This window comes from Gopherus flavomarginatus, chromosome 1 (assembly GCF_025201925.1).
Source record: "Gopherus flavomarginatus isolate rGopFla2 chromosome 1, rGopFla2.mat.asm, whole genome shotgun sequence".
Lineage (NCBI taxonomy): Eukaryota > Metazoa > Chordata > Testudines > Testudinidae > Gopherus > Gopherus flavomarginatus.
This window is the reverse complement of record NC_066617.1, coordinates 345,329,754-345,473,932: the sequence shown is the minus strand read 5'-3', so window position 1 is coordinate 345,473,932 and position 144,179 is coordinate 345,329,754. Positions and strand designations below refer to the sequence as shown.

General features: G+C 44.0%; 4 protein-coding genes across 11 annotated transcripts in view; 2 read left to right on the top strand and 2 right to left on the bottom strand.

Annotated features, from left to right (window-relative positions):
- Positions 1–53,726: 53,726 nt before the first annotated feature.
- On the bottom strand, positions 53,727–61,484 carry GPR83 (G protein-coupled receptor 83). 3 transcript variants are annotated; one of them, XM_050941883.1, is made up of 4 exons: positions 60,718–61,484; positions 59,293–59,418; positions 57,514–57,647; positions 53,727–56,708 (listed from the first exon to the last, which is right to left on the bottom strand). In XM_050941883.1, exons 1-4 carry the CDS (start codon positions 61,102–61,104, stop codon positions 56,069–56,071), a joined length of 1,287 nt encoding a protein of 428 aa, XP_050797840.1. In that variant the 5' UTR covers positions 61,105–61,484; the 3' UTR covers positions 53,727–56,068. The 3 variants fall into 3 exon arrangements, with proteins under 3 accessions (XP_050797840.1, XP_050797847.1, XP_050797852.1); XM_050941890.1 differs by having other exon boundaries at positions 53,727–56,693; XM_050941895.1 differs by lacking the exon at positions 59,293–59,418 and having other exon boundaries at positions 53,727–56,693.
- Positions 61,485–68,543: 7,059 nt separating this feature from the next.
- Positions 68,544–123,275, bottom strand: MRE11 (MRE11 homolog, double strand break repair nuclease). 4 transcript variants are annotated; one of them, XM_050941139.1, is made up of 20 exons: positions 123,213–123,275; positions 121,729–121,868; positions 121,156–121,288; positions 119,983–120,143; positions 118,664–118,751; positions 117,656–117,797; positions 112,341–112,455; positions 110,553–110,738; positions 109,317–109,488; positions 108,486–108,566; positions 107,838–107,964; positions 101,911–102,014; positions 94,049–94,222; positions 91,639–91,701; positions 88,554–88,779; positions 86,988–87,071; positions 82,319–82,377; positions 73,973–74,040; positions 73,043–73,121; positions 68,544–68,808 (listed from the first exon to the last, which is right to left on the bottom strand). In XM_050941139.1, the coding sequence occupies exons 2-20, from the start codon at positions 121,746–121,748 to the stop codon at positions 68,755–68,757; spliced, it is 2,136 nt and encodes a 711-aa protein (XP_050797096.1). In that variant the 5' UTR covers positions 121,749–121,868; positions 123,213–123,275; the 3' UTR covers positions 68,544–68,754. The 4 variants fall into 4 exon arrangements, with proteins under 4 accessions (XP_050797096.1, XP_050797089.1, XP_050797080.1 ...); XM_050941132.1 differs by having other exon boundaries at positions 123,200–123,272; XM_050941123.1 differs by lacking the exon at positions 123,213–123,275 and adding an exon at positions 123,097–123,187.
- A 147-nt stretch (positions 123,276–123,422) lies between these two features.
- On the top strand, positions 123,423–127,665 carry ANKRD49 (ankyrin repeat domain 49). 3 transcript variants are annotated; one of them, XM_050942480.1, is made up of 3 exons: positions 123,423–123,531; positions 124,876–125,161; positions 126,292–127,665. In XM_050942480.1, exons 2-3 carry the CDS (start codon positions 124,889–124,891, stop codon positions 126,751–126,753), a joined length of 735 nt encoding a protein of 244 aa, XP_050798437.1. In that variant the 5' UTR covers positions 123,423–123,531; positions 124,876–124,888; the 3' UTR covers positions 126,754–127,665. The 3 variants fall into 3 exon arrangements, with proteins under 3 accessions (XP_050798437.1, XP_050798447.1, XP_050798427.1); XM_050942490.1 differs by having other exon boundaries at positions 123,423–123,597; XM_050942470.1 differs by having other exon boundaries at positions 123,423–123,659.
- A 13,215-nt stretch (positions 127,666–140,880) lies between these two features.
- The window catches only part of C1H11orf97 (chromosome 1 C11orf97 homolog), a 12,938-nt gene continuing 9,639 nt past the window's right edge, over positions 140,881–144,179 (top strand). Inside the window, exons 1-2 of the mRNA XM_050942817.1 lie at positions 140,881–140,994; positions 144,044–144,148. Of these exons, the coding sequence (XP_050798774.1) occupies positions 140,892–140,994; positions 144,044–144,148 (208 nt within the window). The 5' untranslated portion in view covers positions 140,881–140,891. The remainder of the gene's footprint in view (positions 140,995–144,043; positions 144,149–144,179) is intronic.

Sequence of the window (144,179 nt, the reverse complement as noted above, 5' to 3'; positions counted from 1 at the left end):
CTCACTGAACACATGCAAGGTGGTCCCCTTCAGAGCACCCCTGCCAACTAGAACTGTTTTCACAAACACATTCTTACAGGGATGGGGTGCCTATATAGATGAATTAAATGACACAGGACCTGTAGGCCGCAAGAGAGAAAAGAATGTACATCAATCTCTTAGAACTCAGAGCTGAACAGAGAGCCTGAGAGTCCTTTCTCCATCTAATAGTACAGTTAGTACAAATCATGATTAACAATCTGACCACCATGTTTTAAATCAATAAACCACGTGGGGTCAGGTTATCCCTACTCTGCCAAGATTAACCATCAGACTCTGGAACTGGTGCATCAACCACCAAATTCTATCAGCATTGTACTTATCTGGACTACAGACCATGCTAGCAGACATTTTCAAACCATGCTATCTCAGAATTGAGAGAAAATCCTACACCTGAATCTACCATCCCTGCACTGCACAGCATGGGGACTGGATGGATATCATCGATTTGAGTAGGCTTTCACTTTTCCAGATCTATAAAAAGTAGGAAAGAATCAACATGACAAACTAACCTGGCTGAATGGTTCTCCTACTGGTGCCATCTACACTCTGAGTCCACACTACTCCTTGGTCACACACATTCTAGACTACTTACTCAAATTAAAAAGGAAGAACATGTTGCCAAGTTCTATCTAGGTGCACTTGGTGGCAATCTTAGCTAACCACCTGCACGTGGAGGACCATGCAACATATTCTCATCTGACAGTGATCAGGTTCCTGAAAGGCCTAATTAAAGTGTTTCCACTTGTGAGAAAACTGGTTCCCCTTTGAGTCCTGAACCTGGTACTTACAGCTCTCGTAAGACCACTCTTCAAACTCCTGGCTTGTCCTCTCTGCTACATCAGTCAATGAAAATAGCATTTTTGATCACCGTAATTTCTGCTAAAAGAGTGGGAGAAATTCAGGCACAAATGTCTGACCGGCTGTATACGCTCAAAAGTGGTCTATGAGGACATGTCCTACATTTTCCCAAGGTGGTGACAGAATTCCATCTGAAGCAACAGATTCACCTCTTGGTAGTCTTTTCAAAGTCTTACAGATCCTGATCTGAGGCAATACTGAATACGCTGGATGTGAGAAAAGCCCTGGCTTACTACTTACAAAGGCTGAAAACCCTTTAGAACATCACCAAGACACTGTGTAAAAGGCTCTACAATTTCATCTCAGAGACTATCAGACTGGATGGTTCATTATATTAGAACATGCTATGAAGTGCCCAAGGTAGATCCACCTTCAATAGTTAGAATTCATGACAATAGGGCACAAACCACAAAAGCAGCATCACTGCTGAACTTACCAATATCAAATATTTGTAAGGCAGCTACTTTGGCATCAATCCACATGACATTATGCCCTAACTGAAGCTGCTTCTTCAAGGAGTGTTCCTGTGGGTGCTCCACTTTAGATATCTTGGCAGCCTGTGCTTCTAGTCAGATACTTGTGGTAGAAGTGCCCCAGGTGGCCGCACACGCCTCACACCACTCCGAGTGGCTACCCCACGCGTGCAGCCAACTGCCACCCAGTTCCTTCCCTACAGCCTTTGGTTTTGGTCCTTATCAGCTCTCATATTTCTTTAACCTCTGCCCTTTTCTCAGTTAATTTTCCTCTTTGTTTATCTCTGTTTATTTCCTTTCATTTTCACATTTAAAAAAAAAAGTTTTTTTCTTTTTTCTCCGCACCTCAGGCGGGCCGTCACTGAAGAGGCATTAGCCAGGACTATTCCAGTTCTTTATTCACCTAGCCCCTTGGACATGCCTGGCTCTCTGGGTTTCAAGTGCTGTCTGACCTGCAGACTCTCAATATCAGTGATAGATGGCCACTCGCAGTGTGTCCGTTGTCTGCGGGAGACGCACATTACTGAAAAGTGTCCCCACTACAAGAAACACACAGCACAGACAAGAAAGGCAAGGGGGACCTCCAATTAAAACTTTTAATGATGGAGAGATCCCTCCAACCCTGACTCCAGGACAGCTCCTCGCCAGTCCTAACCTGCAGCTGCTTCAGATACAGTAACTCCTCGCTTAATGTTGAAGTTATGTTCCTGAAAAATGCTACTTTAAGCAAATCCAATTTCCCCATAATACTTAATGTAAATAGCGGGGGTTAGGTTCCAGGAAAAAAATTTTCGCTGGACAAAAGCAGTGAGAGGTTAAAAAGGCATCCTTTAAAATGTAGAGGACAAATTCTAATGAGGAAAATAGAAAAGAGCATAAACCCTGGCAAATGAAGTGTAAAAATATAGAAAGACCAAAAAAGAATTTGAAGAACAGCTAGCCAAAGACTCCAAAAGTAATAGCAAAAATTTTTTGAAATACATCAGAAGCCAAAAGCCTGCTAAACAACCTGTGGGGCCACCGGACAATTGAGATGCTAAAGGAGCACTCAAAGACAATAAGGCCATTGCGGAGAAACTAAATAAATTCTTTGCATCGGTCTTCACGGTTGAGAATGTGAGGGAGATTCCCAAACCTGAGTCATTCTTTTTGGGTGACAGATCTGAGGAACTGTCCCAAATTGAAGTGACATTAGAGGAGATTTTGAAACAAATTGATAAACTAAACAGTCTCCAAGACCTGATGGTATTTTCCCAAGAGTTCTGAAGGAACTCAAGTGTGAAATTGCAGGGCCACTAACTGTCATCTGTAACGTATCATTTAATCAGCTTCTGTACTAAATGACTGGAGGATAGCTAATGTGACACCAATTTTTAAAAAGGGCTCCAGAGGTGACCCTGGCAACAACAGGCCAGTAAGCCTCAAATTGGTTGAAACTATTGTAAAGAGCAAAATTATCAGACACATAGATGAACATAATTTTGTTGGGAAATAGTCAATATGGTTTTTGTAAAGGGAACTCATGCCTCACCAATCTACTAGAATTCTTTGAGGGAGTCAACAAGCATTGCAGACAAAGGAGATCCAGTGGATATAGTGTATTTAGATTTTCAGAAAGCCTTTGACAAGGTCCCTCACCAAAGGCTCTTAAGCAAAGTAAGCTGTCATTGGGATAACAGGGAAGGTTCTCTCGTGGATTGGTAACTGTTTAAAAGACAGGAAACAAATGGTTGGAATAAATGGTCAGTTTTCAGAATGGAGAGAAGTAAATAGTGGTGTCTCCCAGGGATCTGTGCTGAGCCCAGTCCTATTTAACATATTCATAAACAATCTGGAAAAGGGGGTAAACAGTGAGGTGGCAAAATTTGCAGATGATACAAAACTACTCAAGATAGTTAAGTCCCAAGCAGACTGTGAAGAGCTACAGAAGGATCTCACAAAACTGGGTGACTGGGCAACAAAATGGCAGATGAAATGTTGATAAATGCAAAGTAATGCACATTGGAAAACATAATCCTAATTATACATATACAATGATGGGGTGTAAATTAGCTGTTACCACTCAGGAAAGAGATCTTGGAATCATGGATAGTTCTCTGAAATCATCCACTCAATGTGCAGCAGCAGTCAAAATAGCAAACAGAATGTTGGGAATCATCAAGAAAGGGATAGATAATAAGACAGAAAATATCATATTGCCTCTATATAAATCTGTGGTATGCCCACACCTTGCATACTGTGTGCAGACGTGGTTGCCCCATCTCAAAAAAAGATATATTGGAATTGGAAAAGGTTCAGAAAAGGGCAACAAAAATTATTAGGGGTATAGAACAGCTTCCATATGAGGAGAGATTAATATGACTGGGACTTTTCAGCTTGGAAAAGAGGCGACTAAGGGGGGATATGATAGAGGTCTATAAAATTATGAGTGCTATAAGAAAGTAAATAAGGAAGTGTTATTTACTCTCTCATAATACAAGAACAAGGGGCCACCAAATGAAATCAATAGGTAGCAAGTTTAAAACAAACGCAAGAAAGTATTTTTTCACCCAACGCACTGTCAACCTCTGGAACTCCTTTCCAGAGGGTGTTGTGAAGGCCAGTACTATAATGGGATTCAAAAGGGAGCTAGATAGATTCATGGAAGATAGGTCCGTCAATGGCTATTAGCCAGGATGGGCAGGAATGGTGCCCCTAGCCTCTGTTTGCCAGAAACTGAGATTGGGTGATCACTTGATGATAACCTGTCTGTTCATTCCCTTTGGGGCACCTGCCATTGTCAGAGGACAGGATACTGGGCTTGATGGACCTTTGGTCTGACCCAGTATGGCCATTCTTATGTAACCTTCACTTCCAGGTCTGATACTGCACTTGGTAAAGCTGTTCTCCATTCATTGTCCATATATCTACTCCAAACTCCCACCTCTTTAACACATTCATTGCTTGGGAGTCGCCACAGGGAAATGTGCATATGGACCAGCCCTGAAGGAGAATGGAAAGTTTACCATGTACAGTAACTAGAGTTCTTCGAGGTGTGTTGTTCGTATGGACATTCCACAACCTGACCTACTATCCTCTCTACCTCAGGATCTTTATCTTAGAGATTCTGAGGTGAGAAGGAGCTGAATGGCAGATGGCACCCTTGTAAGCCCTCACAGTGGAGCACGAGAACTGGAAAGCACGTGGGTACTCTACGGACACTCCTGGCCCAAAAGCTTTGATCTCAAACCCATGATGTGTATGCACACCTTCAGTAGAATGCGCATATGGACAACACGTCTCAAAGAAATCCACTTACTGTACAATTAAATAACTTCTCATTGCACTCACCATGTTATATGCCCTTTTCAAAGCCCCAGGGTTTAATAAACTAACTAGCTTCTGTGCTTGTTGCTAAAATAAATATGCAGATGCTCTTAAACACACACATGTATACACACTACAACAACTTAGCTCAGACTGAATCAAGTCCGAATCCTTCCTTAACTACAATGAGAAAGATATTCACCACTCACTGGTGACTTTTATATAATACAAACATTTTGTTGTTTTCTTGTTATTACTAGATGGGAATGGTGGAATTGTCAATAATAATGCAGAAAAGGCAGAAGTGTTCAGTACATATATCTATCCTGTATTTGAGTAAAAAACAGATGATGTGGTGATCACACTGCCGTGTGGTGATAACGCTCTTTTCATTGCACTGGTATGTCTGGAGGCCGTTAAACAGAAGCTATTAAAGTTAGACATTTTTAAATCAGCAGGTCCAGACAATTTGCGTCCAAAAGTTTTTAAAGAGATGGCTGAGAAGCTTGCAGAACAATTAATGTTGATTTTCAACAAGCCTTGGGGCCCTGAGGAAAGCCTAGAAGAAAGCTAATGTTGTGCCATCTTTTAAAAAGGGTCAACAGTGTCACCTGGGTAAGGCCTGTCAGCCTGACATCAATTCCAGGCAAGATAATGGAGCGGCTGATATAGGACTCAGTTAATAAAGAACTAATGCAAATCAACATGGGTTTATGAAAAACAGATCCTGTCAAACTAACATCTTTTTTTAATGAGATTACAAGTTTGGTTGATAAAGGTAATAGTGTTGACCTAATATACTTAGATTTCTGTAAGATGCTTGACTTGATACCATACAAAATTTTGATTAAAAAAAACTAGAACGATATAAAATTAACATGGCACACATTAGGTGGATTAAAAACTTGTGAGCGGATGTCTCAAAATATAACTAAGTGGAGAATCATCGTCCAGTGGGTCCGTTTCCAGTGGGGTCCCACATGGATTGGTTCTTGGCACTATGCTATTTAACATTTTTATCAAGAACCTGTAAAGAAACAGAAAATCATCACTGATACAGTTTGTAGATGACACAAAAATTACGAAGTGGTAAATAATGAAGAGGACAGGTCCATGATTCAGAGTGTTCAGGTAAACTTGGTAAACTGGACACAAGCAAACAATGTGCACTCAGTACAGCTAAATGTAAATATCGATCTAGGAACAGAACGCATGCAATACTTACAGGATCCTTACTGCTTCCTAGTATAAGCAGTGACTCTAAAAAATGATTGGGGGGCTCATGATGGATAATCAGCTGAGCTCCCGGTGTGACACTGTGTCCATAAGAGCTAATGCGATACTGGGACATATAAACGCAAATCTCAAGTAGGAGTAGAGAGGTTATTTCACCTCTTTATTTGGCACTGATGCAACCACTGCTAGAATACTGTGTCCAGTTCTGGTGCCCACAATTCAAGAAGGATGTTGATAAATTGGAGAGAGTTCAGAGAAAAGCCACAAGAATGATTAAAGAATTAGAAAATATGCCTGGTAGTGATTGAGCTCCTTGAGTCATTCTATTTAGCTTAACAAAGAGAAGGTCAAGGGGTAACTTGATTACAGTCTATAAGTACCTACATGGGGAACAAATATTTAATAACGGGCTCTTCAATCTAGCAAAGAAGGGTAGAACATGACCCAATGGGTGGAAGCTGAAGCTAGACAAATTCACACAAGAAATAGGATGTAAATGTTTAGCAGAGAGTAATTAGCCATTGCAACAATTTACCAAAGTTCATGGTGGACAACCCATCATTGACCATTTTTAAATCAAGATTGGATGTTTTTTTCTAAAAGCTCTGCTGTAGTAATTATTTGTGTTATACAAGAAGTCAGACTAGATGATCATAGTCTTGGCCTTAGAATCTATGAATAGTGTATTTAAATGAAGCCTGTCAAATGTTGTTAAAATTGTGTGTTTCATATTTACTTCCAAAGTAATGAGATGTAATATCTTGTAATGTATTAGCAGTGGATGAAATAGTTAGTAGGTTTTTATTCCTTGAAACTCACGAAAGTCAGGTATTTTTGTGGTGTATTATATTGTGTCCATTTCTTTAGCAGCATGAGTATTAGTGCACTGTAGTAAAAGTCTTTGTTTGTGAAAGCATGATTGGAGAGATGCTTGTGGATGTTTGTTTTTATACTGAACAATATAATGCATTGGTTGTTTAAAGGAACACTTCCAGGTTGATTTAAACACAATTTTGCAGACTGGAATAGTTTCAGGAGCTATTTGGGTGAAGGTTCAGGGGACAGTCACTCTGCATCCTTATACCAGCATGCTTCATTATAACAGACAATTTAATAATGGATGCACAGTTCAAAATATTGGATATTGTAGTTCACTTTTCCCTGACAATTTCGGTTGCAAATTTCTTATACCTCTTAAAGCATTATATTTTATGGAAAATGTCATTGATAAGTTGATTTTTAAAAAAAATCACTCAACACATTTTAAAATGTCCACGTTTGGCATTTAATTGTACAATATTTTTTTTCCGCTGTTTTAAAGTTAGTTGTGCTGGCTGCCTAACTAAAAAATTAGATTAGTGGTAAATTAGATTAGTACACTCTGCCCTTTAGAGATCTGGATTAAACATTCTGATTTAGTCAGAAATGAAAGCAAGTTTGATAGTTCATCCTACCAGACTCCCCATTAAAACTACTAGAAGATATGGTACAATTGCTAGTCTTTGTCCCAGATAGGTCTAGCAGTGGGATGCCAGGTGTAGTGAGTCAGAACTGATATACACCTGCAGGACTGAAGAAAAACATGCAGTCTCTGGGCCTGATTCTCTTTTCACTTACCTTGGTATGACACTAGTGTAGTTCCATCAACTTCAGTAGCGATACCACTGATAGGTTTAAGGAGAACCCTCCTACACACAAGCGTAAACAATAAGAGTCCCCAAACATGTAACAATACTTGAAAATGTCCTTCTAAAAACAACAAATGCCCCATATTTTGATGTTATTGATGTAGTTTCTCAATTGATTTCTAAATTAGGAACCCAGACCTGTTTATCCATTTACTTGTAAACATGTAAACATTGACTTCAGGACTGGGCCCTAAACCAATTGGCTAGTCTGTGTATTGCAATCGTATTGGCTGCCATTAAAACATCACTAGCACATGGAGGCTGGAAATTAACAGTTGCTATATGTACAAATGGCAAGAAAAAGTAGTGATGTTTATTGCACTCTTTCAATGTCAGTCCAAATTAAAATTTGCTGTCTGGAAAAAGGAAAGTCTTTGGCCTGTGTCATTGTAATTACATGAATATCACCGTTTTTATGTGATTTATTTTCCTGGCAGGATGGGCAGGGTAAGTGCATTATATACTGTAATTCACAGAGAGATTAACTGAAGCTGACTCAATTACAATGCTGTCAGTCTTAATTGACTGCAATCTTCAAAGACACGTTCCCCACGATACCTCAGACATACTAGCTGCTTTTTTTAGCTGAGCTCTACTGGATCAGCCAGACTTGTTTCAGTCACAGGCAGTGATCTTTTCAGTTCTTCAGATGAATATGGTGTAAAGCCTTTTGGGAAACCAAAAACACCACAAAAAATATGGCAACAATTTATAACCAATATGTCCTTTTTAGAGCACTCAGTCATTACATACCTGGAAAGGTCGAATTTTCCTTTCTCTCTTAAATTTCAGTCTCAGCAGCATCACCAGTTGGTGAGTTCACTACATAAGCGCTCAACACATGACAGTTGGAAATCTGGAAGCACCTGTTGGCATGTGAGCAGAGTTTGGCTGACTTATAAGCCTATAGGTTCTTCAGTTAAAGATGGAGGAGGAGGACTCAGGGTAAGGTTCAGAGCCACTACAAGGAACTGGGAAATTTTATTTACATGATCTTTCCTACTTGGCCAACCTGTGTAAGTGCCTCAGCATGAAACTTACTGCCATATTGCCCTTGAGCAGTGGGCTGATCCTTTCCTGGAAAGGATAATCAGTTACTGAGCCACAACACCAAGGATATCTCTGGGTGGACGGAGCCATTAGCAAGGCCTGATCCAAATTTCATTGAAACAGAATTGAAGTATTTCCACTAATAAGTTGGATCAAACTATAGGAGATAAATACCAGAGAAACTGTTCCAAATAGAATCATAGAAGATTAGGGTTGGAAGGGACCTCAGAAGGTCATCTAGTCCAAACCCCTGCTCAAAGCAGGGCCAATCCCCAGACAGATTTTTACCCCAGTTCCCTAAATGGCCCCCTCAAGGATTGAACTCACAACCCCGGGTTTAGCAGGCCAATGCTCAAACCACTGAGCTATCCCTCCCAAATAAAAATAACCTTGTGCGCTGTGCATAAACAATAAGTGCCCCTATTACACTGCTGCTGCCAGGGGAACATAGTCAATTCTAAAGGTATATTAGAGACGGTCTAGTGGCAGCTTGAGCTTGTACGTAAAGTGAGTCGGCCATCAACAATTCAATTTCCTTTGTGCAGCTGGAAAGAGATCCTGTGACACAAGCCTAGTCTTGACAGGAACAACTGTTTCCCCAGTTAAGATTGCAGTCTCATTTTTGACCTGTGGGCCAAAACATACCAGGGGTATGACATGTATGAGACCATATGTAAACAGTTAGAACTAATCTACCCTATGGAAGAATTCTTCTGTCAACCTAGCATGGTCTGCACAGGGACTTAGATCATCTTAAACGTATCAGGCAGGTGTGTGTGGATTTTTCACACTCTTGAACGATATAGTTAAGATGACCTAATTTGCTAGTGTAGACTAGGCCTAAGAACAGCTATAATTTTGTTCTAAGTACATTTAGTTTTTTTCTCGTGATACTATTGCTGCCCAGCATAAATTTTCTATCATGCCCTTAAACTGGTTTTACAGAAAACTCCCTTAATCCAAACAATAGCAAGAGCAGAGCTGTGAATTCAGCATCCTTCCAATACCCCAATGAGATTGCCCATTAATGCTTAAAAGGCTATTTAGAGCTGTAGTCTGTCACCCTACTCAAGTTGATTAGTATCTTATGCTGCATAGTGCTCCTCCTGAAATGGCTGGGGCTGCTCACAGAGGAAGGATTTATACATGAATAAGTGTGGCACAATCCAGCTGTCAGTGGCCATGTAACCAAATCAAAATCCGACCATTTTTAGTCAAGAACGTAACTATGGATTTAGGAGCCTAGCTTTACACCAGAACTTGGAGAGTGTTGGCCTCTTTCTGTCAAACAAAGAAAATTTAAGAAAGAAAGAAAATTCAAAATGCCTAGAACTATGTTAGTGTGAAAATAAGGTTACAACTGTAAACACAAAAATTGGGGAATGACAAACTTCATGGGCTCAGAACAAAAATAACTATAGCGTATTTGCACTCTGCACCATCTGTCAATTACTGTCAGTCTTTTTAAAAACAAAACATAATTTTCACTCAAAACACACTCTAATAACTGAACTCCAGATGTCGCCTTAATCACAGCATTCAGTACTGCAAAAACTATGGTTTACAGGTAGGAAGCCCAGCCTTCCCAATTTTATAGGGACAGTCCTGATATTTGGGGATTTTTTTACATGGGTGCCTATTACCCACCCTTCCCATCCCCATTTTTCACACTTTCTATCTGATCACCCTATTTGCAGGAGATCAGAGTAGGGACTTGGCTTTACGTATAGTGCAACAGCGGTGCAGCTACATACGGTTGTAGAACTTCAGTGTAGACGCTACTATGCTGGCAGATGAGCTTCTCCCTTCAGCATAGTTAATCCAACTCTCCAAGAGGTGGTAGAAGCTCTCCCAGCAACACAGTGCTGTATATGTAGGGGAGTTAGCTCGGTATAACTACGGCGCTGAAGGGTGTGGATTTTTCACGTCCCTGAGTGATGTAGATATTCTGGTAGAGCTCTGTAGTGTAGACCTAGCATAGATGATTATAATAGTCCTTTTTTGGCTTTAAGATCTATGAATGTATAGAAACTGGTGGGGAAAAAAAGATTTTTTTTTTTATGAGGAATCCATCTACAATCTAAGGCTATGTCTACGCTACAGAGTCTGGGCTGGCATAACCCCATAGTATAGATGCAGTGTGTGCCAACAGCAGGAGTTCGGATGGGGTAAGGAATTTCACCTCCCCGAATGACATAAGTTACATTGATAGAGGCACTCTTTTGTCAGCATAGCTGCCTCTACAGTGGGGTTTTGTCAGCATAGCTGTGTCACTGGGGTGGGAGTGTTTCCCATACCCTGACCAACGTGCCTATGCCGGTATAAGTTCTAACCACAGGTGAAGCCAGAGGCAAGGTCTACACTATAAACTTACATCGGTAACTACGTCACTCAGGGGTATGAAAAATCCACACCCCTGAGCAACACAGTTATACCAACCTATCCCCCAGACTGGACAGCATTCTGTCAGCAGGAGGGCTTCTCCTGTCAATGTAGCAAAACCCTCTTGTGGAGATGGAGTAACTACCCCGGTAGGAGAAGCTCTCCCAGCTGGGTAGTAGCGTCTTCTTTAAAGTGCTACAACAGCACAACTGCAGCTTTTTAAATGCAGACCTGCCTTAAATGTGTCACTATATGCAATATCGCCAGGATTACAGGTGTTTTTTCTTAGGCACAGAACAAAGATTTAACTCAGGGGAGGGTATCAGACCACGTAATTCTCAGGATGCCTTTGACAACATCAGTAATTCACTCTTCCCTTCTCTCCAATGTAGAATAGCCTTTAGCCAACTTAATTCTCTTTTTCTCCTCTTTTTATTACAATAAACTCAGGCTGAAATTGAAGAAAAGCCTTTCTATGTAATTGGCAACCTCCTGTATATCACCTACTAACAAATGTGCGCATGGAGTATTACTTAGGGCTGAGAGTATGGAAATGAGAAATCACCAAAATGAGAGTGAAATTAGAGTCCTGGGAACATTAGCTGTTTGAACAAACCATTCCACATGAGAAATTCAAACTAAAAGCAATCATATGGAAGCAGAAAAAGAGCAATTTGCAACCGGCAGACACACGAGAAAATGGAGAAGGCCATTAAAAAAAGAAAAAAGATATAATAAAACCAGGATCCCACAAGCATCATAGCTTATTATGCGCAGGCAGCAAAACCAACCTTCACACCTTCCCCCAAAGACTGATCAGGGAGGAACTCTACAAAAGATTCTCACAAAAGACTTCCACCCCAGAGCTTCCTCTAATGGATTTTAGCACAAGGGGGTCAGGGGGGCAACCTGGACCATGGTCAGAAAACCAAATCAAGTGGCACTAGCATAAGGATATGGATGGTTATAACTTTTCATGATTGATCTCTTGGTTTTTTCTGTTCAGATCCTCATGAAGTCACATTTGGACATATCTTTACCATGGCTAAACTCTCATTAGCGTCAGTGGGAATTTTACCTGAGTAAGGACGTCCAGATTTGGTCCTTTACTATTAATATTTATTAAGTGCCATCAGTATACTTGGCCCTGAGCAAGCCAGGATGCCAAGCATAGAAACTCAGTGATATGCCACTATCACATCCTGTGCTGGGTTCGAATCATAGCTGCTCATAGCCATTACATTGCCTGGCATCACTGGCTTTTCAGCCTCGTTTCTAGATGTTTTGTACCTTCATGCTAAGGCCACATGCCAGACCTGCTGCTGTATAGTGTTACTCTGGCATTTTATCACATGAATCAGGGGGCATAGGCAGGGAGAGCTCCAGCATAGGTAGGAATCTCCCCACCTTCCCCTTGTGTCGACTCTCTTCACCCATGTTGCGTCTCTTCTTTTTCATGCATGCTGGTGCGTTTACTGCCCGATCCTGCTATCGCACTGTGTGTGCTTTCTCTCCACTCCAGCCTTTGTGCTGTTTCTCTACACTGTTCTGTTGCCTGAGAGAAGAGGAAACACTCACCAGCAGAAGCAGAAATACCACTGGAATCGTCTCACTGTATTTCCCTCTGACTCATTCTACTGTCAATGGGACAGGCTTTGCCCCCCCACAGAAAGGGTAACAGGTCCACTGCTCACCACACAGCTCCTGGAGCATGTGCACAAAACGCTCGTCTCATTGGGGTTTGTACCTTTCTACCAACCACAGGGGCCCCTGAAACTCAACCCAGCTCCCCAACAGCACAGCTCCATTTCAATCACAATTCCCTGCTGTCACTGCCTCAGGAGTCCTTTTAAAAAAGGGTTTCCCCAGTGTAGCTTTGACTATGGAAGAGTGATGGCTATTAATGCAGTACAATGCTCCCAAGCCCACGCGGAGGGGATTAGTTCACTACTTACCCAGCAGAAATACAAGGTACTGTATTCCAAACCAACAACCTGCTTCCTACAGTCTGTAACTTTGCCTTGGAGGTCTCCAATGCAAGTATTTCATCCAGACAAATTCTGTTCTTCCAAGATCTGGTAAAGTCACAGCCTAAGGTAATTGGGTCATAGGAGAGGAAGAATAGTATCTTTGTTATTAACATACTTTATCGGTACTCAAGAAACCTGGATTCAAATCTCAGCTCTGCCATAGAAACTGGTTGACCTTGGGCAAGTCCCTTAATCTCTGTGGCCCTAAGCCACAAAGTTATTCAAAAAGAAGGAGGAGTACTTGTGGCACCTTAGAGACTAACAAATTTATTTGGGCATAACCTTTCGTGGGCTAAAGCCCACTTCATCGGAGGCATGGTTTTTAGTCCATGAAAGCTTATGCCCAAATAAATTTGTCAGTCTCTAAGGTGCCACAAGTACTCCTGTTCTTTTTGCTGACACAGACTAACACGGCTACCACTCTGAAAGTTATTCAAGTGTCTAAAGCTCAGGATTAGGCACCTACATCCCACTTTTAGGCTCCACTATGATCTACAAAACTCCCACTGACCCTGTAGACACCTAACATCACTTAGCACCTAAGTTTCCAGAGTAAAAGTTCCCTGGGCATCTAAGCCCCCAAATGATCCATGAAGTGGACTGTCATAAACAGATAGTTAAGGGTTAATGTCTCTTTTACCTGTAAAGGGTTAAGAAGTTCAGTAAACCTGGCTGACATCTGACCAGAGCACCAATGGGGGGGGACAAGATACTTTCAAATCTTGGTGGAGGGAAGTTTTTGTTTGTGCTTTTTCTTTTGGGGGTTGTTCGCTCTCGGGACTGAGAGGGACGGGACATCATTCCAGGCTCTCCAAATCTTTCTGAATCAGTCTTTCAGGTTTCAAAATTGTAAGTAGTAGCCAGGCAAGGCGGATTAGTCTTATTTTTGTTTTCTCAACTTGTAAATATTTCTTTTGCTGGAAGGATTTTTACCTCTGTTTGCTGTAACTTTGAATCTAAGGCTAGGGGGGCAGGGTCTCTCTGGTCTATATGAATCTGATGTAAAGCATCTTCCATCCTGATTTTACAGAGATAATTTTTACCTTTTCTTTCTTTAATTAAAAGCTTTCTTTTTAAGAACCTGATTGATTTTTCCTTGTTTTAAGATCCAAGGGATTGGGTCTGAACTCACCAGGGATTGGTGGAGGAAAAGGATGGGGGATGGTTAATTCCTCCTTGTTTTAAGATCCAAGGAGTTTGGATCTGTGTGAAGCCTCTCAAGGCAACCCAGAGAGGGAGGGGAAAGTCTGGCGGGGGATAGAAGGGGGATGGTTAATTTGTCCTTGTTTTAATATCCAAGGGGTTTGGATCTGAGTTCCCCAGGGAAGGTTTTGGGGGAACAGAAAGTGTGCCAGACACTAAATTCTGGCTGGTGGCAGCATACTAGTTCTAAGCTAGTAATTAAAGCTTAGAAGTGTCTTAGAAGCTTTTTGTACTCTAACGTTCAAAGTGGGGAAAAAAACCTTGACATGGTGAGCAGCGGTTTGGGATTATTTTTAGGAACAAAAAAACAGTGAGATTTTTTTTTCTCTCCTTTCTAGCTGCTTGGAAAGCAGCCTGAGGGCAGAGGTGTTAAGTTTTTAACAAGGATCTTTGTTAGGGAGGCTTCAAGCTGTAAGTAAGCAGAGAGCAAAAAGGAATTTACAAGTTGAATTGTTTTCTTTCTTTCTACCTCTCAGGTATAGCTAGTTAGAAAATCTCTGTTAACCAAGCAGCCCTGAGCAGAGTGCATCCCAGGTTTCAGTGAGCTGCAGAGAGGGTGTGGCCAGCACATGAAAGCAGAAAAATGAGTACCAGTGGAGCAACTAACAAACTAAAAATGGCTAGGCTGAAAGCAACAAAGAAAGACAACGAACATAAGAGACGGATGGAACTAATTAATGCAGAAATAGCCAGGGAAGAAGCGGCCCACAAGAGAGCTATAGAGATGAAAGAAAGAGAGAGAGAGAGAAAGAGAAGAAAGAGCCAAAGAGGCTGACCGCAGGAGAATGATGGAGATGAAACAAAAAGAGAGAGAGATCCAAGGGCGGCCCACCAGCAGGCCATGGAATTAGCAAAGTTAAGCTGGATGTACCAGCCAACCCCAACAACCCTTCTCCAGGTACTGTTTCCCAACCCAGAAAATTCCCCACCTACAAGGCAGGTGATGATACTGAGGCCTTCTTAGAAAATTTTGAAAGGACTGCCATGGGTACAACATCTCTACAGTACATCATAGAGCTGAGACCACAGCTCAGTGGACCCCTAGCAGAGGTGGCAGCTGAAATGCCTAAGGAACACATGAATGATTATGAACTTTTTCAAACCAAGGCCAGAATCAGAATGGGGCTAACACCTGAGCATGCCTGTCGGTGGTTCAGAGTCCTAAGGTGGAAACCAGATGTGTCATTTACCTGACATGCCTACCACATTGGAAAGAATTGGGATGCCTGGATATCAGGAGCAAATGCTAACTCTCTGGAAGAGCTGTCCCTCCTAATGCAAATGGAGTAGTTCTTAGGGGGTGTTCCTGAGGAAATAGAAAGGTACATCCTAGGTGGGAAGCCCAAAACTGTAACCGAGGTGGGGGAGATTGGAGCCAGATGGGTGGAAGTGGCAGAAAAGAAAAAAGCTACTAGCAAGGGGAGCAAATATCAGAGGGGGCAAACCGAAAATAAACCCTATCGCCGGGGGCAACCCAAGACCCCACCTACAACCCAAGGAAAGCCCCAGACACCCTATTGTCCCACCTCACCAGTCTCCAGCAACCCACCTTGGCCCAGTGACCAGTCAGCTGGGCGCTATTTTAAATGTAATGAATTGGGACATATAAAGGCCAACTGCCCCAAGAACCCCAACCGAGTACAGGTCATTACACCACCATCACTCCAAAGATCCCCAGGCCCAGATGCCTCTTAAATACCCTCGGAGCGAAGGGAAACCTTGAGGGTGGGCGGAAAGAAGGTTATCGCATGGAGAGACACAGGGGCACAAGTTTCAGCTATTCACCAATCCTTAGTGGACCCCAAATTCATCAACCCAGAGGCCCAAGTGACAATTTACCCATTCATGTCAAAATCTGTAAACTTGCCTACAGCTGAACTGCCTGTCCAATACAAGGGCTGGTCAGGACTGTGGACGTTTGCAGTCTATGACAATTATCCCATTCCCATGCTAATGGGGGAAGACTTAGTCAACCAGGTGAAGCTGGCCAAGAGGGTGGGTGGGAATGGTCACACGCAGCCAGGCCAGGCAAGCTTCCAGGCCCATCCCTGTTCCTGAGCCATCCACAAGGGCTCCGTCTGTGTTACCAGAGACCCAGACAGAGGGGGTGGACCTGGATCCCCTGCCAATGACTGCAACAGCCACAGTGCATCCAGTCCCAGAACTGGAATTGGAAAAGCAACCAGCACCAGAACCGTTGCCAGTACTGACTCCAGCACTTGCAAACCCATCTCCAACCCCAATGCCAGAGGGCATCAGTGCTGAACTGGCAGAAGCAGCAGACAACCCTACCCAAGAGGCTCAGCCAGAGCCTGAAATATCGCATAGTGCACCAGCGGAAAGCGGTTCACCAACAGCGAAAACAACCCCATCACCTACATCGCTTCCAGAGGGACCAAGCCCAAGTCCATAGTCTAAGGAGGAACTGGTGTCTCCAGACTCAAGGGAACAGTTCCAGACTGAGCAGAAAGCAGATGAAAAGCCTTCAGAAAGCTTGGGTGGCGGCACGGAGCACCCCACCACCTCTCAGCTCTTCTAACCGATCCCGGTTTGTTGTAGAACAAGGACTTCTATACAAGGATACTCTTTCTGGTGGACACCAGGAAGACTGGCATCCTCAAAAACAGTTGGTAGTTCCAACTAAGTACCGGGGAAAGCTCTTAAGCTTAGCCCATGATCATCCCAGTGGCCATTCTGGGGTGAACAGAACCAAAGACAGGTTGGGGAAGTCCTTCCACTGGGAGGGGATGGGCAAGGATGTTGCTAATTATGTCCGGTCTTGTGAGGTGTGCCAAAGAGTGGGAAAGCCCCAAGACCAGGTCAAAGCCCCTCTCCAGCCACTCCCCATAACTGAGGTCCTATTTCAGTGAGTAGCTGTGGATATTCTGGGTCCTTTCCCAAAAAAGACCCCAGAGGAAAGCAGTACATACTGACTTTTGTGGACTTTGCTACCCGATGGCCAGAAGCAGTAGCTCTAAGCAACACCAGGGCTAAGACTGTGTGCCAGGCCTTAGCAGACATTTTTGCCAGGGTAGGTTGGCCCTCCGACATCCTTACAGATTCAGGAACTAATTTCCTGGCAGGGACCATGAAAAATCGGTGGGAAGCTCATGGGGTGAATCACTTGGTTGCCACCTCTTACCACCATCAAACCAATGGCCTAGTGGAGAGGTTTAATGGAACTTTGGGGGCCATGATACGTAAATTCATAAATGAACACTCCAATGATTGAGATCTAGTGTTGGAGCAGTTGCTTTTTGCCTACAGGGCTGTACCACATCCCAGTTTAGGATTTTCACCATTCGAACTTGTGTATGGCCACGAGGTTAAGGGGCCTTTACAGTTGGTGAAGCAGCAATGGGAGGGATTTACGCCTTCTCCAGGAACTAACATTCTAGACTTTGTAAGCAATCTACAAAGCACCCTCTGACACTCTTTAGCCCTTGCTAAAGAAAACCTAAAGAATGCTCAGGAAGAGCAAAAGGCCTGGTATGATAAACATACCAGAGAGCGTTCCTTCAAAGTAGGAGACCAGGTTATGGTCTTGAAGGCGCAACAGGCCCATAAGATGGAAGCGTCATGGGAAGGGCCATTCATGATCCAAGAGCACCTGGGAGCTGTTAACTATCTCATAGCCTTTCCCACCTCAACCTTAAAGCCTAAAGTGTACCATGTTAATTCTCTCAAGCCCTTTTATTTCAGAGACTTCAAGGTTTGTCAGTTTACAGCCCAGGGAGGAGATGACGCTGAGTAGCCTGAAGGTGTCTACTACGAAGGAAAAAGTGACGGTGGCATGGAAGAGGTAAACCTCTCCACAGCCCTGGAACGTCTGCAGCGGCAACAGATCAAGGAGCTGTGCACTAGCTTCGTCCCAATGTTCTCAGCCACCCCAGGACGGACCTGAACGGGCATACCACTCCATTGACACAGGTAATGCTCACCCAATTAGAACACCACCCTACCGAATGTCTCCTCATGCCCAAGCTGCTATAGAATGGGAGATCCAAAACATGCTACAGATGGGTATAATCCGCCCCTCTAACAATGCATGGGCATCTCCAGTGGTTCTAGTTCCCAAACCAGATGGGGAAATACGTTTTTGCGTTGACTACCATAAGCTACATGCTGTAACTCGTCCCGACAACTATCCAGTGCCATGCACCGATGAGCTATTGGAGAAATTGGGACGTGCCCAGTTCATCTCTACAATAGACTTAACCAAGGGGTACTAGCAAGTACTGCTAGATGAACCCACCAAAGAAAGGTCAGCATTCATCACCCATGCGGGGGTGTATGAATTTAATGTACTTCCCTTCGGGCTGCGAAATGCACCTGCCACCTTCCAAAGACTTGTAGATGGTCTCCTAGCAGGATTGGGAGAATCTGCAGTTGCCTACCTCGATGATGTGGCCATTTTTTCTGATTCCCGGGCAGAACACCTGGAACACTTGGAAAAGGTCTTTGAGCGCATCAGGCAGGCAGAACTAACTGTTAAGGCTAAAAAGTGTCAAATAGGCCAAAACAGAGTGACTTACCTGGGACACCAGGTGGGCCAAGGAACGATAACTCCCCTACAGGCCAAGGTGGATGCTATCCAAAAGTGGCCTGTCCCAAAGTCAAAGAAACAGGTACAATCCTTCTTAGGCTTGGCCCGATTTTACAGGCGATTTGTACCACACTACAGCCAAATCGCTGCCCCACTAACAGACCTGACCAAAAAAACCCAGCCAAATGCAGTTAAGTGGACTGATGAGTGTCAGAAGGCCTTTAACCAGCTTAAGGCAACACTCATGTATGACCCTGTGCTAAGGGCCCCAGACTTTGACAAACCATTCCTAGTAACCACAGATGCATCTGAGCGTGGTGTAGGAGCAGTTTTAATGCAGGAAGGACCAGATCAAAACCTCCATCCTGTCGTGTTTCTCAGCAAGAAACTGTCTGAGAGGGAAAGCCACTGGTCAATCAGTGAAAAAGAATGCTTCGCCATTGTGTATGCCCTGGAAAAGCTACGCCCATACGTTTGGGGATGGCGCTTCCAGCTACAAACCAACCATGGTGTGCTAAAGTGGCTTCATACTGCCAAGGGAAACAACAAAAAACTTCTCTGATGGAGTTTAGCTCTCCAAGATTTTGATTTTGAAATTCAACACGTTTCAGGCGCTTCTAACAAAGTAGCTGATGCACTCTCCCATGAAAGTTTCCCAGAATCAACTGGTTAAAAATTGTCCTTGAAATGTGGAAAATCTTGTAGTTTTACATAATTAGTAGTATATGTAAAGGTGCATGTGTTTTAATTATCTATTTATTCTAAAGTTCTAGAAAGAAATCACCACCAGTGTGGTTCCACACTGTCTGAGATTTGGGGGGCGTGTCATAAACAGATAGTTAAGGGTTAATGTCTCTTTTACCTGTAAAGGGTTAAGAAGCTCAGTAAACTGGCTGACACCTGACCAGAGGACCAATGGGGGGGGACAAGATACTTTCAAATCTTGGTGGAGGGAAGTCTTTGTTTGTGCTTTTTCTTTTGGGGGTTGTTCGCTCTCGGGACTGAGAGGGACGGGACATCATTCCAGGCTCTCCAAATCTTTCTGAATCAGTCTTTCAGGTTTCAAAATTGTTAGTAGTCAGGCAAGGCGGATTAGTCTTATTTTTGTTTTCTCAACTTGTAAATGTTTCTTTTTGCTGGAAGGATTTTTACCTCTGTTTGCTGTAAATTTGAATCTAAGGCTGGGGGGGGAGGGCCCTCTGGTCTATATGAATCTGAGTATCCTGTAAAGCATTTTCCATCCTGATTTTACAGAGATAATTTTTACCTTTTCTTTCTTTAATTAAAAGCTTTCTTTTTAAGAACCTGATTGATTTTTCCTTGTTTTAAGATCCAAGGGATTGGGTCTGAACTCACCAGGGATTGGTGGGGGAAAAGGATGGGGGATGGTTAATTCCTCCTTGTTTTAAGATCCAAGGAGTTTGGATCTGTGTGAAGCCTCTCAAGGCAACCCAGGGAGGGGAAAGTCTGGGAGGGGAAAAGGAGAGGGATGGTTAATTTGTCCTTGTTTTAAGATCCAAGGGGTTTGGATCTGGGTTCCCCAGAGAAGGTTTTGGGGGAACAGAAAGGGTGCCAGACACTAAATTCTGGCTGGTGGCAGCATACTAGTTCTAAGCTAGCAATTAAGCTTAGAAGTGTTCATGCAGGTCCCCACTTTTTGTACTCTAAAGTTCAAAGTGGGAAAAAAACCTTGACATGGGCGAAGAGAGGCATTTGCTTGCCTATCTCACATGCAGGGCCCTAATCTGGTAGGCGTGCTCATAGGCCACCCACCGGTTCAGATCCCATTCAAACTCCAGCCAGAGGAGGTGGTGGTGGTGCCCACTTCATGACTTTTAGCCCCATGGTAAGTGCGCTTACCTGGAATGTGGGACACTCTGGCTTAAATCCTCCCTCTCTGCCAGAGGGGAAGAAAGGATTTGAGCAGGGATCTCCCACCTCTCTGGAGCATGCTTTATCCACTCATCTATGGGATATTCCCTCCCTCTCTCCTGGTGAAACTGTTTCCCCATGGACAAATAATGAAAGATGGACCAGGCAGACTGGATCCTGGCTCTCCTACCTCCTAGATGGGTGCCTTAACTACTGACCTATAGAGACCTTCTGTTCAAATTGTGTCCTTCTCAAGCAGAGGAGGGAATTGAATTTAGGTCTCCCACATCCCAGGTGAGTGCTCCAGTCTTTGGGTTACATGTATAAAGTGGCTACTCTCCAGCTGTTGTGTGTGGAGTCAGACAGATGCCCAACTCATTCCTGCAAGAACCTACTTAGGCACCTCCAGGGTTCAGCAGGAGTTTTGGGGATGGCAGGAAGCTGGTTCCTGGTTATGGATTACAAGCAGAAATAGGCAGCTCCCTGCAGCCCATAATTAGGTGCTGTAAAAGAGTGGAGCTTGGGATAAACCCCTGCCATTGGTTTCTCCCATAGGCTAACTTAGGTGGCTCCTCATCTAGTGTACTTGCTCTGTGGATCACATTCTAAGGTCCCTGTCTCTCTCCCCATCCTTTGTATAAGACGCCTAGTGCAGGCTTTGTGGATCTTGGTGTTGTTCCTGTGATTTTCTAGGAATCTGATATTTGCAACACCTAAGTCCCTTGGTGGAGCAGGGACTGTGCCATGCCTTGATTTCCTCATATATAAAAGGGAGGGAAATAATACTTCCTTTCCTCTAGCCTGTCTTTGCCTCGTTCATTTGAGAACACCACTTACTCTGTGCTGTACAACCACAATAGGGCTCCATTCCCAGGTGGAGCATCAAGGTGCTACTGACATGCAAATAATAATGATATTCCACTTAAAAAGCAAATGGTATTTTTCCTGCTATCGGCAAGAATTACCCAAAAAGATGATAATGAGAATCTCTGTGAATAGCTGCCATTCTGAATGTCTGAGACCAATTAAAATCTAGATAGAAAATGTCAGACTGCACCATCCAAGAGCTGCATTTGAAATAGTGGTACCTTAATTATCATGAGCATTTTCAAAGTAGAAAAAACAACTTGCTCTCATTAAGGATTAATCACTGCCAGTTCTATTTTCACCATTAAAAGCTGAGTTTGAATTACAGAAGCCCATTAAAATATCAGCACACTTCAAAATGTATTTTAACAGCACTTAGCAGCATTCAGATAGCATTTTCCAGCTTCAAAATACTTTACAGGCTAAGTAATGGATTCAGTGGTGGGTTTTGTACAGAACCTATATACCTGCTGATAATGCCATCTACATGGATAAAGAGCTTCAAAGGACTGAGTCTCTCTAAAGTCGGTAGGTGGGCAGTATTATTATCCCCAGGCACCCACAAATTAAGGCGCCCAAAACCAGTGGCCACTTCTGAAAATGTTGGCCTATATCACTTGCCCAAGGCTTCATGGAGAGACTGTGTAAAAGCCAGAATTAGAACTCACCTTCCACTCCTTTGCTTAGACCACTAGATCACACCTCTCAGTTCCTATACTTTATAGATGGCTGGATCACTTGTTTCCCATTTTGGTGGCAATATTCCATTCCTGGGCTAGGCTATGATTGTCAAAAGGTCAGTCCAGGGAGGATTTGTATCCAAAGTGATTGATAACTGAAAATAAAACTGTGGAAAAGAAATGTCATGTCAACCTCATCTATAGCAACAGGAAAATCCCGGCCAATGGGAGCTGCAGAGCAGGCCCTTGGGGTGGGGGCAGCGCACAGAGCCCCTGTGGCCACCACTGTGCCTAGGAGCCAGACATGCCAGCCACTTCCAGGAGCTCTGCAGAGCCAGGGCAGGCTGGGAGCTTTTAGCGGACTTTTAGTGGCCCAGTCAGCAGTGCTTACCAGAGCCGCCTGGGTCCCTCTTCGACTGGGTGTTCCAGTTGAAAACCAGATGCCTGACAACCCTACACCTGAGGCTGCTACCAAGTTTCTCTACCTTGGAAGCAAACTGCTGAAAATGAGGCAAGGAGTAGGTGGGCTGCACCAGCCTAGCCCAGCAGATGAGGTTGGGGAAGGGGAGTGTGTTTATGCTGTGGAGGGATGGAGCACCCACTACTAGGGAGCAGCAGTAGAAAGCCTCCCAGTGCTCTCCTTCAGATGTCTCCGACAATGGGCTGTAACCAGCCCAACTTATCCTCTGTAATATGGCTCAGACGCTGCTCTGCCATGTCAAACAAACAGAGTTTCCCTAGATCAGCAGATCGGTTTTGTCAATAAGTACAGCAGGATACTTTGACTCCTAGACACTTCTTCCTCAGTAAGGGTCTGATTCTGTCACTGTTACTCATGCTGAGTAACTCCTTACTCTGTCAGCAGTCCCCATTGAAATCTATGGAGTAAGCCCCTCAGGATGAGAAAGGAGGACTGAATCAGGCCCCGAGGGAATGTTTACATTGTAATTAAACACCCATGGCTGGCCCACGTCAGCTTCAGTGTAGACATACCCTGACTGTCTTATCTGGACTCTTGTCAGAGAAGATATTTATAGTGCCTGTGGTGGGGGCTGATTAGCTGATGGTTGCTAGGCAATCGATCTTTCAGAAACAGTCTCGTTCTTTAGTACTGGCAATAGACATAAGAAGGAGGTTACACTCATGGGCCAGATCCTGCTCCTACAGAAGTCAGAAAATGATAAAATTCCCATTGACTCCCATGGGAAGAAGGGACAGGCTTCTAACGATCAAACCTCCATGTTTACTATTTATACATATATTATCATCACAGCAAAATGGCTGACCAACTATTTTACAGTTACTTAACAACATAGTAAAGGCATCCTGATTGGTTAGTAATTAAATCACACAGTGTTTTAGTATCATAAGAACATAAGAATGGCAATACTGAATCAGACCAAAGGTCCATCTAGCCCAGTATCCTGTCTTCCAACAGTGACCAATGCCAGGTGCCCCAGAGGGAATGAACAGAACAGGTAATCAAGTGATCCATCCCCTGTCGCCCATTCCCAGCTTCTGGCAAACACAGGCTAGGGACACCATCCCTGCCCATCCTGGCTAATAGCCATTGATGGACCTGTCCTCCATGAACTTATCTAGTTCTTTTTTGAACCCTGTTATAGTCTTGGCCGTCACAACATCCTCTGGCAAGGAGTTCCACAGGTTGACCATGCGTTGTGTGTGTCAGGATAGTTTGCCATTGTGCCTTTAATACTGTCTCCTTGAGAAACCTTCAGCTCTCCTGAACTCCTGCATCTCTTAGATTTCCTCCCAACCCATTTTCTTCCCTACAGATTCTGAGTGTGTTAAAGTCTGGTTTTTTTTAGGTGCATGGTCCTTATTCTGCTGGTCCCCTTCTTTCCTTCCTTTAGAATCATGAAACCTACCATCTCATGATCACTTTCACCAAAATTACCTTCACATTCGCTACTAATTCCTCCCTCTTGGAAAGAATTAAGTCTAAAATCGCTCCTCCTCCTTCCCAGACTCCCTGCGGTTACGTTCCACTTTCTGAAACAAGAAGTTGTCCCCAGTACATTCCAAGAACTTATTGGAAGTTTTGTGCTCTGCGGTATTACTTTTCCAATGGATGTCTGGGTGGTAAAAATCCCCCATTACTACCAGATCTCGTATTTTGGGTATTTCTGTTATTTGTTCTAGAAATGTCTCATCTACCTCCTCTTCCTGATTTAGCGGTCTATGGAAGACCTCTACCATGACATCATCCCTATTTTTTTACCCCAGTTATCTTTACCCGGAGACTTTCAATTGGTCTGCCTCCCACCTCCTTCTGGACCTCAGAATAAGAGTATACATCAGGGGTTGGCAACCTTTCAGAAGTGCTGTGCTGAGTCTTCATTTTTTCACTCTAATTTAAGGTTTCGCGTGCCAGTAATACATTTTAATGTTTTTAGAAAGTCTCTCTCTATCAGTCTATAATATATACTAAACTATTATTTATATAAAGTAAAGTAAATAAGGTTTTTAAAATGTATAAGAAGCTTCATTTAAAATTAAATTAAAATGCAGAGCCCCCCAGACCAGTGGCCAGGACCCGGGCAGTGTGAGTGCCACTGAAAATCAGCTCGTGTGCCGCCTTCAGCACGCATGCCATAGGATGCCTACCCCTGGTATATATTCCTGAAGTATCATGCAATGCCAACTCCTTTTCATCCTATCTGCCCTTCCAGAACAAGCTATATCCCTCTATACCAATATTCCAGCCATGAGTCTTATCCCACCAAGACTCTGCGTTGCCAATTAACTCACAATTTAGCTTATGTACTAATATTTCCAGTTCTCCCTATTTATTCCCAGTGGTACTTGCATTTGTATATATCCATCTAAGAGGTTGAGCTGATTCCCCCACTAATTTCCCTTTTGTCGCTTCTATGACCCCCACTGTAATTTCCCCTGTCCCCCTTGCCCCCTCTCTTCCTTCTCCATCCCCACCCCCAGCATCTAGCAGCTGCCTATGGAGTGACAGGACTGTAGCCAGGAATATAAGAGTTAAAGGGAGGAAATCTGGAGCAATGATACCATGGGAAATTGATACACTCATCAACTGCAGTCATGGGATCTTTACAGGCCATCACCTCATATTTGAGGTCTCATCTGAAAGATGAGTGCTTCCCTGAAGACAGAGGAATTTGGAAAGGTTTTTTTCAGGGTCAGGAAGTTGGCCTCTCTCCGCAGCTGCAACATCAGACAGTGGGAAATAGCAAGTTAGTCTCAAAGAGCACAGATTCCCAAATGAGTAAACGGACATTAGTACACATTATCTGGCATCCACACTTTCAATGAACAGTGCAAAGGAGTAGAGTACATAGATTATTTAATTATATAAACCAGATTTGATTATAAAGCAAACAAGTACTCAGTTCCTTCCGCCTCAAAGGCTAAATAAGATTTTACCCTTATGGAAGAGTCCTGCAGAATTTAATACAGAATGATACCCTTTGAAATGGATTTTTAAGCCATCCTATAGACTTTGATAGAAAATTATATACCTGCTATCAAATTATTTAGGATGTTTTAAAAAAAAAAAAAAACCACCAAAAAGATCTCAGGGTTAGAAGGGGCCATTGTGATCACCCAGTCTGACCTCCTGGATAACACTGGCATATAATTTGTCAGATGACCAGCATGCAAAAGTGCCCGTTGTTATCTCAAGAGTACTTACATAACATCTGAAGACTGACATTTAACACCCTTTCAAAAAGGAACATGTTAATATGCATGTTGTTCTCACTATTTTTTCTCTATGTAGAAGGTATTGTAGAGTAGCAAGAAAATCATCCATCTTTGTTGACAGAATATTCCATAAACTATTAGGAAGGCTTTGAAAATGTTGATCCCAAGTACTTTTAAAAAATATCTATCTGAAACAAGCTAGTTCACCTAAAACACCACCATTTAGTTGTCCTTCAATGAAGGGATTAAAGACCAGGTCATTTGAAATTAAAGCAGAAAATCCAGGCTGATAGATTGTGGACAGTGACTGAGTTTTTCTGCCTATGTAGATTTGAAATGGATAAGGATATTTTGGGGGAAGGAAGGAAGGAAGGAAGGAAAGGGAATCCTTTTGGTTAAGGGACATAACTTGGAGTCAGTAGACTCGGGGTCTGATATCTAGTTCTACTATGGGATTCCTTTGAGACTCTTGGCGAACTATTTAGGGCTATATTTTTCCAGAGTGATTGTTAACTTTTGATAGCTGAAATTTTAGATGCCGAATTTTAGACATTTAAGTGCCAAGTTGGGAATAGAAAATTAATGGATGCTTTCAAAACTTTAGGCATTAACCTCATGGTGCCTAACTTTCCTGTGTCACAGCCTCAAATGAATGTTCATAAAGCATTTTAAGACAACTGGATGGGAAACATTTTAAAAATGCCACATTTAAAAAAAACACTAGACATTAGGGCTCACTGTTCAAAGGTGGCCTCTAATTTGCAGATTTTTATTTTTTGGGTGCCCATCTTTAGACACATAGATCCAGATCCACAAAAGTATTTAGGCTCCTACTTTCCATGGAAATCAAGGGAAGTTAGAAGCTGTAGACGGGTTCCGCCGGGACTCGACCCTCCCTGAGGGGGAGGAGAGCCACACCGGCCTCGCTGTCGTCCCTGCAATCACAATCAGCTCTGGCCCTTTCGGCAGGTCAGAGCAGTGGCAAAGTCAAAAGAGGCCCAGCCTTTGGTTCGGGCGGGGCACCAAACACAGTTACAAGCAGCTCTGGCCTCTGGAGCAGGGCAGAGCACCAAACACAGTTACAATTAGCTCTGGCCCTTTGGGGCAGGGCAGAGCAATGGCAAAGTCAAAGGGGGCCCAGCCCTTGGTTCGGGCGGGGCACCAAACACAGTTACAAGCAGCTCTGCCCGCCCTATGCTGGATGGTGAACGCATAGGGCTGCAAGGCCAAATACCAGTGCATGATGCGGGCATTGTTGTCTTTCATCCTCATAAGCCATTGAAGGGGGGCGTGGTCCGTAACGAGGGTGAACGCCGCCAAAGAGGAAGAACCGAAGGGCCTCGTAGGCCCACTTGACCGCGAGGGCCTCCTTTTCCACCGTTGCATAATTCCGCTCTCAGGGGAACAGTTTCCGACTGATATACAATACAGGGTGATCACCTCCATCCCCCTCTTGGGACAAGACGGCCCCTAGGCCGACGTCAGACGCATCCGTCTGGAGGATGAAGGGCTTGTCAAAGTCGGGGCTGTACAGAACCGGTTCTCGGCACAAGCAGCTGCGGAGTGTTCTGAAGGCTGTCTCACACTCAGGGTTCCATTGCACCGTTCGAGGGCTGTTCTTCTTTAGTAGCTCGGTCAGGAGGGCTGCGGTGGACGCGAAATGGGGAATAAACTGCCGATAATACCCCACGAGCCCCAGGAAGCGCCGTACCTGTCGCTTTGTTGTCGGGGTGGGGCACTCCGCTAGGGCCTGTACTTTCCCCACGAGGGGCTTCACCTGCTCCTGCCCGACGATATAACCGAGGTAAGTGGTCTCTTCCCAGGCTATCCGGCACTTCTTGGGGTTCGCAGTCAACCCCGCCTGTCGAAAGGTTCGGAGGACTGCCGCGACCTGGGTCAGGTGGTCGTCCCAGCAGCGGCTGTAGATCACCACGTCATCCAGGTAGGCGACTGCATACTCCTGGTGCGATCATAAGAGGTGATCCATGAGCCGCTGAAAGGTTGCAGGGGTCCCATGGAGACCGAAAGGCATCCTGGTGAACTGGTACAGCCTGGACGGAGTGGCAAAGGCGGTCTTTTCTTTGGAGACATCTCCTCAAGCAGGATTTGCCAGTACCACTTGCTGAGTTCCAGCGTGGTGATGTACCGGGCCTCCCCGAGGCGGCCGAGCAGCTCGTCGACCCGGGTCATCGGGTAGGCATCGAAATGGGATATGGCATTAACTTTCCGAAAGTCTATGCAGAAGCTCTGGGAGCCGTCAGGCGTGGGTACCAGGACCACCGGCCTGCGCCACTCTCTCCGGGACGGTTCAATGACCCCCAGGGCCAGCATGGCCTGAACCTCTTCTTCCACTGCCTGGCGCATTCGGTACAGTATCGGCCGGGCGGTCTCCCGCACGACCTTCCCTGGTTCGGTTTGGATCCTGTGACAGGTGGCGGTCGTGCAGCCCGGTAGTGCCGTGAAGGTCCGTCGGAAGGCCCACAGGAGACACTTGGCCTGCTGACGTTGCTCGACCGTCAGGGCACTCCCCAGCGTGGGTACCGTCACCTCCTCCGTCTGGGCAGCTTCCGGACCTAGTTCTAACTCCGGCGGGCATGGGTCGATTAGCAGGCCCTCTCGGTCACACCACGGTTTCAGCAGATTGATGTGGTATAAGTGCTTCTCCTTCCGGCGACCTGGTTGGCAAATCTCATAGTTAACGGGCCCCACTCTCCGGAGTACCTCGTAGGGGGCCTGCCAGCGGGCCAACAATTTCAACTCGCTGGAGGGCAGGAGCAGAACTCGGTCTCCAGGGCCAAATTCCCACGCGCGCGCACCTTGGTTATAGCTTCACTCCTGCCTCTCCTGGGCTGCCTTTAGGTTCTCCCGCGCTAGGGTCCCCGCCTGAGTTAGACGCTCTCGTAGCTGGAGGACGTACTGGAGGAGTCCCTGGGTCGGGGAGGCCGACTGCTCCCACGTCTCCTTCATCAGGTCTAGGAGGCCCCGAGGCCTCCGCCCGTACAGGAGCTCAAAGGGGGAGAATTTGGTCGACGCCTGGGGGACCTGCCGGACAGCGAGGAGCAGCGGTGGGAGGAGTTGGTCCCAATGGCATAGCTCGTCTGGCGGGAACCTTCTCAGCATGTCCTTGAGGGTCCGGTTGAATCGCTCTACCAATCCGTCGGTTTGGGGGTGGTAGACGGAGGTCCGCAGTTGTTTTACCCCCAGGAGTTGGCAGACTTGGTTTAGCAACCTGGATGTAAAATTAGTGCCCTGGTCCGTTAGGATCTCCTTAGGCAATCCCACGCGGGCAAATACCTTCACTAGTTCGCCCGCGATGGTCCGGGCTGTGATGCTCTGCAGGGGGATGGCCTCCAGAAACCGGGTGGCATAGTCGACCAGGACCAGGACATATTGAAAACCTGCCGCGCTCCGGGGAAGCGGGCCTACCAAGTCCATGGCAACGCGCTCGAATGGAGTGTCAATTAGTGGCATGGGGACCAAGGGTGCCTTGGGTGTCCGGGCTGGGGCGGCCAATTGACACTCCGGGCAGGAGTTGCAGTATCGCTTCACCTCTCCGTTAAGCCCCGGCCAGTAGAACCGAGCCCGAATTCGGGCCAGGGTCTTCTCATACCCCAGGTGGCCCGCGGCTGGTATATCATGGGCCAAGCTCATTACGGTCCACCGATGGCATTGGGGCACGAGGAGTTGCATCTGCGGTTCTTGTGTGCGGGGGTCCTGCTCCACCCGATAAAGCCGGTCCCGGCGGAGCTCAAAGTGGGGCCATTGCGTAGCCTGACCGCGGTCGATAACGAACCCATCAATTGCCGCAAGCTGTTCTTAGACCCGTCGGAGAGTGGGGTCGGCCCTCTGGTCCCGGCAGAAGTCCGTGTCAAAGCGGGGCACAGGGGGAGCTCTTTCGATTGACCCCTCGGCCTCTGGGGTTTCTAGTCCCGCTTCCTTGGTGTCCGTCTCGGTTTCCACCGGGGGTTCCAGGGACTCGGCCGCTAGGGCCGGTATAGACCGAAGGAGCCCGTCAAAGCCAGGCCAGTCGCATCCCAAGATGACAGGGTAGGCCAGTCGAGGGGCCACGCCGACGATCAGCCACTGAGTGAGGCCGTTGACAGTCAGCCGGGCCCGAGCACTGGGGTAGGGCCAAACATCTCCGTGGATGCATTGCAGGTGAATGGGCCCCAGTCCGGGATCGATCGGGGGCCTCAGGGCCTGACGGACCAACGTTTGCCCACAGCCTGAGTCGACCAAGGCCGTGGTGGCTTGGTCCCCCACGAGTACTGGGACCGTGAGCTTGGGGGGCTGGGGTTGCTGGGCCCAGCCTTCTCCTGCGCAGACCTGCCCAAAGTCACACTCCATCTCAGGGCAGTCCCGCTGTAAGTGGTCGGCCCTCCTACATCTAAAGCAAGGTCCTATTTCCGAGTATCCGCACCGCGGACCGGTGGCTCGAGGGCTTCAGGGGCTTCGGTGGGGCTCCGACAGACCCGCAGGGGAGGTCCCCGAACCCGCATGCGGGCCAGGTTCTGAGCGTTGGGTCCGAGGGGCCGGTCCGGGGTCCGGTCTGTGGCTCGGCCACCGCTGCCCAGGCGGGGCGGATCCTCTCCTGCCTCTGCGATTTAGGTCGGGCCCCGGGGCTGGTGGCCGGAAGGCCGGCCCCACGGGAGCTTCCACAGCGAGGAAATCCTCCATCAGGGAGACGGCTGCCCCCAGGGTGGCAGGCCGGTGGCGGAGTACCCAGGCCCTTCCTCAAGCCAGCAGGATTTGTACAAATTGTTCTACGACCACCTGCTCGGTCACTTCCTCCGCCGTACAGGTTTCTGCCTGCAGCCAGCGGCAGCAGACCTCTTTCAGACCTTGCGCAATTAAGCAGGTACGGGCGCCGGTCGGGTAGGTCTGGCCCCGGAACTGTTGTCGGAAGGTTTCGGGGCTGACGTCCAAGGCGTCGAGGACCACTGCCTTCACCCGATCATAGTCCTTGGCGTATTCCGTGGCCAACCCGCGGTAGGCCAGCTGGGCGGGCCCGGTTAAATACGGGGCCACAAGGGAGGCCCATTGGGCTCAAGCCCATCCTGCGACCAGGGCCACACGCTCGAAGGTGACCAAGAAGGCCTCAGGGCCATCCCCCGGGCCCATCTTGGTCAGGCGCAGGGGCGCCGGCAGCCAGGGACCCACGGGGTCTTCCCCCGTGGCCCCGTCGGGGACTCGGGCGGCGGGCCCAAGAAGTGTCTGTAGCTGGGCCCCGAGTTGCTGGATGAGTTCCTGCTGGTGCTCCAACTGAGTGGCATGTTGCTGTCGTTGCTGCTGGAGGTGGGTGGCATCTCACTGTTGCTGCTGCTCGAGATGGACGGCCTGCTGCTGTTGCTGCTGTCGCAGTTGCGCCGCCTGCTGCCGCTGCTAGCTCTCCGTCAGCAGCTGGACCAGCCGTTCGACCTCCATGTTCCCGGTCTGGGGACATCGGCTGCACTAGCGTCCTTCTACCAGCCCCTTCTCACAGGGGCAAGGGGTTCAGAAGGTCCCTGGTCAGGTGCCAGTTGTAGACGGGTTCCGCCGGGGCTCGACCCTCCCTGAGGGGGAGGGGAGCCACACCGGCCTCGCTGTCGTCCCTGCAATCACAATCAGCTCTGGCCCTTTCGGCAGTTCAGAGCAGTGGCAAAGTCAAAAGGTCAGGATCCCCACTGACCACCAGTAGCAGTGACGGCCGCTTCCAGAGTCCCGGGCTGGAACGCAGAGGAGTGGGTGGGCCTGCATTCCCCCTGCCAGCTGTACCTGGGTGGCAGACTCCCCCTCTCCCTGGCCTAAGGCCAGAGCTGCTTGTAACTGTGTTTGGTGCCCTTGGTTCGGGTGGGGCACCAAACACAGTTACAAGCAACTCTGGCCCTTTGGGGCAGGGCAGAGCAGTGGCAAAGTCAAAGGGGGCCCAGCCTTTGGTTCAGGTGGGGCACCAAACACAGTTACAAGCAGCTCTGGCCTTAGGCCAGGGAGAGGGGGAATCTGCCACCTGGCTACAGGTGGCAGGGGAAACGCAGGCCCACCCACTCCTCTGTGTTCCAGCCCGGGGCCCTGGTAGCGGCTGTCACCGCTACCAGTGGTCAATGGGGATCCTGACCGAAACACACTGACATTGGCAAGGTTAGCTCTGCAGCCTGACTGGCGTCAGGTGCCCCTGGGCTACTTCCTAGCTCCCCCTCTACTCCTACCTGGTCCGGGGCCTCCGCTCCGGGGACGTCCAGGACCATCGGTTCCTCCCAATCTGGGCTGGGCGGCAGGTCTGGTAGTGTCTCGGGGAATGCGGGCCAAGCCTGGTCTGGGGGCTCCTCGGGGCCGTAGTAGGGGCGAGGCAGCTCTGGCGGCTCCTCGTCGTAGTAGGGGCGAGGCAGCTCTGGCAGCTCCTGGTCTCGGCCTCTGGCCTGGGCAGTCTCCCAGTTACGGGCGTCGGCGGACACGTCTGCTCCTGCCGGTGGCACACCTGCAACTGAAGGCTGGGGCCCCGCTTTTATTCTTCCGGGTCGCCGTCTGACCCTCTGAGGGGCGGGACTTCCGCTCAGCGGCCCAACCCCTGTGGATGACTGACGGGGCTCGGCCCTCCCTGAGGGGGAAGGGAGCCACACCGCCTCGCTACCTTCCTGGACCTGGGCCCTATAATTTCATTTTCATAGGTGTTAATCTCCTGAAACTCCTTCCAACCCCAAATCTGGGATTATTAAAATTTGATATAGAATAGGTTACTACTTTTGACAAAATTTGATTGTTTTGCTGTGTTCCTCATCTCCACCCACTCCCCTGTTCTTTCTCTTAGTTGTGTTCACTCCAATCTTCCCCATGTTCTTTTAATTTCTTCTCTACTCCACAGGGCCGGCTCCAGGGATTTTGCCACCCTAAGCAGCAAAGAAAAAAAAAAGAGGGGGTTAAGGCAATCGCAATCTGTGGCACTTTGGCGGGAAGTCCTTTGCTCCAGGCGGGAGCGAGTGACCCTCCACCGAATTGCAGCCAAATAGCTGGACATGCGGCCCCTCTCCGGAGTGGCCGCCCCAAGCACTGGTGCCTGGAGCCGGCCCTGCTACTCCACCTCAATCTCACCTCCCTCCCTTCCTTCCAGTTGTCTCATTCAACATCAGGGGGGCTCAACACCTCTGAAAATCAGGCCATAAAACCATGTAAAATTTGAAGCAGCAATAATTAAAGATCACTCCTGAAAATGTGGGTCTTAGTATGTACTAAGCTTTTATTCTTTGGTTTTGTGAGAGGGAAATTGAAATAATTTGGGAAGAGTCTGCATCCTGCAATTGTAGAAGCTTACCTAAATCTTACTGCATAGCCGAAGTACAGGGCAATGATGAAATACTTACATGGAAACTTTCAGATTACTTTAGACTAATGGACTGGACTGAACAGTCTGTATAGCCCTGAGAGCACATTTGTCTTCCTTTAGCCTGTTCTTGAAGAGATGAGAAGTAATTTCATGCAATTGCCTGGTAACAGAGATTTCAGAGAAAGTGGAACTTGTGAGCTACATCTTAAAGTTACAAAAAGAGACTTTCCAAATGTTTTCTTTTTACTGCAGTGCAATTTTGGAATTAAATTAAATTAAATTAAATTAAATTAAACTGGGGTAGGGGGCAATTTTACGTTGTGTAGTCTAAGTATTGTTTACTTATAGGACTTTGTGAAATTTAGGACACCAAAGTGAATATCCTATTCATGATGTCATGAGTGAAATCCTGGCACCATTGAAGTCAATGGGAGTTTTGACACTGGCTTAACTGGAGCCAGGATTTCAACCCATCTTTCTTTCTTTCTTTCTTTCTTTCTTTTTTTTTTAAATGTCACTCCCTATAGCCCTGACTCTGTACAGTGTTGAGTGGTGCTGAGTATCCTCATCTCCCAGTGAAATGACAAGGCTAGGATGGCAGCGGGAGAAGAGGGGAAACCAGGTCACAAAAAGGTATTTCCAGAAGCTTGAGGAGAGTTCCCTGAAAATCTGTGGGGTGGAGGGGGCAGGCATGGGGTTATTGGGACTGGAAAGAGCACAGAGTAGGAGCTGGCTGGAAGTCTGGGAGAGATTGCATGGCAAAGGGAGAGAGCTGCACGGATGATGTAGGAGGGTGGGTATGAACAGTGTGAATTTAAAGTGCCTCTAACACTTGTGTTCCAAAACAAAATTAATTATAGTGGCAGGATATTTGCAGCTCATTATTCATACACATGCACTTTCTTAGATTTTTGTGTGCGTGTGTGTTCCCCTCTGGCATCTCTTGATTAAACAAAAATGCTGGAGAAAATAACATAAATTACAGTATCAGAGGGTAGCCGTGTTAGTCTGGATCTGTAAAAGCAGCAAAGAATCCTGTGGCACCTTATAGACTAACAGACGTTTTGGAGCATGAGCTTTCGTGGGTGAATACCCACTTCCTCAGATGCATGTCACCCACGAAAGCTCATGCTCCAAAACGTCTGTTAGTCTATAAGGTGCCACAGGATTCTTTGCTGCTTTTATAAATTACAGTGAAATCATGGTTTGTCCGCTGCAAAATGAATGAAAAGTGCTATATTTCCCCCTCAGGCATAACAAATAAAACCTGTAAGACAGGCTTCATCTTAATTCATACATAGGGAAAATGACCATACAGATTTCAAAGAATATAAAGCAAATCAGGACATTTTAAAAGAGAAGAACTTAAATATTAGGATCAGAGTGCATATTTTAATTAGCTAGCTAGCCCTATGTTCTGGGAATAGAGTTTGAAAGGCATGTTCCTTCTAATAAGTGTAATTTTAGTTTAGATCATTTTGATTATTGCTCTTTCAGCATGACATTACGTAAAGTACATGTCAATAGACTACAAATGAGCTTTGGGCCAGGATTTCAAAGGTATTTAGGAGCCTAATGATGCAGATAAACATTTAGATGCTTTTGATACCTATCAGCATCTTTAAGCTCCTAAATACATATGGAAATCTGTCCTGTGTTTAGTCAGCTGTGCACACTTGTCTTAGTGCATTAAGAATGGGGGGAAATCTTACCTTTTTATGAAGAATCAGTCACAGATTGCTCCCAGAGGCAGGTTATTGGATTAATGATCCAATCCTCTGGCCAGTCTTGCAAAGGGTCCATGCAAAAGGTATAGATTCTTACTCTTTGTATATTCAATAAGGACTAGAATGCTAGATTATAAACACCTTACTCACACTGTGAGCATTTACTCAGAGAAGGTGTCCCAATTAAGTCAGTAAAGCTACTCCTGTGACTTTGGCCTGGTCTACAATGCAAAATTATGTTGATTTTCGTCACTTTGCATTGACCTACTCAAGCATGTGTCTATACTCAAATTTGTCTCTAGCCAATGGGAGCATCTCGTTACAGCAACATCATCTTCTTGAACAGCATGGAGGTATTGTCAAGCTAGAGAGGGTGACACAGGGCAAGTGTGACCTATGTTGACTCAGTCCTCCAACTGCTGTCCTACAATTTCCCATTCCTGGCAACAGTGAATGCTGTGGTCACATTGTGGTGAAGTTCTCTGTCCAGGAGTCATGGAAAGTGGAAGACATCCCAGCCTTAAAAAAATACTGTGTATTTTTTAGCAATGCTTTACTCTGACTGCCCAGCTTGGTGAGTGCACCTAAGAGCTCCTTTGTTCTCTGCAGCTGCCCAACTCACTGTTCTGGCTGCACGCTCTGTAGTAGAGAGAGAGCCTGGAGCATGGGGGGTGGTGCAAGGCTTGAACCTTGAACCTTAATCGCTGAATAAAAGTGACCTCAGAGGAGGAGCACCTTTGTCCAGCATAGGGGGCAGCAGAAAGTCCTGCTGCTGACTGAGCTGAAGTCATTGTCATGGGAATACATGGGTTAGTTACCTGTAGCTCCTATGGGGCGCTAGGACCATGCTTCGTTGGCAATACCTGGCCAAGGCCTTTGTCACCGAACCAAAGCTGTGGTCTTTCTGGGTAGTACTATTGAGGTCTGCTAGGACGGCTATCTGCAAGGGCTGGTATAGCATATGGAGAGAATACACTTGCATGCCACTGACAACATGCTCTAGATGCACTCCTGCCTGGAGTAGACAGACCCGGCTCTGCTGGGCCTGTGGGGAGCAGAGACTGTGCAAACCCAGCTCTGGACCAGCTATAGAAATGTGGACATCTCAGAAAAAGTTGCATGAAGGAAAGACAGGGATTAGCAGCAGTGCCACATTAAAGCGAAGGAATTGCAGCAGGCATACCAGGAGGCCAGGGAGGAGCAGCTGTGCTCTCTGTGTCTGTTACCCTCAGGAGTGAGATATCAGCTAACAGCACCATCTCCACCGCCTATGGAAAATGGCGCCAGTATTTAGTGCCACTGCCCTTGTCAAACCTTTAGTCCCAGATTTGGACCTTAGCGTCCAAAATATGGGGGTTAGCATGAAAACCTCCAAGCTTAGTTACCAGCTTGGACCTGGTACTTGCTGCCACCACCCAAAAAATTAGAGTGTTTTGGGGCACTCTGGTCCCCCTGAAAAACCTTCCCTGGGGACCCCAAGACCCAAAACCCTTGAGTCTCACAACAAAGGGAAATAATCCTTTTTCCCTTCCCCCCTCCAGGTGCTCCTGGAGAGATACACAGACACAAGCTTTGTGAATCCAAACAGAGTGACTCCCCCTCTCCGTTCCCAGTCCTGGAAACAAAAGCACTTTCCTCTTCACCCAGAGAGAATGCAAAATCAGGCTAGCAAATCCAACACACACAGATCTCCCCCTGATTTCTTCCTCCCACCAATTCCCTGGTGAGTACAGACTCAATTTCCCTGAAATTTCCCAGTAAAGAAAACTTTAACAGGTTTTAAAAAGAAAGCTTTATATAAAAAAGAAAGAAAAATACATACAAATGGTCTCTCTGTATTAAGGTGACAAATACAGGGTTAATTGCTTAAAAGAAATATGAATAAACAGCCTTATTCAAAAAGAATACAAATCAAAGCACTCCAGCACTTATATTCATGCAAATACCAAAGAAAAGAAACCATATAACTTACTATCTGATCTCTTTGTCCTTACACTTAGAAACAGAAGATTAGAAAGCAGAAACTACTTCTCCAAAGCTCAGAGAAAGCAGGCAGACAGACAAAGACCTCAGACACAAAATTCCCTCCACCCAAAGTTGAAAAAATCCGGTTTCCTGATTGGTCCTCTGGTCAGGTGCTTCAGGTGAAAGAGACATTAACCCTTAGCTATCTGTTTATGACAGCCCTATGCTTATACCCATGGAAATAGGGACCAAAATTTTGTTTTATGCAACCAAAAGTCTTAATGCCCTCCTGCCACCATCCCACCACACACCGTGGTAGGCCATACTCACCATGGCTGGGGCTCAAGAGTGGCACTGTGTAGACACACTCCAAGGCTGAAATATTAATAAGCACGTCTTACTAAACATTTTATGGAAATACGGGAAGGGAGTTTTGAAACTTCTCTTTCGCTTTCCGTTGAGACTGTAAATCCAATGATTTATTATCTTTAGTAGTTTACCACACATACTGCAGCATGCCTAGTGGTACTCAAAGCATCCAATACCTGTCCATGTACAGCACCCTGGAACTCATAGGTTGATGAAAACACCCAATTGTGCATGTAAATGTAGAGCAAGCACGACAGAATTCACAGGTTCAGTAAAACGCAGGGACAGGATAATTATTATAAACATACACCAAGCACTACACAATTCTTAGCAGCCCTCAAACTGTCAGCTCCAGAGCACAGGCCAGCACAGCACATTAAAGCCTGAATGAAAACTGACTCAGGGCCTCCTTAATGATCCAGCAAATGGACAGCACCTCAGGTCCAAAGAGGGAGGCACCATCCTTAGGGAAGGGTTGGAAAGAGTGTGGCCTACTGAGGCCCAGTAAGACTGAGAGTGCATGTTTGGAGCTGAAGCTGTGGTGGACTTGTGCCACTGGAAAACCCGTGAGTGGCATATGAAGGACTTTTTGCCAGACAGAGCCCATGCTGGAGGTGGGGGTTATCTCTGGTAAGCTAATTAACATGCATGTAGGTTCTTTTGTTGTGTTTTATATGTGTTCTCTGTAGCGCGTTTACGTTGGTAACTTAACTGGGGCAACTACACCCTGCACCATCTGTGAAGAAAAAGTAAAGCAGGCTGGCTGAGACAGCTTGACTTGCCGGGGAGATCACTGTTTGTGAGCTGTGGAGCCTGGAAATACCCCAGAGAGAGACATAATTATCCCCCCAGCAAGGGCAACGACTGGGGAACTGGGAGTCGATGAGTGGGTGCCCTTGCTGGACTACTGAGGGGAAATATAGGTGTAGCTGCCCTGAACTGTGACCAGGTTCTTTGAAACAAACTGGATTTGAAAGCCATTCTTTTTATTTTGCTCGGACTGCTAGTGCCTAAAGCAGGGGTGGTCAACTTGAGCCTGAGAAGGAGCCAGAATTTACCAATGTACATTGCCAAAGAGCCACAGTAATACATCAGCAGCCCCTCATCAGCTCCCCCCTGCCAACGCTATTCCAAGCGCCTCCTACGGACTGGCAGCCCTGCTGATCCGTACCTCCCCCTCCCTCCCAAAGTAGGTGCCAACTTCTCCTGGCACTGGTGGATGCTCAACCCCCTGCCCCTGCCCCTAGCCCCACCCCCACTCTGCCCCTGCCTCATCCCCATTCCAACCCCTTCCCCAAAATCCCCACCCCAACTCCACCACCTCCCTGTCCCTATTGGACTCCTTCCCCAAATCCCCACCCTGGTCCTGCCTCTTTCCCGCCTCCTCCCCTGAGTGTGGTGCATTTCCACTCCTCCCCTCTCCCTCCCACAGCTTGTTACTCCACAAAATAGCTGTTTCGCAGCGGCAAGCGCTGGGAGGAGAAGCAGGGATGCGGTGCGCTCAGGGGAGAAGGCAGAGTGGAGGCAGAGGTGAGCTGGGGTGGGGGATCGGAGTGGGGAGCTTGGCACTGTCATAAACAGATAGTTAAGGGTTAATGTCTCTTTTACCTGTAAAGGGTTAACAAACAGAGACCCAAACACCTAACCAGAGGACCAATCAGGAAACAAGATACTTTCAAATCTAGGTGGAGGGAAGCCTTTGTTTGTGGGGTTTGGGTTTGTGTGTTGTTCTCTCTGGGTCCTGGACGGGACTAGAGGTGCAGCCAGGTTTCTGCCAATCTCCCTGCTACAGTCTCTTATCTATTCAGAATAGTGAGTAAATACAAAGGCAGTTATAGTCTTTTAACTTGTTTTTCTTTATTTTCAGATGTGTACTTGCTGGAAGTAGCTAAAATTGTGTTTCTGCTGGAGAAAGCTTCTTTCTATTGTCTATAAGCTAAAAAACCCTGTATATTTACCATCTTGATTACAGAGACAATTTTTATGTTTTTCCTTCTTTATTAAAGTTTTCCTCTATTTTTTTAGAATCTAATTGATTTTTTGGTTATCTTTTGTAAGACTCCAGGGAAGGGAGTCTGCACTACCAGGGAATTGGTGGGAGAAAGGAAAGGGAGGAGCGAAGAAAAACCTGCTCTCTGCGTTTATCTCTGTATCTCTCTCCGGGGAAGAAGGGAGGGGGAAGGTAACATTCCTCTCGGGGTGGGTCTCCTAGTGTACCCAGGGCGGGAAAGAGCTGGGAGGAAGAAAGGAGGGGGAAGGGAAATGGTTTATTCCCCTTTGTTTTGAGACTCAAGGAATCTGGGTCTTGGGGGTCCCCAGGGAAGGGTTTGGGGGGACCAGAGGGTATCAGGCCTTGGAATTCCTGATTGGTGGCAGCGCTACAGAATCTAAGCTGGTAATTAAGCTTAGAGGACTTTAGGCTAGTACCCATATCCTGGACGCTAAGGTCCAGCGTTGGGAATTATACTATGACAGGCACCCACCAATTTTTCCATGGAGTTGGCACCTATGCCTCCCCACATCTCCTGATCAGCTGTTTCATGGCATGCAGGAGGCTCGGGGGGAAAGGGAGAGGAGCAAGAGCATGACAAGCTCAGGGGAGGAGGTGGGAAGGGGTGGAGTGGGGGCAGAGCATCTGGCAGAGCCAGGGGCTGACCAGTGAGCACCCCCCAGCACATTGGAAAGTTGGCACCTGTAGCTCCAGCTCCAGAGTCAGTGCCTATACAAGGAGCCACATTTGGCTCCGGAGCCATAGGTTGGCCACCCCGGCCTAAAGGTTTCTCCTCAAAATGAACATCACTCTCCAAAGGAAAACAGATAGCATAAGTCTTTGCCACCTGCAGCACAGTAATGTAGCAATTCCAAGATGTTACTGTCCCTCAGTAAATTAACTCCCTGAAATGCAACTTCAGTGAAAGAAAATCTACTGCAACTTCTCAGCAGATGTGCCAGTGGCATTCAAAAACTTTTATATGGAGTTGTATGAGGGCAGGAGACACTGTGGGAAAACAAGAGAGCAGCTCTACTTTCTTTTTGCATTCACCAGTGACTCAAGGTGGGGAATTTTAATCAGAAAACATCTTTTGTGTTTGTCTGTCTTTCAAATTGATGGATGGGAATTTAATTGTACTCAGCAGAAGTGCAGCATGACTCACCATGCCCACTGAGGAGGCTCTGGTCGACATAATGGAATTTAAAGTATGAGCAACAAAAAGGATAGACCAAAAACTGAATTAGGGGAGACACTGAGAATTTTCTGTAGGCTTTTTAAAAATAAATTAGATCAGGTATTAGTATGATTATTCCTTGGAGAATTCAGTATTAAAAGAAGGAACCTTAATGAAGGGCAAGTTATTCCATTTCTGTATAAAAATGGTCTTTTGTTCTTTGCAAAAACTCTCAATTGAGACAAGGTAATGCTTAGCTTCTTAATACCAGTGGGCAATTTATACAAGTTCTTTCAGAATATCATTGAGTTCCCTGCAGCTTACTGTACAGGAGAGACCAGAGATTTAATCCTTAGGGTTCATAATTTCTATCAGGTTCCAACTTTGTTTCATATAAGTAGCTATTACATTATATGCTTAGCCTGCAGAAGAGGGCATCTCTGGAGTGATTTTCTTTCAGGTTTTTGCTTTTTTTTCCCTAATGTTTAAAACTTATTGACAATGTTATGAATGTAGAAATAAAACAATCCACAATTACAAAAATATAACAGTAGAAGGGCCAGATTTTCAGTGGAGTTATGTCTTACATGGGCTGAGGATCTCATCCAAATTATGTATGTATAAACAGCATTAAAAATAAAGATGGATCCAACTGGCAAAACTTGGATCCAAATTGTGAAACATGCTTGTTGTCCCAAAATTTCAGGGTTCAGATCCAGGCTTTTGGTTTGAGCCTTTTATAGAAAGTTTCTAAGTTTCATTTTCTTTAAACTGTTCTTTTACAGATCTATAAAAATTACACATTTTGTCTCCCTTTATCTCATAAATGACTTTTCACTTCACCATGAAACTTTCCATATAGTGCTCCAGATGTATTTGCAGGAGATAATATCTTTACATAGTTTGGAATTAATTATTTTGTTGAGGATAGTTTTGGGGCCTCATCTTGCTCCATGGATTTCAGTGGACGTTATCCTCATAGGAATAAATAGAAGGTTATTACCACTGACTTCATTGTGAGCAGGTGTGACAAACTAGGGTGTTGTCAGTAGCTACCGGTGTGGTGCTCTGCTCTTGTTCTATGATGATAACAATTGGCTGCATGCGTGTTCCCTCTGTGTGCTGTCCCAGCTGTGTGCAGATAGTTGACACAGCAAACCCCGAGAGACCCCCCCAAAGACCACAGACTCTAGTAAGGTACAAAGGAACCTGAACCAGATTTATTGTCAAATGAAGCACAATAATAGTTTCCCGTAGACTCTACAAGACACACTAAGAATTTGTGACCCCTGGCAATGGACCGGCTCAGTCAGTGGCGGGACTTTCCACTGCCTCCTAGGCTGGACAAAGATGCGCACTCCGGGACCTACTTTTATACAGTTACAGGACAGATTACTCATCCTTACTGACATATTGAAGTACAGACCCTTTGCTCATTAGGGTGCTGTCTCCCCTTTGATCATGTTGTTTCAAACATCATGTTGTCCTTTTGACCCTGTCTTTAAGATGCACCTTCCTGTTCCTTGTTATGTCTGTGGAGTGTCCTGATGTCATCTTGGCACAAGTTCCTCTTATTAGCACTTATATGTGGATGCACCTGCTTCTAACAACCCTCTTCTTGCCAGCTTCTGTGAGCGGGGCCTGCCTATGGCTCACAGCCCAGCTTTTGCTTAGCAATGCCTGGAAGTACTTTGGTTCTGGCCTCAGACTGGGCCTCTGACACAAGAGCTTATGTTTCAGGGTCTCACCTTACTACACGGGGTACAATCCAGACTGATGAGTAGCTGTGTTGCTTCTGCCCTCTAGCATGGCATGCCCTTTACAATGCTTTGCTGCTGTAGCCTCCAGCCTGCGCTGCTCACAAACATCCTTCAGCATGTAAGTCACTCCCAGCTCAGCCTGCGTACTTGCTGCAGTCAGCCAGCCACACCTTGGTTCTTACTGGTCTTGGTTATGTGCAGGGTGACCTCCACACACTCCTAGTCCTAGATTTTCCCCCAGAAATGTATGGCCTCTCCTGGACAATAGCTTTATATAAAGCCTGTTATTTCAGTAACAGAAACAATATGCACACAACTTGCCACCCCAACTGGAGTTTCCCAAATACTTCGATTTAAACACACTGCATTAGATAAAACAATTAAACAAGTTTATTAACGACAAAGAGATTTTAAGCGAGTACAAGTAATGAGGCATGAAAGTCAGAAATGGTTACAAGATAAAGATAAAACACAGCTGGTACCTAATTTAAACTATGTTAAATTGAAAGCAAAGTTCTCACCATATGCTCTCAGCAGCCTTGCTGACCAAACTTCTTGAGTCAGGACCCTTTCTCCAGGAGTTCAACAAATGCTTCCTTTGTTGCTTCTGGTGTCATGAATGCAATGGGCAGGGAGGGAGAGAGGGTGTTTGTCCCTGGCCTTGGAATGTTTGTCCCTCCTTTGTCAGTCGCCCACTCTTGAATGCATTTCCAGCTGATATTCAGGATACTGTCTATGTGAAAGGATGTTCTCTGCTGCTTTTTCTTCACCTGTTTGAGCATCTTTTGTTTCCCTTCCTGCTTGAAGACTCTGTTATCTGCTTCAATGCAAATTAAGCAGAGCATACTTTCCATGGCATGAGACAGATTTGTTTGCCAACTTCAGTTTGGAACATGTGTTAATAACACTATATAGTGGAATCTTATTACTTTACATACAATGTTGCCACACACATTTTATCAGGACAATAGTGACCAGCAAATTATGAGTATTCAAATGTACCTCACACGGCATACTGTGTACAATAGTGTGTGTATGTGGGGGGGCAGGGATGGACACAGGGATACATTCTGTCACAGCAGGATTAGGAACTGGGTGCCATATTCATCCCTGTACCAGAGTTGAACTTTGCACAGACTGAATGAAGTGGCGAAGGTGACTTTACTTTTGTGTTCCCATGTCCCCTGCACTGGGGCTTCAGGGTCTAATCTAACAGTGCTGTTTAGAGCAGTCCCTTCCCTACTCCGTCTGCTTGTCCAACTTCACAAAGTGGTTTTGCCGGAAATCTTTACACTTAGTTCCTGGAGCTATATTAAGTAGAGTGATAGGGTATGGAGTGACGAATTGCTGTCAATGAAATAGTGGTAGAAGTTGGATTAGCACAGGACCATAGGCTTATTAGCGGGATAGCACCCGTCAGCAGCCAAGCTCCCCTTCCGGCCCCACTCCCCCACTCCTGGCTGTCAGCAGCCCTGCCAATCAGCGCCCCCCTCGCCCATCACCTTCCATCCTCTGCAATCAGCTGTTCTGGTGTGCAGGAGGCACTGGGAGGGAGGGAGGGAGAGGAGCTGGGATGGGGTGCACTTGGGGGAGGAGGCAGAAAGAGATGAGGAAGAGGCAGGGCAGGGGCGGGAGGTTGGGGGTCAGGTAGAGTGGCAGGAGGCCTGGGGCTGAACAGGGGTTGAACACCCTTGGGGAAAATTAGAAGCCGGCACCTGTGCACAGGAGAATGGATTGGGGGGCAGGGAAAGCTGTCAGGAGCTGGTTATGGCCTTCTGATTCTGTGGGATGATTTATCTGTTGGGTCTTGGCATAGAGCAGTGTGGGGGCTGCTCTGTCTTTTGCCAGTTGAGAGTCAACAGACTAGGACAAAGAAGACAGAGCAGGAATGAGAATTGGGCCCAAAGTCACAGTAAATAGCAATGGCTAAAGCAGATTGAAACAGCAGAGGGAGCTCTCACTGTGCCAACTGGAAGAGGAGGAGCTGTGGGGGGAGCTCCCTCTCTTTTGGCGGGGGGGGGCTGTGCTTTTTTAAAGAGGGTGAGAGTGTTAAGGGGGCGTGTTAAGAGTTCTCTGATCCCTGGGATTGCCCACCACTTTGCATACAACGACTCAAAATTGTGATTATTTTGCTTCTTTGGCTGATGGGTTAAATGAAGCAACCTTTTCCTAAGTTCTAACCGCATGAACTGTAAAAATCGATCCCTGCCTATCAGCCCCCTCCTCGCAGTGCTATCGATTTTTCGCGTCAACACTTCTACAGCCCCAAAGGCCAAATTGTCACACCTACTGTAGCTACACAAATGTACAGAGCAAACTCCAAGTGTTTCCATGGTGCTAGGGTCACTTTGGGGTCACTGGAGCCTCTGTAGACTCTGTGTACAGCTGTTCCTTTTCCAGCCACACCCTGTCCTCTGTGTCCTTTTGCTGTTTAAACCAAGTGAGGCACTAGAACATAAGTTGGGGTCAGTGAGCAATCTACCCCTAATTTTAAATGTCTTGGCCATGGTCAGTTTAAAGGACTATTGGCGCCGTCTGAAAAACTTAAAGCAAAACACAGGCAGTTTTGTACTCCATCCATCATTACTTGAACATTCCTCTTTACAAAGAACTATTCTATTTTCTAAACTACTCAGCTGTGGTCCAAGCAATGCAGGCCACAGGACAGAGTCAGAAGATTTAGGTCTCCGCTCTGGACAGCTCTGGCTGAATTTAAGCCCTGCTAATGGGTCCACTAAAGATTGTTGTGACCATAGAACAGTGATTTTCAATCTCTGGTCCATGGACCAATGGGGGTCTGCAAACTATGTCTAAGATTTCCAAAGGGGTCCACACCTGCATTAAACATTTTTTAGGGGTTAGCAAATGAAAAAAGGTTGAAAAACACTGAGACAGACTCTGCCGTGTTGGGAAAATGTGCAGCTGCATTGCATAAAGTGAGGCACCAAAGTCATTCTGTCTCAGAGGGACAGTACCTGGAGGAGCACACACAGAGTTACACCCCTTCACAGGATACAGCCCATGAGTAACTATGTTCCAGTGCGGCCAGCCAGCACTGGCTGCAGGGGGCACACAGCCATGGCGCCAGCTTCCTTCCACCCCTCCCAGCCTCCTTGGGACCCCTGCACTCCCACGGAAGCAGTGAGGGAGCAATCCCTGGACTCTTCTGAGGGCAAGGACTACCGTTCTGCTTGGCTCTTACATGCAGTGTGCAAGCAGGGGGAGAAGTCTTACTCCCCTACCTGTCTCCAACTAGCCACCTGTATAAAGGCAAGGCAGAATCTAATCCTTGGTAAGGGGAAAGGAGCAGCTTAAAAAAAAACACATGCCAATTAAATGTGGCTTTGAAAATGGTACCAAGTGTGCTGGATTGTGACTGTGGTTCCTTCAGCCAGACCGTTGAGTCCTACTGCATTGTACCAGCTCCTCAGCTGGTGAAATTTTTCAGAGTTTCATTGACTTCTGTGGAATGCATGCTACCAGTTTACACCAGCAGAGGATTTGGCATAAAAATTCCCGTTTTAGCCAGGTCCTGGGGGTTGCTGAATAACGATGTAGTTTCCATCTTTTTCAGAAGACTAGGACAATCGTGCTAGTGCTCTATCAGATTACTGGTTACAGGACAACCTATTTGGAAGAGTAAAATGTTCTTGCAGCTCTTTCTGCTCTATATAGTTTCTTATATTGTGCTCATTGCTGTAGTATCTGAGCACCTGCCAGTAGCGCATTAAGCAACATGACTAACATCTGTCATGTGGTGTTTGTTCTCTCATCCTCTTCTCAGGGGGAAGCACATGCACTGGAGTGTCTTGTCTCGGTGGGTGAGTTGGGTTTTGTTGTACTTGTTGCTATGTAGTTATGTTGGAGAAGGCTGGTCGAAGAACTGCACCTTGTACTTGGAGAAGAAGGCAGTGAGGTTTGTGATGGTCCTTACTTCATGTGAGTGTTCATGTCACACTCTTACTGGCCCCCAGAAAGCTCTGTCTCCACCACAGATGAACTTTACCCTTATTATAGAGGAGTTCCACTGGGCCTGAGGAGCACAATTGTCAAGCACAGTCTTCATCCCAGAGTTTTAGGTGATATTTTAGATCTCCAGAGCCCAGGTCATGGAGTGCCTTGAAAATAAGGTTTGAGACCCTGAACTTGACTGATTCTATGAGAAGTCAGAGAGTATAGGTCAGGTCTGATGTGCTCGCAATACCCTGTATTTCTGAGCTGTGCTGCAGTCTTCTGTACTAATTAGAGTTTCCTGAGTGCTGAAAACTTCTTACCCAGGTATATCATGTTTCTGTAGTGTGAATAACTGAGGCCAGGTCATCAACCTGGATGGGTGGAATCTCCTAGACAACTGGGAATGATAGAAAGCATTGCTTACATTCCATGAGGAATCCAGCAGAACTCCTAGGCTACAGACAGAGTTGACTAACTGTGACTGTGTACCTTCAATCAAAGGAGACTCACCATAGGCTACAAACTCTTCAAAATATTATCCTTTGCTCACCAGCATCACCTCTTTCTTGCTTGGGTTCAGTTTCAACCAACTGTTCTTCATCCATGGGCTGAGCTCATCCAAGCACTGGATCATCTTGATGGTAGTGGTGTGGATGTATGTGATAAACGATAGGTAGAGGTATGTGCCATCTGCATATCTCTGGCACTTGAATCCATATTGTCTGACCAGTTCTTGTAGTGGCTGCTTGTAGATGTTAAAAGGACCAGAGAGATAACTGATCTCTCTGTGACTTCACAGGTAAGGTGCCTAGTGGTTCGGTTTTGCATCATGGCTCATTGAGTGTGTCCCTCTAGGAAGGATGCAAAGAGTTTTCACACATTATCCTAGACCTCTGATACCTCTCTCAGGTGAGGCAACAGTATCTTATGGTACGTGTTGAAAGCTGCAGAGCGATCCAGTGGGATGAGAACAGATGTCTGTCCTCTTTCCATTGACAGGAGGAGATATTCATCAATGCCCCTAAAGTAGTTTTGGTTCCATGTCCTGGCCTGAATCCAGATTGTGCCAGCTCTAGGATATTAGCTTCAACTAGATGAGTTTGCAGTTGGCCTTTGGATTTTCTCATGGATGAAAGGTTTGATACAGGGCTGGCTAGAACCAATATATCCAGGATAGGTTTCTTCAGTGTTGTTGGACTATTATGTGTTTTGAAGGTGGAAAAGGAAGAGTCTATCTCTGACTGAAGTACTGGCTATTTCAGATCAGGAGTGGCACCAACTGCTCATGACCTTTCAATTAGTCAGGAAGGGTATGTCTGGGATTCACAAGTCTTGGGTCGAGGGTCCCTTTGGGCATCTAGAATTTCTTGATGAGAGAATGCCCTGAACTCAGAATGTAGGCGAGCTGTTGAGTATAAGGAAATGGATCTATGTTGTTTGAGAAGATTTCCTGCTTCTTGCATCTCATTTCTACACCTGCCAGTTTTCAGCACCTGCTTGCTTCTTTTTACTGTTTTTAGGGCCAATCTTCAATGAACTGCTTGAAAAGAAAGGTGCTACTTGGTGTCACTAAGGGAGAAATGTTGGAGATTCCATGAAGTACTCTAGGGATTTGCTATTGTTATTGATTTTTATGTTGAAAGTGCACAGATACGGTGGTGATAGGCAGCAGTATGAAGCCCTTAGAAAGTCAGGGAATCACCATCTGGCCCTCTGTGATTCCTACATAGTAAATATCCAGAACACTTACATTCCACTGAAAAATGATGTGAAATTTCATATATTTTAAATATGGGATATCCAGGCCATTTCTCTGGCCTAATAGTTACTGCTCCATATTACAGAGACATTGGCCTTGGTCTTTCATTTCCCTGGGCTGGGCAAGAAATGTATTCAGAGTGAATTTAATCTCAGTCAAACTGAATGTAAAAAAATGTGATTTCTTTCTTTGCTCTGTCTAGGTGAATTATATCCCCCTTCAATTAGAGGATGTTTCTCAGTGTGGCCCATATAGATTTTGTCTGTCCTCAGTATTATTATAATATGATCATTACATAGTATGCATTGTCAGTTTTGTCTATACTATGTGATATCCCAGTCTCCATTAGATACAGCTATAATGCTCCAGCGACTGTGCAGACATAATTTAACTGAGATAAATCATAAGTCTTGAGCAGTGTTGTTAAAGGTCTCCTGGCACTTTTCATAGGTATTAAGTATTAATTTTATTAAAGCCCTTGGATCCTCAGATGAAATGAGCAATAGAAGTGCAAAGGTTTATTTTAATATAAATGGAGATGAGCCAGTGAAACTAAATCCAGAGGTTTTTTATATCCAAGTCTCATTTCATTTGAGCTGCCAACCTTTGGGACAAACAGTGGGATCAGCAAAGGGAATTCAGCATTGCAACACTGAGCATCACAGCAGGTAATTTTTAGGCACTTAGAAAATCACAGGAACGACACAGCAAGCCACGAAGCCTGAATTAGGCGCCAAGGCTCCCTACCCAATGAATGGGAAGAGAAGAGGACCTTATAGATTGCAATCCACAAAGCCAGCACACTAGGCGGGCAGCCACCTAAGCTAGCCAATGAGAGATACTAACCAAAGGAGGATGTGCAAAGCCCCGCCCCTCTGTTGGAGACAGGCATCTAAGTCCAAGCTGCACAGAGGTCTCTAACTCTGAGAGTCATCCACAAATTGAGGGAAGGTAGGTGGTTAGCTGCCAAAGTTGTGTGCAGCATCTCCCTACACCCCCAAAAAAAACCAGGGGAGGGGAGATGCCATATAACATTTTATCCTACTGGGCAGGATACTCACCCAGGATGTGCGAGACCCTCCCCCAGATCAAGTCCCCCCTTCCTCCTGAGGGGGAAAGCAGGGCTTTGAAAAGGGCTCTGCCATCTCTCAGGTAAGTGCCCTAACCCCTAGGCTAGGGAATATTCTGATTTGGGGCTCCCTCAGTCTCTCCTGTTGAAGTTGTTCCACTTGAATTAAACAATTGAATACTTAAATGTTACTTGGGCCAGACAAAGAGTTAGAAAGACTCTATAGCCTTGTGATTAGGGCACTCAGATGAGTGGTGGTTGTAACCCTAAGCAGCCCTCAATGCCCACTGACAAAGGGTTCTCTGCCACGTCACAGCATCTCCTGTTAAGCCTGACAAACTCACTGCACCTAACTTATTGCTGTCAGGGTATTTATAAAGAATGTCATGCAAGGTGTCAAATGAAAATTTATGTTGTACTGGTCATCACAGACATTGTGTGGTGTGATGTGTGTATGTATGTTAATTAAAAAGTGTAGTTGTATACTGAAAATGTTTAAAACCATGTCACCAAACTGGGTTGACAAACAAGTCTGCCCCAGACAAAGCAATGTTGAGTTACTTGTCTGCCTAGGTACCTGTTGTGAAAAAAGTACTGTAAAACCAACGCAAAGGATGCAGCATTTGCATTTTAAGTCAACAGGAAAAGCAAGTTTTCAGGAGAATGCGAAAACAGCATGGTGCCAGCACACTGGAGCACAAACAACAGAGGGAAAAAGCTGTATCTGGGGACACACTTCAAAAGAATACATGTCAAAGGGTTACTGGACTATATGAAGAAGGGGAGAGAAACCCTTTGTTATCCATGGCCGAGGGAATAAAGAGGTCAGCACTTTTTGCATCTATGAATGGTGGATCCTGAACTGCGTGGGTTGGTGATGAAGAGAAGTGGTTGTAGGCTGTAGACAAAGCTTGGAGTATGCTAAGGTTATGTGTAGGCTCTTAGACATATAGTAACCTTTTGTTTTATTGGTAACCACTTCTGTCATTTACATCTCTGTTCTTTCTTAATAAACTTACTCTTGCTCTATTATAAATTCATCTCAGGGCTGTCATGTTAAAATAAAGTGTGGACACACAGCTGAACCAACAGGCTGGTGAGTACAGTGTCTCTTTGGAGACACCAGACTTGGTAATTGCTGTGAGTGTCCCATGACAGGGGCCATATGTTGCAGGGAGATACTCCTGGAAAGTTTGGGAACTGAAGTACACCCAGGGTTAACCTACAAGGCAAAGTTAGCACTGGCGGAGTCCATTTGGCTGACAGGGAGCTGTCATACCAGTTAGCAAAACCAAATCCCTCTTATGCTGCAATTGCAGATCCCTGTTCAAACCCCTTCTCTGACTCAGGAGGAAGGGGGATTTGAACCAGCAGTCTCCCACATCCTATCCACTATGCTGAAAATTATAAGGAAGGGCTGCCAACTTCTCCTCTCCCCGACAGCCGATCTGCGTGAACTTGTCTGAGGAATGCAGTTTACAGTCATACCCATCGGTGCAGGATCAAGCTGAGATAAATATGGCAATTTCATGTAAAATCCTTGAAAAACCTTATTGATTTAAGTTCAAGTAGCTTTAGAGTCCACAGCATTAAAAATGAAAAATGTATGTATAATTGTGACCCAGGTAAACCTTGGGAAGAACTGTGAGCTTCAAAGGACCATGTTAAACCTGGGGGGAGATGAATGCACACTCCCACCTCTGGCCCCAACCTTTTGAAACTACACCCTGAGGAGAAAACCATTGTCTGCTGATTACCTGTTCCTGGAATCTGATGGCCAAAGGTCCAAGGAATATAAAGGAGAGAGTGACTTACTCAAGGGGGTGCCTGTTCTGAGATAAAGGTGTTATGAACTTGTAGCCACAGAAAACCCCCTTTGTGGGGTTTAGAGGACTGATCACCTACCAGAGCCCTTGTTGATGTTAGGGGTGATCTCTGGTAAGCTTATTAGCATGAGTGTAGGTTCTTTGTTCTTTTTCATGTTTTCTCTGTATTGCTTTCGCTCTAAGAATAAATGTGCTTGCTTAGCAAGGCCCGTGTTGTAAATTACTAGTGTACAATTACACTGTTTACAGTCTCTGAAGAGCAAAGCACACACACTGGCTGTTTAGACCATCTGGCTTCCTGGGAACAGCACAGTATAGGCAGGGAACTATGCAGCCTGGGAAAACTCTCATCAGGAGGGAGAGATATGTGGGTGTCCACCCAAGAGATGTGATGGGTGGGGAAGCCTGACAGCGGGTGCCCTTGGTGGACCATGACAGGGGAATACAGGTCCAGTTGCCATGAACTATGAGCTATATGGTGGCAGTCTATGGGATTTATGGCATTGTTAATGAGTGCCAATAGCAGTGAAAACAAGTACTGTAGAAGGGGAAAGCACATAAATAAGTCTCATTGCCCTTTTGGGAAAAGCATAGCAAAAAGAGAGATGAGGGAAATGAATTATGAACAGCTGAAGGAAAAATGAGTGGCTGAGCTACACAAAGAAAAGCAGCTCAACACTGAGGAGCAGACAAAGGCACAGCTAGCACACTTGCTGTATTCTAATGGCCAGAAGAGGAATGATGGCCCAGGTTCAGAGGGAATGTCCAGCCCACTGGCACAGGGTCCAGCAGTCAGGGGAAATCTTGGAACCAGCACCATAGAGGAAAGCAGGGAAGAGGTTGACAGAGACAGCAACCATGTTCTGCCCAAACCAAATGCATCACTGCAATTGGGATTGTGCACAAGTCCACAGGTGGATCAAGAGAGGATACAGCTGGAGAGCAATTGACTGCATCTGGAAATCCAGTAGCTAGCAGGTTGGAAAGGCCAGCAGGAGCAAGAAGAGAAAGAGAAGGATTGTCAATATCAGCTCAAGATGTAGAAATTGCACCAGCAGGACCAAGTTTGACAACATCAATTCAAGACAGAGAAACTGCACCTGTAGGCCAGCGGGTGACTCCAGGTCTCAAATACCTAGCCCATTGGATGGCATAGACTACAAATTATGCCCTCACTTTAGGGATGAGGATGGCATGGATATGTTTCTAAACGCTTTGAAATGGGGTATGAATTGAATAATGTGGGGAAGGAGAACATAATATGGGATCTGGCTCCATGATTATCAAGGACAAAGGCTTTGGACATTTTTACCCTTATGAACAGGAACAATCTAAAAGATTATAGATGATGTAAACAAGCTTTGTTGCAAACGTTTAAACTGACCCCCTGCAGTGTGGAGGAGAACGTTATAGCTACTTTTTCCCTTGTCTCTGTCTTTCCATGTGTTTGGTTCCCCATGACAGTGGGGGGAACATAGGGCTTGTGGTCATTCCTGGATTACTTATCTTCCTCACTGATATATGTCCCTGTGAGTCTTAAATCTTTTGCAATGCGACCCTTCTGCTGGGTGGAGTCGGTAGCAACAGACCTGGCTTGAGCCCCCATCCAGTAATCTGGAAAAAACTTACAACCACATCTAGGTGCCTCTAAGAGGCAATATCTCCTCTCTTGCAAGCACAGAGTATAACAAAATAACTTTTAGTAAAAGGGAGAGGGAACCAAGCTTTAGTTTGGGAAAACACCACAACTCTATTCAAAAGCATGCAGCTGTAAGCAAAATCCCAACCCCACAGTGTGCTAGGCACTGTCCTTTGCCTCAGTTTCCCACCTTGTGGTGGGAAAGTCCAACAAACTAATGTCCCTTTAACACATCACTCTCCTCTCCCTCCGCTGCACTGCACTCACCATTGCTGTCCTTGGCCAGCAAAGACCCAGAGTTCAAAGGTGCTTTCACAGGGCTCCCTTCCCACCCCTGTGGGGGTCGGGAGCATCAAGCAACGCCTCTGCTGCTGGTACCACTGCTCTCTACAGGCCTGTCTCATCTTACACTGAAGTTATGTTCAGCAGTCAGCACGTATAGTCAAAATTACACTGAGTGCAATGGTGGGCGGAATCGCCCGCACCACAGAAACTATTTAAATGGTTATTTTTCCCTTTTTTTTTCTTGTTTTTTCCAACCGTGTAAAGCTGAAATTGTGCATGTTAAATGTGCCTAAGATGCGACAGACCTGTGCTTCCACTGGCCACTGCCACTTGCAGCTCCCACAACATCACATTCTGAGGTTCCGTCTCTTAACTGAGATCTCAGCAGGTAGTGGGGAACTGCACAGCCAGTGCAGTCTCTGTGTTCACTGCCCCCACACAATGTCTAAGGTTTAGCTCCTCAATCCATGCAGCACTGGTGTCAGCTCTAGGAACCACTAACTTGAAACAAGAATTCTTATTAGAGTCTAATCAGCTCTATCATTAAATATCGGTGGGGAGGGGAGTTAAACAGTAGCTAGGACTCTCTGGGCAGCATACACACTGCCAGATAAGAACCTCTTCCCTCACCCACTCTCACCTTTGCCATGATTTGGCATTCCTATCCCCTGCTTTGCAAGTGAGGATCAATTTAAGATGATCCCCTCAAATTTATTACTCGTGCATTCAAAAACTAGAGTAGAAGTAGTAGAGAGGGTTGCTCACATATTTGGGGGAGGGGTGTAGAAGCAGCTGATTCTACAGATCAGTGACATGCTGACTCTTAGGACCTTAACAAGAGAGTAACAGAGTAAAGCCTGATTCTGAGAGAGAGCTGGATAATGCCTTGAGAAGGGAAGCCCTAAGAGACCAGGGTGTGTGACATTCCCTCTGTTTAAGACAGTGGTGCGTATACAGTGATAGGCCAACTGACAAATGTTGCATACATTTTATTTTCTGTAAGTATACAGCCATGAAAAACTTGCACAAGTCAAAGGCGCTAGAAACTGGTACAAGACATCAGTTACAACTGGTTTCTCTTTCCATTCATGTTATTTTCATTCTCCCTCCTTTTACTGCTAGCTGCTGAGTGTTTCATGTAGAAAGGGGCACTTTTGGATAGTAAGACACTGATAATGGCCAGCTGATTTCCGCATCATGAACATATAGGTAAACATCACCGTCCACAATACAGCTTCTGGAGGCTCTGGAGTTTCCTTGCTTGGTATCATACACCATCTGTCCTTCTATTTTAAAGCAGATAGCTTGTGTGTCCATGATTCCAAAGAGGTAATATACAGCATTTTAGAAGAGAACATATATAGTCCCTTGGTCTCCGAACTGAGAACAGCTATACAATTGCATTACAGAGCAAGGGAGCAATGCTAAATTCTAGGGAAGTTGCAGGATTCTTTAGCTGTTATGTGACGATCATGCAGAGATACTCTGGTAAATAAGATTATAAATCAAATACAAATTGGTTTGTAAACATTACTGTTCTAAATGAGCTTGTGCAGTACTTTCAATGCACTAAGAAATGATTTCCTGATTTTAATTCTCTGACCATAAGAACTTCCTAAATATTCTTTCATTTAATTGATTTGATGGGACTGTAACTAGATTTCCTTAAAAAAATTCCTGGCAAATTTGCTGAACTGTCAGCCAGAAGTCACCCTTTGTTTGTTTGTTTGTTTCTATATTTTTAAAAGTACAGTTTCTTCCATCAGTGTGCCTCAACCCTGCCTTACAGAAAGCATCTATCGGGGTAATAGGACAGCTCCATTTTTCCATATCCATCCAACCTAGGGCATCTCTGATGATAATTTGGGTGATGGAGCTTGTGATGCAGACACTAATTCACTTGGAAATGGACTGAGACCAAACCATATCTCACACTGGCCAATGAAGAGCCATTCCAAGGTGTAAGGTAGTGTACTAATCACATGTAGCGCTCCCTTGTGTCAGAGCGAAACACTGCAAGGGATCCTCATCCCCAGCACCTCTGCTTGGCCCTTTCCTTCTCACTAGGTCTTTTATGGCTTGGCCCTCCGGCCCAGTCACCTAAGTTCAGTCCCCTTCAGGAGTAATGAAAGGTCCAAGCTAAACACTCAAATAATAATTCTTCTGTCCCTCTAAGGCTGCACTGAAGTGTCCTCACAGGCCTTCCCTCTGAGCCTTCCTCACAGGAGCCTAATCTGCCCCTGCAATGGGGCTTGTGTTCCCCTTCCTCAAGGCTGGTAGGGAAACTGAGGCCCACCCAGGGGACTGTATTAAGCGGTTGGCTTTGCTGCTTCAGACAGGCTGCTGATTCCCTGGGCCACTTCCTATCTCTAAATCCCCCTTCGGCTGCTTTCCTACAGCCTCTGCTTAACCCGGCCTCCATTTGGTACTCAGGCTTTTCCCTTCTCTGCTGAACACTAGTAAGTCTTCCGCAGGGACTTTGGCAGCTTCCCCTAGGGATCTCCCTGCTCCTTGTAGCTGTAGCTTAGGGCTTTCCCCCACAGGAAGCGGTGCTGCTCCCTGTGAGTTCTGCCTACCTGCAGGAGATCTTACCTTCTCTGCAACCTCTCCCTCCCTGGCTGTACAGTCTTCTCCTAACCCTTTCACAGCTGGGGTCAGGAATTAGCATTAAGTTACTATATCACCATCAGTGGGGGATGGCTGCTAGGTCATAGGGAAGGCTGAGCTTGGCTTGCCTTAAAGAGCCAGCCAGCCTGTGACCCATGGTAACAGCTTTCTGTCACTGCTAAATTGGGCTGGATTTAGCGCCATAACAGTGAAATTGTCTGTTCATCAACCCCATGTTCACTACAAGACATTTTTAACAGTGAGACTCAATGTATTTAGATAATGGTTTCAGTGTTTTGGTTCTAGCTCAACAACAGGCAACACACACACAAACCTCCTAGGAAAAATGACCGGACTGGACAGCATTACCGACGGATAACAATACACAGAGTTCTTTGCTAGTCGCCAGTTCAAAATCAGTCTGACAATTAAAAGGGTTTTTTTCCCCCTTTTCAAGGACTGTGCTGTCTGTCTTCTCTTTGAAGGCTGTATAGATATACTACCAGTCTGCATTAAAGAGATAACTCTCTTGCTGATAGGAATGCACTGACTCCTATGGTTCTGGGTTCTCAGCACAAACAGCATGCACATTGGTGTGTGCACTCTAGTAAAGTAGTCAAGGATTCCTGTCTCTCTTCATCACACTCGTCAGCTTTCACCCAATCCACCTGCAATCCTGGCGCATACCCCATGTGCTCCCATTTTATTGCATCATTCAACTCATGGCTACTATAGGTTCAACTGAAGTGATGTCTGTCTTCCCTGACTGGAGATTGGAGGTTGATGGAAGGACATGGGAGACCTGAGACCGCTTGAAGTTGCTGTTTTCTGGCCAGGCTACTCTGTAGGATGGAACTGTGGATGGAAGCCTGTGCTCTTTCGGGCTAGGTGGTTTTTTGCACATGTTGAGCAAAGACTTCAGTTCCAGTCTGAAATGTTCATTGAGCCAGCAGTAAATGAAGGGGTTATAACAGGTGCTGCTCATTGCAAACCAGTGAAAAGCAAAATACAGGGCATTGTTGGTACGAATAGTTTGGCTGGAAAGGAGGACGACGTAGCAGTTTAAAGGAAACCAGCAAACAGCAAAGAGGACAACCACCAACATCAGCATCTTAATGGTCTTTTTCTTCTTCCTCCGAAGAGCGAAGTACTGCTCCGTGGTCACATCCCCAATGGCATTGCGCAGCCAGAGTTTCTTGGCCACTCTCAGGTAGGCAGCAGAGATGATTAAAAGGGGCAGAACGTAGAGCAAAATGAACGTTGTTAAGTCTAGGTACTTCCAGAAGAGGTCAGCTGGTTCAGGGAAATCTGGGAGACACAGGCATCGGGTGACGTTCTCACTGCAGATAAAAGGACTGATCACAATGAATGAACAAACATGCCTGGGTATCACAGTAAGGGAGAGAAAGACAAGACTCCTGTCATAAAATCAAAGAGCCAGATCCTCAACTGGTGCAAATTCACATCATTCCATTGACTTCAGCAGAGATGTGCTAATTTACACCAATTGAGGCAGTGGCGCATAACGTAGCTTACAAGAAATGTGATCAGAATAATTTCTCACTGCATGCATGAGATTATGATTTTGTTTAAGAAACTAATTAATTGCAACCTCTAATTACCAGCTGCACAAAATTAAGTTCTTAGGAGTGAAGTGAAACTCTCTATGCCTTTCAATGAATTTCTGTATGTAAACGGTACTACAAAATCTATCACCTTTATGACCCGTTCCATCAGCAAAACACTTCACAAACATTAATTAACCCTCACAACAGAGGGTGACAGGTAGGTATTATTATCTTTATTCTACAGAAGAGGAAACTAAGACAGAGAGGTTGAGTCACTTGCCCAAGGAGTCAGTGTTAGAGCTGGGATTAGATAAGAACCAATTAGGGCCTCATTTCCAGTCCTGGCCTCAATCAATGGGCAAGATCTCTAGCTGGTGTAAACTGCCAATTTATGCCAACTACGTATCTGGCCTGATGCATCTGACACGCTGTGTTGTTGATGAATAATACTAGAAGAGTAGCCATTGTGAAAGGTATCGATGTGCACTATGGACCTGATCCTCAGCTGGTGTAAATTGACATGGCTTCCTTGTCCCTACTGGGGATCTGGCCCCATATGTTTCTGCAGATCAAAAGCAGGGATCAGCCTTACCTGTATTCAAAAGTGAATAGTTTTTGATAAATAGCATGTGGGAGGGAGAAACACATTGCCATAATCCAGATGACAGAGATGTAGACAATGCCTTTTGCGGTGGATACACGAGGTTTCAGAGGATGCATTATAACCTGTTTGGAATAAACAAACATGTGGCCTGATGACATTTTAATAATTATGCAATTTTCCTCACATTATCTCCCACTCTTGAATACAGCAGTAATCACAGCAGTTTAATGAGCAAACGTTTCATGGGAGATCCCTGCATTCAACTTCCACTGACTTCAGGTTACAGAACCAGAAAGTGAACTTGACTCTGAATGAAAGCTGAACTGAAGTAATTAACATTCACAGTCCAAGCTGAGAGACATGGATAAAGTAAGGCCCTGATCCTGCTACAGCTGCGAAGGTGAACTTCTGCACTCACATGGAGATGGGTTGACTTCAGTGGGCTGGGGCAGGCACGAAGTTCTGCCCTTGCATATTAGTTTGCAGGTTGGGCCTAATTCAACACTATAAAAAGAGGCAAGGATGGAGGCTTTTAAAATGCTTTCAATGTTTGTATTCAACAGCATCAGTGACACAAAGAAAGGTGGGTTTCCAGTATCATTACAGACGAATGGTTTTCCGATAGAAAATGCATTTTCCGAAATCTCCTGTTGGGAAAACTGAAATGAAAGCTCTCAAGATCCCAGGTTCCCCACTCCCAGGCTGCTGGGCTCCCCAGCACCCTGCCCCAGAACCCCAAGTCCTTGGCTCCTCAGCAGCCCCTCTGGTATGGAGCTTGCGACCTGTTTCCCTGCTTGCCCAGGCTCTGGGGGCTTTCGGCGTGCTAGGCAGGCTGCTGGGGCACTTGGATTGGACATTACTGAAAAATTCCACATGGGTGATTCTCCAATGGAATTTATGGAGAATGTTCCTCTCCCAGCACATTTTTCATAGCCTGCCTTGTGTGCCAGTTCAGAACACACATTTTTTTGGAAATGCAAAATTTTCCCTGGGATAGAAATTCCAGTTCCTGCCCAGAGCAAAATATACTATTTAAATTAGTGTCCCTCATAAATCATTTATTTGACAGCTCTGCTTCTTGTGTGAATTTAGCATATTAAGTTAGGGTCTGAAGATGCAGCATGTACCTGCATTTAGAATAATACATAATATTTTGTGAAGTGCTTTGAGATCCTTGGCTGAAGGAGTACAAGCAGTTCATTCAGCTTCACGCTCCCTCTCTGAGGCAAGTATTACTACCAACATATTAGAGATGCAGAGAGGTTTGTGCAAAAGCCAATGGCTGACCTGGGAACAGAATCCAGGAATCCAGACTGCCGGCACACCCTCTAGCCCGGTGGTTCTCAAACTTTTTTACTGGTGACCCCTTTCACATAGCAAGCCTCTGAGTGTGACCCCTTATCACTTTATATATATTTAACACCACTATAAGTGCTGGGGGCAACGTGGGGTTTGGGGTGGAGGATAACAGCTTGCGACCCCCCCGCCCCTGGAATAACCTTGCAACCCCCTGAGGGGTTTCGACCCCCAGTTTGAGAACCCTTGCTCTAGCCCCTAAATTGTATGTATTCCTCCTCCTTAAGTGATACCAGAGAGCTGATCAAAAAAATATACACCACTACCCTGGCAATTCTTACACAGAGTGCCCTGTGCTAAACTCCTTAGGGTCTGAGGTGTTCAGAAAATGGTTTTTAATTTCTTATTTTAAAATAAGGGAATGCTCCCGCATTTTCAATTCATGGCCATTTAGCTTAAGAGAACTCTCACCTGGTGTCTGTCCACTGCGATTGCTGTGAGAGTCAAAGCAGAGACATGGAGGGAGCAGTATTGTGCAAATCTACTGATGTGACACATCCCCTTCCCGAATATCCATGTGCTGTTCACAAACCGAGCCTAGGAACAGTCCAGAGGGGAATATATTTAGCTTTCTACATGCATCATTTGGGTACTTTTCACATGCCTGATATTTGACTCATTGTGCATTGTCAGCACTCTACTAACTGCACTTGTGGTCATTATTTTGACTTCCATCCCAAAAGGATTATTAAAAATCTGCAGGTCACAAACAGGCTAACACATCACTCCTTTCTTTCATAGAATCATAGATTATTAGGGTTGGAAGGGACCTCAGGAGATCATCTAGTCCAACCCCCTGCTCAAAGCAAGACCAATCCCCAAATGGCTCCCTCCATGATTGAACTCACAACCCTGGGTTTAGCAAGCCAATGCTCAAACCACTGAGCTATCCCTCCCCCCAAAAGGAGATTTTATCTAATCTCTGTCTCCTTTGATTTATTGGCTGATTACTGAAACCTGCAACAGGACATTAAATAGAGTCAAGACTTCAGGAGAAGTGATCCAGAAATACAGTGATGTTAGTACCTCTTTACTGACCTGGCAATGTGCACCCAGCTAGTATGGTGGAGCAACTTCTAAGGCATTTGACTTCCTTCAGAATATTTTCCTCCATACCCAAAGAACTGCCAACAAGTCAGTTCCCCTCACCCAACCATCCCTGCTGGATACATGGGTACTCCTGCATTCCTGATCTGGATACAGTGCAAGTATCTCTTTTCACCAGACCATGTAACGTGATGCTGATCATTAACCATTTTTTTTAAATAAGGGAGATTCATGGATTATATTGGAAGCTCCTAAGGAGAGGGAACATAACTAAATACTGTAAAACTACAACTCCCTTATGCTTACTAGTTTAGTGCCAACAATGTCCTTGGGCATAAACCAGAGGTGCAATTTTAATTATTACTACATTTCTAACTGGATCATAGAAATTAGAAAAGGAAAAGACCTGTTAAATCTTCCAAAAAGTAATGACTCCATCCCTGCAGACATTTAAAACTAGTCTGGAAAGATTACTAACAAGTGTATCATAGAACTATCTTGCATTAGCAGAGGATAAACTGAGAATATAACTCCATATAACAGGATAAAGAAAAAAAGTCATTAAATTAACTCTAATGCTTTAACATGACTGGAAGCCCAAATTGCAGCCTCAAATTTAATACAGTGTCATTTGTCATTCCAGTGAGTGCAAGTAACAACAATCTCCACACACTAAGCTATTTCTGTTACAGGGAGAAAAGACAAAACGATACGTTTTCCATTACAGATGCTCATAATTTAGAGAAAAGAAGCAGAGCAAGAGGGAACAGACTTCTGTCAGGTTCTTACCAACGTAAAGGGAGTATTGAGCAGCGTTATCATTATGTCTGCTACAGCTAGATTCACAATAAACAGGCTGGTAGCGGAGTGCATCCTTTTGTTTTTGATGATGACGTGACAGACCAGGACATTCCCAAAGAGCGAGAACACTATGATGAAGGAGTATGCCACAATGAGCAGGGCTTTCACTGTAAGATTTTGAGATTCTGCCCCATATCTTCTCCTGCCCACAAAGCTCTGCCAGTCAGCAAGTGTGTAGTTATTCCAGGAAAAAAACCTGGAGATGTTGGGTATTTCAAAAGATCCTTCAAAACTTCTGTTGATGGGAAGCTTTGCTGATCTCTCAAAGGCAGTAGCTAAGTATGGGAGAGAGAGCCATATATAATGAATAATCATTTCTAAAATGCTGCTTCTTTCTTCAGATTCAGAAATAGCTCATCTATGAAACAATACTGTGTGTCCAGTCAATGGGAGGCTTAATGAGCTGTCATTTGCTTTCCGTAGCACAATCTTTATAACTGTGAACAAAATGCAGAAATTATCAGCCAAAACAACAGCAGTGATCCAGACAAGTGCTGTGGCTATGTAGCTCTGACACTCAGTCAGTGTAGACTTCTCTTTCAGCACTTTTATATCTCCCGTCTCAGGCAGGCTGCTAGCAAGAATCTTCACTCATTGGATGCTTAATATTACTGCTATTCTGATGTACTCGCTTTGTCCAAGACTGCACTCCTACTGGGTTTTACTCCATGCCTCCCACTTCTCCTCAGAGATAATTACATCTGTAATATATAAGAAAAATAAAATTTATCTGGTTTCACCTGAGCATCCTTTTGTCCTTTTCTCAGCATCCTGACCTGCAGCAGCAGCTTCTTGTAAATTCTGTTCTGTTTATAAACTAACACGTCTGGTAGCTGTGCTGCAGTCTAAGAGAGATTCCAATTTAAAAATACAATTTTAAATGTATTTTGGGGTCATTTAAGCTTTGTTTACAGCACCGCTACATTGACTATAGCTAGTAGTAATGATTTTTTCCCCCTTGTAAGCTAAAAGGTTATGTGGCTTATAACTGGCTATTGTTCAGCCTCTCATTAAAAATACCCAACAGTCTATGTATTAAAGGTCGCTTTTATTATGTTAGTGTTTTTCTAGAGATGTTTTTCTCGCAGGCAAGTCAAAGCTAATCTTCCTGTTGGCAGCTACTTTCCTCTCCTGGCCAAAAGAATAAAAATGTTTTTAAAAGCTAGATCTTACATTGTGTATTTCGTATTTTATACATACACAGTATGTCACGAATGTATAGCTGCTGGGAGAATTGATGTGCACCTTCATATCATACAGCCAGTGGGTGGGTGTTGCCAGGGCCGGTGCAACCATTTAGGCGACCTCGGCGGTCGCCTAGGGTGCTGGGATTGGGGGGGGGGGCATTTTCTTGAGCAGCAATCACAGCAGCCGGATCTTTGGCCGCCCCGGTTGCCGCTGGGATTTAGGCGGAGAGAGCTGGGGCACGGAAGCACGGAGAGGGCCGCCTGCAGCAAGGGGGGGCGGGAGGCACGCAGGGGAACTACCCACCCCAGCTCACCCCTGCCCCGCCTCCTCCCCGAGCACACCGTAGCTGCTTCACTTCTCCCGTCTCCCAGGCTTGCGGCACCAATCAGCTTAGGCGTCGCAAGCCTGGGAGGCAGGAGAAGTGAAGCAGCCACGGCGTGCTCGGGGTGCTCATGGTCGTGCACAGAGCAGGGCTGAGTTGGGGCGGGGGGGTGCCTCAGGGTGGAGGGTGGGGAGGCGCAAGGTGGAAGTTTCGCCTAGGGTGCGAAACATCGTTGCACCAGCACTGGGTGTTGCCTTATATATTAAAAATGCATACACTTGGACTGAGATTGAGATGGAAATAGGAGACAGACTTATTGAAAGTCTTTGGGTAAGTATAAAAGGGGAAAAAAACAAGGGTGATATCATGATAGGGGTCTACTACAGATCATCTAACCAGGAAGAAGAGGTGGATGAGGCTTTTTTTAAACAGCTAACAAAATCATCCAAAGCACAGGACCTGGTGGTGATGGGGGACTTCAACTACCCAGACATTTGTTGGGAAAATAACACAGAAGAGCACAGATTATCCAGTAAGTTCTTGGAATGTATTAAAGACCATTTTTTATTTCAGAAGGTGGAGACAGCTACCGGAGAGAGGCTGTTATAGATTTGATTTTGACAAATAAGGATGAACTGGTTGAGAATTAGAAAGTGGAAGGCAGCTTGGGTGAAAGTGATCATGAAATGACAGAGTTTGTGATTCTATGGAATGGTAGGAGGGAGAACAACAAAATAAAGACAATGGATTTCAAGAAGGCAGACTTTAGCAAACTCAGGGAGTTGGTAGATCAGTTCCCATGGGAACCAAGTCTAAGGAGGAAAACAGTTCAAGAGAGTTGGCAGTTTTTCAGACATTATTAAGGGGACGAGCAAACTATCGCACTGCATAGGAAAGATAGGAGGTATGTCAAGAGATCACCTTGGCTTAACCTAGAGATCTTCAATGATCTAAAGATCAAAAAGAGTCCTACAAAAAGTGGAAAGAAGGACAAATTACAAAGGATGAATATAAACAAATAAAATGTATGTAGGGTCAAAATTAGGAAGGCCAAGGCACAGAATGAGATTAAACTAGCTAGAGACATAAAGGGTAACAAGAAAACATTCTACGAATACATTAGAAACAAGAGGAACAAGGACAGAGGAGGCCTATAACTCAGTGGGAGAGAGGGAGCAAAACCAAAAAATGTAGAAATGGCAGAAGTGCTAAATGCCTCTTTTTTTGGTTTCAGTTTTCACCAAAAAGGTTAGTAGTGATCAGATGTCTAACATAGTGAACACCAGCGAAAATGAGATAAAATCAGAGGCTAAAATTGGGAAAGAACAAGTTAAAACTTACTTAGCCAAGTTAGATGTCTTCAAGTCACCAGAGCCTGAGGAAATATGGTGATGTTGCACTCTGTAATGCTTTATAAAAATATGTTTATAAGTGTAACTGGAATATGCTTTATGCAAAAGGTCTCTTGTAAGGTATCATTACAAAACTTATAATCTACAGAGTGTGTTCATCCTATTTGTATGAATGCATCATTCTGAAACTAGGAATACGTAGCATAACTCTGAGGTCCTAGTGTAATTATACGAAGTGTGGGCCATTAACGGTGGTTTACTCTTGATGGCTCCCGTTATCTAGGACAATTGACTGTAGATGGCTGTTTACCTGCAAGTCTCCAATGCACACGTGTGGGCCAGTCCTGGAGGAATGGAGGGGGGCTCACAGGACATGCAATCATGTCACCAGAACTGGAATCCAACTTTAACCTGGTGCTTTTCCATTTAGACAGAGGGGTGGGAACCTAGAGAGAGATGAAGGATTCCTGCCTTGTGCCAAAGCTATAAAAGGAGGTGGAAAAGAACAAAGGGGACCAGTCATTAAGAAATCCCCTAGTTACCACCTGAGCTGGAACTAACAAGGACTGTACCGGGGGAAAGGATTGGGCCCAGACTCGGAAAGAGTCCAGTCTGTGAAAGAAGCTTATTGGAACATCTCTGAGGGTGAGATTTCATCTGTAATCAGTTTCTTACTGTATTAGGCTTAGACTTGTGTGTTTTGTTTTATTTTGCTTGGTAACTTACTTTGTTCTGTCTATTACTTGGAACCACTTAAATCTACTTTTTATACTTAATAAAAGCATTTTTGTTTATTAATTAACCCAGAGTAAGTGATTGATATCTAGAGGGCAAACAGCTGTGCATATCTCTCTATCAGAGTTATAGAGGGTGAACAATTTATGAGTTTACCGTGTTTAAGCTTTATAAAGAGTAAAACAGATTTATTGGGGTTTAGGCTCCCAGAAAGACTGAATACTGGGTGCTGGGAAAGTCCCTGTTAACTGAGAAGCCCCTGGGCTACGTGAATCTTAGTTTCTGTGAACTGCAGGGGGGCATAGCCCAAACTCTGGGTCTGTGCTGGAGACGACTGGTGTGTCAGCAGGAGTGGAGGAAAGCCTTTTCTGGCAGGGGGGTTTATGCTCAGTGGTATCCCAGCACATCTAGTGACAGTCTTGAGAGAGTTTCTGTGACCCAACCCATCACAAATACATCCTAAATGCTCAAGGAGCTGACTGAGGAGATATCTGAGCCATTAGCGATTATCTTTGAGAAGTCATGGAAAACAGGAGTGATTCTAGAAGACTGCCCACATGCTCAGGGTTTAACTGATTGCCATATTTGGGGTTGGGAAGGAATTTTCCTCCAGGGAAGATTGGCAGAGGCCCTGGAGGTTTTTCGCCTTCCTCTGCAGTGTGGGGCCTGGGTCACTTGCAGGAGGATTCTCTGCACTTTGAGGTCTTTAAACCACGATCTGAGGACTTCAATAACTCAGACATAGGTTAGGGGTTTGTTACAGAAGTGGGTGGATGAGATTCTGTGGCCTGCATTGTGCAGGAGGTCAGACTAGATGATCACAATGGTCCCTTCTGACCTTAAGTCTATGAGTCTATGACTGGAAAAGGGAAAATATAGTGCCAATCTATGAAAAAAAAGGAGAACCCATGGAATTAAAGACCAGTCAGCTTAACTTCAGTACCCAGAAAGATAATGGAACAAATAATTAAGCTATCAATTTGCAAACACCTAGAAGATAATAAGATAAACAACAGTCAGCATGGATTTGTCAAAAACAAATTGTGATAAAACAACCTAATAGCTTTCTTTGACAGGGTAACAAGCCTTGTAGATGGGGCAAAGTTGTAGATGTGATATATCTTGTCTTTAGTAAGGTTTTTGATACAGTCTCACATGGCCTTCTCATAAACAATCTAGGGAAATATAGCAGAGGAACTACTATACAGTGGGTGCATAACTGGTTGGAAAACCGTTCACAGAGAGTAGTTGTCAGAAGTTCATAGTCAAGCAGGAAGGACATAACAAATGGGGTCCCACAAGGATCAGTTCTGGGTTTTAGTTCTGTTCAATATCTTCATCAATAATTTAGATAATGACAGAGAGAGTACACTTACAAAATTTATGGATGATATCAGGCTAGGAGGGGGTTGCAAGTGCACTGGAGAATAGGATTAAAATTCAAAATGATCTGGAGAAACTGGAGAAATGGTCTGAAGTAAACAGGATGAAATTCAATAAGGACAAATACAAAAGTACTCCACTCAGGAAGGACTAATCAGCTGCACACATACAAAATGTGAAATGTCTGACTAGGAAAGAGTACCGCAGAAAGGAATCTGGGAGTCATAGTGGCTCACAAGCTAAATATGAGTCAACAGTGTAACACTGTTGCAAAAAAACAAATATAATTTTGGGAAGTATTAGCAGGAGTGTTGTAAGCAAACCACAAGAAGTAATTCTTCCATTCTACTCTTCACTGATTAGGCCTCAACTGGAGTATTGTGTCCAGTCCTGGGCACCACATTTCAGGAAACGTGGATAAATTGGAGAAAGTCCAGAGAAGAGCAACAAAAATGATTAAAGGTCTAGAAAACTAGACCTATGAGGGAAGATTGAAAAAACTTTGTTTGTTTAGTCTGGAGAAGAGAAGATTGAGAGGGGACATGATAACAGTTTTCAAGTACCTAAAAGGTTGTTACAAGGAGGAGGGAGGAAAAATTGATGTTCTAACCTCTGAGGACAGGACAAGAAGAAATGGGCTTAAAGTGCAGCAAGGGCAGTTTGGCTTGGACATTAGGAAAACCTTCCTATCAGGGTGGTTAAGCACCGGAAGAAATTGCCTAGGGAGATTGTGGAATCTCCATCACTGGGGATTTTTAAGAGCACGTTGGACAAACACCTGTCAGGGATGGTCTAGATAATACTTAGTCCTGCCTTGAGTGCAGGGGACTAGACTAGATGACCTCTCGAGGTCTCATCCAGTTCTATGATTCTACTATTACCAGGCCAGAGTACCATCCTCAACATTAAGTTCTAGAAGTAATGTTTAAATATAAAGCTAGTTATGTTTATATATAAAGGTGGTTATTTTACCTCTCTAGTGTGTAAAAAATGTAATACCTTTGAGTTTTATAGTGATATTTGAGAACTGTGGCAATTAATCTAGAAATAGTGCATACAAATGTACTATAAATCTGAGAGCTAAATGGGAGACCATGTAAAAGGGATAACAGGGAAGACATGGGAAATATTGGATTTCACACAGAAAATGGACAAAATAAAAAGAAAATGCAGGATTGGCTCCCTGTAACCTGTGTGACTGGGACATTAAAAAAACTCCCCTCAAACAAGCACTATAATGATTTTTTTTTTAATAATTAGGAGACTGTTAATTTATTTTCAGTATAAAATTTTATTTAGCTAGCAACATATAAAAAAGAGCTATGATTTTACATTTAAATCCTTCAGATTCAATGCAAAATACACAGTGCCATACAACTTACATCCATTGTTCACATAACATTATATGGGGGTTTTATGACAGGACCTGCATAAGGTAACTTTTCTTACTAGTGAGATTGATGGCAGTTTGGCTTCTAGCACAAAACATAAATAGTCCCCCTTTACAGAGAAGCTTATAGCAGCAAGTCTATGCATAGCAAAAATAGCTGTTGGTGAAGAGGCAGAAGAAGAGTCAGGCCATTGCAAACATTGCCAGAATAAGCATGTTCTGATACCATAAGGGAACAGATTGCTTTCAAAACTACCACCAATTATTAAATACCTTGAGGGACAAGTCCTGGATCTGACAACTTCCACAGAGTTCTCAGAGCCTCTATGGCTCGTTTGGGTTCACAACAGCAAAAGTGAATGCAGACCCCAAGGTGGCCATGATAGGCCAGAACCATGGCCACACAGCTGCCAAACTCCATCTAGCTCCAGGAATAGTTCATGCTTCTGCACTCTCCCACCCAACTGTTGTATGTAGCATAGTGCTTCTTCAACATCCCAGAGGCAGTCAGTCAGGGAGACCAAATGGGCCACACAGCCCACCGAGAGGTCTTGCAGTTAAGCCCCAAACTGTCCTAGCTCTCAGGATGAACCTACTGAAGAGTATAGCTGTGGTCTCTCAGCTGGCACCAAGCGTGGGGAAATCTTGACTTTTTAAAACAACAACTGCAGTAATTCCTATTTTGATTATGGTTTTCTGTTCTCACTTTGGAAACAAATCATTCAAGCATTACTGAATGCATTGCTGAATTAGTGTTGTTTCAGAGGGAATACTGAAAACAGAAAAAAACCCCAATATCATGAAACGTGTCATTTGCACAAACAAACAAACAAACAGAGGCAGTGTCTCATCCATTACTGGCCCAATTCCATATTATTTATGTAGCTAAGACTCATGCCAACTTCTGAAAGTTTTACTTGCACAGTTGCAGGGTTCTATCCTAGAAGTCTCACTTGAGTGATAGAAATATGCAAACCAACTTAACCTAAAGCCATTTTCTAGAATTGCAGGCAAAATTTCTGTACATTTCTGTACACTTCTGTACATTTTTATAGAAGATAGTAACAGCAGTCCCTTTCTGGGGATTAATAGTTTTAATATTGAAAGTTGCATCTTTGGGTCCTTGAATTTTTCTGCTAACTATACCAAACTGCAGATAAATGCAATGTTCGTTAGGTCTGAAAAATATGTTAACTATATCCATCCATGCATATTGCTTTAATTTATTCCTCTATAAAATTTAAAACCCAGTGAGAACTTTTATAGAAGGAAGAATTCTTTTATATACGTCCCCAGAGATTAAAAGAACCTTTTAGAAGTTTTACAGAAGGAAAAATTTTCAAATTATCCTACAGAATATTTCTCAAAGTTTTTACTATTAGGCACTGGTATTTACATCTAGTAACCCAACATATACGTCAAGTTATATTGCATACACAGTACCACTGAGAGTTAATCTTTCACAAAAGAATTGAAACATTAAGGCAAAAAAGAGTTTAGAGTAAAACACTATCTAAAACCTTGCATATTGTTTTCTGATTCTGTCACAAGACCTGGGCATTTGTGCAGTGTGATTTTATATAATGAATCCAGAATCATCTGTGCTTTCTTCTGGAAGTAGCAGTGCTCTTGAAGGGGTCAAATTCATCCTGCAATGTAAAAGTTCATTTTAAAAGCTTTCAAGGCATTTTGAATTAAAAAGGCAGAATTAATATGAGAGCTGGCTAAATCAGGCGGCCTGCCATCTTACTCCATATTTTCCACTCTGCCTGTTTCTGTTAGTTTCTTTCTTTTTGTTCTATTATTTTCAATATGAAGGAGGATATTATTTATTGATATAAACTGTAAATACGACATCATAAAGAGAGCAGTAATCAGGCTAGTTTTTAATCTGATTGCAATAGATATTCTGAGATTAGAATCAGTCATTTCCAAATATGCCCTAGTAAAACAGGAAAGACACCTCTCTCCCGCACTGTATATATTCCTGATATCCGTAAAAGAGAACATAGACACAATATATCTGCAGGGGCCAGGGAAGAATTCTGTCCCGCTTATCATACAGCACTGCACAACTGTTTGTGTATCAGGAGCTGGAGGGAGGACAGGGTCTGAAGAAAAGACACGGAAAGGGTGGTTAACATTTCCTCTGGATATCAGATATTGGCCACTGCCAGTTAGGATACCAGACTCAATGAACCAACAATCCAATATGGTTTGTCAAATCCTATGTATCTCTATAAGTTAGATGTCCATAAAAGTAGTCTAATATGAATAAAACCTGATGTGACATTGAGAATGAAGCGTGAAGCACTATGACATCTTTTGATGAAAAGTGCTATATAGGATCCAGGTATTATTATTACTGGATTACAGGACTTGTTTTAGCAGGTAAGGGCAGGTAATATGAAGTTCATCTTTCAATTTTAAAACACACAAATTATTTTTTACCCTTATATATTTTTCATAATTTGTAACAGTAGTGCAGATAGGGAACTCTGTCCCATTCATTTCCAAACTGCAGACTATGGCAACTTTTTTAAATACAAAAGTAAAGTTTTTATTGCTTGGGTAAGTTGGGAACATCTCATTCATGTTGTAATTACGCTGGTTTTGATTCAGGAAAACACATGTATAAATGTTGTCCTGAACAGGGACAATTTCTGCAGCATTATTTTGAAATGCACACAAAGATGTACAATAATTTTAACAAACTAGAAAAATATTTTAGATCCACAGAATATCAAGAATTGGAAAAGCAAGCAATATGGTATCTGTAATTCGTTTTTACTATATTTGCATTTTGTTAGCTAAACGTCATTACACCGCATTAGCTTATTTACATTTCTTTTGTACTAAGCATCTTACAGTCAGAGAGCTCTGGAAAGTACAACAGAATCAGATGTTCATATACTACAGTAACGTGTAGCAGCATAAACCCATTAGACATACTGTAACAACAGAGAGTTAATCCATCTTGTAGTACCACAAAGGAACAGCCATGTACTTGTAACATTGGACATGGACGGGGGACTGGGGGTGGTTGTGGTAGTTCAAACATTATCATGAAGGGCTGGGAACCCAAAAATACCCCCATTTTTTTCTTGTGCATAAGGACAAGAAGAGCAAATGTGACAACTTGTTTTCTTGCCCTTACTGAGTGAACTGCAACTATTAGTTTTATTGATTTTAATATACAATGCAGTACAGTGCTATTAGAGACAAGTGTAAAAAAATCCTTATAAATAAATATTAGTTAGAACAGAACAGTCATACTGGGTCAGACCAATGGTTCATCTAGATCAGTATCCCGCCTCCTGAAAGTGGCCAATGCAACATGCTTTGGAGGGAATGAAAAGAAAAGCTCAATTTTAAGTAACTTATCCCAATGTCCAGTCTCAGCTTCAGGCAGTTGGAGGTTTAAGTACACCTGGTGTATGGGGTGGCATCCCTGACCATCTTGGCTAACAGTCAATGATGGATCTATAGTCCATAAACGTGTATCATTCTTTCTTTAATACAATTATACTTTTGGCCTTCACAACATCCCATGGCAAAAAGAACGAGTTGACAGGTTGTGTGATGAAGTACTTCCTTCTGTTTCTTTCAAATCTGCAGCCTATTAATTTCACTGGATAACCCATGAGTTATGTGAAGGGGTAAATACTTCTTTATTCCCTTTCTTTACACCATTCATGATTTTATAAACTTCTTTCATATCCCTCCTTAGTCATCTCTCTTCTAAGCCGAACAGTTCAAGTCTTTTCAGAATTCAAAGTGCAGTTGTATCATGGATTTATATAGTGGCATTATGATACCCCTCTACCCTGTTATAACGCCACCTAATATAACACGAATTCGGATATAATGCCGTAAAGCAGCTCTCTGGGGAGGAAGGGGGCGCCGCGTGCTTTGGCGGATCAAATCAAGTTCCATATAATGCGGTTTCACCTATAATGCAGTAAGATTTTTTTGACTCCCAAGGACAGCGTTACATCGAGGTAGAGGTGTATTTTCTGTTATATTACTGTCCCTTTCCTAATGGTTCCTAATGTTCTGTAAGCTCTTTTGATTGCTGCTACACAGATGTTTTCAGACAACTATCCACAAGGACTCCAAGATTTCTTTCTTGAGTGGTAACGGCTCATTTAGATACCATCATTTTGTATATATAGTTGGGATTATTTTTTCCGATGTGCAGTATATTCTGCACTTAACACACTATTTTGTTGCCAAGCCACTCAGTTTTGTGATATCCCTTTGTAACTCTTCACTGTCAGTTTTGGACTTAACTATCTTGAGTAATTTTGCACTGTTTGTAAATTTTGCCACCTCATCTTGGTGGTGGGCTGGGGGGAAGAGGGCAAACTATTAACCTTTCTCCATTGTGAAGACTGACTATTTATTCCTAGTCTTTGTTTCCTATTCTTTAACCAGTTACTGATCAAGGAGAAGAGCAGCCATATTATCCCATGATTGCTTGCTTTGTTTAAGAGTCTTTGGTGAAGCACCTTGTCAAAAAGGCTTTCTGAAATTCCAAATATACTATATCCACTGGATCAATCTTGGCCACATGCTTGTTGACACCCTCAAAGAATTCTAACATATTGGTGAGGCATGATTTCTCTTTACAAAAGCCACCTTGACTCTTTGCCGCCATATCATGTTTATCTATGTATCTAATAATTTTGTTCTTTACCACAGTCTCAACCAGTTTGCTCGTACTAAAGTAAGGTTGCAGAGGCAATCTTGGCAATAAGTAAGCCAGTAAGCCTTTTTTTTTTTTTTAAATCAACATTACATCAGCTATTCTCCAGCCTTCTGACACAGAGGTTGATTTAAGTGATAGATTACATACCCTACATAGTAGGTGTGCAATTTCATATTTCATAGAATCGTAAGTGTAAGACGGGAAGGGACCTCAATAGGTCATCTAGTCCAGTCCACTGCACTTAAGGTACAACTCAGTAATAACTAGACAATTCCTGACAGGTGTTTATCTAACCTGTTCTTAAAAACCTCCAGTAATGGAGATTCCACAACCTCCCTAGGCAATTTGTTCCAGCGTTTAACTACCTTGACAGTTAGGTACTGCAGTTTAAGCCTATTGCTTCTTGCCCTATCATCAGAGGATAAGGAGAACCAATTTTTCGCCCTCTTCCTTGTAGTAATATTTTATGTATTTGAAAACTGTTATTGCGTTCCCTCTCAGTCCTCTCTTCTCCAGACTAAACAAACCCAATTTTTCCAATCTTCCCTCATAGGTCATGTTTTCTAGACCTCAAATCATTTCTGTTGCTCTCCTCTGCCTTTCTCCAATTTGTTCACATCTTTCCTGAAAGGAGGCACCCAGAACTGGACACAATACTCCAGCTGAGGCCTTATCAGTGTGGAGTAGAGTGGAAGAAGTACTTCATGTGTTTTGCTTACCACACTCCTACTGCTACATCCCAGAACTGTGTTTGATTTTTTTGCAATAGTGTTATATTGTTTACTCATATTTAGCTTGTGATCCACTATACCCCCCCTAGAAACCTTTCTGCAGAATATGACTTTTATGAATTTTTAAAGGCTGCCTTTTTGCTTCTAACCATGTTTTTTTACTCTGTTGTTTAGCTGTGGTGATGTTTATTTGTTTTTTTCTGTACCTTTTTTTTATTTGAGGCATATATGTAGTTTGAGCTCCATTATGTACCTTTAACTAGTTTCCATGCAGTTTAAATATTTTATCCTTGTAACTTTCCTTTCAATTTCTGTTTAACTAGCTCCATCATTTGGGTCCCTCCTTTTTTGAAATTATGATATACCTTTAATCAGTTTAATATTTTGAAAAGTGACAATATGAAGTTGTGAGAATTATGACAAGAGAAGATCATACTGTACCTCATCTGATTCAAAGTCAACCCCTCCAGTTATTTGGCTTTGTAAGCTCCTTTTGCTGGATGTAGACGTTCTTGACAACCTTAAGGGTTACAATAGGAAAAACTTAATGATCACAGAGCATGGCACCAGAACCAGACATTCTACGTTTTCTCTGTTTGGCCGGATCAAACCTAAATAAAAATATTGTTTGTAGATCCCATTATCCTATTAATCCAAGTCATGGAGTTCTCAGGTTGCTGCTAAGTGTATGCTGTATGCATTAGTTCTGAAAACATGTAACAAATGAGGTTTTATTGAAGGAATTCAGAAGTGATGTTCTTTACATGGCAATCAGTTGTCTGCTGGTTATTAGCAATGGGGATTATATTTTTAGAAGAGAGACACTTCCAGGTGCATCCCTAAATAAAGTGACCAGATTTTCAAAAGTATTCAGCAACAGGAGCTACTGTGTACCAAGGCCTTTTAAAAAAGTCTGGCCAGATGCCTATATGTGAGCAAGGGTGGGGTGGGGTGGGGTAGGGTGAGGGAACTGAATACTTCTGAAAATCTGGCTAGTAATTAATATACTGTAAAAGATGGTAAAACATACACATGGTCTGTTCTCATCATGGCAACATGCACTTTCAAGTCCTTCAACTGCATTTTCTCACACTAACTGTTGAATGTCTCAAGAAGAAAAAGAGGGTTGCGGGGGAACCTCACTCAACCACTATGAAATTCTCTTACATATAGAAGTTAATTTTTCTACTTAAAACAGTTGAGCAAATTATATATTAAATTTTGAATTTTTAAAAGTGAGTTTCAGCTATTGTAACCCTTTACTGACAATCAGAGGAAAATAGTGCTATGGCCCAACTCATGTATATCACTCCAGAGGGGCTTACAAACCCTCAAACAGCTCTCTGCCCTTTTTGAAATAACTGTACCAACCTTTGAGTAACTTTGGAAGCAGCAGTAAAAGAAACTTCTTCCACATCAGAGTCATCATCTATAATGTCCTGGAAAACACAATAATATTTTACCGACAGTAGCACATTACGTACTCTTTTGGGATGAAACATGTAGTGAAAGCTACAGTGCGCTAGTTTTTTCACTTTTTGTTTAGTGTTTTCTGAAGTGTCTACACTTCAAACAATTTAACCTGGATAAAACAAAAAAAACTTCACAGGGACTACTCACATCCTTAATCGTAACCATGTGCTTAAGTGCTTTACTGGCTTGGATCGTATAGTCTGCAAGGTGACTGACAGACTGGGACTGAGACTCTCTCTAGGCTTACAACTGTTATCAAGGTGTCCAAATTACTGACTTGCAAATTGACCCATTTTCTTTTCCTTTTCAAGTTCTCAAATCAGTTCAGCCACAACATTTGTCCTACTGGCCTTCCGTGAATCTCACACATTGGCTATTTATGGTGTAGTTGTCATAAACAGATAGCTAAGGGTTAATGTCTCTTTCACCTGAAGCACCTGACCAGAGGACCAATCAGGAAACCGGATTTTTTCAACTTTGGGTGGAGGGAACTGAGTGTTTTTGTCTTTGTTTTCTGGCTGCCTGCTTGCTCTGAGCTTTGGAGAAGTAGTTCTACTTTCTAGTCTTCTGTTTCTAAGTGTAAGGACAAAGAGATCAGATAGTAAGTTATATGGTTTCTTTTCTTTGGTATTTGCATGAATATAAGTGCTGGAGTGCTTTGATTTGTATTCTTTTGGAATAAGGCTGTTTATTCAATATTCTTTTAAGCAATTGACCCTGTGTTGTATTATCTCAATACAGAGAGAACATTTGTACTTATTTTTCTTTCTTTTTATATAAAGCTTTCTTTTAAGACCTGTTGGAGTTTTTCTTTACTTCAGGGAAATTGAGTCTGTACTCACCAGGGAATTGGTGGGAGGAAGAAATCAAGGGGAGATTTGTGTGTTGGATTGCTAGCCTGACCTTGCATTCCCTCTGGGGGAATAGGAAAGTACTTTTTGTTTCCAGGATTGGGAACAGAGAGGGAGATTCACTCTGTTTGGGTTCACAGAGCTTGTGTCTGTGTATCTCTCCAGGAGCACCTGGAGGGGGGAAGGGAAAAAGGATTATTTCCCTTTGTTGTGAGACTCAAGGGATTTGGGTCTTGGGGTCCCCAGGGAAGGTTTTTCAGGGGGACCAGAGTGCCCCAAAACACTCTAATTTTTTGGGTGGTGGCAGCAGGTACCAGGTCCAAGCTGGTAACTAAGCTTGGAGGTTTTCATGCTAACCCCCATATTTTGGACGCTAAGGTCCAAATCTGGGACTAAGGTTATTACATGGTGTGCAGCTGGTGGGACTAGAATCCAGAAGCCAGTAGGAATATTATATTTTTCTTTTCTCTGCTAAGGGCTTTTTAGCAGAGAGAAGCAGTTGGTTTTAAAAGGGAACCAGAGAGAATTTTTTTTTTTCTGCTCTCTCTGGCAGTTTGTGGCTTGCATGTTAAGCGAGAAGCCATTAAGAACCTGTTAAGGGTCTTTTGTCATGCAATAGCACTCCCATTAAGAGTCATACCAGCACTATATGAATGCAAATAAAGTGGTTTTTCAGGTTTACTTGACATTGAAGATTAGCTAAAGGCACTGTTGCTAGGCAGACTTCAGGAGGCAACAGAGAACCTGCAGTTCAGAAGATAAACACCGGAGGGCACCCCAACACAAGAAAACAGGAATCATGACTTCTAAGGCAAAAATTGAGGCCCAAGAGCAAGTCAGAGAAGCTGAACACAGGCGACAACTGGAAATAAAACAAACAGAGATGGAAATAAGAGAAAGAGAAAGAGAGGCGGCCCACCGCCGAGAAATGGAAAAACAACAAAAAGAAAATGAAGAGAAGGAAAAACAGAGAAAACATGAACTGGAGTTGGCAAAAGCTGGGCTGCATGTGCCAGCCAACCCTAACAACCCGGCGCCAAATATTGCTCCACAGCACAGAAAATTTCCCACCTACAAGGCAGGTGATGACACCGAGGCCTTCTTGGAAAATTTTGAAAGAGCCTGTCTTGGGTACAGCATTCCCGAAGACCAGTACATGGTAGAATTGAGGTCACAGCTCAGTGGACCTTTAGCAGAGGTGGCAGCTGAAATGCCTAAGCACCAAATGAATGACTATAAACTTTTTCAAACCAAGGCCAGATACAGGATGGGGATAACCCCAGATCATGCCCGTCGGCGTTTCAGAAACCAAAAGTGGAAACCAGAGGAGTCATTTCCCAAACACGCCTACTACATTGCAAAAAACTATGAGGCCTGGCTAACAGGAAACAACATTCAAACCTTGGAAGAACTGAACCTCCTCATACAAATGGAGCAGTTCTTGGATGGTGTTCCTGAAGACATCACGCGGTACATACAAGATGGAAACCCCAAGAATATCGCTGAGGCGGGGGAGATTGGAGCCAAATGGATGGAACTGGCAGAAAGCAAAAAAGCTACTGTCAAGGGGAACGATTACCCCAGGGGGCACACAGACCATAAACCCTACAACCGAGGACAGCCAAAGACCCCACATACCACCCAAGTAAAGCCACAGATACCCTACCCTTCAACCTCACCAGTCTCCAGTAACTCACCTCGGCCCAGTGACCCATCAGATGGAAGATGCTTTAAGTGTAATGAACTGGGACATATCAAGGCCAACTGTCCCAAGAACACCATGCGAGTGCAATTCATTACACCACCATCACACCAAAGATCCCCAGGCCCGGATGCCTCTCAAATACCCTTGGAGCGAAGGGAAAATTTGAGAGTGGGCGGAAAGAAGGTTACTGCGTGGAGAGACACGGGAGCACAAGTGTCAGCTATCCACCAATCCTTCGTTGACCCCAAATTCATCAACCCAAAGGCCAAAGTTACAATTTACCCCTTCATGTCACAAGCTGTAGACTTGCCTACAGCTCAACTGCCTGTCCAGTACAAAGGCTGGTCAGGAATGTGGACTTTTGCAGTCTATGACAATTATCCTATCCCCATGCTACTGGGGGAAGACTTGGCCAACCAGGTGAGGCGGGCCAAGAGAGTGGGAATGGTTACACGTAGCCAAACCAGGCAAGCTTCCAGACCCATTCCTGTTCCTGAACCGTCCACAGAGGCCCCGTCTGTGTTACCAGAGACCCAGACAGAGGTAGTGGAACCGGATTCCATGCCTACCACTGAAACAGCCACAGCATCTCCAGTCCCAGGCCCGGAACTGGAACTGCAACCAGCACCAGCAAGTGCAACTACATCTTCAAACTCAACGCCAGAGGGCGCCAGCGAGCCAGAACTGGCAGAAGCACAAGACAGCCATACCCAAAAGGCTCAGCCAGAGCCTGAAATACCCTCAGGTGCACCAGCGGAGAGCGGTTCACCAGCACTGGAAACAACCCCATCACCTACATCGCTTCCAGAGGGACCAAGCCCAAGTCCACAGTCTGAGGAAGAACTGGTGACCCCAGCCTCAAGGGAACAGTTCCAGACTGAGCAGGAAGCGGATGACAGTCTTCAGAAAGCTTGGGCGGCGGCACGGAGCACCCCACCGCCTCTCAGCTCTTCAAATCGATCCCGGTTTGTTATAGACCAAGGACTTTTATACAAGGAAATTCTTTCTGGTGGACACCGGGAAGAATGGCAGCCGCAAAAAACAGTTGGTGGTTCCAACTAAGTACCGGGGGAAGCTCTTAAGCTTAGCCCATGATCATCCCAGTGGCCATGCTGGGGTGAACCGAACCAAGGACCGGTTGGGGAAGTCCTTCCACTGGGAGGGGATGGGCAAGGATGTTGCCAAGTATGTCCGGTCTTGTGAGGTATGCCAAAGAGTGGGAAAGCCTCAAGACCAGGTCAAGGCCCCTCTCCAGCCACTCCCCATAATTGAGGTCCCATTTCAGCGAGTAGCTGTGGATATTCTGGGCCCTTTCCCAAAAAAGACGCCCAGAGGAAAGCAGTACGTACTGACTTTAGTGGACTTTGCTACCCAATGGCCGGAAGCAGTAGCTCTAGGCAACACCAGGGCTAACACTGTGTGCCTGGCCTTAACAGACATCTTTGCCAGGGTAGGTTGGCCCTCCGACATCCTTACAGATTCAGGGTCTAATTTCCTGGCAGGGACCATGGAAAAACTGTGGGAAACTCATGGGGTGAATCACTTGGTTGCCACCCCGTACCACCATCAAACCAATGGCCTGGTGGAAAGGTTCAATGGAACTTTGGGGGCCATGATACGAAAATTCATCAACGAATTCTCCAATAATTGGGACCTAGTGTTGCAGCAGTTGCTGTTTGCCTACAGGGCTGTACCACATCCCAGTTTAGGGTTTTCACCATTTGAACTTGTGTATGGTCACGAGGTTAAGGGGCCATTACAGTTGGTGAAGCAGCAATGGGAGGGGTTTACGCCTTCTCCAGGAACTAACATTCTGGACTTTGTAAACAACCTACAAAGCACCCTCCGACAATCTTTAGCCCTTGATAAAGAGAACCTAAAGGATGCTCAAGAAGAGCAAAAGGCCTGGTATGACAGACATGCCAGAGATCGGTCCTTCAAGGTAGGAGACCAGGTTATGGTCTTGAAGGCGCAACAGGCCCATAAGATGGAAGCATCATGGGAAGGGCCATTCACGGTCCAAGAGCGCCTGGGAGCTGTAAACTACCTCATAGCATTTCCCAATTCCTCACTAAAGCCTAAAGTGTACCATGTTAATTCTCTCAAGCCTTTCTATTCCAGAGATTTACAGGTTTGTCAGTTTACAGTCCAGGGAGATAATGCTGAGTGGCCTGACGGTGTCTACTACGACGGGAAAAAAAGATGGTGGCGTGGAAGAGGTGAACCTCTCAACCACCCTGGAACGTCTGCAGCGGCAACAAATCAAGGAGCTGTGCACTAGCTTCGCCCCATTGTTCTCAGCCACCCCAGGACGGACTGAACGGGCATACCACTCCATTGATACAGGTAATGCTCACCCAATCAGAACCCCACCCTACCGAGTGTCTCCTCATGCCCAAGCTGCTATAGAACGGAAGATCCAGAACATGCTACAGATGGGTATAATCCGCTCATCTACCAGTGCATGGGCATCTCCAGTGGTTCTGGTACCCAAACCAGATGGGGAAATACGCTTTTGCGTGGACTACCGTAAGCTCAATGCTGTAACTCGTCCGGACAACTATCCAATGCCACGTACCGATGAGCTATTGGAAAAGTTGGGACGTGCCCAGTTCATCTCTACAATAGACTTAACCAAGGGGTACTGGCAAGTACCGCTAAATGAACCTGCCAAGGAGAGGTCAGCATTCGTCACCCATGCGGGGGTGTATGAATTCAATGTCCTTCCTTTCGGCCTTCGAAATGCACCCGCCACCTTCCAGAGGCTGGTAGATGGTCTACTAGCTGGACTGGGAGAATTTGCAGTTGCCTACCTCGATGATGTGGCCATTTTTTCAGACTCCTGGCCCGAACACCTACTACACCTGGAAAAGGTCTTTGAGCGCATCAGGCAGGCATGATTGGGTGGTGGCAGCAGGTACCAGGTCCAAGCTGGTAACTAAGCTTGGAGGTTTTCATGCTAACCCCCATATTTTGGACGCTAAAGTCCAAATCTGGGACTAAGGTTATTACAGTAGTAAAGAAATATATTTGGGCCTTAATTAGTATATTTTGCCTTTATTTTGAAAATGGCAGTTAATCAGAGCTGGTCTACTCTACACAGGTCGACGTAGCTTTGTATATGTCTACCTTTAAGTTTGGCTCCTACCAATGTAAGTGCTCCATTACGCCAACTTAATACCACCTCCCCGAGTGGCAGAGAGTCACAGTCGATGTACTTAGATCAATGCGTACAGACACTGGGTTATTTATGTCAACCAAATGTCCGTCAGCAGCTGTCCCACAATGCCCTACATTGACCACTCTGGTCACCATTGTGAACTCTACTGTCCTGGGTTATGGAGGCCAGAAGCCTTGCTTCCTCTTTGAAGCCCCACAAATTTTTGAAATTCCTCTTCCTGATTGCCTGGCATGGCAAGCACACCTAGCAGCTCTCCATTGTTGAGTGCAGCTGCCCAGCTGACCATACAAGCTACATGCTACAGAGACACTCCTGCCTAAAGTGGACAGGAGACACTGGATCTCCTGGGCCTGTGGGGAGAAGAGGCTGTGCAGACACAGCTATGATCCAGCCGCAGAAACCTTGGCATCTACGAGCAGATTGCTTGGGGGATGCAGAAAGGGTATGACAGGGACTAGCAGCAGTACTGCATGAAAGCCAAGGAGTTTCGGCAAGTGTACCAGAAGGTCAGGGAAACCAACAATAGATCTGCTGCGTTTACAAAAAGCTACATGCCATACCCAAGCATCCCCCCTCCTCCCAGCATTGTGGATACATCTGAGGAGCCAGAGTCATAAGCCCCTGCTGTGAACAGCAGGGAGGAGAGGCAACCAGGGGAATCCAGCTTTGCGGCCAACCAGGACCTGTTTTTGATTCCACCACAGTCCAGCCGGTCGAGCATGGGCAAGCCCAATGCAGAGGAAGCAAGGTCGGATAAGTTAAGTTAATTTTAAATTACAGGGATGCACCACAAAAGTAGCAGCATGCATCTTTTGACTTATCCTTAACTTACTTGAGCTAGAAGAGGTCATGGTACAACCAACAGAGGGTACAACAAACCCTTTAGAGTTTGGGAAAGAGGGCAGGGGAAGGGCACACAAAAGTTTATTTATGTACACTGGGGTGTCCTGTGAATCCTCCAGAGAGATCTCAATGAAATTTCACGGATGCACTCTCCAGTCCTCTTTCAAAAGATTTCTAGGGATGGCTGCCTTAATTCTTCTTCCACAGTAGGACACTTTCCCACACCACTCAATAATTTCTGCAGGCTCCATTGGAGTACACAGGCTAGCAGCATACGGTTCCAGGCAGCTTCAGGATGCCTGCAGCAGCTGTGCTCTCTCTCCCTGTGCTACCCTCAGGAGTGAGACATCAGCTCAAATCACTACCACCTATGGAAAATGGTGCCAGTATTCACTGACATTGCATATACTATTAGAATCATGAAAGTCAGCATTTCCCCAATCTTGGCAAGCCATGTTCACCATGGCAGGTGCTGTGCACAAGCAATTCCAAGCAGAAGTGAGAATGTAGTGCTTAAAACTTTAGAGGTGCAAGGGGAGTACGTTCAGAATCTTATGTTTCACCTTCCGGAGTGAATACATGGACGATAACTGTGTTCTACCTGCAGCTGCTAACACTGCAGCTTTCAGGATTTCCCTGTCCATACCCGCAGAACACCCGAGCCAGATTGCTGCAAATCCATCCATTATGTACTGCACATTGCCAAGAGTCATAGCCCTGCATAGCAGTGGGTGATTAATGGCCTTGCACACTTCCAGGAATATGGCCCCAGTAGTGGGTTTCCTGACTCCAAATTGATTCCTGACTGACCGGTAGCAATCTGACATTGCTGGGTTTCCAGAGAGTGTGATCAGAACTTGCTTTTCCACTGTCAGTGCAACTCTCATTTTGGTGTTCCTGTGCTGGAGAGATGAGGAGAGCTCAGCACACAGATCCAGGAATATGGCTCTGCACATCTGAAAGTTCTGCAGCCACTGCTCAACATCCCAAGCCTGCATTACGATCCGATCCCACCAATCAGTGCTTGTTTCTTCTGCCCAGAAGCAGCACTCCACCATCTGTAGCTGCTCCGTGAAAGCCACCAACAACATGGAACTGGTTCTCACTATGTCCCAAAGCAATCTGTCCTCCAAGAAATAGTCTCGTTCCTTGCAGCTCCTCTTGCAGCACTGCAGATACTGCACGATCGTGCATCCTGCTTGCAACGCTCATGACAACAGCACAGATCTCGCAGGCTCCATGCTTCTGTCGGAGATGGCAGACAACAAGGATGGCTGCGTGGGTTTGTGGGATACAGATGACATTATGGGATAGAGACAGTTCCAAACTAGGAAGTTGATTCTATGCTCCCAGCTACACATGCGTGACTTGTTTCAGCTCCATCATGCCTTGCCAAAACTTCCTAAAAGACAATGCACTACTAAGTTGCACCATGGGATACCTACCCATGGTGCACTGCATTGATACAAGCACTCCTGGTCAGTACGTGCACCGCCGACACAAGGAGCCAAGTAAGCATGCACACAAGTGATGTACTAACTGCAGTGGGTGTATACCAATGTAACTTGAGACGACATAAGCTTATAACGTAGACATGGCCTCAGGGTGCTATACACAATCACAGCAGTATTACAACTTTACACATATGCAAAATGGCTTCTCACCTCTGAGTAATTCTTAGCAGATGAATTCCGAGAGGGCTGTTGCCGGGCAGCTTTAAAGGCTAAAATAAAACAGATGAGAACATATCATATGGAATAACCACATTTCATTATCTGATCCCTTCGTATCACACAAGGGTCTCACCTTCACATTTTGACTGAAATGTATTTTACTACAAAGTATAAATAAAAAGGGCTGGTACACAGACTTACTATAGTTTACTTTTTATGATTTCTCCCACAACATTCCAGACAAAATAGAGTTGGGCCTTTCCCAAGTTAGTTAGTGGAGGCAAAATTGAGTTTCCTATTCTAGCTGGGGAAAGTATAATCCTACTGGTTAGATAAAACATTCACAAATACAAACTAAATTAACATTTAGTTCATGTAGCTTAATGTTAACATTACAATTTGAGAAGTCCAATTTTTCTGGATAATATATTTTTGCTTTATTTTAAGTCATGTTTTAGTAATTAAGAGTTTTATTCTAATTCTTGTAGCGCAAGTCAACAAAACTGAAATAATCATTGTTTTCCCTCTGCCCCACCCAGTGTAGTATCTGAGACAACAAGGTGCTCAAGCGGAAAACGCCTAGATAAAGAGATGCTGCAGTGTCTTCCTATATAGTATTTAGAATAGGCAAGACCTGCAGTACCTCTGATACTGTGATGTGTTAATTGCGAGAAAATGTTCATTTCTTAATGGTACTTATTGTATGAGGTTTCTTTTCAGCAAAGAAGAGAAACATTTTTTCTATTTATCAAACAAATGCAAAACCTACCTCATAAAACAAATGACTTCTTCTTAGTCACTTTCATTGAACTGTGGTTAATTTGCCTTGCTATCTTTTACATTGGATATGATAAACCTGGCCTTGTTTAAACTGCAAATAGAAAACACAGCTGTGTTCTTTTACAGATATCTGTGAGCAGTGCCTCACTGGCACAGCAGTCAGGTTTTGAAGGGATTTGGCACTGCTACATGAATAATGCTTTGTTCTGAAAAACTTATTGCTTGGATGCTTGGATTCCCAACTCATAGGCAGATTCATTTACAAATCAAGAAACAACTGTCTTTAAGTGCATCCATTAAAGTTTTAAATTCTCAAAAGTTGCCACAACTCAGCCTTTGAAACTGGATTTGAATACACTGGTTCCATCAAGAAAAGTCATTTGTGTTTCTGGACAACGCTTTGGCTCTGTGGCAAAAGCGAGTTTCTTAATTTCTGTGCAGTGTTGATAAGCTAAATCTCCAGTAAGACCTGGTATTCCAGTGGCTCCCTGAAAACCATTTGCCACAGTGAGATACACCAGAATTAAAATAGCCTGTACTTAAGTAATACATGTCAGCAGGACATTTTATCACCAGCTGGTTCTCCTACTGTATTTCTAATTTAACAATTTAATTTGACCTCCTCAGAGCCAGACCTCTAGAGGTGTTCCAATTATCTAAAGTAAAAATCAGACGGTCATGAAAATGTCTTGTTACTAAAAGTTAGAGTTTTCTATCACTGTCGTACAGTTACTTCAAGAGAGATTATATTTTCAGCGCTTATTCTGGTGAGGCGCCAAATGAGCATTAATTCACTAATTAAAGGTCCACATTAAAATCACAATAGAAAAAATACATTTAAAAGAGTTTTATAAATATGAAAAGCATTTTGTAGGTTTGCACAGATCACTTCAAGTCTGCGAAGAATTAAAATTTTCCATTTTTGACATGACCAACTTCGAAAATCAGTCATATGTTTTACTCAAGAGCATGTATAATTTTCAGAAGAAATTTAGATGTTTATTAGAAGATTTTCAGCTTGCACTGCGTGGCCAATGAAAAGTAGTCTAATATGTCTGCAAAATAGGAGTTTTTAAAAAATATTTCCTAAAAACATTAGTTTTAGACTAAATTACTCAAACATGCACAAGTTGTGACAGTGATTCAGAAGAAACATAGGCCTTGATCCTACATTGTGATGCATTCATGCAAGACCATGATAATGGAGAGCCCCACTGACTTCGTTAGGACTCCGCGTAGATATTAGGACCCAGCCCTATGGACCAGCTGGCAGGATTGGGGGCACAGCTGTTATTAAATATAATGCAATACAATATTGAAGACTGTGCGTATTCTAAAGGATTTCATAAAAACCCCGCTTATAGATTATCAGGGTTGGAAGAGACCTCAAGAGATCATCTAGTCCAACCCCCTGGTAAAAGCAGGACCAATCCCCAAATGGCCCTCTCAAGGATTGAACTCACAACCCTGGGTTTAGCAGGCCAAAGCTCAAACCACTGAGCTCAATGGAAATCCATAGTAATTTCAAATAAAACAAATAGGTTCACTTTGTGCTAAGCTAATGCTATAAAATGCAGTTCATTTCTGAATGATGCTCAAACAACGAAACGAGCCTTTATTTGGGCAGTGATGCAGATGAGATATAAAGGTTACTTGGATATTTTAATGAATTATCAGCCACTTCTTTTCACAGCTAATCTTCAAATATCATTGAATTAAACATTCTTGAATTAAGAGAGACTTTGAAAGTGGGAATTTTGGAGACTCCAGTGGTTCATTTGCATTCGTGTGCACAAAGGTAATTAATAGGTCAGAACGTCTGGTATTAATTTTTCTGTCCCACATGATATACTCCAACTGAATACTTATAACAGGGGTAGACAACCTATGGCACATGTGCCGAAAGCAGCACGCAAGCTGATTTTCGGTGGCACTCACGCTGCCCAGGTCTTAGCCACCGGTCCAAGGGCCTCTGCATTTTAATTTTAAATGAAGCTTCTTAAACAATTTTAAAACCTTATTTACTTTACATACAACAATAGTTTAGATATATATTACAGACTTATAGAAAGAGACCTTCCAAAAACATTAAAATGTATTACTGGCACGCGAAACCTCAAATTAGAGTGAATAAATGAAGACTCAGCACAGCACTTCTGAAAGGTTGCTGACCCCTGACTTATAATAAAGTGAGCCCAAGAGGGGCAGTATAAATGAAAATGGAAAATAATGTTTTTATTAATATATATATAAAAAAATCCAATATAAATCCAATATACTTCCAAAATGCAGAGGTTGTGCAACAAGCTTTATAAGGACAGGTGCTAATATACACCAGACCCTCGCTAGAACGCGCATCTATATAACACCAATTCACATATAACGCAGTCTCAGTCATGGATCCCAAATCTAATTACTTTAATTGCACTTCATTTTAACGCGGTCCCTGCTGTAACAGGGTCCCTGCGTTAACGTGGTACCACTCATGGATCCCAAATCCCACATATAGTGAGGGTCCGGTGTATTTTAAAAGATGACTTTAAAAACTAACATCTGCATAAAGAAGCCAGACAGTTTGCAATTTTAAATTGATCTTTTTATAGGAACCCAAACGTTTTAATGATGAGATTTTGAAGATTACTAACCCAGTGTAATAATTTCAGAGATCCCGAGACAGGATTTTTTTAAAACTGCAACTGAAAAATGTATTTTATAGCACTTCATTTCTAAGTGTCCCAGTGATGATCTGAATGACACTGGGTAAATCTAAGTTTAATATTTTCTTAAATCGAGTCACTCCAGATTTATACTGATGTAACAGAGAGCAGGATCTGGCTCAAGGTCTCTAAACATACCATTTTATCTGTCATGAGCTCTACAAAAAATTCTTATGGTGCAAAAGTTGTTGCCCAGTGTTAGTGCTTAACTGTGTTACTTATTTGCACTTACTGGTACTAGTGGCAATTGTATTTCTGGATTCCAAAATTACGTGTGTTATGCTCACTCTTAGTCTTTTGTTTCACTCACTATGACCTGAATAAACACCTCTCACCCCACGCCAGCCTTGTCCCCTTCTCTAAGAGAAGGCTTCATCACAAATCCAGAACTAGCCAATCAGTCTGGGCCACACAATTTGTGAGGCTTCAACAAAGACACTCTTCTGGATGCATTTTGCATCTGAAGGGGGAAGTTCTTGAAACAACCTGAACTCATGAGCTGTTAAAGTAGAGAGAGGCAGACTAATTAACCCCATTAATCAATCTTCTTAAAATGATAGGTAAGAGATGCGGTAGGAAAAGAAGTCAGCTGGACTAAACCTTGCTAACAGTTTACCTCCCTACTTAACAACAGCCAAACGAAGCTCCAAGTGATGGTTGAATTTTATCTACTGGAAATAAAGGCTGCATCATGAACTTCTTAACTGCATTATGGCATCATTCTGCAAACCCAACCCAAACCCATCACATGCTCTACATCAGTGCTTCTCAAAGCTGGTCCGCCGCTTGTTTAGGGAAAGCCCCTGGCACCCTGGGTCGGTTTGTTTACCTGCCGCGTCTGCGGGTTCAGCTGATTGCGGCTCCCACTGGCCACAGTTCACCGCTCCAGGCCAATGGGGGCAGGAGGAAGTGGTGGCCAGCACACCCCTCGGCCCGCATCGCTTCCCGCAGCCCCCATTGGCCTGGAGCAGCAAACCGCAGCCAGTAGGAGCCATGATCGGCTGAACCTGCAGATGCAGCAGGTAAACAAATCGGCCTGGACCGCCAGGGGCTTTCCCTGAACAAGCGGCGGCCCAACTTTGAGAAACACTACTCTACATCATTCTGCAAAGTGACAGCAATTTTAGAGGGCATGTGAAAACAACACACTATTCTGAACATACCATCTATGATGTTCATATTCTTGGTAGGAGTAGACACAGGCTTGTAATTTCTACTGCTATTAGACTGTTCTTGGGTAGTGTTTCCTGTAGGGATAATACACACACACAAAAATCAATATTTAGCTCTCTTTGCATTTTTTTCTGTTAATTATGAAATTCTAAAAAACGAGCATCAAAAGATCCACAACTAAGGGTATGTCTACACTGTAGCCAAGAAACTGCTTCCCAGATCAGGAAGACAGACACTTACTAGCTCTGCATGAACTAGAGAGCAGAAAATATCAGTGTAGCTGGCGATAGCACAGGTAACAGCTCTGGCTAGATACCTGAATACATACCCAGGGTGTTCTGAGGGGATAGCATTGGTGGTGGCTTGGCTAGCCACCTGAGTACAACCCCTCCACCGCCCCCCCCCCCCCCCGAAACTCTGTGTATGTACTCAGGTAGCTAGCCTGAGCCACATCAATGCTACCCCCAGCTATACTGCTTTTTTCAGTGGAATACCAATTCAGTAATATTTATAGCCCATTTTCATTTCTTCTTTAATGGTTTATAAAGAAGAGCCTACAGAACATATAAAACACACTGCAGTGATTGATACCAATAATCAACAAGAATATTTGAGGGCTGAGTAAGAAATTTAATAAAAAACACTCATCTTTATCACAGTTCATACTCTTCAGACTAGAAAGTGGATAAAAATGGGAGCATGATTTAGCTTCTGACATAGTGTCTACCCCATGGCCAAAAACTTATTCCCTTTCTTGACAGTACATTGGGCACATTTTCCCCATTAGTGGTTTCCATAACCAATTTATTTTTGAAGTTCCCAGTCTTAATTTGAATTCATAGGCCCTGATCTTGCTGTCAGATCTGCTAGTCCCCCTACAAACATGCTGAACCCATTGAAGTCAGTGAGAGTCTTGGCTAGCTGATCCATCTGCAGAATTGGATACTTTAAAAAAAATTATTAAAGGCCTTAACAACAAGGAGTGTAACTCATTAAAAGGGCACAATCAATTACAACCAGACCAAGAGGTGGTTTGATATTTTTGGTTTAAAAAAAAAAAAGTCCTATTTTCCCGATTAAGACAAGTTTTCTAAGTCTTAGGAAGGACTACTCGTTTCACAAGCCCTTGTGGGGGAAGAGACTACCTTTTACACATGACAGCACCTAGCCCACATTGGAAGCTATAATAATACAAACATTAGCCAGCAGAGGTATTGCCTAATATTAATACAGAAGAAAAGACATACACCTCTGTGCATAGGGCTTCCCCAGGAGACTGCTATAACTACTGCAGCATAGGAACATGGTATTTTTTCCTCTTGTCAAAACCTGAGTATTTCAACTTAATCTTTGTTAGGTGGCAAGTTACTGCAGCAACTGGTGCCAAAAATGCTGGCAATAAAAAGATTACAACATCGTGAATCTGATTAAATAACAAGCCAATAGGGCATTTCATGGGAGCATTACAGAAAAGGCCTTTTTTTTTTTTTTTTTTTTTTTTAAACAAGGAGAAATGGCTAATAATTGCAAAACAAGGAATGTAAGAAACTACAGACCTCTTCCTCTTCGAGAGGCTCCTCTTGATGTTGAGATTTGCCCTCTTCCACCTCTTGCCTGACCCCTTCCTCGACCTCTTCCTCTGCTGAATGATGCAGAGGTGCCAGCATCTGAATCATCATTGGTTTTTTGTTCTGACATTCCCATATCCATAAGATCATCATCACTAGAACCAGAGGCAAGAGCAGCCTCATGAGATCTGTGAGCCCTAGCCCTGGTCATAGCCTGAAAGAAATGATACAGAGTAGTTAATTTTAACAGTAAAATGCACCACAGTTGAAACCATAGGGTGACATGTTTATAAGAATTCAGATTTAGGGCCAACTTCAATGGTAACGTAAGTCACTCAGAAAACAGATCTCTCTTCTAGTCATTCTGATGCAGTCCCAATTTGTACACTAAGTCAGAATTGTTTATAAAATGCTTCACTCCCATTCAAAGAAGTCTGAAAAAATGACTGTGTTATAACAAATTGTGAAATGGACTAACAAGTCAGCCACCCTACTATAGAGAAAACAGCTTTCTCCAAGAGGCAATATGCACATTCTTCCATTAACTTAGCAAAACCTGCTTCTGAAAGATGCGTCATTAAGGCTTAATAAAAGAAAAGGGGGAAGTAGCTAAACAACTGAGCAGTTTCTACAACCCAAGGACTATGATTTAAAAAAATAACTGAGAGAAAACACTGTTTGGAGGAGAAGTGAGGTAAAGATACTAAGAAAGGGAACTGCCATCTGGTATAAAGATTAATGGGCTTTATGAATAAGCAGACAGTTAACATTTTTTTTTCCTTTTTCTTAAAAAGATTAAGGGTTCAATTCTCCTTTCACCAACGTAAATACACTGAAGTCATTAAATGAGAAGAACCAGGCTGGAAGTGAATTTGGCATTTCTAGATTTCCACTAGATCCTGTCCATATTCCCATTTGTAGATTAGACAGAAACTTAAATCACAGTTTAACCATACAGAAAACATAGGTGCTATTATTATTGTTCTTATAATTAAGGGACTTTAAGTCCCTTACTGACTTTCAAATGGGACTTAGGACCCTAAGTAATTTAGGCAGTTTTGAAAATTTGATCCAGAGATAGTCCAGGGCGTAAGGACATAGCTAACCTCCCATTTACACTATTAATTTGAACCATATGAGGTAAAAGGGCATCCTGACTAGGTAGTATTTGTAGTTTTCACCTCACTAACTGTAACACACCTTTACAGCTAGAGTTCAGCACTGCTCATTGGAAGGACTTGTCTACACAAAAAGCTTTAGTTCACGGCAAGCTGGGGTGTAAATCTACCCCACACTAGAGTATCTGTGTGGACCCTACCACCTTGCACTGGGAAAACTTTAGTGCCCTTCACTCCTGTTTCAAAGCAGGATAGATCCAAGCACACACTAGGGAACTTATCAGCCTAGTGTGGAGATTTACACCCCAGCTTGCTGCAAACCAAGTGCTGAATTTGACCAGCCCAGAAGTTGCCAATCGCATCTAATTCTATGGTGGTGAACCCGAATATACGTTGCTCAAGTAGACATTATTTTCCTTCTTATAGACAAATGGACATTAGATTCTGAACATCTCTGCAGAAGGACTCCCTACTCCAGAATGGACTACCTTAGAAAATCCCAATCCAAACCCATCACATGCTCTCACACACTGAAAGAAAAAATAATAATCAGGAAATCTACCTGTACTTTTTTTTTAAATTATTAATATTCTGGGACCAACCTGGTTACCAACACTGTGAACATTAGATTCAGATGTCTCCCTGACATGAAGTTCATCAACAGGGACATTAATTCACTGCTGCTGGGACTGCTCAGGCACTGTTAACGTTGGCTTGGAAATTTGCAATTGCTGTCTAAATTGTATGGATCGAAGGTTGGTTATTTCGGTGGAACTGTCTCCCAAATGATACCAGACATATGGATGACTAGGCAGTGGCTCCAGTTAGGCCATTTCTTTTGCACTCTGTGTCTCATAGATATACTCTGCATAAACAGACTGTTAAATACTTCACTCTGGACTTTTGAATACTGTACATTCTGTGCTTCAATATGTCTCCCTAGATATACAGCACTAAAGTGCAGCCAAAAAACAGAACAGAAACCTGATATCCTTTTGTCAAACAAAAAATCCCTAGTAATTGCAAAACCACTTACATAAAGGTCAATTTAATATAGGGGTTCTCAAACTGGAGGTCGGGACCCCTCAAGGGGGTCACACAGTTATTCCGAGGGAGTCACAAGCTGTCAGCCTCCACCCCAAACCCCATGTTGCCTCCAGCATTTATAATGGTGTTAAATATATAAAGTGTTTTTAGTTTTTAAGGGGAGGGGGGTCTCACTCAGAGGCTTGCTATGTGAAAGAGGTCGCCAGTACAAAAGTTCGAGAATCACTGGTTTAATAGATTCTGGGACTTCACTTATGAGGAGTCTTAATAGAGGTTTAATGCATGGGATTATATCTCACAATTATGTACCAAGAAGAGAGTCCACATAAGCAAATTATACACAGCAAAGTGGATATTTATGTTTGAATGTCTTTACAATTTGCATAATTATTGATAGTTGCTTAGTTATTATGCAATTTACTGACACATTCTTGTGTCTTCTACAAGGGAACGGTTTGTTTTCACCCAGATGAACAGTGGTATAATCTGGGATTTTTACCTTTTTAAAATAAACTGTAGTGACTTTATAATGTAGAGAAAAACAACAACATTTGTTATTTGTAATCTAATATGAACTGTAAACTGGACATCCAGATTCAGAATGTTTTTTGTTTGAGTTTTAAACCAGAAGCATGCTATGACTTTGAGGGCATATCACACACAAGGATATTTTCAGGTGATTTGCAATTCTGCATCCAACACAAGACCTTGTGGAATCTCTTTCACAGAAATCAATAAAACTTGCCATAGGGTTCTCTCATTCTTCTTGAACAATTAGGCCTGGGTGATAGAGAATGTATCTATTATTTACTCTATTATACACTAATAGAAGAAGACAGTGCTCCACTTACGCAACATCAATACCGACACATATTCTATACCCTACATTTGTGTTTTAAGGGAATTACCTCACGAACTTCTTCCTCTTCCTCTTCAATATTCTCTTTTCTGGCCTCCCTAAATTTTCGCACCTAGATCACAGTAATATAAAATAAGACCAAATTAATAGTCTGGACTGTACAATAACTGAAGACACAAAAATTCCAAGAAAAGTGTTCCTGTTTTAATAGCTTAGAGGTGAGGTGAACTTAGATTTTTAAAGAAATCAACTGAATGTCTGTTCTTTTACCAGATTAGTTCTGAACAGAAATAGAATGGCATCACTATTCAACACTTTGCCAGGAAGGCTCTGCTGACTGCAAAGAGCAACAATTACATTAGCAGGTACAAACAATACATTTGAGATATGTTTGTAAAAGGATGAGTCCAGAATACACAAGGGATATAGAGAGACCTCTTTTTTAGAAGCAAAGTAAAAAATCATTAAGTAATGTAGACTAGTTTGATCTAGTCCTCTCCTAGTAAAAAGAAAATCACCACCAGAGATTCAGGGCTCGAAGTAAATCTGCAGCACCACTACTGCTTATTGGCATCATTAGATATTAGAGCATACCAGCAACATGCATCTGCAGAAAAAATCATGGGGCTGGTGCTACTCTCACATTAGATCTAAACTAGCCGGAGAACAAAGGATGCACAACAACATGTTCAAAGGCCATTAGGAGGAAGGGAGGCCAACACTGCAGCCCATGAATCTCACATTTCAAGGGATGTGTGCCAATGCAGTAAAGCTCAGCACTGGCTGAAAACATGCTTGATATGGGGTACAAAGGAAAGGAGATGCGTTACTTTAGATGGAATATACCGGCAAAAGGTATTAACATAACATAGTCACTATCTAACATAAACAATGTTAAACAAGTTCTGGGGCTTAATTATAGAAAGAGCTCAGCTTGTTTAGCACCATGGAAATCACACTATTAAAAATCCCTTTACCTTTTTATTAAAGACACAAAAAAGAAGGGAAAGCAGTTAAAGCAACTGAAATTTAAAGTATTCAATAAGGCTTCCATTTTAAAAGCATCTCTTGTTCTAGTTCCCTTTAGCTGTAGGCTGTTTTTAGAAAGAAAAAAGCCCCATTGTTTGACAGTCTTTTAGAATGTTAAAGATGGTAATAATTGTTATTCCACATGGTGTTTGGCTTTCAGCTGGAGCTGGTAGGGGTGGTGATGTCATCTGAGTCCCTCTTTCTTTGTCCTGTTTTGGTCAGGACACCTTTCAGGACCATGATAACGAAAGTGTAGGGTTCCAGAAAACAGAGGCGGTAGCAGCCATGCTGGTGAAACTCAGTTACAGTAGCTTCTGTTCGCTTTTCCCTCGTGTTTTTCTTTTTTTGTTCCCCACAAAATCTCTTTCGTTTAAGGATCCAAAAAGGGTAGAATTGCCCACCCTCTTGTTATTCTATTTACTAATTAGGGCTAATATGTGGCATATCAGTTTTGGCTCATTAACTTCTGGCTCCACATCTGTTGTTAGCAAGCATAATTTTAACACAGTCTTTAAATTATATCAACTTAGCCTTTTTGTTAAGGCTAATTCAGTTATTCTGTCTTCCTCTCCTACCTTTTCCTATCAACATTTATTCTTATATGTTATTGTCACATCTTATGAACTTTTACGTGTTTGAATTGTGAACTCAACTGTAAGAATTAAGTCTGTAAGCTCAACTGTCACAACAGGTGCAAAGTGTAAAAGTGACAGAGAACAGGCAATAGAGCATCGAGAGGTAGTGGGATATTAAGAAATACAGTAGACCCCAGAGAAAGCATGGGTAGAGGTCAGGAATAAAGAGGAAAAATAAAAGTGAAGGTAAGTAGGAGGTTAAAGAGAGAAAGAAAGAAATGGAAAGAGAAAACTGGCATCACAGAATATGCATCTAGACCCACTGCTCTGTTTACAGTAAAACGTTTAAATTCAAATTAGGCATCAAGTTGCTACTTTTTTAACCAATGGCATGAGCAAGTGCAAGCCAAAGACTATTGATAAACAACAGTGGTCAATTTGATCCCAAGTCTTAAAGGCAAACTAAACATTTGCATCTACCCATACTTGCCAGTATGTACGTTATCTCAGTCAGAGTTTGCGTAAAGCTTAAGTTGTAGGCCACATATCCTTAAAAATTGACAGATTGTGTACACATAAGATCCTATTATGAACAATTAAAAAATATTCCACTAAGATGGAGTAGGAAGCAACATATCAAACTACAGGATACAATTTTAAAAAGAGATTAAGCAGCTTCTAAGATATATATTTAATTTTTGTGTGTGTTCATGAATGTGAAGCACTGAGCGGACTGGCTAGAGGCAGGTGTTGTGCAAGCTTCAAAACACCCACAAAGCTGTCAATAAACGACGATCTTGAGCTACAAACTAGGCTGCTCCTAACCAGAAGGACTGAGCGTAATTCAGGACTAACCTCCTCATCTATTTTTGCCTCCTCTGCATCAGTGTGACGTTCCTTAAGAAACCTCTGAGTTTTCTCTAATTGAAATTTCACCAACTCTTCGATAGCATCTTTCTCTTCTTTGTCAACAAATTCCTGCACTGCTTCACCCATTCCTCTTTCAGTCAAGAGTGAAAGCTGTACTTTCTTTAAGATACAGAAAGGGAGAGAGGGGGGAGAAGGTTAAAAACAAAAACAAAAAACTTCCCTCAAACAGCAATATTTATCCCAGAGTATTACAGTCATATTATTTTTCAGAAAAGAGAAATATACAAAAATATTTTAAGCTATTAGTCAAAGAACTGGATAACATCAGGAAAAGCTAACAGATGATTCTTTCTAGTCAAGAACCTTTAGCATTAAAGGATTAATGTGTTATGTAAAACAAATGAAGGATCAATTAAGCTAAAAAGCATTATGATTAGTAATGGAAGAAAAAAGAGTAAAATACATCTCACAAGAGAATCATTTAAATGGAGGAAGTGATAATGCTAATCTTACTGGATTTCTTTCAGGACTAAAATGAACTAAACTAAATTTACATTTATTTTTGTACCTCAAATGTGTGAAGTACTGTCTGTTACCAAAATAATATTTTAGCAGCACGCTTGTGTCTGTATAACATGAAAAGAAAAAATTTAACCACTGAAACATTAGACTAGGTGCTGGGAAATCAGAAAGAAACTGATTTATTTTGTATATTATAGGCACAGTAGATTTCACTTCACAGCAACCTCTTGGCTCCCAGAAAAAAGTTGCCAATATGCGGAAGGCACTGTTTTCAGGGGTTATACACAGAAAAACAAGCAAAGAACAGTAATACATTGTACAGAACAGTAATTGTGGAACCATTTATTAATTTTCAGGACTAAAAAAAGAAAGCCAAACATTGATACTCAGTAAAGGAGAACACTGCATAGTGTACCAAAACCACATCCAGAAAACTTACGAAATCTCCACTTGCTAAGAGTCACAATTATAAAGAAAAAGCATTTTTTTTAAATGAAAACGTATGAAACACTTATAGAATCAAAGAATCATAGACTTTAAGGTCAGAAGGGACCATTATGATAATGTCTCTGTATGCTGAACAGTACTGTTCCTACAGTGAGTGCTCTGTGTCACAAATTAAAGTAGCACAAGATTTTTACCAAAAAAGGTTTTAAGAACAAAAGTTGTCACATCCTAGTTTACTATCTCCACCCATAAATCCTTCTCCACGTTGCATGCAGCCTCATAACTGTTCTCAAGGCCACAACTCTGGCATAGCCTGTGAAAAACATTCACTGCATCTAGCTGCTCTGTAAGGGAAGACTCTTCAGATTCATCATATGACTCACTATTCTCTTGTGCCTTACCGGCTTGTTGACACTTTACAACCACGACAGCTTCCAGAAGTTCAGGACCAGAAAGCTCACCTTCCATCTCTAAACAATTGTTATGTTCAACAATGGCCTCAAACTCATAGACTCATAGACTTTAAGGTCAGAAGGGACCATTATGATCATCTAGTCTGACCTCCTGCACAATGCAGGCCACAGAATCTCATCCATCCACTTCTATAACAAACCCCTAACCTATGTCTGAGTTATTGAAGTCCTCAAATTGTGGTTTGAAGACCTCCAGCTGCAGAGAATCCTCTAGCAAGTGACCCGTGCCCCATACTGCAGAGGAAGGCAAAAAACCTCCAGGGCCTCTGCCAATCTGCCCTGGAGGAAAATTCCTTCCCAACCCCAAATATGGCGATCAGTTAAACCCTGGGCATGTGGGTAAGACTCACCAGCCAGCACCCAGGAAAGAATTCTCTGTAGTAACTCAGATCCCAACCCATCTAACATCCCATCACAGACCACTGGGCATACTTACCTGCTGATAATCAAAGATCAATTGCCAAATTAATTACCAAAATTAGGCTATCCCATCATACCATCCCCTCCATAAACTTATCAAGCTTAGTCTTGAAGCCAGACATGTCTTTTGCCCCCACTGCTCCCCTTGGAAGGCTGTTCCAGAACTCCTCTGCTGTTAGAATTTTCAAGAAGAGAAACATTGACCAGCACATCGATATACACAAGCCATCATTTCGTGTTACTGCAAACTTCCTTTCTGAAGCACTTTAGAACAGTCTATGGGAGAACAGCAGCCCAGGACTCCTTAGCAAGATGAACTGCATTCATCAATTTGACAACATCCACCACTCATATGTTTGGGTCAACATTAGAGAAGCAATGATGTACACAATCCATTGGCTGCATGACTGAGGCTGCATTGGAGCAAGAATTTTAACACAAAGTGCAATAGCTCTACATTAGCTGAATGAGGTGGGCAATGTCAGTCAAGAGGCACGTGTGTCTATCTTGTAGCCACAACTCTCTGTTCCAGTTCTTAAGCCACTCTTCACAGAGCAAACGTGTCATCCATCCATGCATTGGCTGAGTTCCTGTAGATCACAGGCAGCTCTGAGCGGTCCTTGGAGAAACCATAGGGGCACTTGCTTTTTCTGACCACCATTAGAGGCCGTTTCTCTGTCCCATCCGTGTTTGTATAACACAGCAATATGATATGATCTACAGCTTATTTCCTGTCCTGCAAACCCTTCTTTCAGAAGACCAAGGCCTCTGTCGGGAATGCCCTGGTAAAAGAGATCAGACTTGTCAACATTAAAGATGCCATGTGTCTGAAACTGCTCGAGAATGCTGGGTAAAGTGTCCGTCCACCATTCAGTAGCTGCCAGAAGGTAATCATCTTGTTTCTCACCATGCTCCTTACACTAAACCATGTTGTGCTGGGCTTTCCACCAACTGAGCCATCTGAAGGGTTGAACTCCTTCTCTGCCGCCAGTTGACTCACTTTCTGTTTCAGCATCAGCCTGGAGAGTCGAGCATCCTGTCCAAGCTTATGCTGAAACCAGGGCTTCACCAACATCTGCCTCCTTTCCATCGCATTGACACTTACAGCCTCGGGATGTGTTGTTCCCCTGTAAAATGTTAAGGCTGTTCTGAATGCAAGAATCAATGGACTTTGGTGACATCAAACCTTTCAGCCATTCTTACTTGCTAAGCACAAGGCCTCCAGCACACAAACTTTATTGATGAGAGATAGGTCCATGCCTCTGGAAGCCATGGCACACAGCAGAAGTTTTAGCTGCACATGCTCAAAGCCTGAAAGTTCATTATAGGATGGCCCTCTCCTCTAAAAACGTTGCTAAGTGGCATACCTGTGGTTAATATCCGAATCCAATTAATATTAATGGGACAGATTGGTTCCTGGCAATATGTTTCCATTAACCAGAAGCTGTTATTCAACCAAGCAAGGATACTGACATTTGAGTAGCATGCTCTCTTTAGTCTGTGATAATGCAGCACTAACACTCTTACTCAGGAACATTATGTATGCTTAATTTATTGTCAAATCTTCCAGCTGTCCCTTAAAGTGCTATTTTATGAAAAGAATTATGTCAGAAGCAGCGGAGCCTTTTCTACTGAGAAACAGTTAAATTAAATACACTTAAAAAAACCCCCTATATAGCTATTAAAATTAACTGTTCGCTTTATTCCCTATGAAGCAAATGCATCAGCATTACACTTAGAGCGGTCTTTTTTTAAGGAAGTATTATTTTTGACAGTCAGTACATTCTTATATAAATGTATTAACAGGAATTCTGTCACAACATGGAAAAGCTATTACTGTAATTAAAGAAAACGAATGCAATAGCAAGCTGTTATAACAGGACATTAAAAACTTCCAACACTGTGATAAATGCAGAACACTGGAATCTTTTTTCTTTTCCTTTCATCTCATAAAGTTCTGTGAGAGCACCCTGTGGCTTCTTGAATTAACACCACTGGGAGTCTCTAAAGACCCAAGTCCTTCAAACTCCTCAGCATTTCATAGAATCAAGACATATGGGTCTAATCCTGCGAACTCTTACTCTTATTCACGTCAGTGGAACTATTTTCCTAAGTTTTATACGCAATAATGTCATCTGGAAAAAGTAAGTGTAAAGCATTAGCATCTTACTAAGAGTTTATGACCTAATACAACTTATAGTTTAGACTTGAGCAAGGGGGAATAAAAGCTGCTTTATTAACCATGTTATTTTTCCTCAAAATCTGGTAGTGATTAACTTGATTGTGCTTAAAGTACATTATCAACATTTAGTTAGTTCAAAAAAAGTTCAATACGAAATGGATATTATTAGGGCTGTCGATTAATCGCAGTTAACATGCGATTAACTCATAATTAATTGCAATTTAAAAAATTAATCATGATTAATCGTGGTTTTAATCACACTGTTAAACAGAATACCAATTTAAATTTATTAAATATTTTGGATTTTTTTCTGCATTTTCATATATATTGTATTCTACGTTGAAACTGAAATCAAAGTGTATATTATTTTTTATTACAAATATTTGCACTGTAAAAAAAGATAAAAGAAATAGATTTTTTTCAATTTACCTCATACAAGTACTATAGTGCAATCTCTGTGGTGAAAGTGCGACTTACAAATATAGATTTTTTTTTGTTACATAACTGCACTCAAAAACAAAACAATGTAAAACTTCAGAGCCTACAAGTCCACTCAGTCCTACTTTCTGTTCAGCCAATCGCTTAGTCAAACAAGTTTGTTTACATTTACAGGAGATAATGCTGCCCTCTTCTTATTTACAATGTCACCAGAAAGTGAGAACAGGCATTTGCATGGCACTTTTGTAGATGGTATTGCAAGGTATTTATGTACCAGATATGCTAAACATTCATATGCCCCTTCGACCACCATTCCAGAGGACATGCTTCCATACTGATGACGCTTGTTAAAAAAAAAAAATAATATGTTAATTAAATTTGTGACTGAATTCCTTGGGGGAGAACTGTATGTCCCCTACTCTGTTTTACCCACATTCTGTCATATATTTCATGTTACAGCAGTCTCGGATGATGACCCAGCACATGTTCATTTTATGAACACTTTCACTACAGATTTCACAAAATGCAAAGAAGGTACCAATGTGAGATTTCTAAAGATAGCTACACAGCACTCACCCCAAGGTTTAAGAATCTGAAGTGTCATCCAAAATCTGAGAGGGACAAGGTGTGGAGCATGCTTTGAGAAGTCTTAAAAGAGCAACACTCTGATGCGGAAACTACAGAACCAGCAAAAAAGAAAAATCGACAATCTGCTTGTGGCATCTGACTCAGATAAAGAAAATGAACAAGCGTCGATCCGCACTGCTTTGGATTGTTATCAAGCAGAACCCGTCATCAGCATGGACGCATGTCCCCTGGAATGGTGGTTGAAGCATGAAAGGACATATGAATCTTTAGCACATCTGGCACATAAATATCTTGCGACGCTGGCTACAACCGTGCCATGCGAATGCCTATTCTCACTTTCAGGTGACATTGTAAACAAGAAGCAGGCAGCATTATGTAAACAAATTTGTTTGTCTGGGTGATTGGTTGAACAAGAAGTAGGACTGAGTGGACTTGTAGGCTCTAAAATTTTAAACCCCCCTTTTTTTTTTTTTTATTATTATTTTTTTTTTTAAACACACACAGTTCTACATTTGTAAGTGCAACTTTCATGATAAAGAGATTGCACTGCAGTACTTGTATTAGGTGAATTGAAAAATATTATTTCTTTTTTTTTTTTTTTACAGTGCAAATACTTGTAAACAAAACTAAATATAAAGTGAGCACTGCAGACTTTGTATTCTGTGTTGTAATTGAAATCAATATATTTGAAAGTGTAGAAAACATCCAAAAATATTTAAATAAATGGTACTCTATTATTGTTTAATCATGTAATTAATTTTGTTAAACCACGCAACAGTCCTACTATTTACACTCATTTCAGGTGGCTTAGGTGACAAGAGATTGAGAAAGACAGAAATATGAATATATTAGGGACCTACAAACCAACTAACAAAAAAAGATAGTCCATGCTCCAAAGAGCTTACAATCTAAATATAAAACAAGAAATGGATATAGACAGAATAAAAAGAAACAATGAGCCAATACTGGTCAGCATGATAGGCTCAGTACAGAGACTAACCATTGTCAAGTTTTTTGTTGGCATCCTGAGAAAGGAGAATTTTGAGGAGGTTTTTGAAGGAGGATAAGTAGTTAGTTTCATGGATGTTTATTGGGAGCTCCTCCCAAGCGTGAGAGGCAGCATGAGAGAAAGCACGAAGTGGGAGATGGAGGTTGGCGCCTGTCATAAACAGATAGCTAAGGGTTAATGTCTCTTTCACCTGAAGCACCTGACCAGAGGACCAATCAGAAAAACGGATTTTTTCAACTTTGGGTGGAGGGAAGTTTGTGTCTGAGTCTTTGTTTTCTGTCTGCCTGCTTTCTCTGAGCTTTGGAGAAGTAGTTTCTGCTTTCTAGTCTTCTGTTTCTAAGTGTAAGGACAAAGAGATCAGATAGTAAGTTATATGGTTTCTTTTCTTTGGTATTTGCATAAATATAAGTGCTGAAATGCTTTGATTTGTATTCTTTTTGAATAAGGCTGTTTATTCATATTTCTTTTAAGCAATCGACCCTGTATTTTATCACCTTAATACAGAGAGACCATTTGTATGTATTTTTCCTTTCTTTTTTATATAAAGCTTTCTTTTAAGACCTGTTGAAGTTTTCTTTACTGGGAAATTTCAGGGAAATTGAGTCTGTACTCACCAGGGAATTGGTGGGAGGAAGAAATCGGGAAGATCTGTGTGTTGGATTTGCTAGCCTGATTTTGCATTCCCTCTGGGGGAATAGGAAAGTGCTTTTGGTTTCCAGGACTGGGAACGGAGAGGGGGAGTCACTCTGTTTGGATTCACAGAGCTTGTGTCTGTGTATCTCTCCAGGAGCACCTGGAGGGGGGAAGGGAAAAAAAATTATTTCCCTTGGTTGTGAGACTCAAGGGATTTGGGTCTTGGGGTCCCCAGGGAAGGTTTTTCAGGGGGACCAGAGTGCCCCAAAACACTCTAAATTTTTGGGTGGTGGCAGCAAGTACCAGGTCCAAGCTGGTAACTAAGCTTGGAGGTTTTCATGCTAACCCCCATATTTTGGACGCTAAGGTCCAAATCTGGGACTAAGGTTATGACAGCGCCATGGGCTGATCTGAAGCAAGAGAATTAACATCTCAATAGCCAATAAGAGATGATAGGCAGGGTGGGGATAGACCATGAAGGGCCTTGAAAATTAAGACAAGCAGCTTATGCTTCATGCAACAGAGAAGGGGGAAACCAGTGGCGGGATGCAAGAAGAGGGGCAACATGGTGAAAGCAACGGGCTTGGGAGATGAACTCAAAAGCATCATTCTGAATGAGGAAGACTGCATTTGTCAAGACCAAAGAGAAAGATATTGAGGATGAGAGCCTGGACAAGAATTTTAGCTGCATGGATAGATTAGAAAGCTTATATCTTAGAGATGCTAAGCCTGTACGTGAGCACATAGAGAGTGAGAGCCGAGTCAAACAGGACACCCAGGTTATGGCCCTGAGTGACATGCAGGACACTAGCACTGTCCACAGTGTTTAGGAGCTCAGTTTAAGCCACACTGAGCTTGAGCTGATGGCCAGACATCCATGAGGAGGAGATGTCAGAGAGATAGCACACGTTTCAGTTTGGACAGAAAGAGAGAAGAGAGTTGTCAGTACAGAGAGGGAAACTGAATTTGTGTTTGCAGATGAGATTACCCAAAAGATAAGATGTGGAGAGAGACAAGAAGGGGCACCAAGGACAGAGCCCTGTCAAACCTCCATAGGAAAAAACTATCACCATAGCAATCAAACGTGTGATTTCATAAATGCACCAAGGACTTAAAAACACAACAATAAAGTTACCTTCTCTGCTGTCTGGAAATATTGCTTCACAAGGTCTTCCACTCTCAGGGTTGTCCCCTCCGAAGCAGGTCTTCTAATGAGCTTTCCAAAATTAATCTCATCTTCTAGAAAAGAGATAAATGGGTTCTTATTTTAATAGAGTTGTCTTCACACATCAATTTAGGTGTTAAAAGATACTAACATAACCCTGATTTATTATAATACAAAAGGTAATAAAAATTGTTGAAAATAAGACTCTTGCAACAGCACTGGCCACCAGTCTAGGAGTTCTTCAATAACTTAAAATTTTCCACAATAAATCCCCTGACGGCTCATTCTACTCCAATAATAAATATACAAATATGCCCAAATAGAATTCCATCTGTAGAAGGCATAATAATAAAACCCCTCCAACCTCCCTAAATGCCTGGAAGAAGATAGGGACTGAGCAACAAAAACTGGGCTCTGACAGATCAAAAGGAGAGCAAATTTCAAAATCAAAGGCCCCTCACGGAGAACACCATGTCAGCAGCGCCCTCTCTTACACTGAAGGAGCTAACGCTCAAATGTCTTTGCCAATTTCAAATGCAGCAGGAGAATATGGAGAGAGAGATGGTGTCTCAAGCAGGCAGGTCCTAAGCTTGCATTTAAGGCCCTATAGGTTAAAAGCAATGCTTTGTACTGCACTTAGAAACTTACTGACAGCCAGTCAGACACCAGAGCATTGGTGTAACATGCTCCCAATGTGAAGCTCTGCATAATAAATGGGTCACCACATTCTTCATTAGCTTGAGTTTCTGAAGGTTAGAACATATTACAGTAATCCGATGAAAATAGGAAAGAAATATGGACCCTGGACTTCAGAAAAGCCGACTCTGACTCCATTAGCGATCTGACGGGCAGGATCCCCTGGGAGGCTAATATGAGGGGGAAAGGAATCAGGGAAAGCTGGTTGTATTTTAAAGACGACTTATGGAGGGCACAGGAACAAACCATCCCGATGTGCAGAAAGAATAGCAAATATGGCAGGAGACCAGCTTGGCATAACAGTGAAATTTTCATTAAGCTTAAGCACAAAAAGGAAATTTACAAGAAGTGGAAACTTGGACAGATGACTAGGGAGGAGTATAAAAATATTGCTCAAGCATGGAAGGGTGTAATCAAGAAGGCCAAAACACAACAGGAGTTGCAGCTGGCAAGTGATGTGAAGGGTAACAAGAAGGGTTTCTACAGTATGTTAGAAATAAGGAGGAGGTCAGGAAACGTGTGTGTACCTTAATGAACGGGGAGACAACCTAGTGATGATGTGGAAAAAGCTGAAGTGCTCAATTCTTTTTTTGCCTTGGTCTTCACAAACAAGGTCAGCTCCCACACTGCTGCACTGGGCAGCACAGTATGGGGAGGAAGTGAGCAGCCCTGAGTGGTGACGGAACAGGTTAAAGGTAGGGGTGGGCAAACTACGGCCTGGGGGCCGCATCCGGCCCTTCAGATGCTTTAATCTGTCCCTCGAGTTCCTGATGGAGACCAGGGTCTGGGGCTTGACCTGCTCCACACGTGCTGGGGCTCTGCATGGCTCCCAGAAGCAGCAGCATGTCCCTCTTCTGGCTCCTATGCATAGCAGCAGCCAGAAGGCTCTGCACACTGCTCCTAACCCAAGCGCCACCCCCACAGCTCCCATTGGCCGGGAACCATGAGCATTCGTGGCCCACCATAAAATTTCCATACCCAGATGTGGCCCTTGGCCCAAAAAGTTTGCCCACCCCTGGGTTAAGGACTATTTAGAAAAGCTGAACATGCACAAGTTCATGGGTCCAAATCTAATGCATCCAAGGGTACTGAGGAAATTGGCTGATGTGATTGCAGAGCCAACGGCCATTATCTCTGAAACCTCATGGTGATTGGGGGAGGTCCTGGACAATTGGAAAAAGACCAATATAGTGCCCATATTTAAAAAAGGGAAGAAGGAGAACCCAGGGGACTACAGACCTCACCTCACCTCAGTCCCTGGAAAAATCATGGAGCACGCCGTCAAGGAAACCATTTTGAGGCACTTGGCAGAGAGGAAGATGATCAGGAACAGTCAGCATGGATTCACGAAGGGCAAGTCATGCCTGACCAAACTGATTGCCTTCTATGATGAGATAACTGGCTCTGGGGATATGGGGAAGGCAGTGGACATGATATACCTTGACTTTAGCAACGCTTTTGATATGGTCTCCCACAGTATTCTTCCAAGCAAGTTAAAAAAGTATGGATTGGATGAATGGATTATAAGGTAGATAGAAAGCTGGCTAGATTGTTGGGTTCAACAGGTAGTGATCAATGACTCAATGTCTAGTTGGCAGCCAGTATTAAGCAGAGTGCCCTTGAGGTTGAGACAGGGTCCAGAGCGACCTAGACAGATTGGAGGATTGGGCCAAAAGAAATCTGATGCGGTCCAACAAGGACAAGTGCAGAGTCCTGCAATGAGGATGGAAGAATCCCATGCACCGCTACAGGATGAGGACTGACTGGCTAAGCAACAGTTCTGCAGAAAAGGACCTCGGGATCACAGTGGATGAGAAGCTGGAAATGAGTCTTGTTGCCAAGAAGGCTAACGCATATTGGGATGCATTAGTAGGAGCACTGCCAGCAGATCGAGGGAAGTGATTATTTCCCTCTATTCAGCACTGGTGAGGCCACATCTGGAGTATTGTGTCCAGTTTTGTGTCCATCCCCATTGTAGAAAGGATGTGGACAAACTGGAGCGAATCCAGCGGAAGGCAATGAAAATGATCGGGGGGGGCGCGCTGCACATGACTTACGAGGCGAGGCTAAGGGAATTGGGGTTGTTTAGTCTGCAGAACAGAAGAGTGAAGGGGGATTTGATAGCAGCCTTTAACTACCTGAAGAGGGGTTCCAAAGAGGATGGAGCTCGGCTGTTCTCAGTGGTGGCAGATAACAGAGCAGAGAGTAATGGTCTTAAATTGCAGTGCGGGAGGTCTAGGTTGGATATTAGGAAACACTATTCACTAGGAGGGTGGTGAAGCACTGGAATGGGTTATCTAGGGAGGTGGTGGAATCTCCATCCTTAAAGGTTTTTAAGGCCCGGCTTGACAAAGCCCTGGCTGGGATGATTTAGCTGGTGTTGGTCTGCTTTGACCAGGGGGTTGGATTAGATGACCTCCTGAAGTCTCTTCCAATGATAATTTCTATGATTCGAGGAAAGGATAATTGGCAAGGTCCATATCAAAGAGAAAAGGTCACACGCTTCCTGTGAGGCACAGAAGGAAAAAGTAACCTTGGCCACAATCACACCCTGAGGATCCAGAAGTACAGGACCTAGTAATATATTTAAATATGCACCTGTATTCCAAATGGTGGCTACAATCCTTCAGTGAAAGGTGCCAAATTATTCTTTGCAAACTCTTTAGACTACTTCCCACAAGTCATGTATATTATCTCTGTCTTACCCAGATCAAGTGGCAGCCGGCTAGCACTCATCCATGCCCAAAGTCAAGACTTGGTTTCCTGAGCAGAGGGTACACAACTCCTGCATAGAAAAATACAGTACTGGCAAATTTCACCAACAGTAGAGCCAGTATCTCTCTGCTGGCCTTCACTAGATAGCAATTTCATCCACAAAGCAATATGAACATTCTACACAAGACATCACCTGTAAACTATGGTGACCTGTGTTGCCTTCCTTCTCCAAGAGGGCATTCGGGGCCACCTGATCAATAGTGGAACAATAAACATTATCAGGTCCCACCAAAGCACTGATCGAGAAATCAGCTGGCTAATCAATATTCTCCATCAAAGCTGCCCTGGAAGTTCACTTGTTCCATCAGACTCAGAGAAGATCTTCAAAAACAGGTCCCTGAAGGACAGGTTCATACTAACTTCTAACCAGAAGGACAATGGTTACTCAACAAATCCGTAATATCCATCTGTCCAACTTCCAATTCCAAGCCAAACACAAGATCTCGAGAGAGTGCTCAGTTTTACTAGTGGAACTAACCAACATCTTATTATGCCCAAAAATTACCCCCAAGTCGAGAACCTCATTGTGCTAGGCTCTGTGTAAAAATATAGTCAGCTATATCAACATCCCACAGAAGTTATAATCTAAAATTCTGAGCTGTTCTAGAAGAATCAACATCTACAGACACCATGGACTAAACCAACTTCACTTACTTCAGCACCACTATAGGTGAGTAATCTGATAAGCCCAAACAGGTCTTTTCCATTGGAAAAGACTACAACACTAGTCCAATCCTATCCCCATTCTAGCACTCACACACAATGTGAATACACTCATCAGATCTAGCCTTGTAATGGGAAATCTACATTTGAGGTCAGATGTAAGAACTCCAGTTGTATCCTTTCACCTTCTGCTGAACCACATATCCACCTGGAGACAACAGTGAACCTGTAGTGTCTTCCAATCAGATCTGTTATACATGCAGATCTGATTGGAAGATCAATTCATTCTATACTGAGTCATGAATTGTATTAATTTTACTAGTCATCAACCCTGTGTTAACAGGCATTAAGCAAAGAAGTCATTGAGACACAAACACAGAATGTTCACTTTTCAAAGCAGAGCTGCTTATTAAGCAGACAAGTGAAAAGTCCAATGTGATCAGGCTTACAGTAGCTATTTTGTAGTTTCAAAGGACAAATAAGGTAAAGATTTCTAAATAAATTAATTATGTGCTCAATTAAATCAAACAATCCCACCCAGAAGAATAGCAACCTAATTCAAAATTAGTTAAGAGCTTTTTAAGTGTGTTTACTAACTGTGAAGCATAATGTTTTCAACTTAATTCAAATGCCGCTGTATACACACCTGTCAATGGAATTAGATTACTTATAAAGCACTAATGTACATTAGAACTCCATTAGATCAGCACAGCATGTTCTTATACAAACCACATCTTCATTAGTGACTATTAGGGATTCATTATTAGGACAAAATTGTCAACACCTATTAACCAGTTATTAAAAATTCTGGGCATAGTACGATTTACACTGTGACAAGTGGCTGTTATTTTAATGGCAGGAACACTCTGATAGAAGGCACCTGGAATAGGATAATCTGGTAATGGATCAAGGCAAATAGATCACACTATTCCGCATCAAGCACACGGATTCTTACTAAATCCAAAAATAAAAACATGGCAACATTTCAGATTGGGATTTTAGGCAAAGATTTAGCTACTAGGTTTTCAGAGAAGTCAAATATACCTCAGCAAATTTTTCCTACAACTTTTAGATGAATATGTCCTAAGCATGAATGTATTAAGTAAATGGATGCAGCCAGGAAGGGAAGAGAGAAAAATCTCTGATATCCTCCATGTGAGCACTGACTTATAAAGAGAAAGGGAAGTTTGTATGTGGATAATAAGGCTATTTCCTACCCCCAATGGTGCTCAGATGTTCTGAAGTCAGGACAAGCTCCTTGTCAAATGGGTAAATGTTCTGACATGTCTCAAGGAAAGAAATCACAGAAAAACTCAACTCTCCGAAGTTTTCACAGCCCCATGGATGCTTTTAAATCATATAAGAACTGCTATTCTACCTCTTAATTTGTTCACTTATTGAGAACCCAACTGTGATGCAGTTTTATGCACAGCATTAAACACACAGTTTAGAAAGGTACTCTGAGGCCATAAAGTCACTCTCTATAAACTGTTGAGAGAGGGTGCTCCTCTGAACACCAAGATTTAAAACAACAAAAAGAACACATACTCCTGCAAAAATTGTATGGATCTGGAGGGGTCCTTGCAGACTTCTATTGGTAGGGTCTTGGTCCTTGACTAAGGTTCTAGGTGCTACGGTAAAGCAAAATAATACGGTCTCTGTTAATTACATATTTTACACAGATAGCGAACCTCTAAAAATATTGGTTTTAAAAGTTAAATAAAACTTCCATGTTACTTTTAACTGACAAATTTTGTTTTTACCATTTTTCTCTTTTTGTTCACGATGTCTGAAAAAGTGTATAATGTCCTTTGGATTAGCTGTCCTTTCCATGAACTTCTGACTGAAACGGTGAATACCGAATGGTTCAAAACCTCCACTGTAATCAACCTAAAATGAAAATGTCACAAGATGAAATCTGGGATAGAGGCAAGGAAACCAAGCACTTCAAATAGTCTAAGATGCATCAGTTTCTTTCTTCCTCTCTTTTATTATTTTTTTAAATAAAAGTCTGAACAATGAGCCAGTCAGGTGCTAATGTTAACACCATACACTTAATTACCAATCCAGTCTATGACTCACATCTAGGAGCTGCAAAGGTGGCATGTATGCCTCTGTAAGCAGCAACATCACATTCCTTAATATCTGACAACATGTTCTATCCCACCAACCAATAAAGGAGGATCAGTGGCATGCACTGAAGGGAATCCCATACAATCGCCCACTGGATTGTACTGGTCATGCCACAAAGGCTCAGGGTACATGTACAGTGAGGGTGGGATTTAAAACAAAACAACACAATTTAAATTGTGTATGAGCAGGTAAATTATTAAATATAAAACTTGTAAAGAACATGTAGCATAAAGCAATCAAGTCAACAAGAGTTTTAGAATAAAGCAACTAAGTCTTACGCGTAATCTTATGAGAGGTTTTTCTGGCTGGCGTGGATTTCCCAGACGCTCTCTTTCTGCATTATCCAGCAGTGTTTCAACCTGAGCAGCACAAGCAATGAAGGGGTAGATATAAAAGTTACTCTTCAGCACCTATTACTTTCTCTGGTTATAGCTACTTGGACCTTTCCAGCCATTGTCTAAAACTAACTGTGCTGGGGGAAAAAAGTGTCTAAGTAATAAAGAGTTTATGCACATATGCATAAGAGATGGCAGAATTTGGCCAAAAATGTGTGAAACACAAAAGACTCGATCTCAGCAAAAAAGACTGCAGTATTAGAATTAAGTTTCCTGCTAGTAGCTAACAAGCCTTCTCAGGTTTTCATTAGGTAGTTTAGTGTCATATTAAATATTATGAAGTTCTAGAATACGTGAACACTTCTGTATTAGATACAACTGTGATCCTTCACTTGACGGGCGATCCTAAGAAAGGGAGGGGGTGGCCAGTATTGATAGACAGAGTAATGAAGAGACTTTAAATTAATTTAATGGAGATATCCTACCTCCTAGAACTGGAAGGGACCTTGAAAGGTCATCGAGTCCAGCCCCCTGCCTCCACTAGCAGGACCAAGTACCGGTTTTTGCCCCAGATCCCTAGGTGGCCCCCTCAAGGATTGAACTCACAACCCTGGGTTTAGCAGGCCAATGCTCAAACCACTGAGCTATCCCTCCCCCCAGGCATCAGCATGTCGGCGGCACACATGGGGAGAAAATGAAGGCGTTCCAATTTCCAGTCCTATGCTAACCACAAGATCACATTCCCTTCCTACAGTTCAAATACAAGGCAGTTACCTTTTCTATACAGAATGCTTGTACTGCTTGTGTTACTTTTGGATTGTCTGGGTTAAAAATGTCTGGATGATCAGCAAGAACAATGTCCTCTATGTAGAAACTTCGTACTGTTTCAAGAGGAATCTTCTCCATATTCATTTTTTTGCCTTTAATGTGCAGCAAACCAATGTGCCTGGAATTAAATAATTTTGGAAATGAGGACAGATAAGTCACAGAATTCAGAACAAAACTCTCCTTCATTCTTACATCAACCTCACTGAAAATCTGTAAAGCAGTAACAATCTGCTCAGAGCAGTACTTCAGGTCGTTCCCTCAGGACATTACATCTGTAAGGGCCAGATTGCACCTAGTCATTATACGAAAGCGTGTGCATGTGTGGAAGTAGACAGGATGCAAGAGCCCCTTCATTTTTCCAGGCTAACTCCACCTAAGTGAACAGAGTTGTACCTGCTTACAAGGCTGAATTTAGCTTAAAGAAGCCAGGGCTAAGTTATCATAAAATACTGATTTTAACCCTTTGGCTAATTACGCTATGTAATAAACTGTCAGACAGAACAACACTATATCCCAATCCGTTCCCTTATATTTCAATAAATGTATCTTCTGTGTAGGGCAGGAGTGGGCAAACTACGGCCCAAAGGCCACATCCAGCCCTCGAGTTCCTGCTGGGGAGCGGGGTCTGGGGCTTGCCCTGCTCCCACACTCCAGCCCGGGAGCGAGGTCAGAGGCTGCTACCTACCTACCTACCCCGCCCCCACACACACACACGACGAGGCTCCCAGAAGCAGCGGCATATCCCCCTTCCAGCTCCTACACTTGGGAACAGCCAGGGGGCTGTATGAGCTGCCTCCGCCCCAAGCGCCACCCCCGCAGCTCCCATGGGCTGGGAACTGTGGCTAATGGGAGCTGCAGGGGAGGCACCTGTGGATGGGGCAGTGCACAGAACAGCCTGGCCTCACCTCCGCATAGGAGCCGGAGCAGGGACATGCCACTGCTTCCAGGGGCTGCTTCAGGTAGGCGCCACCCGGAGCCTGCACCCCTAACCCCCTCCTGTGCCCCAACCCCCAATCCCTCTCCCACATCCCAAACTCCTGCCCTAGCCCAGAGCCCCCTCTTGCACCCTGAACTCCTCATTTCTGGCCCCACCTCAAGGTCCACACCCCTGGTGTAGGAGATGTCCTGCTTAAAAACAGCATGCGAGAAAAATATTAGAACAAAACTCAAGAAAACACATACTTTTTTATAGCTTCCCCTGGCGACAGAGAAGTAACCACTGAACTTCCAGGCTGAGATACATAGAAAAGTTGCTGTTCATTTCGGGTTGGAGCTATTTTACATTCATGTTCGTGACCCCAAATAACAAGGTCAATAAAGTCATCTAAAAACTGCTCTGGAATGTAATTGGTGGCTCCATGTTTACTCCTGTTTCAAAGAAAAGGAAGAGAATTAGAACAAAGTACAGTTTTGGCTGTTTTGGGGGAGCGGAGGGTAGGGAGAAAGAACAGTTGTAAAGCACTAATTTATATAATAACCAATATTACAAATAAATTTGGTTTGGATTTTTCCAATATTTGGCAATGCATATATTTCACATGCACATGGACAATAAATATTCCTCGTTTTTATTCCCTGCACAGATATGAGTTATTATTCAAATGCTGAGTTAAGAGAAATACTATTTTGCTTGATTTTTAATAGTTATTCTTCCTCACAGGTAAGAAGGTAGCTAAAAAACTAAACGACCATTTCTGTTCTAACATTAAGCTTATTTACTTCTATTCCCTCTACCCCCCAATTCCTTTCTCCTTTCACTTGGCTTGTGTGCTCTTCACTTTTCCTCCATATGAACCTGTTTCCCACCTCTCAAGCCTTTTTGTTACAGCCTCAGTTTAAAGGAAAAAATTCCCCCACTTCTCTCTTTTTAGTGTTAATCCTAAATATTTAATCCTCACTTCCCACTCCTTTACTTTTTTTTTTCTTCTCTAAAATGGGGACCCACAACAGACCCCTTCTATCCAGTTATTGCTGCTCCTTCAGCCAGCTGGATGGGGTCAGTAATGAGCACTATCTGATGGTGCTCCCTCTACAACATTCCCAGACTTTTGCTTCCTCATGTTTTTCCTGGAAATATCTGTGACACCTTCACATACTCTTTCCTGAACAGATGCAGAACAAAACAGATGACAATATTGTGATTTTCACTCTTTGCCTGCTAACGCTTCTGGGAAAATAACATATGTGAAACAGTACAACCATGTACAATACTCTTGCCACGGTAGATTTTTAAAATGTTGGAAAGTGCAAATGAAAACGTCAGACATGCAAACCCAACTTATGTATATATTTTGTGCCGTTCTGTACTATAATCAATCCAGTTATAACATGCAAATTTATACACTCATATTTCTCCTCACACACACAGTAGTTCAGAGTAGAGAATTCACAGTTGTTTTGTGACAAACTGCACCCTCCCTGGAAACTCAGTTGAGGAAGCTGTGCTGTTTTCAACCTCCTTGTTCAGAGGTCACCCTTTCTGCCAAGTGTGAACTCTTTTACTCCACCCTTCTTTCCATATGTTTTTTCTGTAATTAGATCAGCTGGACAGGGTTGTTACAGAAAGATTTGATATATTCCACTTTCTTCATGCACCTAATATCCAACAGTCTTAGGGCTAGTCTACAGTGGCATGCTTTAACATGGCTTGTGTGGTCATGGCAGAGTGCTGGAAGACAGCTCTCCCAGCATTCTAAAAAAATCACCTCCACGAGGTGTGTGGCTCCCAGCACTGGCGTACTGTCTACACTGGTGCTTTACAGCGCTGAAACTTGCAGCGTTCAGTGGGGTGTTTTTTCACACCCCTGAGCGAGAAAGTTGCAGCGCTGTAAATTGCCAGTGTAGACAAGCCCCAAGGTAGCAGGTGTCAGGTCATGAACCTAATTTTCCTACATAGTATTTAAATATTTTTGTTGCACAAAACCATACATCTACTTAGAAAAAAAAATCATAATCAGTCAATACTGTTACCTGTTCTGATGAATTACAAACAAATTAAACCAATTATCTTCATCTTCCTTTGGTCTCAGCATGGTTACCTGCTTATTGACAAACATTCGATATAGCCTCTCATCTGGTATAGATCCTGGAATGTCCATGGCAAAATGTTAATCAATGTTACTGTACAATAAATTATATTTTATCAGCAAAAGCATGGAAAGTGAAGTTGTGTGGTAAGACTATACCTTATCTTTTGATTGTTAAAGAACCTTGAGGCACTAACACGGATTTGATCAAGGTAATTTTATTATTTAACATATTCTGTCTCTAAAATGGAAACCTCGTCAACCTGAAATCTAGTCCTTAAAATAAAAAAAAAAAGTTGAAATTTATTCCAGCAGCTATTACACCTGCCCTTGACTCCCCATGCCAATTATCAGGCTTTACGATTTTTTAATATTATATATATATTAGGGTTTTTGATCAATCACAATTAACTCTCGCGATTACTGGTAACTTGATTAAAAAAATTGATCACGATTAATCATACTGTTAAATAATAGAATACGAATTGAAATTTATTAAATATTTTGAATGTTTTTCTACATTTTCATGTATATTGTATTCTGTATTGTAATTGAAATCAAGTGTACGTTATTTTTTATTACAAATATTTGCATTGTAAAAACAACAGAAATAGTATTTTTCAATTCACCTCATACGAGTACTGTAGTGCAATCTTTTTGTCGTGAAAGTGCAATTTGCAAATTTAGCTTTTTTTGGTTACATAACTGCACTCAAAAACAAAACAATGTAAATCTTCTGAGCCTACAAGTCCACTCAGTCCTACTTATTGTTCAGACAATTTCTAAGACAAACAAGTTTGTTTACATTTACAGGAAATAATGCTGCCCTCTTATTTACAATGTCACCAGAAAGTGAGAACAGGAATTTGCATGGCACTTTTGTAGATGGCATTGCAAGGTATTTATGTGCCAGATATGCTAAACATTTGTATGCCTCTTCATGCTTCAGCCACCATTTCAGAGGACATGCTTCCATACTGATGACACTTGTTAAAAAAATAATGTGCTAATTAAATTTGTGACTGAATTCCTTGGAGGAGAACTGTATGTCCCCTGCTCTGTTTTAACCACATTCTGCCACATATTTCATGTTATAGCAGTCTTGGATGATGACCCAGCACAGTATTCTTAAAACGAACATTTCACAGCAGCTTTGACAAAACGCAAAGAAGGTACCAATGTGAGATTTCTAAGGATAGATACAGCACTCGACCCAAGATTTAAGAATCTCAAGTGCCTTCCAAAATCTGAGAGGGACAAGGTGTGAAGGCATTCTCCACATGTCTAAAAAGAGCAACACTCTGATGCGGAAACTACAGAACTCGAACCACCAAAATAGAAAAAAAAAAAAAAAAAAAAAAAAAAAAAAATCAACCTTCTGCTGGTGATAGCTGACTCAGATGATGAAAATGAACATGCATTGGTCCACTCTGGCTTTGGACTGTTACCGAACAGAACCTGTCATCAACATGGACGCATGTCCTCTGGAATGGTGGTTGAAGCATGAAGGGACATATGAATCTTTAGCGCATCTGGCACATATATATCTTGCGATGCCAGCTACAACAGTACCATGCGAACGCCTGTTCTCACTTTCAGGTGACATTGTAAACAAGACATGGGCAGCATTATCTCCTGCAAACTGTAACCAAACTTGTTTGTCTGAGTGATTGGCTGAAGTAAGACTGAGTGGACTTGTAGGTTCTAAAGTTTTACATTGTTTTGTTTTTGAATGCAGCTATTTTTTGTACATAATTCTACATTTGTAAGTTCAACTTTCATTATAAAGAGATTGCACTACAGTACTTGTATCAGGAGAATTGAAAAATACCATTTCTTCTGTATTTTACAGTGTGCAAATATTTGTAATCAAAAATAAATATAAAGTGAGCACTGTACACTTTGTATACTGTGTTGTAATTTAAATCAATATATTTGAAAATGTAGAAAACATCCAAAAATATTTAAATAAATGGTATTCTATTATTGTTTCAACACACGACTAATCTGTTTCATTGTGTGACAGCCCTATTTTATTTATATATATGCACTTCTCTCTCCTTTTTGGTTGTATATGAAAAGGCTAAACAAAAATTGACTAGACTACATACAGGGAACCAGTGAAGTAGACTCAAAAAATTGCTGTTTGCAAACAATGGCCATTTATTAAACCAGCCTATTTTCTTCATGGGTCTGATCCTGAAAGGCGCAGTGCTCTCAATGCCAAATGTAGCCAGGAGTGATTAATCTCAGTTCCAGCTGACCTGAATAGGTGCTGGAGGCACTCAACACCTAGCAGAATCAAGCCCTAAAATATTTATTTTAGTAAAGCTTTTATGTTTTTCATTTGATGTGTTTATTTTAAAGATTATGCCTCACATCAGGGGTCGGCAACCTTTCAGAAGTGGTGTGCCGAGTCTTCATTTATTCACTCTAATTTAAGGTTTCGCGTGCCAGTCATACATTTTAATGTTTTTAGGTCTCTTTCTATAAGTCTATAATATAGAACTAAACTATTGTTGTATGTAAAGAAAGTAAGGTTTTTAAAACGTTTAAGAAACTTCATCTAAAATTAAATTAAAATGCAGAGCCGCCCGGATGGGTAGCCAGGACCCAGGCAGTGTGAGTGCCACTGAAAATCAGCTCGTGTGCCGCGTTTGGCATGGATGCCATAGGTTGCCTACCCCTACCTTACATCATGGACACAATAAGCAACATACAGTACTTGAGGGCTGCTTGGAATTTACTCCTGGGGGAATTCTGCAGCAAAAAATTAAAAATTCTGCACTATTTTAAAATTCTGCAAATTGTATTTGTCAAAATAACACTATGTAATCATGCCAGTTTCAGTTATTTTGGTAATTTATTTCAAAATACTTGTCAGCAAGTATGTCTGTAACAATACAGACACACACAAAAATTCTCCCAAGAGTAACAGAATTGAAAGAAACCCCTATGACAACCCAGTTCCTATTTCTCTGGCCCCTCGCCACCCCCTGCAGAGGCCAGCTGGGGGCTAGACACTCACAATCCACCCCCGCCCCCCAGAGCCCAGGTGTGGGTTTCCCCCAGCCCAAACCCCCAAACCCTTCCCTATCAGAGCCCAGCTGTGGGGCCCCCTCGCCCTGACACCCAACCCCCTACTCCTCAGAAACCCAGGGATCCAGAGGGAGAAACAGCCTGATGCTGGCTTGCGTGAAGTTTACTGTGTGCCGCTGTCTTCTTCCCTCAGTGCATGTTGGGAGCTGCAGCTGCTGGGAACCCTCTAGCTCCCTCCCCCTCCCTCAGACCATGTCTTCTATGTGCAAGCTGGGCTCCGCTGGGTCCAGTGGCCCCCAGTGACAGCCACCAGCACTGCAGCCTATTTCTGTGGGGGAAAGGAAATTCTGCGCATAAAAAATTAAGTTCTTCATCACATAGTGGTGCAGATTTTCCCCCCCCCGGGGTGCGGGGGGAGGTACAAAATAATTAAAATTTTTGCATCTAAATCTCCTCCACAAAAACCAAGTAAGGCACTTCAATAAAATCCTTAAAAGTAATAATCATCATTTCTACGAGGAACTCAAGTATTTTTTCCACCAAGGAAGAGAAGTTGCTGTTTTCTTCTTTTAACTTGCACATAAGAAAAAGGTTATTGCTAATCAATAACACTGTTGGCAAACACATCTACTTAAAAGTTAAAAATATTTGTTAACACCTTTATACGTGTGATATGAAGCATTAGCTTCACTAGATTTCAAGCAGCACCACACTTATTAAATACCTCTCTATATGAAGACCCTGATCTGCAGTGAATTCTGCTTATAATTAGGACCTTACTTTGCCAGCAACACTTATAATCAAATTTCCATTTTCCACTATCATAACTTGGAAAAAAAAATCCACTCTTATAATAGTAAACAAGAAGTACAAGTGGCAAGATGTGCAAATTTTTTTTAAAAAGAGAGTCTTATACCAACACGTTATGGATACTACACAATGGTATCACAGTGCAAAACAATTATCTTTAAAACGTGAAGAAAACTACCATTTAAACAAAAACCCAAGAAATAAAGAGAGAGCACTACATGAGAGGAAGGAAAAAGGGTCCTACATACTGAGGCTGAAATCTATCATAAAACACCTCTGAAAGAGAAAAACTTTCAGGTGTTTCTCAAAAGAGGTGAGGAACTGACGGAGACAGATGCTATTTATGCAGCTGGACAGGACAAGAAAGGCGTCTGTGCCAAAAAAACACTATTTCAGACAAGCACAACAAGCACTATTAAAAAATCCCAAACAATGTTGAGTTGTTGGGGTAAAAATGGAGAGGAATGGGTTTCATTCAACAAGAGATTCCACTTAACAAACAAGTATATCCTACATACCACCATATTAAACTTGCTGACTCCTGACACAATAGTGGAATCCCTAAAAGCTGCTATCAAGAGCACAAATACAAATCTCAACAGGACTCACAGGAAGTCATAAAAGTATAGATGGAATATGCACCATTAAGGGTTTTATAAAACACGACAAACTAAAAATCAAATTTGCCTCTTTACAAGCAGCCTGTGAAAAGAATGTAGGGTAAGAAAGTGATTATGCCTGCTCCACTCAGTGAGTAAACATGCCGTACTGTGAACAAACTACAAGTCAATGACAAAACCTATTAAGAGAGAATTAAAAAAAAAAAAAAAAAAATAGAACCTCATGGACAGGAGGTCACATACTACTTTTGCAAGTTCATCTCAGGATCAGAGATACAGCATGTGCACACATGCTTTTGAGCAATGTCTAGCACCTTTCCCCAGAAATATTGATTCTAAGATTCTTTACCTGGCTCACTACTTCTATATGAAGTTAGAATATAAACCAGGGGTAGGCAACCTGCGGCACATGAGCTGATTTTCAGTGGCACTCACACTGCCCGGGTCCTGGCCACCGGTCGGGGGGTAGGGGGCACTTTAATTTTGCATTTTAATTTAATTTTAAATGAAGCTTCTTAAACATTTTTAAAACCTTATTTAATTTACATACAACAATAGTTTAGTTATATGTTATAGACTTATAGAAAGATACCTTCTAAAAACGTTAAAATGTATGACTAGCATGCAAAACCTTAAATTAGAGTGAATAAATGAAGACTCGGCACAGCACTTCTGAAAGGTTGCCAACCCCTGATATAAACCTCAGTAAGGAAGGAAATAGAACTCTGTGATATAAAGCAGGGTCTAGACATGCTTCTGAAATATCTAGCTGAACAGAACGGAAGCTTACCTAATCCATATAGAGCAATTTTTGTGCTTCCCTTGTGGAGTAAAATGGGACTAATGTCTATCTTCTCTACAGATGATGAGCGTCCAAAATGATTCAGCAATCCTGCACTGCTTAAAATATCCAATGCACACAATGCATCTGCCTATTGAAAATATTAAGGAACAGAAAAATAATGGATTTGTACTTAAATTCACTTCTAAGTTTGTTCAACACTGGAAGACAAATAGTAATACTTTACTAAATATTGTAAAAAGGAAGTCTGAATGAGACCTGGCTTGGCTAAATTGATTGCTCAGTATGAACTACCAAGTTACATTTTTGCTGTTATTAAATAGCTCATTTTTTGTAGGTTATGAATAATAGTAATAATCCTATATATTACAGATCCACCATGCCAAATGCATAATGAAAACCTTTATGAACAGTAAGTAGTTTGAAAACATGAGCCTTATGCACTTTTTAAAACTTTAATAACTTGGCTCTTTTTTAATTTTAAGCAACAATTAAAAATATTTGACCAACATTATGATGGCTTCCTTCATACAGACCAGAAGTAGTAACTAAAGCTGTAAATTAATTTAAAACATACAGCTAACAAATAATCTAAATGCATGGAAAAGGGCTGACATTAAAACTCAAGATATTAAAGACATTTTCTTACATAAAAAAAATATTGAACTTTTCTACACCTAATTTTTGAAAATCCTTTTAATTTCTCTTGTATTTTGGGGGGCAATAAGTCTTTATCCCATCTCTAGCTCTAGAAATCCCTAAAATAAGGTATTAGACAGGCAGATCATATGGTCCTATATCCTCTCTTCCCACCCCTCCTAATAATTGAATGTAGAGCCTAACATGAGCAAAACAAAGGAAAATGCACCCAGTTAATTAAAAAGGAAATTTAAAAGTGAAATGGGGTGACTGATATTAGTAACCTGTTCCCAAAGGAAAAAAAAAATACTAGTATTTATGCAATGGTATAATTTTTGTCATCATTATAATAATTACCCCTGTGGGATCATCATGATTGCCATGAATACTAAAAACTGGAATAGAAATGTTGAGATTCCCATCCTGGTAGTTCACCCATGGAAATCTGAATAGGAAAAAAGTTTACATTTGCCTATAAGCTCTTTGCATACACAACATACATGATACAATTTTTCTCATCAAAACAACTTATACAGAAACTTCAATTGTATATTAAAGCATTTTATATGAACATTAATAAAGAAACATTAAGCAACACTCTGAAGCAGGTGATTATTAAATGAGGTCTCACTTTATCTAAATTAAATGGGACTAAGAAAGGAAGGGCAGCGGTTAAAGGTACCAGTTTAGGACTTAGGAGACCTGAGTTCAGGTTCCTGCTCCACCACAGACTTCCTGGGTGATGTTGACAAGTCACTTAGGCCCAGATCCTCAAAAGGTATTCAGGTCCTTAACTTCCGTTGAAATCGCAGAGCCTAAATGCCTTTGAGGATTTAGGCTCTGTGCCAGTTTCCTACCTGTGAAATGGGGATAATAGCACTGCTTTATCTCACAAGAGTGTTGTGAGGATAAATACATTAATAACTGCGAGGTGCTCAAATTCTTCAGCTGGAGACCATAGACATAGCTAAGAAAGACAGACAGCAGGCAGGAGTGTGGGCGAGGAAAGTCATTACATAATTTTGGATAAACAAGACTTTGGATACAGATGGGAGTTTGCATTGTACTGCATCACTGTGTTCACCTGGTATACACTTTGTTATATTTAAGGCTGGAAATTTGTTTCATATAGTCTCCATTGAAAAAAAAAAAAAATCTCCTTTTCAACATTCATGCCTTGTCTCTGTCCAAAGCTGAATTTTGTTTTCAAAAGTTTGAGCAGTTTAATGTACGTTAAAATCTTTCAGTTATAAAAGCTCAAAAGCCTAGATAGGATTATGGGGACCCAATACTACAAATAATTTTAGTTCATACAACCAGTGCTATTGTATTCAATGACTATTCAAATGAGCATACTGACATATTTCCAATACTGGGCTTATGTATATCAGAATCTGTATGATATGCAATATATCTAGAAAAGTCATCCAAAAAGATGGTGACAAAGTTCATAAGAATATTTTCTCAGAAAATAGATCAAGGAATTGATCCTGCAACCTGCTCCACACAGCGGACTACTGAAAGTTCACAGAAATCCACTGACTTGCAGAGGTCTGCCCATAAGCTGCTTACAGGATTAGACTCTTAAATTTACTGCAGTGGCAGCTTACTGTACTTACTAAGAAGCAAATTGCACAACATACTGTAGTTATTTCATCACAGTAAAATATACTTACTTGCTAAAACCAAAATTGACGGACTGGTCACTCAAAATTTCAAATTGGACAGGATGATCACCCATACAGTATTTTCTTAATAATTCAATGCAATTGTGCAATGTTTTTCTGGATGGTTTATTTTCATGAAAAAGATCCCCACCTAATAAAATAAAATCCACCTGCAGAGATCAAGAGCTTTGTTATAGTCAAATGGTATTCTGTATTATCTTAAAAGCAATTCCCTATATGCTCTTGTAAAACACTGATTTTATGTTGAAGTGTATGGAATTTCTTACCAGGTCTTCCAAGTTAATATCATATTTATAGATTGTAAAACACATAAAACCTAAAATGCTTATAGTTAAATTATCTAACAATATTCAGAAAAATTAAAAGAATCTGAATTTACAAAACCACAACAACAAAAGCATACAACACTTTGCAAAGCAGTACTACAGAATTCTTAAAATCAATTACAAGGAAAGTGCCAACAATATTTTACAGGTGTTCAACCCCAGGTTTTTTTTTTAAAACGTTTAAGTATTATACAGGGGAGAAGCTGGAAATTTATTGTCTCTAGCCCTAGGAAATCATTATTAATTCACTTCGTATTATTTTGAAAAGGATGCCCAACCAATCTGAATTTCTGAATACATGTTAAATGACTGGATAGTCAACAAAACAGTTCCGTCAGGATTATGAATATACATTTGGATCTATCTGGGAATTATTACATTCCTAAGAATAGAAGGTAAGCCTAACTCCCATTTTAAAAAGGCACCAGAGCCTAAATTCCATTTAATTCTGCAATGAGCTCCCCTGCTAACAACCTCCACTGAAACCAATGTGGGTCTGTCTTCCTGGAGCTCATTCCAATATCAGGTACTCAATTTCCAAAATAAATGGCTCACTCCTACCAGAGTCCTTGGAAATAAAACTGTCCAGTACTTCCATTATTACGTTTAAGGTACCATATTAGCAGCTAAGAACTGAACATCAGCTTCATTTCTACACTTGCTCAAACCCCTCTTTAGATTGAGCAACTTTCTTATAATCACTTCAGAACAAGGGCCACAATCTTCAAAGGGCTCCACAAGATCCAGATACAGGATTGGGGACAACCTTCCTAATACTTTCTGGAAAGCATCCAAAGTCCAGTCTCATAACCTTATTTTCCAAAAGGCTGCTTACTTCTTTTTCTTGAGCATGTCTCAAAATTTCATCAAAAGTTACAAACGTATCATTTCCACGCACAGGATCCTTCTCCAAGTACCCAAGGTGAATGTCAGTGGCAACCAAGATTTTGAAGGTATCTTCTTCATCCCTAAATCGAATTAAAAAAATAAAAATAGCAAACTGTACTATGAATTCAGCTATTTCAACAGTCTTTTCCAAAAATCACCAAATGCACAAACAGTCTGGCACAGAAAACATTGCATTTTGTTCAGTTAACAGAACATCATCAACTTAAAAATCAAGTCTGTCTCAAAATGTTTAACCTACTTCTGTTTCAAACACCACCTAAAGTTACGGTAAATGGAAGAGGTTATAGGTCAGATCCTGCAAATGGATCCAAAAAAAAATTCGTCATAAAACCACAAATATTGGCTGAGAGAAATGGGAAGATCAAGTACTTGAAACTGTATTTAATTCGTTTTTTAAAAAACTGAATAGCTTGCCAGTTGACTGTTTCCTTTCAGATGGAACAGAAACGTGCAATGTTTGCATAGGGAGGTTATGGGCCTGAAAAACACAGGAGCTTACCCTGAGTTGATGCGACTCATCTCTGCGCTCACAATGGTTCCAGGTGGCTAGGACTCCTCACTGAGCAGTTCTGAACAGAGCTTGATGGGTCAGTACAAGGCAGAAAGTTCAGTTCTAGCCTCGAATACACAGAATAGTGTCTAAAAGACACGAATACAAATGGATTACAATTAAGCACGTAATAAACTGAGCTCATGCCACCCACCAAGTTTTGCACTGATAGCTGTACTACTTTTTTAAAAATACAAAAAGTCAGATGTACATAAGAAAATGACACATTTTTGTTTATCCATTTCACTGCTGCACAATGTAATCAAGTATATGGGGCAAAACGGATCTCTATTTCTGCCCCTTGCACACCGAAGTGGCATTTCAAAAGGTATATAGTATAGAAGCTGTCCCAGAAACAGGGCTTTGGAAGAGCTATCCTTCGCCATTTAAGTAATGATGCGGATCCTGAACTGCAACAAGACAGAACTCTCTAATCAGCTGGCACCCAAACTTCCCCACACGAGGGGGCCATGCTGGCAGGCTGCCTGCGAGCAAACACGCATTGGAGCGGACAGAAGCACAGCCCAAAGCAAGCAGGGACGCATGCGATGCTGCATCTTGCGGGCTTGGCTACACTCGAAACTTCAAAGCGCTGCCACGGCAGCGCTTTGAAGTGTGAGCGTGGTCGCGGTGCCAGCGCGGGGAGAGAGCTCTCCCAGCGCTGCGGCACTGTTTACACTGGCGCTTTACAGTGCTGTATCTTGCAACTCTTAGGCCTTGGCTACACTGGCGCTTTACAGCACTGCAACTTTCGCGCTCAGGGGTATGAAAAAAACACCCCCCTGAGCGCTGCAAGATACAGCGCTGTAAAACGCCAGTGTAAACACTGGCGCAGCACTGGGAGTGCGGCTCCCAGCGCTGCAAGCTAATCCCCATGAGGAGGTGGAGTACCTGCAGCGCTGGGAGAGTTCTCTCCCAGTGCTGGCTGCGACCACATTCACACTTTAAAGCACTCCCCAGGCAGCGCTTTGAAGTTTCGAGTGTAGCCAAGCCCTGTTTTTTTCACACCCCTGAGGAGAAAGTTGCAGCGCTGTAGAGCGCCAGTGGCAGAGATGGGGCCAATGCACCAGCGATGCAGGGATCCAGCTGCTTGTGCGTAGCCCGCTGCCGGGCGTTACATCCCCCCTGCGCCGACCCGCGGAGATCTGCTGTTACGGGGCTCTTGAGCGCTGGCGGTTCCCCGTTCAATCCCGCCACGTGACCCAAGTACGTTACCGGCTCTCACACCTGCCCGGCAGGCCACAGCCTGCATCCAAGCTACGCGGCACCATGTAAACGCCGCGCCGCTTCTCATCCGGGGAGAGATCAACCACCCACCCGCTGCGCAGAGCGGCTCAGGGCGCTGCGGGCTACGCTGGGGCCCGCCCAGCCCGTCTCCCCTGAGGCCCGGCTCAGCCCCGCCTCGCCGCGCGGCCCTCACCCGGCAGCCCTACCGCGTCAGCAGCCCGGGCCTCGCCGCGCTTTCAGTTTCCATAGCGCTGAAGGGGCGGGGATAGACTGAGTAGTGTCCTCTGGCGATAACTGCCCACCAGCCCCCGCCTTACCCATTCCTCCTCGAGACCGGGGCAAGGCAGGGACGTAATTGGCCACACTGGAACCAATCACAGGCAGCGACACGGCCACTTCCGGGAGGAGCTGCGGAGCGGAAGTGTCGTGCTGGGCTCTGTGTGCTTTCATGGGGGGGGAGTGTCACTGAGGCCCGGGCCGCCGTCGCCAGCCAGCCGCGCCCTTGAGATGCGTGAGGCTGGGCAGGTATTTTCATCCCCGTAGCAGCCCAGGGCGGGAGCCAGTCACAGCTCGGAAGCTCAGCGCGCCTGGGTGGGTCGGTGCGTCCCTTGGCAGGACCGCTCAGTGCTGCCAGAAGTGGCGCAGCTGGTTTAGTAAGTGGCACTCGTTCCCTGGCATCGGTATTGCACCTTCTGCCCTCGGAGAGTGCGGGGAGGGGGGGTCTGCAGGTGTTGGCTGTGGGGTGGCACGTGAACCTGAGCTCTTGGCTACTGTCAGTCCTTACAAATCTCGTGGTATTGTGAATGCCACAGTGACCTGGCTAGAGTCCAGCGCAGGTTACCAGTCACCTGAGACATGTTTTGCATCATCAGAACAAACTGGGATGTGGAACGAGAGTACGTTTGGGGAAGTGGTATCAGACGAGCTACCCTGCTGAGTACAATGCTAACTAGCCTGTCTGTTGTGCACCAGCTGCATCCTGGCAGCAGGAGCCAGAAGGGACAAGTGACTCAGGGAATAGGTAGAGGAAAGGGGCAGAAGGAAGCTGGCAGCAGTGGGCAGGAGGCTGACCTTGGCTTCCATCCCTTCTCTTTGAATTTAAAGATGGATGAACTAATTCTTGGGTGGGGGCAAGGGAGCTGATGTATTGAGTGCATGCTTTTGAGGATTGCATGCTCAGGCAGTTCCCACAGTATCACTGATAGAGAAAAATCCTGTCCTGCTTAGTGCAGGGCTGCCTTTCTGCCCCGGTCTTGGGTTTCTCTCCTAGATGTGGTGCTTTACAGAGGAAATGCCCAATGTTCTCCATCTTTTTCACCTCATCTGCACCCTAAATGTTCTCCATCTTTTTCATCTCACCTGCACCAGGCTTTTGGATGAAATATGTAGATAAGTCATTATTGCTTTAGTTTTTGTTACAACTCAAAAGTAAAACAGATGTTGAAAATATACATTATAAAATGTCTAAACACTGTTAACCATTTTGCTGCTGCAGGGTATTCCAAGCACATTATGCAGAATGCACATTCAATGCTGCTCCATATACTTTTGCAGATGTCATAATTACTGCGTACAAGGTCTCTATTTCTGGGAGGGCGGGGGGGTTTGATAGCAAATATGTTAACTGCAGCTAACACAGTTCCTGTTTACATAGCCAGTTTGGTAAAATTTACATAAAACTGGCATTCTTAAAATTGGTTCTTGAAAAGTGTTTCATTGTGTTGCTCCTATTGGCACAACCCTTGTTTTAGCTTTGGTTGATGATTTATGTATGTGTGTTTGACAGGAGGTAATGCTGAATGACTCAGAAAAGAAGCAAGACAGCACATGAAGAAAAAATATTTAACTCTGTACATTTAACATTTACAGATGCTAACTAAAAATGAATGAAAGTAGAAAATCAGATGAGAAAAATATTGACAATAGAAAAGATGACAGAGAAGAGCTACTGGAATTTTCTGAGAACTTTAACCAACTTGAATTGTTGGAAACACACAGACATCTAATTCCTATAGGAACTCAGAGTCTTTGGTCAGGAGAGTCTGATGAGGAAGATGAAGAGGAGGAAAAAAGTGAGGAGTGGTACCAACTGCAAGAAAAGAAAATGGAGAACAATCCAGAAAAACTGCTGCTTTGGGCAGCTGAAAAAAATCAGGTAAGAAGGAGTTCATCCACTATATATAGCAGGAACCAGTTCTTAAATATAGAAGGCCTTTTAGAACCAGTTGTTCCAAGATAACCGGTTCTATAGGGGCTTTATTTAACCAAAGCTCCTGCATTCCGCCCCAGCCCCAGCTCACTTCCTCCTCCTTTCCTGAATGCTCTGCCCCCCTTCTCCTCCCTTCCGCAGCTTCCCGCGAAACAGATGTTTGCGGGAAGCCTGAAACAAGCAACAGGCAGGAAGGTAAGCTGGGGGGACGGGAGGTGCGGCCGGCTCAGCAGCTCCCTCAAGGTTGGCACCCCGGTTGAGCGCCTCCGGCCCCATCTCAGTCCCGGCCCGAGCCAGGAGCCCCTGGCTCTGGCCCCGTGGCTCCCTCTGGCCCAGCTCCTGGTCCAGGTCAATAAAACATCTCATGCTTTAGGGCATAAACTAAGCACTATGTGAAGGGAGTTAGGAATAACCTTGGGCAAGTTATTCCATAATTGGAAATGGGGTTGCTTTAAGTCAGTGGGACTGAAGCAAGTACCTTTTAAGCACATGCTTGCCTGAACTGGGGCCAGCAACAGGATGTTGTATTAAATAGACTACTGGTCTAATCCAGTGGGATAATTCCTGCTTATCCATAAGATAAAACAAACCCAAAAATTCTTACCTCAAACATGGTCTTTTTATTTTCCCTTTCTATTTTTTTTTTTTTCATCAAAACTATGCTGTGTATATACAGGAGATGAATTGAATTGTGTTTTGACTGAAGGGGAAGCTAGTTACTCTTGACAAAAACATTCCTATTAAATAGTACTTTATCCTATATGCACTAAAATCAGCGGATTATAAATTGACCTTATTTAATTATACTTGTTACATAAACTACTGTCTAAAAGTACAGAGTTTGCACACACACACATTCATGTACCAGTGTGTTCATGTCTGTTCTCCAAAAGAAACAGCAGCAGTAAAATAACTGGTATCATTTTACAATTGTTTGATGTGTACAAGCTTCTTCCTGAGACCAATATTATAAACTTGATTTGACTGCGTACCAGGCTGTCTCTAGATTGTAGAAATAAAAGCAGTGCATCTCACTGAGTGAGGGTTATTTTATGCTGTCTGTCTTTCTTACATAGCTTAGCACAGTGCGCAGGCTCCTTTCTCAAAAGCTAGCTCCCGTTAACGTCCAAGACGAAGATCAATACACACCCCTCCATCGAGCTGCCTACAGTGGACATTTAGATGTTGTGCGTGAATTAATTGCCCAAGGTGCAGATGTCCATGCACTGACAGTGGACGGCTGGACACCTCTACATAGTGCATGTAAGTGGAACAATACAAAGGTGGCTTCGTTTTTACTTCAGCATGGTGCAGATATCAACGCTCAAACAAATGGATTACTGACACCATTGCATCTTGCTGCAGGAAACCGAGGGAGTAAAGAAACACTAGAACTTCTGCTGATGAATCGTTACGTGAAACCAAACCTAAAAAATAACTTGGATGAAACTGCATTTGATATTGCTAGAAGAACTGACATATATCACTACCTTTTTGAAATTGTAGAAAATTGCACAAATTCTGTGCCAGATTCTTAGAAATTCTCATTATTTAAACTTCAGAATGTGAATTTCACTTGCTTCCTCTTTGTAATACAGCATTCTTTATACTTTCACCCAAAACAAGTGGTTTCTCCCCACTTTTCAGAAAAGATTTAATGGGTGATATTGTAGAGGGAGGTCTCATGATTAAGATTTCATTATTTTTGCAAAATAAATGACCATATACTTACTCAGACTTTGACATATTATCACTTATATTAGTAGCATAGCTGGGGGGGGGGGAGTGGCCGCTCCTCCACTGAGCACAAGTGGCGCCTTTTTAATTTTACTCACCCGGGAGCGAAAAAAAAGGCACCACCCACTGCGGCGCTTTTACTGACGGAGCGGCGCTCCAGGTTTTTGGTGGCACTTTGGCAGCAGGACCTTCACTCACTTCAGGTGTCTTCAGCGGCACTGAAGCTTCATCACCGAAATGCCACTGGAGACCTGCGGAGCGAGTGAAGGTCTTGCCACCGAAGACCCGGAGTGCTGCCCCGCCAGTAAAAGCACAGCAGCGGGTGGCGCCTTTTTTTCCACGCTCCCTCTCTTCCCTCCAGCTGGCTATGTTACTGACTTATACAGAATCGGATTTGAAGTGTTCTGCAGGATAAAGTTTTGGTAAATTTAGTAATTTGCAGTGGGTCTCCACTTAATCAGTGCAAATTAGCAAGGATCTACTGTAGTTAAAGTCAGAAACACTAATATCAAGTCAAGGAGGAAGCTGGAACATTAACTGTTAAGTAAGCTAGCAGGTATGCACACGTTGGTAGTTACTGTTTGTTTTAAACTTTTGAGACACTTGTTTTAACTTAAAGTGCACAAAAATGCCAACTGAATGTAACTAACTTATACAGGGGACATTCAAAATATATAGTCTCCTTATTTTAAAATAAAATACTTAACACTAAATATTGTTTGTGTTGTGGATCTTTGTTGAAGGCCTAATAATGAAATTGTCTGGTCATAGACCAAGAGCAGTATTCCTATAGTGTTAAAAGCAGTTCCAGTTTAGTTTTATTGGTCCTTTTGTATGGAGATGACTATCATTAAGGGTCCTGTTTACACTTTCCTTCAAAATTAGTTAAGAAATAATGTTTAGATGCATCTGAATACACACTTGTCTACAAGTTAAGCATGTCAAGATAAACAAAATACTGTTGTGTCTGACTTGATTGGAACATTTTATAGGGCGGAAGGGACTTTAGTAGTGTGTCTGATCCATGCTGAAGTCTTGTACAGTTCATTCTAACACAGGAGTCAGGACACCGTTCTAGGCTCATACATTTCATTTTGTGTGCTTTCTCAGAAATTCTCTCTAACTTTTGAACAGTTCCTCGAGTTCAATTCTGTATTTGATCCCCTTTTTAACTGACGAATGGCCAGTATTGTCAACCTGGAGCACTCAAATATCATGAGGCAGGCACAAAAAACATGGGATTGGATTAAAAATCATGCATCTTGAGTTCTCACTGTTTTTTGAACCTTGTGGGGTGCACTTGTGTGACTTTGGCAAGCTTGTCTCTGCAACTATGAGAGCTAGAAACTTACTTTCAGCTTTTAGTTTAAAGTAGATTCTCATGTATGCCCAGGAGCTAGAGCTTTAAGACATACACCAAACATGATGAGACTCATAATGAAATCACAAGCATTGGCAACACTGGGTAGCCCTTGACTCCAGCAGTTTCTCCTGCCAACACCTTCCTCTTCAAGCAGCTCAGGCTCAGATCTACAAAGGGAATTGCAATGCTCAGCTTTGCCTTTTAGGTGCCTAGAAAAATCACAGGAACAACACTGTGATCCACAAAGACTAAGTTAGGTGCCTAAATAATGAATGGGACAGGACAGACTCCCTAGCATGTGATCCACAAAAACTCAGTGTACTAGCTGGTGAGCCAGGTAAGCTAGCTAAGGGGAGACACTGATGAGAGGGGTGTGTCCTAAGCCCCACCTCCTCACAGAAATAGGCACATAACTTTGGGCTGCAGGGACACAAGGCCCACATCTAGGAACCTGTCTCCTGCAATCAGGTGGCTTAGGTGCCTAACTCATTTATTGTGAGAATGAGTAAGGTTTCTGTCTCACTCTACACAAAATGGCCAGTGCAGGAGGCTAGTTCAGTGATTAGAGCATGCATCTGGGATGCAGGAGGGTCATGGGAGAAGAGGGACAGGACCTTGGGTCTTCTAACCACTAGGCTACAGAGTCTTTCTCTCTCTGGGCTAATGATTCTTTAAATATTTATACACACCAGAAGAGCTTCAACAAGAAAGGTTAAGGGAGCCCCACCTCACAACATTCTGTATCTCAGTGGTTAAAGCACTCTCCTCAGACTTCAAATCTTCTTCCCCCAGTTAGGCAGAGGAGAGGAACTGAACTTGGGTCTCTCAGCTGAAGGAGTGCTCTAACCACTAGGCTAAATGTTACAAAGTGGGAAAAATACCACCTCTTCTATCTATATTGGAGCTGAGCACACCTACTGGATCAGGTTCCCCCCAGGCACGTCCTGCTTCATGAATTGCTCTGGCATTTAGGCAGAAGCATCTGGATGTTGACAGTGAAGCAGTACTGCAAATGCCCAGAGGCAGAAGCCTAGGCACATAAGGAAATTTTATTCTGAAAATTTAGTCACTGAAGTTATATCTCTACTGCAATTAAAAACCTGCAGCTGGCCCATGCCAGCTGACTCAGGGCCATGGTGCATGGGCTAAGGGACTGTTTTTACCTGTCAGATCTGTGCTCTTGGAGAACCAGGGCACAATATCCAGGCTGTCTGACTCACAAAGGACCCATTCCTCGCTCCCACCCATCCCCGCCTCCTCTGCTCAAGTCAAAACCACTCAGAAGACTTAGGCCATGGCTACACTGGCGCTTTACAGTGCTGCAACTTTCGCACTCAGGTGTGAAAAAAACACCCCCCTGAGCGCTGCAAGATACAGCGCTGTAAAGCCTCAGTGTAAACAGTGCCGCAGCGCTGGGAGTGCGGCTCCCAGCGCTGCAAGCTACACCCGTAGAGGATGTGGAGTACGTGCAGTGCTGGGAGAGCTCTCTCCCAGTGCTGGCACGGCGACCACAGTCGCACCTCAAAGCGCTGCCCTGGCAGTGCTTCGAAGTTTCAAGTGTAGCCATACCCTCACAAAAAGCAAGGAAAAGGTACTGGAAGACACTCCTAAACCCCTCCTGACAAGGGTGACAGGATTAAGGCAACTCCCCTACCGTCCTTTGCATCAAAGATGGGACAGGAAGGCAACTCCATTAGCACACAGGGTGGAGAACAGAGATTCCAAGGCAAGAACCACACTGAACTCTGGGACCAGAAAAGCAGGGAAGCACTGCATCATGGGGGATCTCTACTCCAGAGGTTAATGAATCCACACCTGCACACACCCAGCTCAGTAGTTATCTGACCAATTCTAGTAATAAATTCTTTATTGGTATCCAAAATACTGAAGCTGCCTAAATGCATTGTTAGCTCCCTTGAAGGAATACCTCCAATAGCCAGGAATGATCAGTTCCTATTGTCTAGCCTGAACAAAATAACTTTGGTATACTCCCTTGAGCCTTCAGTTTACCCATAAATCTAGTGTTCTCCCTTGAACCACTGTTGTTTCCCAACAAAAACACCCTACCCACACTCAAGTAAGTGTTCTGATGCCTGGATCGAAACTCTGCATCTGTTTCACTGGGACTTCATCTTCTCCTGACTGATGGTGCTGGGGGCTCTGCCTGTATCCAGCACTCCAGACCCTCAGCTACCACCACACCTGGGAATCCCGACCAGTTCAAGCTTCATGGAGTGCTGAGAACCCAACTCTCTCTCTCTTTTCTACTCTACGTATAGCTTTCTAACACTAACTTGTGTGATCAGATACAGTTTTCTAAACCTGACTTTTGTAATACAATATTACATCTAGCTTAAATTTGAACTGTTTTATTTGTTTGTGTCTCCTTGTATGGTTATTACCTGGCAATAAATAACTTTTATGGTTAAGCTGGTTGCTTCCCTCCCTCCCTCTCTCTTTTTGTGTTTTTGGCTTCCCCATTTGCTCTACAGCAATGCTCCTCTTACCTAAGCTAAGGATCCTTGTAGCGCCCAAAAATCCTGTGGTCTTTTCTCGTCAAAAGGTTACTACCAGAACAACTGTAATGTGAAAGTGGGGATAGAGACATGCTGAACCTGTGGCATAGGAGGATGGCAGCTTGAAAGTGCTACTCGACCCAGCCTCCTCAGGCGTACTCTATTCAGGTGTGGTGCCCATGGCATATGAGGGTGGCAGAGTGGAAGTGCTGTTCGACACAGCCTGCTGAGTCCAAGGGCATATAAGAGTGAAAGCTTGGAAGTTCTGCTCGACCCAGCTTGTTGAGTCCAGGGACCTATAAGGGGTCAATTTGGGAGTGATGATTAACCTGGTCCACTCAGATGCATTTTGTTAATTGTGTGTGTGTGTGTGTTCATCTGATTCTGGGGCTGGAGGAACCCAGCCCTGGGGAACCTAAGTCCTGTAGGATAGCTCCATCGGGAGAGAACTTGCAGAAGGGAGAAGTAGAGCTCTGTATGAAAACACAAGTGACACAAGCAGTACACGATAGAATTACAGAACCCTTTTCCCCCTCCCCCCAGATGAGCTTACCCCAAATTAGCATACCCAAATTAATGGGCAAATCTGGTAACACTGTTTAATTGTGGCATAGACATTCAGGCCCTGTGTGCAATGTTCTCTTTTTCTCTTAGTGGTGGAATGCTTGTCACAGGACTCTTGCACCACATTTGTTTCATGTGCTGCACTTTGGTTACTTCCAACCTAGACCAATTACATATCTACAGTACATAGCTACAATCACTGCCTTTTTGACTATGTGACTCTTGCTACCGGATGGCATTAGTGTGTGCTGTAGTCTTGGCACTATATAGAGTACTCATCCTTGTTTTGCTCAGCAGGAAATTTTAGTCTGCTGGTTGAACAGCTCCCTGTCTTAAGCCTGCTTTCTTTCAACAATAGATTCAGCCCTTCTAAAAGCAAGCAAAAGTTTTATGACTGAAGTAGAGTTGCACTTCCTGTGCCCAGTGCTTTCACTGGGATAGATGCACCTATAGAACTAGTCAACGTTGTTATTTACTTTGAAAAATGAACATATCTGGATTATTAACTAGCTACAATAGGGTACTTTTTCAAACCTGAGTTATTTTTCCTGGAGTGTGGAAAGAAGGGTGTGTACCACTTCGATTTATCAGTAGCAGGTGTTAAAAAAGTACATTATGTTTGAAGCAAAAATCATTGCTATCTGTGTAAATTTATGACTTTTCAAGGAATCATAGAATATCAGGGTTGGAAGGGACCTCAGGAAGTCATCTAGTCCAACCCCCTGCTCAAAGCAGGACCAATCTCCAACTAAATCATCCCAGCCAGGGCTTTGTCAAGCCTGACCTTAAAAACCTCTAAGGAAGGAGATTCCACCACCTTCCTAGGTAACCCATTCCAGTGCTTCACCATCCTCCTAGTGAAAAAGTTTTTCCTAATATCCAACCTAAACTTCTCCCACTGCAACTTGAGACCATTACTCCTTGTTCTGTCATCTGCTACCACTGATAACAGTTTAGATCCATTCTCTTTGGAACCCCCTTTCAGATAGTTGAAAGCAGTTATCAAATCCCCCCTCATTCTTCTCTCCTGCAAACTAAACAATCACAGTTCCTTCAGCCTCTCCTCATAAGTCATGTGCTCCAGCCCCCTAATCATTTTTGTTGCCCTCCGCTGGACTCTTTCCAATTTTTCCACATCCTTCTTGTAGTGTGGGGCCCAAAACTGGACACAGTACTCCAGATGAGGCCTCATCAATGTCAAATAGAAGGGAATGATCAGGTCCCTCAATCTGCTGGCAATGCCACTACTTATACAGCCCAAAATGCCATTAGCCTTCTTGGCAACAAGGGCACACTGTTGACTCATATCCAGCTTCTCATCCACTGTAACCCCTAGATCCTTTTCTGCAGAATTGCTGCCTAGCCATTCGGTCCCTAGTCTGTAGCAGTGCATGGGATTCTTCTGTCCTAAGTGCAGGACTCTTCACTTGTCCTTGTTGAACCTCATCACATTTCTTTTGGCCCAATCCTCTAATTTGTCTAAGTCCCTCTCTATCCTATCCCTACCCTCCAGCATATCTACCACTCCTCCCCGTTTAGTGTCATCTGCAAACTTGCTGAGGGTGCAATCCTCCAGATCCTTAATGGAGATATTGAACAAAACCGGCTCCAGGACCAACCCTTGGGGCACTCCGCTTGATAATGGCTGCCAACTAGACATGGAGCCATTCATCACTACCTGTTGAGCCCGATGATCTAGCCAGCTTTCTATCCACCTTATAGTCCATTCATCCAGCCCATACTTCTTAAACTTGCCGGCAAGAATACTGTGGGAGACCGTATCAAAAGGTTTGCTAAAGTCAAGGAATAACATGTCCGCTGCTTTCCCCTCATCCACAGAGCGAGTTATCTCATCATAGAAGGCAATTAGGTTAGTCAGGCATGACTTGCCCTTGGTGAATCCATGCTGACTGTTCCTGATCGCTTTCCTCTTCTCTAAGTGCTTCAGAATTGATTTCTTGAGGACCTGCTCCATGATTTTTCCAGGGACTGAGGTGAGGCTGACTAGCCTGTAGTTCCCCGGATCCTCCTGCTTCCCTTTTTTAAAGATGGGCACTACATTAGCCTTTTTCCAGTCATTCAGGACCACCCCCGATTGCTATGAGTTTTCAAAGATAATAGCCAATGGCTCTGCAATCACATCTGCCAACTCCTTTAGCATCTGGGGTGCTAAAGGAGTTGGCAGATGTGATTGCAGAGCCATTGGCCCCATGGATTTGTGTCCGTCCAGCTTTTTTAAATAGTCCTGAACGACTTCTTTCTCCACAGAGAGCCGGTCACCTCCTCCCCATGTCGTGCTGCCCAGTGCAGCAGTCTGGGAGCTGACCTTGTTCGTGAAAACAGAGGCAAAAAAAGCATTGAGTACCTTTTTCCACATCCTCTGTCACTAGGTTGCCTCCCTCATTCAGTAAGGGGCCCACACTTTCCTTGACCACCTTCTTGTCGCTAACATACCTGAAGAAACCCTTCTTTTTACTCCTAACATCTCTTGCTAGCTGCAACTCCAGGTGTGATTTGGCCTTCCTGATTTCACTCTCGTATGCCTGAGCAATATTTTTATACTCCTCCCTGGTCATTTGTCCAATCTCCCACTTCTTGTAAGCTTCTTTTTTGTGTTTAAGATCAGCAAGGATTTCCTTGTTAAGCCAAGTTGGTCGCCTGCCATATTTACTATTCTTTCTACACATCATGATTGTTTGTTCTTGCAACCTCAATAAGGATTCTTTAAAATACAGCCAGCTCTCCTGGACTCCTTTCTCCCGCATGTTATTCTCCCAGGGGATCCTGCCCATCAGTTCCCTACGAGAGTCAAAGTCTGCTTTTCTGAAGTCCGGGGTCCATATTCTTCTGCTCTCCCTACTTCCTTGTGTCAGGATCCTGAACTCAACCATCTCATGGTCATTGCCTCCCAGGTTCCCTTCCACTTTTGCTTTTCCTACTAATTCTTCCCTGTTTGTGAGCAGCAGGTCAAGAAGAGCTCTGCCCCAAGTTGGTTCCTCCAGCACTTGCACCAGGAAATTGTTCCCTACACTTTCCAAAAACTTCCTGGATTGTCTTTGCACCGCTGTATTGCTCTCCCAGCAGATATCAGGGTGATTGAAGTCTCCCATGAGAACCAGGGCCTGTCATCTAGTAACTTCTGTTAGTTGCCAGAAGAAAGCCTCGTCCACCTCATCCCCCTGGTCTGGTGGTCTATAGCAGACTCCCACCACGACATCACCCTTGTTGCTCATACTTCTAAACTTAATCCAGAGACTCTCAGGTTTTTCTGCAGTTTCATACCGGAGCTCTGAGCAGTCATACTGCTCTCTTACATACAGTGCAACTCCCCCACCTTTTCTGCCCTGCCTGTCCTTCTTGAACAGTTTATATCCATCCATGACCGTGCTCCAGTCATGTGAGTTATCCCACCAAGTCTCTGTTATTCTAATCACATCACAGTTCCTTGACTGTGCTAGGACTTCCAGTTCTCCCTGCTTGTTTCCCAGGCTTCTTGCATTTCTGTATAGGCACTTAAGATAACTCGCTGATGGTCCTGCTTTCTCAGTATGAGGCAGGAGTCCTCTAGTTTAAAGCCCTCCTCACTAGGTTAGCCAGCCTGCTTGCGAAGATGCTCTTCCCTCTCTTCATCAGGTGGAATGGGGGCAGCGGGAAGCGGCGCAGGCTGAGGGATGTGCTGGCCACCGCTTCCCACCACCCCCATTGGCCTGGAGCAGCGAACCACGGCCAGTGGGAGACACGATTGGCCGAACCTGCGGACGCGGCAGGTAAACAAACCGGCCCAGCCCGGTACTTACCCTGGTGGGCTGCGTGCCAAAGGTTGCCGATCCCTGGTACAGATGCTTCACCTCTCTGTACTTTGGAGACTTGCCTTCCTCTGTAAAGTAGTTTGAGATGAAAAGTATTACAAAAGTAGTATTACTCAGCACTTCTATTATAATGTACAGAATTGCAATTGAAAAGTAAAATTTCAAAGTACAGTCTTGGTTTTTAATCATCACATTGTTTGGAAATTCTATTTGTAGCATGTCTGCAGAAAGTGAATGAAACCCTTGAGTCCAAACGACACCAGTATCACACAGAGTAACAGAGATGCAAACATGATAGTAACATAGGTCTTGTCTATATTTTCATGTTTAGTGGTGTTTTAACACTTTTATTAATATGATTGTAAATGCTAGATGCTGAATGAGCATTTGTTCCAGGACACAGACATATACTGCTAATCAAGTTTAACTCAAAGCCTAGGTTAGGGTTTACACTAGAAGTTACAAACGTGTTAGCACAGGTTAATGTGAAAACACAACTAAAAATGATAAGCATAGACAAGCCCAGGTTTTCAAAATTATCATTCCTTAGATATGACTCCTTACTGATTACAAACTCTGCACCATACAACTAGGTACTGTACCCATAAAACAAGCTTTAATTTTATCTTCTTCAAAATTCAAAGTCTGGGTCTCCTTGAGGCTGCTTCAATTGATGTGATTAGCAAAACTCACAATTTTCTACCAGACCAGCATCAGATCATCAATCTTTGCAATCCTACCTCCATCTAGTGGTATTCTCTATGTACTACAATAAATACCAACATTTTTTTTCTCAAATCTAGAAAAAATAAAACATCCGCTAAACAAGAAGAGGCAAAGCTCTGTGCTTTATTTTTATGAATGGAATACATTTCAAGATGCTTAATCTTATACAGTTTGCAAACTTAATTATTAAAATCAGACATTCTTCCTACACTATAAATCTACAACAGCCAATCTACATAGCAGCGTATTTTTTATTTTGTTACTGTGATGTATTTTTTGTAGGTCCTCTCCTTTAAATAGCTGTGCTTCTAAAAGGCACAACACTGGCACCATGTAGAGATGTGGCAAAGAAAAGGTTAATTAGTGCAATGTGCAAACCCCATGTCCAATATACTGACTTGCATAAACCTTTCAGATACAATAACAGTTAAAAACCCACACCCACTTTTAATTATAGTGGCCACCCACAGCCGGTTTATAAGGCTGCAAAGAATTAATACATAGTTTGCCATAAATCACAGAAACTGACCTTGAGCTAGAACCAATCCTAGCCATAGGACAAAGAGTGCAATCTGGTAAAAAAGGCAGTTTACCCAACTACCTTTACCTGGCCTACAAAACGTGTGGAAGACCTAAAAAGTGGGACAGCAAAGGAGGAGTATCGGGGGCAGACATGTTAGTCTGTATCCACAAAAGCAACAAGGAGTCTGGTGGCACCTTAAAAACTAACAGATTTATTTGGGCATAAGCTTTCGTGGGTAAAAAAAACCTCACTTCTTCAGATGCATGGCGTAAAAGTTACAGCTACAGGCATTATATAATGACACACGAAGAGAAGGGAGTACCTCACAAGTGAAGAACCAGTGTTGACAGGGCCAATTAGATCAGGGTGGATGTAGTCCACTCCCAATAATAGATGAGGAGGTGTCAATTCCAGGAAAGGCAAAGCTGCTTTTGTAATGAGCCAGCCACTCCCAGTCCCTATTCAAGCCCAAACTAATGGTGTTAAATCTGCAAATGAATTTTAGTTCTGCTGTTTCTCTTTGAAGTCTGTTTCTGAAGTTTTTTTTCTCAAGAATAGTTACTTTTAAATCTGTTTATAAAATCCAGGAAGGTTGAAGTGTTCACCTACTGGCTTTTGTATGTTACCATTCCTGATGTCCAGTTTGTGTCTTTATTCTTTTACGTAGGGACTATCCGGTTTGGCCAATGTATGTGGCAGGGGGGCATTGCTGGCATATGATAGCATAGTAGACATGCAGGTGAATGAGCCCTTGATGGTCTGGCTGATGTGGTTGGGTCCTCTGATGGTGTCGCTAGAGTAGATATGGGGACAGAGTAGGCAATGAGGTTTGCTACAGGGATTGGTTCCTGGGTTGGTGTTTCTGTGGTGTGGTGTGTAGTTGCTGGTATTTGCTTCAGGTTGGTGGGTTGTCTGTAAGTGAGGACTGGACTGCCTCCCAAGGTCTGTGAGAGTGAGGGATCATTTTCCAGGATGGCTGGAGAGGTTTTAGCTGGGGACTGTACGTGATGGCCAGTGGTGTTCTGATATTTTCCTTGTTGGGCCTGTCCTGTAGTAGGTGATTTCTGGATACCCATCTCGCTCTGTCAATCTGTTTCCTCACTTCCCAGGTGGGTATTGTAGCTTTAAGAATGCTTGATAAAGATCTTGTAGGTGTTTGTCTCTGTCTGAGGGATTGGAACAAATTCAGTTGTATCTTAGGGCTTGGCTATAGACAGTGGATCATGTGATGTGTCCTGGAAGAAAGCTGGAGGCATGTAGGTAAGTATAGCGAACAGTAGGTTTCTGGTATTCGGTTGTGTTTATGTGACCATCTTTTATCTGCACTGTAGTGTCTAGGAAGTGGATCTCTTGTGTAGACTGGTCCAGGCTGAGGTTGATGGTGGCGTGGAAATTGTTGAAATCCAGGTGGAATTCCTCAAGGGCCTCCTTTCCATGGGTCCATATGATGAAGATGTCATTAATGTAGCACAAGTAGAGGAAGGGCGCTAGGGGACGAGAGCTGAGGAAGTGTTTTTCCAAGTCAGCCATAAAAATGTTGAAATATTGTGGGACCATGTGGGTATCCATAGCAGTGCTGCTGACATGAAGGTATACGTTGTCCCCAAATCTGAAATGCTTGTGGGTTAGGACAAAGTCACAGAGCTCAGCACCAGGCATGCTGTGGCCTCATCAGGGGACTGTTCTTGACAGCTTGTAGTCCATCCTCATGTGGAATATTGGTGTAAAGGGCTTCTATATCCATAGTGGCCAGGACAGTGTTTCCAAGAAGATCACCAATGCATTGTAGCTTCCTCAGGAAGTTGGTGGTGTCTTGAAGATAGCTGGGAGTGCTGATAGCGTAGGTCTGAGGAGAGAGTCCAAATAGCCAGATAATCCTGCTGTAAGAGTGCCGAGGCCTGAGATAATGGGGCATCCAAGGTTTCCAGGTTTATGGATCTTGGGTAGCAGATAGAATACCCCTGGTTAGGGCTCTGGGGATGTGTCCATGTAGATTTGTTCCCATGCTGTAGCCAGGAGGAAGTGTGTGTTTATTTAATTTATTTTACCCAAATTATTATTTCTTTAGACTGTGATAGTGCCTCAAATGTGCTAGGGACTTTCCAAAGGCAGGGGAAGACCCAATCCCTGCCCTGAAGATTGTACAGTCTAAAATAGGGGTTCTCAAACTGGGGGTCACAACCCCTCAGGGGGTCATGAGGTTATTACATTGGGAGTTGCCAGCTGTCAGCCTCTACCCCAAACCCCGCTTTGCCTCCAGCATTTATAATGGTATTAGCTATATCTAAAAGTGTTTTTAATTTATAAAGGGGGGGTCACACTGAGAGGCTTGCTATGTGAAAGGGGGCACCAGCACAAAAGTTTGAGAACCACTGGTCTAAGCAGCCAAAGGAAGAGGATGGAACTGGAGTTTTCCATAGCTCCTGCTGCCCCTGTCACTAGTTCAGGCGGCAATGGGGTGGGCGAAGCAGGGGCTCAGGAGCCAGGACTCATGTTACGTTGCTAGGTTTACCACTGGGTGAACTTGAGCCACAGACTTCACCTCCCTTCCCCACCTACCTCAGGCAGGGGCAGGGGCAGCTCTAGGCACCAGCAAAGCAACCAGCTGCTTGGGGCAGCCCATTTGCAGGGGCGGCAGCTAGCAGGGATCGAGTCTGGGAGCTGAGAACCAACATGGGGCCCTGGGAGCTGTAGTTCCTTGTTAGCTCCCTGCCTATAGAACCAGCCCTGGAGCAGGGAAAGAACTACATTTCCCAGCATTCCCTTGGTCACTTCCAACAGGAAAGAGGGGGAGGAAGTATGGTAGCTGAAACCTCATGCTGCGGCTTGAGATCACTGCTAGAGAGGGATGGCATTCTGAATGGGGAACAAGTGTGCCCAAGGAGTAGAAGGCTTTGGCCCAGATATCCCCTTCAGAAGACATCCCCAGTCTGGCTTAGGGATACTGGTGTGACCTCACCTTGTAGCCCCCAAAGTAGGAATTGGGTGGACTAAATGGACAGTGCCTCTCTCTATCTGAAGCCTAGCAAGGGAGGTACATGGATCCCACTAGAATTTAAAATGAGAAGTAAGGGAGGGGAGGCTCTACTGGACCTGGGCAGCTTTAGATACAGTACCAGGCACTTTAGAGGATTTCCACTTCTGAGCCATGGAAGCAGAAATTGACTTTTCCTGTCCAGATTTAGCTAATATTCAGAAAGGGAATCTAGCACCTGCCTTCCAGATTTGAACACCTCAAAATTCAGGAGTGCTCAAGCTCAATTTGGGCAGCTGCTACTTCATTTCTCCCAAATCAAATACACTGATTCACTGTAATTTGCTATACAAAATGTAGATAAAAATTGAGCAAGAAATGCTTCCCAGTGGTTTTTAGGACTGGAATTGCTATTTTCAACAGCCAGATAGCCTCCAATCACACAAGCTGAAAATTGTTACACTTTACTGCAGTTCTGTAACCATATGGGAACCAATCCTCTGTGTTCTGTGCACATGCTAAATTCCTGCTGAATGACCTGCCCTGGGAGCAAATCACCAGTGACCCAGGGCTAGGGCAGAAGGAGGGTGCAGGTGGGGGAGGGGGGAAAGAGCCCAGGGCTGGGGCAGCAGGGGGTGTGGGTGGAGGAGGCAGAGCCCAGGGCTGGGGTGGTGGGGACTGGCACTGAGGGGGTGCCCAGAGCTGGTGCAGCACTGGGTGTGTGTGAGCCCAGGCCTGGGGTGCAGGTGGGGACAGCCTAGGGCTGGGACGGCGGGGGGAGGCCCACAGCTGGGGCATCAGAGAGTGCGGGGGGGGGGAGAGAGCCTAGGGCAGGTGTGGGAAGTGGCAGGCCCACAGCTGGGGCACCAGAGAGTGCGGGGGGGGGAGAGCCTAGGGCAGGTGTGGGAAGGGGCAGGCCCAGAGCTGGGGCAGCACTGGGTGTGTGTGAGCCCAGGCCTGGGGTGCAGGTGGGAACAGCCTAGAACTGGGACGGCGGGGGGGAGGCCCACAGCTGGGGCATCAGAGAGTGCGGGGGGGAGAGCCTAGGGCAGGTGTGGGAAGGGGCAGGCCCAGAGCTGGGGCAGCAGGGGGTGCAGGTGGCGCTGCTTGCAGCCGCCTCGCTCTGAGAGCCCCTGGGGACGAAAAGTGCCGCTAGAGGAGCCAGGCTGGTTCATGAGCCGCCGTAACACAGAGCGAGGGGAAAGCGGTGCACAGCCGCGCAGCGCCACGAACGCCCCGAGCCTCCGCCTCCCCACCCGCTCCCCCCGTCACCCGGCGGCGCCCTGCGGGCCCGCTGGGGCAGTGTCCTGTGACCCCAGCCCCGGGCTGCTGGGCCCGTCTCCCCGCGCCCCCAGCGGAGCCCGAACCCGAGCCTCGCCCCCAGGGCTGCCGCTCCTCCCTCCCCCGCCCCTGAGCTCCTATGGCAACGGGCCGGCGCGTCCCGCGGCCGGCAGAGGCGGCGGCATGAGGGAGGCGGCCGGGGAGCAGCAGCAGGAGCCGGTGGCCGGGGAAGCGGGAAGCAGCGTCTGTGCGGAGCCGGCGGGGAGCGGCCACTGCGGCCAGCCCTGTGAGTGGTGGGGCCGCCCCGCCAGCCCCGACCCTGGGGTGTCCCCACCGTCTCCCTGCAAGGGCAGTGTCCTGCCCTGGGTTCCCAGCTGCCATCCCCCGCAGCCCTGGGGTGTCCCGTCCGGCTGCCACCCGTCCCCTGCAGGGGCACTGCCCTACCCTGGGATCCCAGCTCCCATCCACCCCCCTGCGGGGGCACTGCCCTACCCTGGGGTCCCAGCTCCCATCCACCCCCCTGCGGGGGCACTGCCCTACCCTGGGGTCCCAGCTCCCATCCACCGCCCTGCGGGGGCACTGCCCTGCCCTGGGGTCCCAGCTCCCATCCACCCCCCTGCGGGGGCACTGCCCTGCCCTGGGGTCCCAGCTCCCATCCACCCCCCTGCGGGGGCACTGCCCTGCCCTGGGGTCCCAGCTCCCATCCACCCCCCTGCGGGGGCACTGCCCTGCCCTGGGGTCCCAGCTCCCATCCACCCCCCTGCGGGGGCACTGCCCTGCCCTGGGGTCCCAGCTCCCATCCACCCCCCTGCGGGGGCACTGCCCTGCCCTGGGGTCCCAGCTCCCATCCACCCCCCTGCGGGGGCACTGCCCTGCCCTGGGGTCCCAGCTCCCATCCACCCCCCTGCGGGGGCACTGCCCTGCCCTGGGGTCCCAGCTCCCATCCACCCCCCTGCGGGGGCACTGCCCTGCCCTGGGGTCCCAGCTCCCATCCACCCCCCTGCGGGGGCACTGCCCTGCCCTGGGGTCCCAGCTCCCATCCACCCCCCTGCGGGGGCACTGCCCTGCCCTGGGGTCCCAGCTCCCATCCACCCCCCTGCGGGGGCACTGCCCTGCCCTGGGGTCCCAGCTCCCATCCACCCCCCCTGCGGGGGCACTGCCCTGCCCTGGGGTCCCAGCTCCCATCCACCCCCCTGCGGGGGCACTGCCCTGCCCTGGGGTCCCAGCTCCCATCCACCCCCCTGCGGGGGCACTGCCCTGCCCTGGGGTCCCAGCTCCCATCCACCCCCCTGCGGGGGCACTGCCCTGCCCTGGGGTCCCAGCTCCCATCCACCCCCCTGCGGGGGCACTGCCCTGCCCTGGGGTCCCAGCTCCCATCCACCCCCCTGCGGGGGCACTGCCCTGCCCTGGGGTCCCAGCTCCCATCCACCCCCCTGCGGGGGCACTGCCCTGCCCTGGGGTCCCAGCTCCCATCCATCCCCCTGCGGGGGCACTGCCCTGCCCTGGGGTCCCAGCTCCCATCCCCCCCAGCCCTGGGGTGTCCCGTCCAGCTGCCATCCATCCCCTGCAGAGGCACTGCCCTGCTGTCCTGTCTCATCTCCTCATCTATCCCCCAGCAGCGCTGCTGCCCTGCCCCACCGCTGTGGTCACATGCCTCATTCATCCCCCCTGCAAAGGGCGCTGACCTACCCCAGAATCCCATCTCACTATCCACCTCCCTTCAAGTGGGATTGACCTGCCCTGGGGTCCCATCTCCCCATCCATTCCCCAGTAGTTGGCACAGCCTTGGCCCTGGTGGTGTCACCCCAGCCCTCTCCTGTGGTGGGTCTCACCTCATCTTCTCCAGTGTTCCTTGTGGGTGACACTGCTTCTCCATGGGATCCCAAACGCCCCAGCAACCTCCAGGAATCACTATCCTTTCCCTAGCGTAATAGTTCTCAACCTTTGGTCCATGAACCCCTGATGGTCCACAGACTATGTTTAAGGATTCCATGAAAGACTTAGACTGAAAAGTGACTGAATCTGTTCACCTGTATATATAGACAATACATTTTCAAAGGGATCTGCACCTCAATTAGAAATTTTTTAGAGGTCCGCACATGAGAAAAAATAGGAGACCATTGCCCTAGTGGTCTCCCCGCTTCCCAACTCATCCTTTCCTGTAGTGCCTTTCCTTGGGGGAGTCTCCCCACATCTCCCTGAAGGTCATCACACTATGCTTGTGTAGTCTCTCCTGCCCCTTCGCCCTTCCTCCTGCAGCTCTTTTCCTACCCCATCCCCACCCGGTAGAGAACAGTAGCCTTCCCCAGGGAATCTCAGACATCCCCACCCTGCCGAGGACACTGTCTTCTCCTTGGGCAGGGGTGTGACCTGTCCATTTACCCTGGGTGTCTCAGTGGGCTCCACCCCCCTGCACTGCCATTCCCCTGGGATCTTCATGTGCTGGAACAACATCATGGGGTCATGGTACATGTACGCTGCAAATGGCAGCCCATGACAGCATGTCTCAGAGCCCAGGTCTACAGACTGGTTCGTCAAGTCCTAAAAATAATTGCAGCTCACGGAGGCCCTGGGGAGCGAACGGGGTAGGGGCTCTAGCACAAGCTGTAATGTCTACACCAGGGGTCAGCAGCCTTTCAGAAGTGGTGTGCCAAGTCTTCATTTATTCACTCTAATTTAAGGTTTCGCATGCCAGTAATACATTTTAACGCTTTTAGAAGGTCTCTTTCTATAAGTGTATAATATATAACTAAACTATTGTTATATGTAAAGTAAATAAGGTTTTTAAAATGTTTAAGAAGCTTAATTTAAAATTAAATTAAAATGCAGAGCCCCCTGGACCGGTGGCCAGGACCTGGACAATGTGAGTGCCACTGAAAATCAGCTTGTGTGCCGCCTTTGGCACGGGTTCCATAGATTGCCTACCCCTGGTCTACACAGCTGTTTTTAGCGCTGTAGTATGAGCCCCATGAGCCTGAGTCTGTAGATCCTGGACTCCAAGACTCACTGTCACAGGCTGCGGCTTGCAGTGTAGATGTACCATAGTCTCAAAAGTTGCAGTGCCATGTCATGGTGGTTCAGTGAATCCAAGCACAGTCTTGCACTTTCTGAACCCTGCAAAGGTTTCTAAACAGTTCCCCTGTGGCCATAATATTGGGAGCCACAGTGCCACCCAAGCTTGGAATATCTGGGCCTGACTGCATACCACTGGATGCAGAATGATGAGAAGTGGGAAGGGGTATTAAAAACACCAATAAAGCAGGATCAAACAAGAAGTACATTAACAGTTTGGGGCTTTAAAGTAACCAATTTTTTGCAATATGTTTTGCAAACAGGGAAGAAATTTGTATATGTTGAGCCACCTAAAAGAGTTAAGGAAGTACTTGAAGAAGAGCTTTATTTTCAGAGAGATGGATGCCAAATTAAACATCCAGTTGCAGGTAATCTCTATAGTCAGAAAGTAAGAAGTGT

Bases quoted from the DNA above. Each gene is read 5' to 3' on its own strand.
- GPR83 (XM_050941883.1), bottom strand. From the start codon at position 61,104: ATGATTATTCATTATATATGGCTCTCTCTCCCATACTTAGCTACTGCC. The intron at 59,419-60,717 runs GTAAGAACCTGA...GACTGTTCCTAG, and splicing joins TCAATACTCCCTTTACGTTG to GCTCGGTTTGTGAACAGCAC. The intron at 56,709-57,513 runs GTAAGGCTGATC...CATTGTGATCAG, and splicing joins CTATTCACTTTTGAATACAG to TCCTTTTATCTGCAGTGAGA.
- MRE11 (XM_050941139.1), bottom strand. From the start codon at position 121,748: ATGAGTCGCATCAACTCAGG. The intron at 107,965-108,485 runs GTAAGACTTAGT...TTTTCATTTTAG, and splicing joins AACCTCTCATAAGATTACGC to GTTGATTACAGTGGAGGTTT. The intron at 68,809-73,042 runs GTACAGTATGAT...TTTACATTGCAG, and splicing joins TTGACTTTGAATCAGATGAG to GATGAATTTGACCCCTTCAA.
- ANKRD49 (XM_050942480.1), top strand. From the start codon at position 124,889: ATGAATGAAAGTAGAAAATCAGATGAGAAAAATATTGACAATAGAAAA. The intron at 125,162-126,291 runs GTAAGAAGGAGT...TTTCTTACATAG, and splicing joins GGGCAGCTGAAAAAAATCAG to CTTAGCACAGTGCGCAGGCT.